Source organism: Cyprinodon tularosa, unplaced genomic scaffold (assembly GCF_016077235.1).
Source record: "Cyprinodon tularosa strain WSP-4 unplaced genomic scaffold, ASM1607723v1 ctg964, whole genome shotgun sequence".
In the NCBI taxonomy this organism is placed as follows: domain Eukaryota; kingdom Metazoa; phylum Chordata; class Actinopteri; order Cyprinodontiformes; family Cyprinodontidae; genus Cyprinodon; species Cyprinodon tularosa.
In genome coordinates this window covers 2856-126277 of record NW_024039745.1, presented here as the reverse complement: position 1 = coordinate 126277, position 123422 = coordinate 2856, and the positions used below count along the sequence as shown (strand labels likewise).

At 37.2% G+C, this 123422-nt stretch overlaps 5 protein-coding genes and 1 long non-coding RNA gene across 8 annotated transcripts; 1 reads left to right on the top strand and 5 right to left on the bottom strand.

Annotated features, from left to right (window-relative positions):
* Positions 1-11576: 11576 nt before the first annotated feature.
* nyap2b (neuronal tyrosine-phosphorylated phosphoinositide-3-kinase adaptor 2b) lies at positions 11577-31198 on the top strand. 2 transcript variants are annotated; one of them, XM_038275516.1, is made up of 7 exons: positions 11577-11654; positions 14080-14278; positions 17622-17947; positions 23026-24099; positions 25779-27035; positions 27229-27322; positions 28720-31198. In XM_038275516.1, the coding sequence occupies exons 2-7, from the start codon at positions 14103-14105 to the stop codon at positions 29009-29011; spliced, it is 3219 nt and encodes a 1072-aa protein (XP_038131444.1). In that variant the 5' UTR covers positions 11577-11654; positions 14080-14102; the 3' UTR covers positions 29012-31198. The 2 variants fall into 2 exon arrangements, with proteins under 2 accessions (XP_038131444.1, XP_038131443.1); XM_038275515.1 differs by having other exon boundaries at positions 27229-27332; positions 28724-31198.
* Positions 31199-32150: 952 nt separating this feature from the next.
* On the bottom strand, positions 32151-40392 carry LOC119776891 (collagen alpha-4(IV) chain-like). Its single transcript, XM_038275521.1, has 11 exons — positions 40236-40392; positions 39987-40154; positions 38719-38775; positions 38559-38647; positions 35712-35775; positions 33879-33989; positions 33688-33795; positions 33549-33596; positions 33214-33399; positions 32828-33111; positions 32151-32746 (listed from the first exon to the last, which is right to left on the bottom strand). Exons 1-11 carry the CDS (start codon positions 40294-40296, stop codon positions 32495-32497), a joined length of 1428 nt encoding a protein of 475 aa, XP_038131449.1. The 5' UTR covers positions 40297-40392; the 3' UTR covers positions 32151-32494.
* A 3127-nt stretch (positions 40393-43519) lies between these two features.
* Positions 43520-47660, bottom strand: LOC119776887 (macrophage receptor MARCO-like). Its single transcript, XM_038275517.1, has 6 exons — positions 47589-47660; positions 47002-47100; positions 46337-46462; positions 46132-46140; positions 45917-46023; positions 43520-43618 (listed from the first exon to the last, which is right to left on the bottom strand). Exons 1-6 carry the CDS (start codon positions 47593-47595, stop codon positions 43520-43522), a joined length of 447 nt encoding a protein of 148 aa, XP_038131445.1. The 5' UTR covers positions 47596-47660.
* A 1225-nt stretch (positions 47661-48885) lies between these two features.
* LOC119776886 lies at positions 48886-50279 on the bottom strand. Its single transcript, XR_005279844.1, has 3 exons — positions 50214-50279; positions 49249-49311; positions 48886-49045 (listed from the first exon to the last, which is right to left on the bottom strand). It is a non-coding gene; the product is annotated as an uncharacterized LOC119776886 (long non-coding RNA).
* Positions 50280-50381: 102 nt separating this feature from the next.
* On the bottom strand, positions 50382-53831 carry LOC119776884 (collagen alpha-4(IV) chain-like). The gene is made up of 6 exons (XM_038275512.1): positions 53265-53831; positions 51682-51724; positions 50988-51053; positions 50725-50859; positions 50510-50554; positions 50382-50390 (listed from the first exon to the last, which is right to left on the bottom strand). Exons 1-6 carry the CDS (start codon positions 53303-53305, stop codon positions 50382-50384), a joined length of 339 nt encoding a protein of 112 aa, XP_038131440.1. The 5' UTR covers positions 53306-53831.
* Positions 53832-82365: 28534 nt separating this feature from the next.
* fgf12a (fibroblast growth factor 12a) lies at positions 82366-122180 on the bottom strand. Of its 2 annotated transcripts, XM_038275519.1 has the most exons (6): positions 121105-122180; positions 119704-119751; positions 114682-114792; positions 104841-104944; positions 86785-86983; positions 82366-84987 (listed from the first exon to the last, which is right to left on the bottom strand). In XM_038275519.1, the coding sequence occupies exons 1-6, from the start codon at positions 121298-121300 to the stop codon at positions 84872-84874; spliced, it is 774 nt and encodes a 257-aa protein (XP_038131447.1). In that variant the 5' UTR covers positions 121301-122180; the 3' UTR covers positions 82366-84871. The 2 variants fall into 2 exon arrangements, with proteins under 2 accessions (XP_038131447.1, XP_038131448.1); XM_038275520.1 differs by lacking the exon at positions 119704-119751.
* Between the last annotated feature and the right edge of the window lie 1242 nt (positions 122181-123422).

Genomic DNA, 123422 nt, shown 5'->3' with positions numbered 1-123422 from the left:
GAATAAAATCTTAAAAAACATTTGTATGATGCGTGGCCTTCCTAAATATCAGACCTGAGTAGTTAAACCCATGTTCAATCATTTAATGATTCATTTATTGGTTATCTGACTGGAGCTTTTAAGAACAAAACCTATATAATGGATATTATGAAAATTCGGCACATGTGTGCATCTGATAATGCTCAATTAGCTTTTTAAAATTCACAGGATTCATTTTTTTTTTTTTTTAGAAATTTTTTTCTTTTCATGTGTATAGCTTTTTCGTAAAAATTCAACAAAATATCCACTGGACTTGGTTTCCAAGAATTTTTTTGAATTTTTACGGAATGACTATGACCTGGATGACTGAGAACCTTCATCAGCGTATAGCTTTTTGATTGTTGGAATACATTTTTGTCCCACCAGATGGCGCCAAATACCCTTCGTTTCTGTCTTAGATTGCCCTTATAGTTATTTTGCTGTTTGAATTGTGAAGAAAAACATTTCTTTATATATATATATATATATATATATATATATATATATATATATATATATATATATATATATATATATATATATATATATATATATATATATATATATATATATTTTTATATATATATATATATATATATATATTTTTATATATATATATATATATATATATATATATATATATATATATATATATATATATATATATATATATATATATATATATTTTTTTTTTTTTTTTTTTTTTATATATATATATATATTTTATTTTTCTTTTTTTCAGATGCACTTGTGTTATCTATTCTTGGGGTTACACTTATTCTAAATTGAACCAATTGAGATAAATACAGTAAGATCTTCATTTAACAAACAGGCAAGGGCTGTTTTACACAGAAAAACTACATTCTTAGATCCACAGTGCCCCATCAATTTGACATTTTGAAATACTCATTTGAGCTCACTGATTTTAGAAACTGAAATGTGTTTTATAAACGATTTATGTCTATCTCATGAATAGGGGCTTTTGAGGGATGAAGAGCCTCGCTGGAAGCTTCTACTCTGGTATGACTGGGTCATATACTTTGTCCCCAAACTGCAGGTGCTTTAGCCCATCAGTTTGGGCTCTATAAACTGGAGATTTATAGATTTAGAAGGGAGTTAAGCCCATTGGCTTCCTGTTAGGGAGATTACTGACTCATGTTTCTAATTTTTACCTCTATCTTGTTGGGAGCAGCAGAAAGTGTGAAGGTTGGATGTTAAGGACATGCCTCGGCTTAAAATCTCTGGAGACAGGAAGCCATTTGCCAATTAAAGCTTGCACCATTCTAGGGAAATCGTGTGCAAGGCTTTATTTAAAAAAACCCACAGTAATAAAAAAAAAAAGGAAGAAATCTAATAAATACACTTTAAAATATGTTTTTTTTTTCTTTTATGGCTAGGAAAGGGAATAATTGCATTTTTTAGCTTGAGCTGTCATGCATGTTTGATAAGGTGGTCAGATTTCTGCAAATGGCCAGACCAGAAACCTTATGCTCCACTTCTCTCTCTCCAAGATCTGGCAAAGATCTTGGATATCTGGCAAATGGAAGATCTGGCAAAAGGAAGCAGGCCATGTTGCATCTTTAATGAGAGTTGGATATTTTGTCTCGCTGTTAGTTTCACAATCTCATTATTACTGCCTTATTCATCTTCACATGGATTGAACTTCCTCAGTAAAAAGAAAGCGAGCATACAGACTGCTGTTGAGAATCCTCATTTTTTAAAGAGCCCTTTAAAAAAGAATGCATTAGAAAAAAATCCCTTGCACATGTCAGTTCCTGATATTCAGGAAACATCCATAAGCTCAGATGTTCCTGTATTTAAAACAAATTCCTTTTCCTCTGTGTCATTGAGTTGATAGGTAAAAAGGTTTAGTAGACTCTTCACTAACCCGTTACAGTACTGAATCAATACAACATTGGATTATGCATGACTGAATTGAGTGCCATGTACCATGCTCCAGGGTATATTAGTTTGTGACTGTACACAGCCATGGCATGCGTTTATACTATATACAGTATGGACCATTAATCTTATGTTAGACTGCCAGTAGCATTTCACTGGTTTTAAATAATTTTAAACCAGAATTGATTTCCTCTATCAGTTATCAATGTTTTTTTTCCCCTTAATTTAGTCATGTGAGGTAATTCTGATATTTTATAAAATTAATTTATGTTTCTATAACATAATTTGATATGGTAAATTAAAGGCACACCACAGACTTTGTGACCTATCGAGTTGACGCTTATGAGCTATTTTATTTATTTTAGGATTCCTAAGGTCAATATACAGCGCTTGACACTATCAATGCTACTAGCAGGGCTCCCCTCTTGAAATACCACTCATGTAAGATGGGAGAAAATGCACCGTTGTTGACCAGGTCATATGACCTGTAAGAACGTTCCGTCTGACCCAGTAGTTCTTCGCTGAAGCTCTGCCGCTGGTCCTCCGCTCCATGCTGCACAGTCCGGACTGTCCCAGCAGTGCTCTCCAGAGAGCAGAAGCGTTTCTCACTCCCTCCAAATTGAAACTAGACACCTAGCGTGGTCCCCAATCAAGACACTGGTGGCTGGCAGGCTGACTGTTGACTTTTGCAACAGTATTTCAGAGCTTATGGCCATTAAAGGGTGCTAGCCATGAGGTTAAACGTGTAGAACCCCTAGTAGCCAAAAGTTACATGGTGTGTCCTTAATGTTAAACAACTTTCAATTTTCAGTGACATTAACAAATAGAAAATGGAGAACTTCAATTTCACATTTTTCTCAAGTATGAGTTTTACTTCATACCTAGGTATTGAGTGAATTAGAGTCCACTCACACATATTGCCACACTGGTAGATAATTAGAATATCACTGGCCAGGATTCTGATGGAGTTTTATTCAGTTTGACATTTGTTTTGTGTGCTCCTGGCTTTAAATGGGTCTCAAAGGAAACTGAAATTAGCATTTTTTTCCTGTTGCAAATTAAAACCACTGCCAACATGCCTAGGTCTGGCCATTCATACAAGTTTATCCTGCATCCTCAAATAACTCTCAAAACTAAGTGCCTCTTTAATTAAAAAAAGGACTGTACAAATATAAGTTCTATCAGTATTGTGCAAGGGGGGAAACATTACTTACGAAAAACTGAGGTGTAAGGGGATCATACAACATGACTATGACCAAAAGCATACCCTCTCGTCTAGATGTGCTGCCAGATAAGTGAACTCTATTAACAGTTTCATCATTTTTTTTGAAGATGTGCCTGAAACAAACCAATATGTAGCATTGAATGCTGAAAGGATTGTAGCCTATAAAGCATTTCTTCATTTTAGGGTATTTGTTTTTATTAATAACCATAGTAAGAAAAAGCAATTTCATTTTTTTTTTTACAATAGGAAGGAACTCAGTCGTACCGCAAAAGCTAAAATTATTCTTCAACTACTTATGAATAATTGAATTAACAGATGAATGAACAACTGTATCTCAAAAGATTCAATCAAAAACTACAAAGGTTACTCATGCATACATATGCTATTAATGGCTCTAGATGCTTACTAAAAACAGTTTTTTAAAGCTACTATTCATCTCATTCTCACCACCCCCCTTCTGTCTAGCCAATGGTGAGAGTATTTTCTAAAAATGTCCTCTGTCCCTTTGTTGCTAAATAATTGATTAGATTTGACTCCTCCAGATGACAAGCTTCATCAGAGAGGAGTTGAAAGTGAACAAGCAGATCATTTTCTCTGAAGGAGGAGTATTTTTCCAAAGGTGACGCCCTTCTTGGAGTCTACTCATATGTGAGCAACTTGTAGACCCCAGCAGACATTTTAAAATTGTTTGGTATTGATCAATTTGAACAAATATTTTTCTTTTCACAGTTTGATGGCTGTATGTTTAGTCACATTCTGACCCTGGACCTGCGTCCCTACCTGCTGGTTGAAGAGCCAAGGAAGGGACAAGGAGCCCAGATCAGATCAGATCAGATCAGAGCTGGATTCTTCTAGCTTGAAATAGACACCTCCAAGTTCCTCATTTGTTTGTAGTTTCACTGTAGGGAGAAACTCTTGAATTGTATTTAAAAACACCTGAGATAAAAACATTTTATTTGGTTTTATTTATTTTGTTTTGTTTTTTTATTGTTTTTAAAAGTTTTCAGGTTTGTGATGTTTTGTTCTTTAAAATACACTGAACAAAATTCAGTATGCTATTTTTTTCAGCATATCAATGTTTTAGATTTTCCTTTTCTGGTTTAATGATTAAATCATGTAGGAATATGGGCAGAAAAGCAGTATGTATTAATGTTCTATTTATATTATCTGACAGTACTAAATGTAAAAATAGCAGATTATTTGTGAACCCTGTTTTTTTGGTTTTCATTATATGAAAATAAACATCCGCAGCAGGAGGCAGTAATGGGTCAAAAAGGTTAATCCAGGGTATTTACACAAGTAACATCAGTTCAAGTCTTCTGTGTTCTCTTTTAGCATTCAGTCTTTAAAATGAAATTGATGTTAAGGAATTAAACCTGGTCTTCTGAAAGGTGACGTATCTCACCAGAAGAACCGAAGCAGGTGGCCTTTTTCCGAATTGTTTGGAAATGCAATGTAAAAACGGGTCAGAAAAACCCGACAATAATCAGAATAACCCTAAAACAGTTCAGGGGAGAAGGACACGGTTTATGACAACAGATGAAACAGAAGCAGCCTGAGTCCGTAGGCAATCAAGAATCTCCCACATGCAGGACTTGAGGCAAAAAAACACAATTCAACCTCAGAACGCTACTGTCTCTCTGCCGATTGGTCTAAGTTTAGCCAGATTATTCTACAATGACTCAAAACAGAGGACTCAGTAATCAAGGCAAGACAGACAGTGGGATTATTCAAAAAGCATTTATTATAAAATGGGTGCAGATCTGCAGTGGCTAGGGCATCTAAGGCAGGAAACTTTGGTTCAAAGGGGTCATAGAATGTAAAACCGAGTTTACATTGTCATAGATGAATAAGGATTCAAACCCCATCGACACCTCCTTTTTCTGAAAATCTCACAATTCGAAACTTCCACTATAAAACCCCATTTAGCCTGCAGTTGAGTTTACTTCTACAAGAATAACAAAGCAGGCAGTTTCTATGTTGAAAATAAGCCAGAACGATGGACGTAAATGCAGTGTTCCAGGCTGCACTGAGAAAGGGGAACATTTTACAGTTTTCTTCTTCTACCCTATATAATCATTCCATGACCCCTTTAACAGTTCACTCAGTGCCAACAGAAAAGGGTAGGATCCAGCTGGTGCTTTGCCAACAAGATGTGGGGGGTGGGCGCCACCCAGAGTGTCCCAGCCGCTGCAGCCCCGCAGAACAAGCTGGAGTAAAGAGATCAGAACATGAACAGCAGTCTTAGAGGTCCAGGAGTCCGAAGCCAGGTCAGGCAAACGGATCAGAAAGCGAACAGGCAGGCTCACAGATCCAGGAGTCTGAAGCCATGTCAGGTAAAAAGATCAGAACAAGAACTGGAGGACTCAGTGATCCAAGAGTCCAAAGCCCAAAGAGTCATAAGTTCAGGAAAACTGTTCAGATGGAAACAGGCAAGCACAGTGGTTGAGAAACAAGTCAGGATCAGGTAATCACTACGGAAATGCTAAACACACTCTCGCAACTGAGATAAGAGAAGAACAGGCAGACTAGTGGTTGAGAGGCAAAACAGGTCAGGATCAGAAAAACAGAAACAACAAAGTACTCTAAAAACACTATCACCACTACTAGAGAGAACAGGGGCTGATAGGTGGACGCAAGCTCCTTAAATAGAGGCAGGAGCAGGTGGATAAGATGAGAGTTAAAGAGCAACCAGGCAGAGTTAGACAGGTGAATAAAATTAGTAATTAAGCCAACCATTTGTTCCGAGATCATGACAGTCTCCTTACAATGAAACCATTGTAAGGAGATATAACTTAAATGGTTTTCTATGAAGTAATTTGTTTCAGTATCATGAGAAGCAAAAATGATGATGTTTTTGCACAAATAACCAACCCTGAAATGAATGTAAAAAATTAGAGAAGATCTCCATCCTTGGCATAATTTAAGCTCTCATAAATAAGTTTAAGCATTAATAGCTAAAATAGTTGTAATCCTTTTTCACTGGCTCTCTGCTTTAAGTATCAGCTGAGCTCTTCTTTGATACTATTGATGGAAAAAAATGTATGTCCTTTTAACAAGAAATTGAGATTTTGTGTTTCTTCATTCAAGCCAGTATTTATTAATCCTTGCAAGGGATAACAGATACAATCATTGCCAATGTTGCTGCATGTTCTGGTCACACAGGATTTCAATAACTACTTAGAGGAAACAAAAAAAACTGCAAAGGTTTTTGACATACTGTTAATATAAAAAAAAGTTAAAGACAGTGGAAGAAAGCAGTTAAATCTTTAATAACCTTGAGAGGAAGTAGTCTGTACTGGATGGGGAAAAATGTATCTTCTGTTCCAGTATGACATTTACTGAACTAGAACCAGTGGACTTATTCATTATCCACCATGACAAGACTGAAAAGGGTGGAATCAAAGAACAACTATTTTAAAGATTTAGGCACAATTAAGCAAAAACCTTCCAGAAAGTATGTTTCTTAGTGAATCAGTCTTATTGGCTGTTCCATTAGCTCGGAGTCGCCTCAGCGAGTCATTCAAACAAGCCAGAGTTTTTATATATATATATATAAGTTCCAGAACAATAAAACTTGGGGACCCTTCATCAGAGAGTAAACTGTAACCTTAAAAAAAGAGAAAAGCTGCTCTCGTTTTTAAAAAGCAGATGGCTCAGCAGAAGGCAATATTTAGCTCATATATTAAACTTTTGTATTAAATTTCTCTGAATGCAAGAACTGTAGAAATGAAACACTTCAGTGTCACTAACTAAATTTGACTGTTTCTCCACTAGGTGGCAGCAAATATTAATCTGTTTTCTTCATGGCCCATAATACAATCATAATCAATGCATTAAAACGTAACTGACACACTAATTTCAGTATATAAGAAAAGGATATCATATAGATCAGTTCCAACTGCTCCTATTACCTGTTCTCAAGCTAATCTAAAGACTACATAAAGTAATGAAGCCTGAAACCATTTGATGCTGCAGAAAGCTGGTGATTCTGTGACTTCACATGGTCTGACATTCAGTAGCCCTGGATTCCACTGAGCCTAGGGGGGTGACCCATTTGTTCACAGATTGTAGGAGTCTGGATGCTCTCTCTATAGCTGAGGCCATGGAAGCAACTAGAAAATCTGAACTCACCTGAGTCATAACAATTGCATACAACATTAAGTCTGTTTATAAGTATATATATAATTGTTTAATTATCTTTAAAAGTCAAATAATTAGTGAATTGAATTAAAAATGAATGGAATGAAAATGTCACAGATTTTTACATTCTAGACACATTTTTACTGAAAGACCTCAAAATGAATGAATCAATGAAACTAAAGCAGAACTTTTCAACCATAAGTAAAACGCTATATCAAATCCCCCCAAGAGCATAAGCCACTGGAACATGGCTGTGGGAGTATCAAGCAGTTGGAGAGCTTTTTCAGCAGACATTAAATATTTGCTGTCCTGATAAAGCTTCAAGACCATCCAGACCTTGTGGTTCAAGTCTATTTATGAAGCAAAGAATCCAAACCAAACATAAAGAAGCAGCGCTCAAATTCTAAGATAATCTGCAACAGACTTCCAACGAACTGCAAAACCTCTGTGAGTCAGATATATTATCCTCATTAAAGTTCAAATATACCTGGATACATGCTACCTGGTCATGGCAAACAGCAAACAGGTTTAAATTGGAAGGCAACAGGACTCTTAATTCAGTTGGATGATTTGCTGATGTATTTAAGGAGCATAGAAGGTTCATCCTCCTAATTACATTCCAATGAGATGAAAATGAAACAGCCACCCCCAAACTTAGAATACAATTTCTATAGTTAACTTTGATTGGTTTGAATAAACTACAAGTTAAAACATATATTTCAGTATCTGTGAATTGTAATGTTTCCATTTGTATTTACTGCAGTTTTCAATATGTAAAGCATGTTTGGTTTTGATTCTGAAATGTTTTGCACAAATAAACTTACCTTGCCTGTTACATCGAATTCTTAATAAACAAGAGCTCCCAAGTTAGCGCCCACTTGATTTTTTTATTTTTATTTATGGTTGCCACCATTGCCTATGTATTTACTTTCAACATTTCATCTCTCTGTATATCCAAACAGAGGACCTGTCCCAATTAAATTATTGTGGAAAACATCAGTTCTGACACGCAACAGACAGCCAATACCAAGTTAATATCAAGGTGTAATAAACCCACATCTTCGATGATAATTATCCTAACAAAATATTATTTTATTCTAGGATAATATGCAAGAACATTTTTGTTTACCGTATATCTCCACAGACTATGTTACCATTTTCTTTTAGATTTATTTTGAAACCAAGTAATATTATCCATTCACATTTTGCAAGGTTAGAACATAAAAAGAATAGTTCTTTAAAATGTCAAATTAATAAAATGTATCTATTGTCTTCAATTCTTTTGTTATGCACTCTTTTCTGCAGTCACTCACACTAGTTTTCATGTGATCCAACCCTAGGAGCTACTAAGAAGGGATCCAAAGACAACCAATTTTTAATTTAACTGTATATTACTAAAAAGCAATTCCTATCTAAAATCTCTTGGTAAGTATTCATGAACCATGTATTAAAAGAAGATTTCTATGGCATTTTGGAAATTAAGACCTACAAGATAATTTCCCTCCTTAAGAGAACATGTAGGGATGGGTTTTTTTTCTCTACGCTTTGCTGTGGTACAGTGCGCTCTGGAGATTTTTTTTACTTCGGTTACTCTCCTCCTTATTGCGTCTGGTGGCAGGTAAACATGGGACCACAGTTAAACCTAGTGATAATGGTTAATATAAAGGGGCCTCTGTATTAACTCCAGAACTACTAAGAATTCCAACCAACCTAAAAAGTAAAGTTGTATTTCAAACATTTTAATAACATGTATTTGTAAACATTCATTTGGAATACCAACTGTAGTAGTGTTAAACACATTTTTTTTTAATTGATAAGTTTATTAGCTCAATTAACGTTCTTAAATTAGATGAAGGATCTTTTGGAAGGAGACAATTCTTCTAGATTAAAATGCATTTACATTTTACAGATCTAGCTTTAGAAGGGGACATTGAGTAATATGATATGCAGTCGTTAATAGTGGTAGATTAAGACAAAGGGAAACTTTAATCTAAAGCGCTCTGATTTGAATCTGTCTGCAAGTGCATTTGAATGCAGGCAAATTTGTGTTTTGATGTCTCTATCATAATATGCAAATGTATTCCTCCAAGCCTACAGTATGTGAACTGCAAAGTCCCTGCAATTGCATTCTGTTTCTGCCCTTGTTTCTGTCCCAGAGGGAGTGTACTCCACTGTTCACAAAACAAACTACTTTTGATGCATGGAGGTGAAAATATTTGTTTAACCTTTTTCACCCTTGTGGTTTTCTTTTGTTGTCTGGGATTGTGTTGAACCCCTATGGGATCTAAATATTCCCTTTGAGCATGGGCACAAGGAGGTTGCACCAGCTTTTTGCATAAATCCACATGTTTATGTGTGTGCGTGTGTGTGTGTGTGTGTGTGTGTGTGATAAGCCAAATTATTGGACTGATTTCCTTTTTGCAAAAGTAGTCAGTCATTTCCATTACAATAGGCAATACAAGGTTAAAAATAGCATTTTTCTATTTTAATAACTTAGGTTGCCTGTTTTTCACATCTGTCTTGCTATTATGTGATTGTAATTGGATGCAGGGATATAAGATGGAAATCCAACCTGTTTTACCCCTCAAGGTACTGATTCCCAAACAAAGACTAGTTGTTGATCATACTGCCTTGTGCTACAGTTAATGCTCTTTTAAATCCCCTTACAAACGTCAACCCATTTGCAAGATCAACTGTTGTCATTGCCAGAACTGACCCCAGTAAGTGTAGGTTAAGAGGAATGGAAGGAAGGTTGATAAAAACAACAGATCTCTGCTTCTTAATCCTTTTGTGTCGATGGTGTTAATCTGTTCAGGCAAACCCAGTCCCGTCTAATCACCCATTCTTCCTGATTATCCCTCCCCCACCCCCCCACCCCAAACACCACAGGTCCTGCTCTTGCACCATTTACCTTAACCCCAGCATATAAACAACCAAAAGCTGTCCTGAACCTGTTCCTCCTCAACCTCCAGACAGCGGTACAGCAGCACTCTACTGACAAAAAAAACAAAGTCTCAGCTTTGCCTCGGTCCTTGATTTTATTCAGTACTAACATGGCCTCTGAGTACACATTTGAACTGGATTAGTTTTTGTATATTGGTGCACTCACTTTTAATCTTTTATCATTTAGTTAATTCAGGCATATAGCATGTATCTCCCCTATTTTGCTGTTTTTGACACAACAAATGTAAAGAAGACACTTTGGAGCAACACGATGCATTACTGCTGGTGTTTTCATGTCACAGTCTTGTTTACGCACTGCAAGAGGGAAGTGGGAGGAGGAGGTATATGGGAAGGGAATCGCAGTGGTTGCTAGGGAAGAGGAGGTTGTGTCTGATGAGGTCACACCCTGGTAACCCTTTGACTCCTCCCACTACCCCTCCTCTTCTTCCATCTTTGCAATTGTCCCTCTGTGCCCACCCAGTCAACTCTCCGCCTTTTTTTCACCCCCGGAGAACTCTCCGTGGTGCTGACAGCAGAATAACATATTCAAGCTCAATCTTCCTCTAAGCTGCAGAGAGAAAGACGAGCGAGACACATGAAACAAAAACAAAACATGAATGGCTGCAGAGAGAGGTTCTTATTCTAGTGTTTTTGGAATACTAGTTCAAAGGAGCTTTGCAAGAGAAAAGGCAATGAATGAAGGGGTTGGACAGAGAGCAAGAGAGAGAGTCTGACGTATCCGAGTGAGGTGGCTACAGTAGGGAGTGGGTGTGTTCTACTTGTTTTGATGTATAGTTGGGAAGCCCAGTGTCATCCGCTTAAGCACCAAGCAAATGTGCTGAACAGGACAGAGAAAACCGACAGGGAATGCCGAACTCTTGGTCTATCTTAACCAAGAAGACAGTGCGGATGTGAAACCCTTTTTTTATTATTCTTGTGGCACTTTGATCCAATAAAACAAACAAAGGAAAAATCAAGGAAAGAAGATTTTGAAACATTTTAAAAGCCGTCTTTCCTCTGTGGCTGAGAGAAGACTTTGATGTGAAAGGATGTGATATGCATTTTTGTCAAGTGTGCAGTGGCACCTGTGTCATTTTTCTTCAGGATGTGCAAATGTGCACAGAATTGAAGATTACAGTTGGCTCGGAGTTTGGCAGCAATCAAATTGGAGGAGTCCAATTTTTCACCTAGTAGAAGGGAGCATTGGGGAAAGCATCCAATGCTCCCTTCTAGTCCCATTTTCATCTTGGGTCACTGGGACTTTTTCTAGTGGAGCACAATCTATTGGAAAATAAAATGGATGGAGGCCTATGTGGATTTAAGTGCAAGAATGCATGGTTTCTCCAGTTTCTTATTGCACTCTGGACACAGGAAAAGACAGAAGAGACTTTAATCTACACAACAGTAAGGACAAAGAACTTTTGTAAGTATACATCATCATGTTTGTTTTAAGACAAAAAGTCTTGTAAGGGAATAGTTAGAATCATGTCCAACTTACCTATATGATACGTCTACTCATAAATTGCTTTTTGTGAAGTTTCCTCTGTATTGGACTTTTTTGAAAGTCGAACAACTACAGGTTAGCTGAGGTTAACTGTGATGTATTGATGTTGTCTTCATATGTGTAGATGTGTGCAAGCATCCATGCATGTGGCCACCAGACGATTGGCCTTGAAATTCTTTTTGACATTTTGTCTTTAAAATCTTCATGCTGGCCCTCTCCAGTGACATGGTTGCCAGGAAACAGAAATGATGTGCCACCATCAGTTAGTTTTAAAGCAAAGTGCACATCTGTTTCAACTGTTGCAGCCTTTGTCATTTTTGAGCAAACAGCTGGAGGAGGGGTGGGGGTGAAAGCAAAAAAAAAAAGCAAAACGAGGAGAGAGCAACTGAGAATTAAAAAGAATTACCGGTTACTTACTAGTTTAAATAAGAGATTAATACTGTATTTTTACACAAGCAAGTTATTGGAGAACAAAACCTTGAAAAGGCCAGTAAAACACTGTGACAAGCTGATTCCAATATTCCTGATGCAGGGCTACAGGATCGGGCCGGGAGGCTTAATTTAGCTCAAACACTATTTGAACAGTGCTTTCTCATCTGAACACCTATGCTTGTGTACCTAATTTAATTCCTAAAACCTTGTGCTATTTCCCTGTGTTTGAGCTGCAGCTTTGTCTGCATTTGCTTTAGTAACTGAATTTCTTTTATCAAGATACTTTAAAAAGAACAGGATAATTTTACTCCATTTTTTGTTACCCTAAAGTGAACTCTCATATTTTCTACACTAAATCCACATACCTTTAAAAAATTGTCAAGTCTACCTTAAGGGGTATAGTGCTTACAGATAAATCATTTGACCTCCCCTGCATGTTGATGCATTGGTAGAGATGAGATGCAGGGATGCTGAGGATGACCAAACAATGGTTGCCCTCCCTGTTAGGCTAGCAGTCTCCATCTGGCTGCCCTCCAACACCAAGACCCCCCTCACTGCCCTAGCATCCCCACACACACACACACACACACACACACACACACACACACACACAACATACATGCAGTTACCACAAGCCTGTACACACCCATACCCCCTTCCAACACTGCTGTCACACGTAAACAAGCAGGAGTCTTACGCTGATCTGAAAACACTGACCTACATAAAAGCATGCACTCTTCTACTCATCCTCTCCTACCCTCTCTAAATTCAAGTTAAGGCTGCTGCTCGTTTTGCATGTGGTTTTAAGGGCTTTTCAGGCAAATGCATCCAGCAAATATATGGTCTCTAAATATTGCTCCCTCGTGCGCTGAAGTAGATGCAAATCATTTTATTCTAAACTACTTAAAGTTTATGAGTGAAACCTAGAATTTCTTACCACAGTATTACTGTTTTTTTATGGACAATGCAGCAAGGAAGGCAGCAGAGATATATATTTTTTCATCAAAACAGCAGCAACACAAAAACAACATTATTTGTCTGTGCAAAGCTATGCTTCTGTTAATTGAGTTGGCTTCGATTTGTCCGTGCTGATCTTATAAGTCCCAGGAGGGCTATTTGCACATCTGTACCCATCACATGTTACAACCATGGGGAAATGAAAGCTGTCTTTTTAGATTTACATACTCACTATTTGAAAGCCAGTGATTTCATGCAGAAAATGTGCTAATATAACTGAGAAAACAAGCTATTGCTGTGATAGGCTCTCAAATAGGAAGCTAAAAAATAGTCATACATTTCCCAGTATGGTTGTGCACTACCAGCACCACAAAACTTCCACTGGCAATAGAACACACATTGTAAGTCAGAAAGGTTTATAAATATTTGAATGGATTTGTGGACAACCAAGTTTGTTAAATTGTTGTTGTGCTTTAAATGTTTTTGATACTCTTGGCTTTCTTAGCATAAGGAAATACAGTGCCGTGAACAAGTATCAGTACCAAAAGCAGTATTTATGAAAGTCCACTGTAGCTATCGCTGAATACTAGCACACTTTTGCAGTTTATAATAGGTTTTCTTCCAGGAATGTCCTGTTGTAGCTGCACTCATGAGCTCTGTCCAACTTTCCTTCCTCTGCTTACAAGGTGGAAAAGCATCATAGCAACAGAGTGCTGCCACCCTTCTGTCCTCCGCAGGGACACTGTTTTCAGAGTGTAATATTAACAATGGTTTGCGGAGGCAATAGGTTCCAATGGTTCAGGTGTCATTGATACTTTTGTAAGACACTGCAATTAATTCACCAATAAAATGTCTGCTTTACATTTGAAAAGTACTCTGTTTTTTATTCTTGATCCTTTTTTAAGGAAAATTAGGAAAATAATTATGACTAAAAGTTGTTATACTTTCCTATCAGAATGCAGTGCAAAGACTTGAAGAATGAATTCCAAAGAGGAGGAAACACTCAGCTTTTTCCAGTATGTTGAAGAGAATGGCCTGAGAGCCTACAACAGGCTGCTTTCTCAGAACTTGGACCACGCCAGGAATGAGAGAAACAGGACATTCCTGCAAGAAAAAAAAGACAAGAAAAGAAAACAGGAGGAAGCCATAAGGAGGTAGGAAGACGGTGATGAATCCTAGCAGCGAAAAAAGGAGAAAAAAAAATCTATTAGCATAAAGCCACCAACTTATTACTTAGAATATGCAACCATTCCTTTTTATCCATCGTTCTTACCACTAACCTTGTATTACTGGTTTGATAGATTTTACCTAAGCTTAGTGAGAATAAGGATGGCCAAACGGTGCCTGTCATAGTGGTGCTTAGTTTGAGGCTGCAAAGTGAGAACAGATGCACCCTGGGATCTACGGACGACAGTTAATTGCTCAGTTACACCTATTTAGGACTCGTCCTTGATTAGAGGTCACTGCTGCTCAAGAATGAGGAGGGTGAACTTCCACAGAATAAGTTTCCGATTGTGAGGATAAAAATGAGAAAGAAATAGGAGAACTTTTTCTTCTGTTTTATATAGGAATACTCGTTTCATGGGTTATAAAATAGTTTAAACTGGAATACCAATTGAATCCTTAAATTAAGCCAATATGAAATGTCCACTTAAAGAAATAGTTTATTGCTTTTGATGTTTGGTTCTTTGAAAAGTTAACAAACTTTTGTTGGTTTCTGCAAAATGAGCCTTTACCAAAACCATCAGAATTAGCAGGTACAGTCCATCACCTAGCTACCCCAATTGAGCCTTGCCCCTCACCTTACAATACATGTGGAGCCCTGTCTACTTCATCAATAGTATAGGAAGACATTTGCTCAGGTGGTTTTACCAAAGTACGTGATGCACAATGACTGCTGAAAAAAAAAACATATTTCTTGTTTGTCTGCCAAAATATGTAGATTTAAATTTGAAAAGAGCACTCTACTCTTCATCTACCAGTTGTGTTATTTTTGCCCTATATAAATATATGTTTGGTTAAAATTGATTTTAAAGAACAGATAAAGAAGGTGAGAGTATAAAGTAGATTATATACCTCCTGTTAATCAGATCATTCCGAAAGATAAACCACCTTCAGTATGACAAAACGCAACCCAATATGACAAAAGCAAGTGCTTAAACTTTGTTCAGAGTTTAAATTGTGATCCAGTCATTGCATTCATACAATTCTAGGACATTTTTCTCATTAGCAAAGTAAGAGGTCCTACAAATTCAAAAGATGTTTTCATTCTCTATAGTGTTTCTGTTGTCCTCTGTATGACTCTTTATAGACAATTCATTACAGAGTGTTAACACTTTTATTTCTTTATGTGATCAAAGCTGATTTAGAGCCATAATTGTCAATGCTTCAGGCTTTTTGGGAGACAGTTAAAGTTTGAAATCCCATAAGAAATATATCTCTGTCCTCATTAATTTCAGCAAAACATTTCCCCCATCTATATCAGCAGTCTGATGTAATCTTGTGTAGCAACTTGATGAATTAGGCACACGGGATGTTTGAGAAAAGGGACATCTGCTTTCTTTTAGATTTTCCCACAGCAACAACATTAATACCTATCCACTTGAGTAGCAGAGTTAGAGATTTTTTAAGTCCTACAAGTAGGTCAATGAGATGGCCTATTTTTACAGTTACTGAATACGAGTGTGAGAATACATATCGTTTTGGCAAGTGGATGAGCACAAGCATGGATGTGCATGCAGGCAGAGAGGGGTACTTAGTGGGAGAAAAAAAATCAAGTAGCCAGCAGGATTAAATTAGGGGTACAGATCTTGTTAAAGCAAGTGCATTATGGTGCAAAGTGGTGAAGACAAAAAAGGAGAAAGTTATTAGAGAGAGATTAAGTGTGAGCTCAGTTACAGGAGATGTGTTCTGCCTGGTGACAGCTCGAAAAATGAAGCCCAATTGAATCAGCCTGTTGGGTTTGAGCACGGCAGAACTTCCCACTGACAGTTTCTTCCCTCATTGTCTCTTTTGTTGTTTTTTACCTGAAAACAGGAGTCACTCATATAACCACACAGATATTTAGATAAAGGGCATTTATCACCATTAGTCCCTCCCACACAGCAGCTGACAAAAAACAAAGATATATCAATTTCCCTACATTTGCACATGCATGCAAATTTTCAACGTTTCTTTCCCCTCCTTAACTTTTTATGAATGTGTGCATCCAGCTGCAGGAATCTGTTTCTTTTTTCTCAATGTACTCCTTGATTTTAAGACTGTTATTTATATACTTTTACATTGTCACAGAGAAAGCAGAGTTGCCTGACAACAAGTCAACTTCATTTTGGTCCAACCGCACCTGTGGTCGGTCCTCTAGCCAATCACTGGGCAAATATCCTAAAAATAACCCAGCCACCAGCTCTCCAGTCACACCAAGCCACTTATACACATTCAACACATGCAAACTGGAAATGCAATGAGATGCACACCCAAAACATTTGGGAAACAGAAAAAGTGTATTCCAATGATACATGGGAGTTATATCGCGCAGGTGGATGTTTTCTGTTTCTTTAAAAAAATAATAAAATTGATGAGAAATACCTTATAATAATAATAATAATTGTATATTAAGCAGAAAAAAAATCAGATGCTTCTCCTGCCTTGTAATGCTGATGTTTCACATATTGCTGCTTGCAGCATTATTTGAACCACCTGTGTAGGTTCTCAACAAAACTGGCCTCATTATGCGCACCCACGTGCAAATGTTAGGAAGTGCACATGCACTTTGTTATTGTTGTGAGTGAACAGCTTGTTTTGTGTACCCTGTTGCTAGGCAAAGGTAAGCTCCTGACTTGTAAACCCAACCTATAACACACTTCTGTTTAGCAGCTGGCCATGAAGGAAACATTGTCAGCAAAATAGCATCCATGTGTATAGCTTAAATACACATGTTCCACTTCCTACCTCTTGTGTAAAAAGAAGGTAATCATCCATATCAGCTTTCATTGTGTCTCTTAAATAAGGATGCAAGTAAATAGCAGAGTTGACGATTAAACATGAGAAACACACCCACCTACGCACACATTCATTTCAATTAGGGCTCCACGTTTGGCCATTATTAACTCACATTCAGGCTAATCATCCGTTTATGGGCATTGACTTTTTACAGGGACTGTGGCTTCCATTATGTTTGTTTGACCTCTGTTAGATATAGCAAGGGTTAAACTCAAATCAATATGTTTCCCTTTGCTCTGGTGACTTCCCTGCTGTTGGTAGACTTGACATTTGTTGATGGTACTTTGGCATCATTTAAGCCACTCACACGGGATAATTTAAGCAAACACTCATGAACTGGCACCTCTTTGTTTACCCATGTAAAGTAAATAAAAATGCTTTTGTAGGTGTTTTATTCTTCTCATTTTGCATCATGACTTATATGTTTAATCATCTATTTTTAAAGCTAGTTTTATTTTCTTCCTTCTACCCTCCCTTCCCTTGTCTTGTTGCTTTCAGAACTGGTGAGGATATAGCAACAGAAGGCAAATACTTCCGTATGGGCTCAATAACCATGCCTGACCCACAGGAGTGCATGCCCTTGCCCCACCTGCACACCATCGCCTGTGGGCAGGGCTTCTCCGTCCGCTCCCAGTCCCTCCACTCTGTTGGGGGTGGGGGAAACAGTGGAGGGGGAGCAGGAGGAGAGGAGGAAGTGGGGAGTCCCACCTCTAGGAAGCAGCCACCGCCTAAGCCTAGGAGGGACCCAGCCACCAAGCTGAGCATGTCATCTGAGGCAGTGGACCACAGTGCCATCTCCACCTGCCAGGGAGAAAGATGTGACGGTGAGTGTTGGTGGCACTTTACACCACACTACTGCAGATATATTTAGCTGTTCCCTGCTTTCCCCTCCTCAGCAGTGTTTCTCCCACAATGACATGACATTTAGTTCTTGACAGACTGCTTCACACTAAGACCACAAATTATACACAGCTTAAGTCGGGTGGCTTGAATATACATATCCAGTATGTGTACTTCCTTAGATTTTTACTGTAATATAGTAACATCTCTGGCATTTAAAATTAAATGGTTTCCTCTGTTTATGTCTCCCACCTTTGCGCTATATGTCTGAACCAAAAAGAAGCTGAGAAATAATGTTGCCATTAACATGTCCCATAAAATCAGTTTGATCAGAGAATCCATTTTCACTGTTTTAAACAACCTTTTGGTTTTTAGTTCATCTCCTAATTGACCCGCATGCCCTCATTCTCAACCAACTGGCAGCTTATCTCCTCTATTCCAATTACATACCTGTAAATCAACATCCTTTTTTCTATCTTATGTATCTGTTTGTCTTTGTAGTTAAGTATTATTTTGATCAATAATAAAAATCCTTCAAATTTCATAATATTGTAAATTATTAATTGGAAACATTACAATGAATCCTAATTCCATTAGTTCTGTATTCTATTAAAATAAACCCAGTTAGCTTTCATAAAATAGACAACAGCTCAATAACCATTTATCAAACTGAAATACCCAAAAGCTAAACCTTGAATTGTGTGTGCTTATCTGAAGTGTAAAATATTAAGAATCATATCTACAAATGCCAAAAGTATTGAAAATCTGCACCTTTTACATCTATGTCAATCCATAATCCAATACACCAATTGCCTACAAATAGGGTGGCCAGATGTCTGGCTTTAGGGCGGACAGTCCGGATTTTCATTGCACTGTCCGGCGTCCGGCGCTGCACCCAGCCGGACGTGTATTTGTCCTCCTTTACCCCCAGATTCCACATACTCCGTCAGCGCTCCGCCCCGCTCACGTACGGAGTACTTGTCTGTCATGTAAATCAATGAGAGCTGTTCCACATCCTCCGCTCGTCACCGCCCACGTACATCTTCTCCGTCCTTCACCGTCAAAATACGGAGCTGAGCTATTTTTTGCTCCCCTCCGGTCCGTCCAGATCAGACCCGCTATTGCAATCGCACCAAACAGAAAAAAGAATGTAGAGAAGACCCGGTTTGTCAAATTAAATTATAGTAAAAACAGATCGGTATCTAGAAATTAGAGCATAGTTTGTATATATTCCCAAAAACTAAGAGCAATTAATTAAATAATTGGATGCAGACTATTGGTGCTTCAACAGACCAGGAAGAAGTTGTGAGATTCTAGAGTGAATCTCACAACTTTAAAAGAAAATTCTTATTGCAGGAATGGATGAAGAGATGATGAGTTTGGAAGCAGAGAATAAACAGAGTTCATACAAACTATGTATGATCCTAGTTATCCCTGTTACAAAAATCCACAACAGAAAGAAAATATTTGGGCAGAAACTGAACATCTGCTGGATGATGATGGGGATTTTTTTAATATGTCAGATTCAATTAAGCGTTCACAGGTTTTATACAGGAATGAGGAGCTCTAATTTAATGCTCTTTTAATGCTATTAGAAATAATTTTAATGCCATCAACAAGTATCATGTACACAAGTTATTAGTTTACATGAAATAAGGAGCTGTAAGCACAATTCCATGACTCAAGTTTATATATATATATATATATATATATATATAGATAGATAGATAGATAGATAGATAGATAGATAGATAGATAGATAGATAGATAGATAGATAGATAGATAGATAGATAGATAGATAGATAGATAGATAGATAGATAGATAGATATATAGATAGATATGGATAGATAGAGAACATGGTGAAATCATCTTTACTCTCGACAGGCTGCAGCCATGTCATGAATTCCTCTTTTCCAGCCACTTTTTGCAGTTTGCATCGTCCTATTCTCTAGCTCTTTCTCGAGCTTCTTTTCCAAACAACTGCTTTATGATCAATTGCAGCAGTTCTGCGCAAATTAATTGTGTTAAAAAAATGGTCACTTTTTAAACACCACAATGTATTAAATAAATACAAATGCTGGGAACCAATTCTTTTTTACATTTCTTTAATATTTTGTTCTATTCAGCTACACAAGCATCCTCTTTAAACTACTAAGAATTGTGCTATAAATGTGACTTTACCCGATTCTTATGTACACCTTAGTAATTTATTGATATGCCGCACAATGTCCTCCTTTTTGGTGCTATAGAAATGGCCACCCTACCTACAAACCATTACAATGTCCTACTTTTTTTTATTGACATTTGTTTGATTTTGTTTCTTATAGCTTTTCATTAACTTTGCCACCCTAAGAAGGCATTTCTTTAAACTTTCTGGATGTGCCTCTGCATACTTTATTTTGTCAAATGACTGATGTGTGATAATTCTAAGAGGTTCAAGCAAACAATTTAAAAACTGCATCTGCAGTGACCATTTAATTCCATGAAGAGCAGTTTGAAATTACAACATATCATTGATATAGTGACAGCGATAATCCTCCGGTCTGTTGAACTTTTAACTAAACCAAGTGGTGATCATACCCCCCAAAGTGCTTTTTAAAAATATACTTAAAAGTCTTTATCTAATTATTGCAATTCTTGGCAAACAAAGCAAAACCTAATGCGTAAATGTGTGAAAAAAGTAAGATTTCTAATGTTTTTTGCATGCCCCATTTGCTAAAGAACTATTGCTTCAACAATCCCAAATACAAATATTTGAAAAAAACAGCAAAAAAAAGAACAAAAATTACAAAGAAAGGCTCAAAATGCTTTGAGAACTATATCTTGTTATGGCATCTGAAGCAAGTAAAGCTTTGACTTATTGACAATGTGGTGTTTAGGGAGTTACCCAGCCAGGCTGAGATTGGTGGGGATCTCCATGTGCATACACAGATCTTCCTGGGCACCACGGCAACCAGCCCACAGAAACAAGACCCCCTGCAGCCCAGCCAATCACAGTAGTGTTACACAGCTAGGGCCAATAGGGTCCAAAGATGCTTAGGTTTGAGCTCAGTCAGCCAATCCGTGATAGAGTGTGAGGGTGTCCCTAACTAAGGCGAGGTTTGCGTGCTCCATAGCTGGTGTTTTTTTGTGGAAAAGGGAGGAGCTTGTCAGAGTAAAATTCATTCAGGAGGAGCGATTGACCTAGATTCGTTTTACCCTGGAGAAGAGGGAGGGGGAGGGTGCTGCGGGTAAACTCATCCGATACAGGGGGAGGGGGAGAAAAGGAAGCAAGAGATAGAGAAGGAAAAAATATGCAGTAAAGGATGTTTGATCGGGTGATATTAGCATGAGTGCTGATACAGATCTCTGCACCTGACAAGAACAAAATCATTGCATAGTAATGTATTCATGGAGGAGAAAAATATTCAGTTTGAGAATTATTGCATGCTCATATACAAATTCTAGCAAATATTCACATAAAGAAAAAGGGAGATATCCTAAAAATATGGCAACTTTAAATGTTGCAAATTATTTATAAATTGATTCTTATTCTCATTGTACTGCACATTGTTTTAAAAAAAATTAAAACAAAGTAAGATAAATGTACATCCAAATGGGAAATTATTTACTTTAATAATACAGAGGCTGCAGATGTAACAGTAGCAAAGAAAGTAAACAAGTACATTGTTAAACTTCATTGAAAAACATATTAAAAAAAATTAGCACACATGGATTCAACTGTTTTCATGTTTTACATCAATTAATGTGCAGACATGTGCCTTCTGCATGCAATGGATTGCATATACTGTAGTAATGAGTGGTTAGTCATACAGTTACAGGAAATATGCATGCCTTGGGCCATCTGGTATCTAAATTATTAAAGCCCTAAAATCTGTAGTTTGAAAATTTCAGCTCTGTTTTTCTGTTCTCTTTCCTACACTGACCCTTCACTCCCTATCCCGGGGAAGGGCATTTCTATCCAAACATTTTATCGACTGACCCAGAAATACATTGTGACACATACAACTGAATGAGCCTTTTGCCCCATGCAGTTATCATACAGTTATATCTAGGAAATATGAGCACTGTACCAAAGCCACTCTGCACCACATCTAAAGAGATTCACTGCAAAACCACGTCACCACTATCAAAAAGAAGCTCCACAGTGTGTGTGACCCAGATACAATCCTCTCATTCTGCCTCTCTGCTATATATCTGACCCAGAAAATGCATATGCCTCAACTGTTTCCACAATTCATATGCAAGGTATGGCTCTCAGCATTATGCCATGACCTACAGTTGACCCTGGCAATGCAGAAAGGTCAAATTTCAATGGAAGTGTTTTACTTAGATGTTAATATGATACATTTTGCCTATTCTGTATACTTCTTACTATATTTTGATTTTCTTCCCTCCTTTTCCTTAGTTTTCCTGGGTTGATATAAAAAAGCTTGTATGAGAAACAATAGATTGATTTGAAGGATCAGATAACACAGAAAAAATGTTCTTGAAAAATGCTTCGCACCTTTGAAGCTTTTAAAAATTGAGAATTAATTAATAGGCAATAAATATTTTTCTGAATGGCTTAAAGCAGGGTAACGTTCACAAAAAAACATGTCAAAAATTACCGTTCAAAAGATTATGAAAAATTGCAAATTCTAAAAAACATTTCAAGGACAGCATTAGTTAGAAAAGGAAGGATGGCAACCTGAGTTGCTATGTAGAGGACTTGGAAATGGTGCTGTAGTTTCATCTTTTATTCAACAAGGTGTGTGCATCACCCTCCAATGAAACCTTTTCACACTGAAACAGCATTAAGCTGTGGAGAGGATTCCGTTTCACAGGTAAATGAGAAGCTAGTTGAAGAGTTGATAGACAGATGGATGGAGATGAATTCAGGTTGGCTAAGGCGAAAAACCTTATATAGGCTACAGTTTAAAATGTGTCGCCGCAGGAATGCATTCAGAAGGCATCTTAATGGCATGTTAAAACAGATATATAATAAAGAAAAAAGCATACTTCAGAGCTTTGTTTGTCACAATAGATTTGCTAATTGGGTCTTTTCTGTATTTTGCCAGCACAAGAATGCAATGAGGACTGTAGGAGAGTGCCACCCCCCAAACCCAAGAGGAACCCCAATACACAACTTAGTGTTTCCTTCGATGAGTCCTACATTAGGAGTCACGGAAGCAGTGGCGTGTGCCCGTCCAAGCCCCTCCAGCTCACCACATCCCCGTGTGAACGTAAACCCTCACCTCCCCAGAGTGATGAAAGTCCTACAGATGACTGTGAGGATGAACCTATTTATATAGAAATGGGTGGGATTGACATAGGGCTGCGAGAACCAGTGAAGAGTGAGGATGAGGAACCAGGAGAGTCTGTGTATGAGGAAATGAAGTATCCAGCCCTGGATGATATGGAATACCGAAGTGATCCCATTGGATGTCGTTCTGCCTGTCCCACCCCGGCACCCTATGACCCTGAGCCTCTCAGCCGTTGCTCTACGCCTCGAAACATTCCTCTCTGTGACATTCCTGCACCCTTTCCTAATTTACTCACTCACCGGCCTCCGCTGCTGGTGTTCCCTCCAGCACCAGCCCAATGCTCACCAAACTCAGATGAGTCTCCTCTCACACCTTTAGATGTAACCAAACTACCAATGCTGGAGAACCAACCCTATAGCAAATCTCCCACCTCTTCAAGTGAGCCTCCCACCTCTGCTCATATCCGCAGGGAGCTCACTGCTACCCCAACTCTCACTGTCTCAGGCCGCTCCTCTGCACCTCCTCTCCCCTGTACTCTCTATAAATCTTCCTCATCATCGTCCTATCAGCGAAGCCACTCTGCCTGCCCTTCACCAGTCAGTATGGGGCGCTGTCTTACCCCTCTGAGCTTGATGCGTACACCTCCATTTGATGCTCCAATTCCATTTCCCGGGGGTCTCCCACGGAGTGCCTCTGCTACCCCTCATGGCAAAGGTTCCCCGCCTCAAGAAGGTGTTGGACGACTCCATGGCTCTATGCAGAATGTGTCAACAAGTCGTTCGCGCACACCCACCAGTCCACTGGATGAACTAACAAACCTGTTTACCACAGGCCGGAATATGTTAAAGAAAAACACCAGTGGAAGAAAGTCAAAAGAACCTGGAGAGAGTAAGTTAAATCTCAGATTTGCTTTTATATTAAGGGTTATTATTATAACCCTTAATATATTATTATGAGTTTTTCATAATATATAACTACAATACTCTCTATCTGGTTACCTAAACTGTGAATAAATAAATAGAAAATGGTTTGCAATTGGATGTCCACTTACATGTTTAACAATTGCCTATCTGATCATTAAGCTTTAAAGACACAGCCATGCAAGAAATCTTTTGCAAAATCTGAGGGTATCACAAATTATAAAAACTCTTAATTTGTCTTATTTTTGCTAACGATTATTGACCTTCTTGATTTCAAAAGCTTTGTATAGTTTTCCAAAATTTTTACAAAATGGTTTCTGCAAATTCTGCCTTTGAATAATGTAGGCCCACAAAGCCAAGTCAGATACAGATCGTACGGTTTAATCTGAGGAGATTATAGACTAAAGCGGACAGCGGGTCTCTCAAACCAACTCATAGCATTATGCCATCAGGCAGGATTACTTTTAAATATGTAAACATCAGATTTAAATACCGATATTCATGCCACACTCATTCAAGATGCTGCCAAAACCTGTTTTTCAATTCATTTGCAGAGAAAAGCAGAATCTGCTGAAAGACAAGAAGATACTATAACTCTGAAAAGATATTAAAACTGTGACCTAGATCAGAATTGTGTTATTAGTATCTCTTGTCAACTGCAATTGGGAAAACACATATTCATTTGTTGTTCTGGGCCATAAAACATGTTGACAATTATTTTGAGCATGGATGAAGCAACCTTTTCAAATTTGCTTTTATGAATACCCCCTTATCAGGCAATAGGATGTTTCATAAATATAGAAATTATGGTAAGATAACAATAAAACATAGAGATAGAAAACCTGAAATGTGTAATGAAACTATAGAGCTTCATTCTTCTTTTGAGCTGTCTTTACAGTATGAGATATTCGCAGAAATAAAGCTAAAATGTATGTGTTTTAAATCTATATCTGTACTTTATGGTTTGATTGAAGGACTTTTCCCATAAATCATAAATTATGACACATAGACTCTACACCTCCATCCTCAGTCAATACTCTTAGCAACTACAACATAGCAACAGGGGAAGGAAGCAAAATCCCTGTTTCTTATTTGCTAGATTTTCTTCCCGTGGGTAATCCAGCCAATCACAGCTCAGGGCATGGTGGTCCACAAACGACTGTTGAGCAGCTGACAGCGACGTTGAAACCTTTTAACTCCCATTTTGTCCAATCAGCACAAACCTTTCCCATGGTTAAGCCAATCAGGCTGGCACAGATGTGCGCCTTGAGAAAGCAGAAACAGAGTAGGATACTAGGTTACCGATTGATTTGAGAGTAAAATCATTTTACTTTAAAATTACCTCAATTAAGGTTTTTTTCATTCACTTCTAATCAATAGTTGTGATTTTCAATGAAAATTAAAGTATTATAAAATGGGTGAAAAAAAACAGTTTCATTTTTTTTAATGATGTGCTCTCAAGGCTCTTTCCTAACATTAACTAGGATTTAGCGCCATCTAGTGGATATTAGCTAATATAGCAAGAAAAAAATATTCACTCAAACAACTTATTGATAATATGGTATTGGAGACTAAGAGTTATCAACCACAAAGTGAAAACATCCAAATTTATATGGAGCTAGAATAACTGTTTTTTCCCCTCTGCAGCTGAATCTAAGGTCAAGTCACACAGTGATTCCAGGCGAGAAGGTAAGGAACGCCACAGCCACAGCAAGGAATCCAAACGTGAGTCCAAAGAGCGTCATAGCAAGGAATCATCTCATCGAAGAGAAAAAGATAAAGAAAAAGACAAAGATAGAGGTGGCAGCAATACAGAACCTCCACTTCACAGACGCAACAGTAGAGACCGCACTTTCAGCAGTACAGACATGCCCATTGTCTGCAGGGACAGCAAGGATCAGTCCTCCAGTTGTCTAGAGCCAATCCCTGGAAGAAGGGACTCCAAAGACAGAAGTTGCAGCTCCTTAGATCCCATACCTTTGATAAGAAAAGACTCCAAGGACAGAGGTCTTAGTAATGGTGAACTGATGCCAAGGAAAGACAGCAAAGATCGAAGTGTGGGACACAAAATAGAATCTTCACAAAGACAAGACAGCAAAGATAAGGAAAAATTGATAGATCAACCTCACGACCCATTATTAAGACAAGAAAGCAAGGAAAGGATGAGGAATGGTATCGATTACAAGCATGAAAGCAGGGAGCGACTGCTGGATCGGCCACTTGAGCTTTTACCTAGACAGGACAGCAAAGAGAGAACCAGAAATGGTTTTGAATCAAAGCAAGACAGCAAAGACCGGGTCAGTGAGCTCCTGTCTCATCAGGAAAGCAAAGACAGATCTAGAAATGGACTAGAGTATAGGCATGAATGCAAAGACAATCGTTCTGATTTGTTACTCCATCAAGAGAGTGTAGAGAGAGAAAGAAGTAGCACTGAACATAAACATGAAGGAAGAATAGACCAGCCTCCTGAGATGCTGCATCAACAAGAAACCTACAGGAGCAACAGGGTTGATTTTAAGTATGAGGGCAGAGATTGGAGCTGTCACAACGGAGGGGACCTTCCTCCCGCCCTTTTTGCAAGGCAGGAGAGCAAAGACCTGAGTAGGACAGGCCTTGAAGTGAGACGGGACAGCAAAGACAGAAGTCTCAATGGCTCAGAGCAGCTTTATTATGACATCAAGTGCACCAAGAGTCCTCCTACAGTGGAGTATAGATGCGATAGAGAACGTGGGCACAGATCAGATAGTACACCACGGCATGATAAAGGAGCGAAAAAAAACATGGACATGTCAAAAGCACAAGAAAGAAATGGCAGCAGTGTTTCAGGGCACAATTCATCAGCTACACCTACTCACAATGGGAGACCATCCCGTAGCCCACCTTTGACAGCAGGAACTGGAAATGGTGAGTCCTTATATGTCGTCTCTAAACTATGGATATACAGTACATTGTGATCTTGTCAAATAGAAAAATTACAAAAAAAATGTATTTAAACTTTCTAATGACAAACAGGTAGCTGAAAGTTTATTAGAAAGTTTAAATGAATTAATTAGTATAAATACTCTGTTTTGAAAAAAACAAAAACTTTTTTTTGTAGATTTGAAAACAGCACCTAAGTATAGCCACTCCCCTTTAACGCCAAATAATCCTTCGCCAATGGGAACGCCACAAAGGAGAGCAGCAGAGACACATCAAAGTCAGGTATGCAGACATGTTACATTTTCTTCATATATATTCATATATATATATATATATATATATATATATATATATAGTATATTGTATTATTGCTTATGTTTATTTTTTAAGGGATCATTGTATATTTTCATACAGTGTCAAGTCATACGAAGTTGTATTTAATGAAACATCTCATATGCTTGTTTGCTTCTATAATATAGGAAGTAAATAGCAGCTGTCCTGTTAAAAAGTAACAATAATTAAAAGAATAAACAGTGCAAAGTGTTTTTTTTATAAGTTGAATGTTTATATAAACATACAGTCATGAAAATATTATTAGGCTAACCTTAGTTTCTTGAGTTTCTGTTTCTAAGGATGAATTACCTGAAGAACGCAGTAGACATGAATGAATGAAGTTGTGTTCTTTAATTTTTTTTATGACTATAATATATTAAAAGTTAATGATGTTTACAGAAATAACATTAGACAAACTTTTACGGTAAGTTAAACTCTAAAAAGCCTAAAAAAATCTGTACAACGACTAATTATTGAGTTCATGTGTTCATAGTGCAACTAAACATAAATGTAATTATCCATCACTTCCCTTCAAATCCTGGTCAAACAACGTTTACATTTTTCAGTTTTTAGACACAAACTACTAGACAGCATAATGTGCATCATACACCTGGAAAACCAGGGTAATTCCTAACAGCTAGAGATATTTTTTTAGAACAGATCAATCAAATAGTGGAAGTATTTATTATCTAAAGCAACTCAAAATTTAAAACCTGCATTGTTTTCTAAGCATTACCAGATAAAAGGCACAGAAAAGGTTTTAAAGTTGTAGTTTATGGAAGACATAATTTTTTTATTTTTTTAACTCAGTCATTTTTGTCATTTTTTAGGTCAGTGATGTTATTCATGGCAAGAAATACACTAAATGGATGTAAAAACTTTGTTTCAGGACTTTTTTTTGCAATCAATCAAATCCAAATTAAGTGCATCTGCTGAGTCATAAATCTATTTTAATGTGCAGATCTCAATCTATGCTGGTGACTTTTTGATTCCTATTACCAGGTAAATGTTCATTCAACCACACGTCTACTCAGTATGGGTGACTGAAAAGACAATCAGAAGGACCTTTTATTATTAGCCATTATATGATGAGCTAGTTTTAAAACTTTTGTACTGGGGTGTCTCGCTACATATAATTGGATCTTAAAGTAAAAAGATGATTTTCTGTGTTGTAAATAATTGATTTGTATGAATACTATCCAAAAACTCTATCACATGCAATTCTATATATTTGATCATGAGTTATAAATGTTTAAATGTTATGGGATGACATTTGCTGCACTTGGACACTACAAATATAGCTAAATTAATATGAATAACACTTTTGTTCTGTCTCTCAGATGCTCCAGATGCCATGGATATGCGGAGACACCACTATGCTTGAGCAAATAGAGAGAAAACGTAACCTTTGTTCAGAAATCCTTTCTAGACAGCACCCACACTTGCAGAGATATCTGGAAAGGCCTTCACCTACAGACAAGAATGACGACAAACACCTCGAGCGAAGTCAGTGCAAGCAGGAGAATGCATCTATCCTCGCTGGCTGCGGAAAAAGCAGTGGAACCAAAAAGATTCGCCCTCCACCATACCCAACACAAACAACTGTATTTTGGGACACAGCCATCTGAAATTTCAAAAAAAAGAAAGACAAAGGAAACCTTCAACCTCTTTACCACACAACTCTCACACACTCCTTCTCCCTTGTTTGTGGTACTGGGTCTCCACTGTAACAATGCTTCAGGGTGACCGCAAAGTGCACCAGAGGGTGTGATACTCGCTGATGTCAGGACTATAGTTGTTACCATTGCAATATTTCTGCTTGTTCAGGTTGTCACATTTTCTTATCATCACTGGTGATATTTGATATTTTTCTATTTCCTGTGACTGAACTCTTGTACATTGATTAGTAGAGTAGATATTCAATGATGAACAGATATTTTCTAAATAAAACAATGGGAAACAAAAAGCATAATAAATTATGTATAATAGATTTGAATGCAATCTAGTATTTGTTTCAATGTTATTTTTTGTCTAGTTTATTTTACATTTAAATGACATAATCTATCAATACTTGTACTGTAGTAACAATTTTTTTAATTCCCAATTCTTTGTGTGTGCGCAAAAACACTGAAATTCTGCTCCAATGCTTGATACTATATTCTTCACATTTTCACTGTTGTATGATAAGTTGAGGAGAGAACATTAAGGTGTTTTAGATGCCAGGGAGGCTCTCAGAGACTTGACAGCTATATTCTAGAATGTACAGCAGTTTGTACTGAAACAGTTCGTTTCATTTTAGTAAGTTGTGGTCAATAGCTTGCAAACTCAAAGCCCTTCTGAAGTGGTTGAGTTATTCCTCCTGTTAGCTCCAAAAAAAGCTATGAGGTTAATATTTTATTATATAGCGCATTAGGACACATTTTTAATTGTCTATGACCAACCAAAGCCTGTTCATGTGTCAAATCTGCTGTGCCAGTTTTTTTTATTTATTTTTTTTATCAGGGCCATATGGGGAATTTGTTAAGTGTGGGGCTGGAAAATGAGGCGCATGAACAGCAGATAAACAAGAACAGCATATGTGACAGTTTTACAACAATGTTCTGGCTTTTTTGATTCCTTTGCTCGCTGTTGCAAATGGGTTGACTTTCTTTGTAACAGAATAGCTGCATTTTAATTGGTTGAGGTGCAACAATAATGACAGCTCATAGGATGGTTACACTCAGACAGTTGGATACTTGTAAAATTATTATTGGGAGGAGTTGGTGAGTAATATCACCCTTTTAATGCCACACACACACAATGTGGCCACCATGACCATGTAAATAATTGATAGCAACAGTTAGCCAGTACAATCAAGACCTAAGCTTTTAGTGGATTTCTTAATTTTACTACAGATTATGATAGCCATATGCACTTGAAGAAATAATGTTCAATGTTAAGCTTATATATATTTTCGGGAGATGTTAAGAGTGATGAGTTGTGCCATGTTGTTATGTTTTAATTTGTCGGCTGGAAAGCGAAGCCTCAGGACTCTGGCTGTGTTCTACATGCAGTCATCTATATTTGGTTGTCTTCGACGATGTTCCCAATGCAGAATTGGTCGGCAACCACTTTAGAAATATCAGATTGTTTTAAGGACCTATCACATTGCAGTCAAAAAGACAAGGGTTGCACAATAGCCTTTAAAACATGGGCTTTAAAAATAGCGCTACCAATCATTTTCTAATACACGGAATCATGTCCTTCTCTTCCTGTTTTCACCCTCTACCTCAATCCCTTTCCGACATCTAAATTGGTCTTTCTTTTTTACATTAAAATGCTATGTTGACATAACAAATATCATCATTAATTTGGCCAATGAGCCAGTCCTGAGTGTACAACTGCAGCTCACTTTGGTGAGGGTTAAAGTAAAAACTTTACTTTGTGTTGTTACTGTATGTGTGTGAAAAAGAAAAGAAAAAGCCTGTTTGTGGGAGTGTGTGAGTGTGTGACTGAGTTTGTGCCAAGCCACAAAGGCTTGCATTTCGCAATTTCAGAAATGATTGTTTTAAAGATATTCACATTCCTCTATCATAACATTGATGGATGAAGGGTGGAAATGTAATATTTACGATGTACAATCTTTTTGTGTGTACAAACATGCACTGTGAAAAGGTAGAGAGAGCACCGCACTGTCAGTCCTCTTTGTGTGTTCTCGTTTTGCGTTACATTGAAAAAAAAAAGAAAAAGGGGAAAAAAAAGTCCTGTATTCTGATTGTCACTTGGGCTCTTTTGAAATAAATAAATAAATATGAATATAAAATCTACATTGAAAACGCTTTTCTTTGGCATTTTTTGCTGCATTTGCATTCTGCTTAGTAATGGTCAGAGAAATACCCCTGTGGACACTTTTCTTTTTATTTAAGGCTCTAGTTGCCTCCAACCCAAAGCTAGGCTATGGGAAATAGGAGGAGGTAAGATTCCCCCCCACCCTACATTCCACCCCATTATTATTTTGTGAACCTTGCGGGACACACAGTTTAGGTTCTCCTTTTTTTTTTGGCTTACTTCCATAGATTGGTAAAGGAATAGACACTGATGCTCTCTGATCTTTTTATTATCAACCAGACTTCTCTTCTTTTGACCTAAGCCCTTGTTTCAGTTTAAATTTTGATTTATCTTCCTAAAATGGGCTTTTTTTTTTTTTTTTTAGTTCTTGTAAACTACTGTATATATTATTATTAGTGTCATTAACATAGTCTAAAACCTTGTCAACAGCTTACAAATGTGTGAGTAGTAAGTGAAAAATATTGTATATTATATTTCTTTTATTAACGGTACAGTGGAGGATTTTCACATATTTATGAAAAGACCCGCCCTTTCCATAAAAAAAAACAAAAAACAATTCACATGCTTAACCCTGTACCTGCTCCTGAGAGGGACTGCCTATTAAATGTGTGCAAGAGCATGCACGAGCACATTTCTGCTCCTGCGCGCTCTTTTTAAAAAGTTGCTGTTTGCATCACTCATACAAGCTTACTTTCCAAAAGAAGATTTGCAATTTTTCCACTATCTCAGACTTACCACTGGTAAGTGAAAATGGGGATGAGAACATGGGATGGCTTTACGTAAAAATAATATCAGACTGATTGACAATAAGGAGGACCACTTATTTTGATGATCCACCCGGAAAAAGAACATCCTTCACTATGCATTTAACTTGAGAAAAAAAAGAAAACATGTGGCATCACCCTTTGTTGATCAATTTTAAACTCTAGGTGTCAAATCAACATACCAAAATGTAAAAATCAAAAAAGCAACAAATACATTTATAAAATTAGTCTTTAATTTCCACAATGATTACTGAAAGAATAGGACAAAACTGGTGATTGCAAAGAGTAACACACTCTGCTGAAAAGAAAAATTCTTTCTTTCCTCTTCGAGTTCTTGTAAAACAAGTTGAACTTAATGTAGAACACAAAAAGGACAGAATAATAACAGGTGGTTAGTGCTCTGTCAGCTGTTAGGTAGTGGCCTTAAATTGAGGTTGAACTAATGCTGTGCTGTCCCTGGTTTTAGTAATCTAAAATATCACAAAGGCGTATAAAATATTGCTTATAGTACAGAAAACATTAATCTCTGAGACAAACATTACATCGTCTGGCCTTAAATCGCTGCTGCTCAGAAGGTTTGATCCTCCCATGACTTGGGTTGAACTCCTTCGTCCCTCTTATAGTGATCAGCCAAAAACTGTAGAGGTTGGAAAAGTAGTGACAGGAACCCTGCGCACCTTGACACTCAATGAAGGGATGAGTTCGAAAATCCTTGAGGCAGCTACCAGAAGAAGCCAATGACTGTCCACCCCCGTCACCCACACCTGTGTGCTAAAATGCAGTTGTGTTAGATGGGAAGAGTTTAGTTCTCAAGGCATCTATAAACACATTTGCACTTTGTATGTAGCTCACCAGAAGGAAAGAGTATCCCGTCCATAAACTCCTCCAGCCCAGTGGACAGAGAGGGATAACTTGATGCTGACTGTGAAAAGGCACTGCAGGTGACAATGCTTCGCACACAACACAGCGGCTAATATGGAGGCTAACCTCCTGGCCAAATAATGGTCTCATGGGTATGGAAGCAGAAGTAGAAAGCCAGTAGGATTTGCCATTGCTACTTGAGTGGTAGCAGGCTTCTCTGTTGCAGAAGGAGAAAGGCATTGTGGAGAAAACAGGGAGACAAGAGCCTGGCTTGCCTGTATGAAAAAGATAATAAATGGGAAAATTTAACTTTTTTGAAACTATAACAACTGATTTAAGTAATGTAAAATTAGAAGTGAATCCTATGCACTACTTACCCAGATCTTCCGTCTGAGCCCTATATTGTCCCTCTAGGTGAACGAGACTGTAACCCACCCACAACTGGTTACTACCTGCAGGACACTGTGGTACCTCAACTGATTGGCTGTGGATAACCAAAAGAAAGCTTGATCTTGGCCCTTTATTTCCTGGTTCAGCTAAATGTCCAGGAGGACCAGGTGCACCTAAAGAATGAAAAGTTGAATGATTAAGAAAAATATATGCAGTGGTAAAAGCAGATATAGGTAAGGTGTCATTTCCATACAGTTTAATTTAACCCTGCACTTATGTTTTTTCACAGATACCTTTGGGAGGGGTGCATTATATCATTTACCTTGGGGTCCATTAAATCCAGAGACACCAACAGGTGTCAGTGGTGAACCTGGGGAATTCATCAACATGTATCCTTTTTGGTACTTATATTATTACTGTGTGTTAACATGTTTTTGCTTTTCTGCCACACTGTCACCCACCTGCACCTCTAGTTGGTCCATGGTCACCCTTGCAACCTTGGGGCCCAGATATGCCTTTTTGACTTTTAGGTCCATCAGGTCTCCTACCACCACTGTGATCTCTCTTATCTATAAGATCATATCAAAATATTTTCTCCAAGTCAGTATCAAGCCAAGAATCCTGCTGTTACCATTTATGCATTTGAAATTACCCTTTGGTTCTGGAAGGCCACTAGAGCCATGAGGCCCCTGAAAGCTTTTGCTGCCTGGGGATCCAGGGTGGCCCATTGGTCCTGGGTCTCCTTTGTATATAAGGCTTGTGCCTGGTGCCCCAGGTAGTCCAAGAGGAAAAGAAAGAAGAAAATACATTCAAAACCCTGATACAAACTCACAACTCAAATTATTTTCTTAAGATGGCATTGCTGCAGCACCTGCCAAAATAAATACAATGTCACAGTCAGCAATGGTAGTCAAAAAGCCAAATGCATCAGTACAAAGTAACGATCTAACAGGCCATATGTCACATGAGAAAAAATATTTTATATTACCCAAATGTTCTAGATGACAAATAGTCATGTAGTAGATAGCTATTAAAGAATAAGAAAACAGACCCGGAAAAGCATTTAGAAAACAGTAGAAGGATTCATAGGTCTAAATGCAGAATGGATGATTGAATACAGTATTTTTCGCTGCATAACCTGTAACGTCTTTCCCTTGGTTTTAATCAGGCAGTGAAAGCAGGGTGTTTGTCATTTTAATGTATAAAACTAGATCTTTATTTTTGAGATTTACTCAGTATTAAAAAGAAAAATATCCCTAAATATTTTTTGTGTCACACTCTATATGCCTTGTTCTACTTGCTACTTTCCCTCTTTGTATCTTTAGAACCTGTCAGCTTATTCAGTCCATCCAATTCCTTTTTCCCAGGACACCCTAATATAAAATCACAACAGAAAATAAAAAAAACATGCTAACTGTGCCTGATTGGTACTAAGAATAATTTCCTGTCTCCATAAGCACACAAGAACAAATTATTCCTTCCCAGGATATTATCGAATCTTATTGGGGAAAAATAAAAACGTCCTCACTATTGAAATGCAACTATTTAAAAAGTATACTTTCCTATATGTAATCACTTTTTTTTTTTTTTTAATCAGATGATGGTCACAACTAAGAATCCCAAAACCTACAAAGCGTTTGTATGTGTGTTTTTGCATTTGGGTATTAATTTAGGAATGCAGTATAGTTTCACATGTGGAGCCATGCGGGACGGACAGGCCTGGTAGTTGTCCTTTGTTGTCTGAAGGACCTCTAAACTCTGGACGCCCTGTTAGACTTTTGGATCCAGGACAGTCTAAAGATGCACATATATTAAAGAGGTCATAGAAATTTGCTTTTTAACACCCTTGGCCGTTTTTTTAAAGTTAAATGTGTTACTAATTGAAATGTTTGTTGTTATATCTCATAGATGTAATATTCCACAAGACAAAACAAACTGTAAAATGGACTGTGACTTGAACTTTACTGAAAAAATGCATTTCTTTATAAACAAGCTGTCTACTTGTTCAGTGCAGCCATTACATCGTAAGCACCCTCTGGTGGCGATAACAAACATAACCACATCTAGGTTTACATCATACAGTACTGTATTGAGTTAGATGTAAAGACATCTCAACATTAAAGACCTGAAAAAATATTTTCATATAAAGAATGAGGCTTTAAATCAGCTATACAAGTGAATGCATCTGACGTTTTATATATATAACAATGCATAATACATTCTTGGAATAAAACCTTTTTTTTCACATAAAAGGATTGTAGCTCTAACATACTGTAACATTACAAGTTTTCAATTTTTTATTTAATTTTTATTTTTGTTTCTACTGTAAAACCATTATCTAGTTTAAGAGTTTAATCTAAATAAAAAAAATAGATTTAGCAATAATATGCTCCCACAGATATTGCCTTTATTTCAGTAAAAAGGGATTTGGGGCTACTGATACCAAGACTAACAAAGGTAGAGTATCCACCTTTTTATGTCTTACCTTTTGCACCAGGAGATCTAGGAAGGCAAGATATACTAAGAGGCCCTGGTTGCCCCAAATCTACCTAGAAAAAAACAGTAATACACACTGTCAACTATTCTAATCAAAAACATGGCTAAAAAAACACATGCCAAATAAATTTACCCCAGTTATTTTTTTTATTTATTTATTTTTTGTATCAATCAGGACAATTGGGCAGATGTCTCAGTCACTGAGCTTTGGCTCCTACAGCTGTGCTGATACTGATGGCACAAGATAAAATTTTCATGTAACCCAACTTCTACAGAGAAGAGTAATTAAGACTGGGTGTTGTTTTAGGGACATCCAAACTAGTGACATATTTAGACCAACATCATAAGGAAGATAAATGCTGAAACAGCAAATGGGATATAGAATGTTGCCTTGAGTGGCCTGAAACTGTCGTTTAAATCGAGCACTATCAGATTAAAACACTTACTTCCAAAACCAAACCGGTACATGTATGCTCCACTCTGTCATCCTCCAAAACTGGTGTTTTGTTCAGGGGGCAATTTGAGTTAAAATTCAGAGTGGTTGATATACAGGTGCTGGTCATAAAATTAGAATATCATGAAAAAATAGATTGATTTCAGTAATTCCATTTAAAAAGTGAAACTTGTATATTATATTCATACATTACATACAAACTCATATATTTCAGATGTTTATTTTGTTTAATTTTGATGATTACAAATGACAACAAATGAAAATCTCAAATTCATCATATCAGAAAATTAGAATATTACTGAAGACCAATAAAAACAAAGGATTTATAGAAATGTTGGCCAACTGAAAAGTATGAACATGAAAAGTATGAGCATATACAGCACTCAGTATTTAGTTGGGCCTCCTTTGGCCTGTATTACTGCAGCAATGCGGCGTGGCATGGAGTCGATCAGTCTGTGGCACTGCTCAGGTGTTATGATAGCCCAGGTTGCTCTAATAGTGGCTTTTAGCTCTTCTGAATTGTTGGGTCTGGTGTATTGCATCTTCTTCTTCACAATACCCCATAGATTTTCTATGGGGTTAAGGTCAGGAGAGTTTGCTGGCCAATTAAGAACAGGGATACCATGGTCCTTCAACCAGGTACTGGTAGCTTTGGCACTGTGTGCAGGTGCCAAGTCCTGTTGGAAAATGAAATCTGCATCTCCAAAAAGTTGGTCAGCTGCAGGAAGCATGAAGTGCTCTAAAACTTCCTGGTATGTGGCTGCGTTGACCCTGGACCTCAGAAAACACAATGGACCAACACCAGCAGATGACATGGCACCCCAAACCATCACTGACTGTGGAAACTTTACACTGGACTTCAAGCAACGTGGATGAAGTGCCTCTCTTCTTTTCCTCCAGACTCTGGGACCTTGATTTCCAAAGGAAATGCAAAATTTACTTTCATCAGAGAACATGACTTTGGTCCTGTTTCTCTTTAGCCCAGGCAAGACGCTTCTGACGCTGTCTGTGGTTCAAGAGTGGCTTGACACAAGGAATGCGACAGCAGAAACCCATGTCTTTCATACGTCTGTGTGTGGTGGTTCTTGAAGCACTCACTCCAGCTGCAGTCCACTCTTTGTGAATCTCCCCCACATTTTTGAATGGGTTTTGTTTCACAATCCTCTCCAGGGTGCAGTTATCTCTCTTGCTTGTACACTTTTTTCGACCACATCTTTTCCTTCCCTTCGCCTCTCTATTAATGTGCTTGGACACTGAGCTCTGTGAACAGCCAGCCTCTTTAGCGATGACCTTTTGTGTCTTGCCCTCCTTGTGCAAGGTGTCGATGGTCGTCTTTTGGACAACTGTCAAGTCAGCAGTCTTCCCCATGATTGTGTAGCCTATAGAACTAGACTGAAAGACCATTTAAAGGCTTTTGCAGGTGGTTTGAGTTAATTAGCTGATTAGAGTGTGGCACCAGGGGCCATCAATTTTGAACCTTTTCACAATATTCTAATTTTCTGATATGATGAATTTGAGATTTTCATTTGTTGTCATTTGTAATCATCAAAATTAAACAAAATAAACATCTGAAATATATGAGTTTGTATGTAATGTATGAATATAATATACAAGTTTCACTTTTTAAATGGAATTACTGAAATCAATCTACTTTTTCATGATATTCTAATTTTATGACCAGCACCTGTAGAATAGATACAACCTAAATGCACCTAATTGCAGGCAGCGTTATCACAGATTTCTCCTCCCAGCGGCCGTAAGACACTATAACCACCACTGTTCCCAACAACCCAAACAAGTCGTCACATTCATGCTGATTTTGCTTTCTACCTTAGTCAGTTACGGTAAATAACATGCTGCTGTCTTTTTGCACACCTCTGATCTTGCTGCTATTTTCAAATATCCATTACTGTAAAAATGTCCATAGCTATATATTGGTTATATTTTTCTCATAGGTGCACGGTTTTATATTGTTAAAACACTTTACAGTACATAATTTTTTTGTTTATCTTTTAACTCTTCACTATTGTTATTCTTATGCATGTTTCTAAGGTCAGCCACTCCACTTACTTTAGGTCTGGAGGTTTTACGTTGAGGATGCACTAGCCTTTGTCTAAGGGTCTTGTATGGTTTGAAATGTACTGGGATTTTACAAGTGTCACTGAACAACCAACAGCACATTATGTTGATTTCTATTAGCAAAGAGTTTATGGATTTGAACGGTTAATCTTTCGGTTTAACCAAATTGAGGTGGTGTGTGAGGATGTTTTCAGCAGATTTGTAGATTTATAAAATATGAATCATGTGCAGCTACAAGTACACTACATATATGAAAAAATACTCCTACTTAACTGTTTAGCTAAAAACACTTTTACTGTTTACCTGATCTCCAGGATTCCCAGAATGTCTCATTTGACCTTGGAACCCTTCGATCTGACTATATCCTGGGGGGCCTGATAATTCTTCTTTACCTGAAACACCATAAAACACTATTAAATAAGCCAACCCAATGGCCCAATTTTTCCATAAGATCCAGACTAACCTTTTCTCCGTTTTAATATTTTACATAATCTTGGCAATCCAATGGGTCCAGCTAAACCTAGAAATAAAACAAAACTTATGTGCTGATAAAAAAAAATCCTATACAGTATATTCAATTCAACGCAATTCAAAAATACTTTATTAATCGCAAAGGGAAATTAAATACGTTGTTAAAAATTTGTTACACTCTTTTTCACAAATAGGGCAACACTTTAAAAAAGTAAAGGTTGATATATAAAAGCATTTATCAAATAAATACATGTTTTTCTTTTATTGGTATTTTGTATTTCAAAACATATTATGAATAAGAAATCATAGTTTGAAATATTTTTTTATAGCCCAAAGTGACTAATCATTAAAACAAGACAGAAAAGGATAAACTAAGGCCACTTAAACATATTCTTATATATATATATATATATATATATATATATATATATATATATATATATATATATATATATATATATATATATATATATATATATATATATATATATATATATATATATATATATATAAAAGCAGAAAGTGTAAAATGATTTTAAGTTGATGGAGTTTCACTTTCAAGTCAAAGATAGTAAAGGGCTTTTAGTTTTGTTTAATGTTTTTATATTTTCTAGAGAAATAAAGACGTACTGTAAAGGAATCCTAAACACAATCCCTTATATCAGACACAGACATCAAATTCAATATTTTATCATTATATGATATGTATTTTTTTTTAGATTTATTATAATTGGAATAAAAATCAGGCAATCAGCAGGGGATCCAAAGGTGTTTGCTTCACTCTGAATCAGATTTTTTATACCACCAAATTTATTTTACTTCAGCTGATCGTTTTAAATACTCTTCTTTCTTTTGTGTCTGTTTAGATAATTATTGGTTAAGTAGATTATTTAAGAAACCGATGCATAACTCCTCAAAAAAAATGTGAGCTACAGGGGGGATGTACTAAATAGTTTTTTGAAGGATCTACCTTTTTTATCAGTCATTTCTGGAATTCCTCCATTGCCTAGTGAATCCTCTTGTCTAGTGATTACTGAATCCTATTTCTCCCTTTTTATTTATTAGGCTTGAATTAGGCTACTTAGAGTGGCCCTTTTTCCCTATGTAAGCAAAACCTTTTTTTCTAAAAAAAACAAACAAACAAAAAAAAACTGAATCCACTGTTTAATTACAACAGAAAAAAATAATTTATACAGAAGATGACGTTGCAAAATTGCTTTTTGAAGAAATACATGCCAAAGCATGTAAAATGTGATTTACCTTTTTGTCTGTGTAAACCATCAATACCAGGGTCTCCTGCAGGACCAACTATTTCTCTTAATCCAGTTTGGCGAAGTGCACCAGGATTACCAGGATTACCTTTTAAACCGTTTTCTCTATGGCCAACTGTACTCATATCTCCTCTTATACCTTTCTCATCAGGGTAGCCTTCATGACAACACAAGATAAGCACAAATTAGGAAATATAGTTTTTACCCCCAGCATCAACTGTAACAGTGATGTGCTAACCTCCTGTTCCTTGTTGACCGGGTTGCTCTGAAGATCCATTAGGCCAAGGTGGGCTTAACATATCACAAACAGTACAGGGTGGACCTTGGAAACCAGTAGCTTGAGAGTCACGATTATCTTCAGAACTTCCTTTATGAGTTCTGGGTTCTAGTAGTCCTGAAATTCCAAGATAAAGTTGATCAAGAGATTCATTGTACATAAAAAGGCTCCTAGCTAGTTAATAATAGTTTTTTTTTCTATCTTCAAGAACAAATCTTATGTTTTACTGTAAATCATTCCTTTTCCCACTGACATCATTCATTTGTATAAAATAAAGCTGCAGTGCTTTTCAGTGTGTGAGTGTGTGCGTGAATGGGTGAATGAATGTAGTGTAAAGCGCTTTGGTCAAGTCTCCTGACTTGAATAGAGGCGCTACTGTATATAAGTACATGCCATTTACCATTTGCTTTGTTCAAAATGCGTTGTCACTGAAGCTTCGAGTGCATTTCACTACATTTCTAAAGGGTGTATTGGAGCAACTCATTTTTGACCGGTCTCCTTAAATACAGATAAGACACTTCACACTCCCACCCCTCTTCAGATTGCGTAGGATTTCATTCCCCCAATTCTCCCTTTTTTTTTTTTTTTTATATCAAAGGTACTGCTTTCCAGAGATGGGAAGTAACGAAGTACAAATACTTCTTTACTGTACTCATGTAGATTTTTCTGATAGTTTTACTTTACTTTACTACTAATTTTTATGGCGACTTTTTACTTCTACTCTCTACATTTTTACACAAATATCTGTACTTTCTACTCCTTACATTTTTAAAAATTGACTCGTTACTTTAGTTTTGAATCATTTCAATGGAGTTACCGTTATTATTTTTCACGTCATCAATACCAAATTCAATCTAATTTGATGGGAATCTACGTTGCATTTGACGCGCCACTACAAGATGAATCGACAGATTCGGCGGTATTCATTGGCGGCAAATCATTGCAGCTTGGTGGCGGTGGTGTTAGCATAGTAGCATGGACGACGAGATTGAAAATGAACACAATGGAGATCTAGTCCTATTGGCAGACATCCATTTAAAATGTAGGCAACGGCATGAAAAAAGTGGTTTCTACTTTCACTTTTATACTTTAAGTAAATTTACAAGCCTGTACTTTGTTACTTTTACTTGAGTAAAGAAGTTTAATCAGTTCTTCCACTTTTACCAGAGTATTTTTTAACACAAGTATCTGTACTTTTACTCAAGTACGGAAAGTGAGTACTTTTGCCATCTCTGCTGCTTTCTAGTGGCATAAATACTATTATATTAAAATTTGAAAAGCTGTAATCAACAGAACAGTTTGCCATTCAGTCCCACATATTTAAGCCAGAGTTTGATCCAAAGGAGAATCAAAGAAAAAGATAATTCCAAACAATGAAAATTGCGTTTAACACTTACGAGCTACATAAACAATGAAATTCTTAATCAGTAGCAGAGAAAACTTCCTAGTTGTTAAATATACTTTGTTTGGGTTATTGTTACTGACATTTAAGACAAACTACATGAAGGATATTTTAAAATATAAATTCTACCACCACACAAATGGAAATTTCTTCTATAGAAACTTAGTAAACAAGTTAGCAAAAACGAGAAACGGGGATTCCGCTGAAAATATTCTGATCATGTGTTCCAATGGACACCAAAATGATAGCAAAGCTGTTTATTGTATATAATAATTTGATTTAAAATACACAAAAAATTTATTTCTCCAAGGAGCAGGAGCACAATGCTGCTATTAAAGCAACAGCCAGTAAAATATATCAACGCATTGATAATAAAGCCTATTGCCATTTTAGTATTACTTACAATTTACCATTTTGCCCTGTTCCTTGGCATTCTGGCCAAGGTTTTCTGAAGCTGTCTATCACCCCTGATATACTTCGAACAGACAAAGAGGAATTTTCCCCTAAGATACAGTAGATCCCTATCACAAATGAAGGAGATTTAAATGCTTGTGGAATGTGTAATAATTTGTCTGTACACCAAACAGAGGGACATTTAGATGTATTTTCTTTTTGCTTTGGCATCCTGCATCTAGGATGACAAAATTACCATGAGAAAAAAGAAATGGTGGGTTAAGACATTAGTTGGAAATCCATTGAAATAGTGTGAAAAAAGCAAAAGCTACCAAAATATAATATAGAATAGAGAAGCGAGGGACTAAAAGAATATGAAACAGCCTAAAAACATCATCTGAAGAGACTAAATTAAACTTTTAAGCACTTTTAAAGACTACAAGCACACAACAAAATGTAGCTCTTGCATGAGCAAGAGTCTTAGTATTCATGCTAATTAAAATAACCTGATAATCCTGGATTTTCCGTTGTCCCAGTGATTTCATATGACCCAACAACTCCTTGTGGTCCAGGGGAACCAGTAGCACCTGGCCAAGCTGAGAAAATGTCTGCTTGGTTGCCCGTTTTTGCACTGGCTCCTAGCAACCCAGGATGTTCATCAGGGTCATTTGGGCTTCCCCCACCAGGACCATGGTCATCTGTATCTCCATTTGCACCATCAGAAAAAAGAAAGTTAATTACATGAGAATTATTGCCTTGGAAACAATGGTCCAATCAGCCCCATCTGACCTCAAATTGCAAACAAGGATTACCTGGTAAACCCTTAGACCCTGGTAAGCCAATGTAGCCTTCATGACAGCATGGGAGTGTTTTACCTGACAGAAAAGTCTCATTTTAATAAGAGATATTGGCTGTTGTAGAAATGGGAAACAGTATTTACACAACTTAAGAACTGACCTGGAAGCTCTGGGAATTCTGGATTTCCTTGTTGTCCAGGTTTGCCCAGTAGACCAGGGAGCCCAAGGCCCAAAGGACCCACAGTCTCTGACAATCCTTTAGGTCCATTAAAACCCTGAATACTTTTGGGGCCATTTAGTCCTGGATAACCAGAACCCTACAAATATTGACATTTGCATAAAAAGGTATAACCAACAGTAGCCTGAAAATTGGTTTTCAGTCTCATTGCAGACTATTTTAGATTGTTTTTTTAATCTAAACACATCAATTAAAATGCTTTCACTTCAGTCAATTTCTTTGTTTCAGATTGTCTGCTGTCCGGCTTCATTAATTTGTTTTTGAATAGATGTTTTTTTTCCTTATTGATATTATTGTACTATTGTTGATCTTGATGCTGCAAATATGTTTACAAGCACATATGCATTTACAAACATGTTTTCACCCGCTTTATCAAGTCAGGAGACTTGACCAAGCTTAGCTATGTGCATACATACTAGTTGACCAGGTTCTCCCAAAAAGCCTTGTTTTCCAGCCCCCTCTGTTCTTCTTGCAGGACCATCATGCTCTGGTTCTCCTTTAACCCAATTATCACCTTCAAAAGACAAAACAAAATATGTATGAAGCACAGGAATCTTTTCATGTATTGGACATTATGTACTGAAAATTACAGTCTAGAATTTATTTAGTACCATAGTGTTTCTTCAATAGAAAAAAAAAAACATAAATAATTTACCTTACTCTATTTACAAAATAAAAGAAATTGGAGAACAGTATGTGCTTTTAAACAGAATTTCCTTCTGTGAGGCCGATTTTGTCATACGTAAATGTCATACTGTAACATGTAACTAATCCTCACCTAAAACTTTTGATGTGTTCTAGGTTCTTTAGGTACATGTGACATGGTTTGGAGTTGTTTTTTTTCCAACAGTTCAGCAGTCTGATGGTGGTGGGGAAGAAGCTGTTGCGGAATCTGCTGGACCTGCATCTAATTCTGTGAAACCTCTTCCAAAAGGGCAGCAGGGAGAAAAATCCATGGTGGGGGTGTGAGGGGTCATGGGATGATGACATCAGAGGTGTTCTGTCCAACCTGGACTGACTAAGGTCTATTTGTGAGGAAGTCTAGCAGCCAATTGCGGAGGGTTGTATTGAAGCCCAGCTGTTCCAGTTTGCCCATTAGATACTGCTGGATGATGGTGTTGAAAGCTGAACTGAAGTCCAGGAACAGCATCTGCACATGGGTGTTCTTCTCCTCCAGGTGTGCCAGGATCAGGTGTAGAGCAGAGGAGATGGCGTCCTCAGTGGAGCGGTTCCGTCGGTAGGCAAACTGGAATGGCTCAGATGTTGGGGGGAGACTGGAGATGATGTTTTCTTTAACCAGCCTTTCAAATTACTTCATCAGGATTGGAGTCAGTGCGACAGGCCGATAGTCATTGAATGAGGAGACGTGTGGCATCATTAGGACCGGAATAATGGTGGCAGACATGAAGCATGCTGGCACTATGGATTGGTCCAGCGAGGTGTTAAAAATGTCTGTGAGGACACCAGCCAACTGATCTGCACACTCCTTATACATCCGCCCAGCTATGTTATCAGGCCCTGGGGCCTTCCTTGGATTGAATCTCCTCAGAGTTTTCCTCACTTCAGCTACGTCCAGGTTGAGTGCCTCATCTCCCTGATGTGGAACAGCTGTCACTGCTGGAGTGCTGTTTAGTGCCTCAAACCTTCCAAAGAAATGTTTTAGTTCACTCAGCATTCAGCTGAGCTAAATGCATTTAGGCTGACACAGTCATGGCACACTCATCCATATTTTTTTGTTGTTGTCATATGTAGCAGAAGCTTTGAACATTTTCCAGTGAGTATTCATAACAGTCCTAGCATCATTTGGACTGGGCATCATAAGCCATCATTCTTTTCTGATTTAAGCTCTGCCTTGCTCGTCAAACATTAAACATTTCTGATGAAGATTTTAAGTCATCCAGGTCATAGTCATTCCGTAAAAGTAAAAAAAAAAAAAAAAAAAAAAACTATCTACTGGACTTGGTTTCCAAGATTTGAAGACGTTTCGCTTCCCCTCCAGGAAGCTTTCTCAATTCAAATGTCTGGATCTGCAGTGAGTTTAAGTCTTTATAGAGACAAGGCCTTGTATTGCTTGGACACATGCAAATGGTAACCGACGACGAGTGGGTCATTTGGTGCGATTTTTAGTCTGTAATACCTGAAACCTGTCTATGATTGTTAAGGGTCGGTCGTTAAGGAGGTATTGTTCACCGGCTGAAGAGGGGAGGTACTTTGTTCGTCTGTGATGGGGTGGGGGGTGTGGTGATATCTGGAAGGGATCATCTCTATGACTGAATTGTAAGTTTTTGGAAGTAGGAATCTGAGTCCACCACCTCTGTTTAAAGTTGTTTTTTTTTTCTCTTAACATAGATGGCTTCCTTCACGCCCCTCTCAAACCACCTATTTTCTTTATCCAGAATGTGAACATTCTGGTCCTCAAAAGAATGTCCTTTGTCCACAAGGTGTAGGTGTACTGCAGAGTCTTGTCCAGAGGAGGCCGCTCTTCTGTGTTGGGCCATGCGTCTGTGGAGAGGTTGTTTGGTTTCTCCAATATAAAGATCAGAGCATTCCTCGCTGCACTGAACAGCATATACCACTCCGATCATATTCGGTCTGGGGGTTTTATCTTTAGGATGCACTAGTCTGAGCTAGACATGTTCTCTTGCTTACAATGCAAACAAAATTAAACCTAGGTAAATGTTAATATTGTAATTTTTAAAAAGTTTTTTTCACATAAAAAGATACAGATTCATTTCCTATTCCTATTACAGATTTCTACTCTTGATGTTTTTAGATCAGCATGTTCGGCAAAAATACATTTGCTTTTGTGTACATAGAGAGACAAATTACCTTTAGCTTCTTTAAAGCTCTTGTTTCCTGACAGCTCTTTGGGTCCATCCTCACCAGGTTCCCCAAGGGAACTAGGCTTGCAATAAGAATCTGTGAGATAAACAAATCAGAGACGTTGACTAACTATAAACTGTGTCTGCAGAGGATTTCTTTTATTTATTTATTTTGATGACATGAATTATTATTTAGAAGAATTACTTGCACATCCTGGTTGGATCCCAGCACAAATATCACACCATTCCAAAAAAAAAAAAAAAAAATACATAAAAAAAACAGAAATTTTGTGCAAAATAGCGACACAAAGAAAGTTAAAAAATAACCATTTATTCAAAAATCTGTATATGTATTAGTAAAATATGTTTGATGTTGTGTATAACTTGAGGACCAGGGTGGCTTTTGGCACCTTTTGTTGCTTGGGTTCCCTTTGTTCCCAGAATAAAAATGACTTTATTTGAATCAAATATCCGTGGTTCTCCCTTTTGGCCCTTTTCTCCAGGGACACCTGGCTGAACAGGTGAATCACGCAACTCTAGAACAGTAATGAAAATAATGTGAGAATTTACATGGGAAAGACAGTTTCTTGCAGCTTTTATAGAACATTTTTGCATTTTCACAAACTTCTTATTTTAAACAGAACTTTCTTGAACAGAAGTGGAATTTGGTCAAACAAAACAAGTGATATTACCAGCACACATCCTTTTGTAGAAATTTAATGCACACATCTTGTTTGTAAGACTGATTTGCTAGTATATATGAAGGTTTTAGTTTGTGACCTTATTTTTGTACAAGATACTGCTTATAAATGCTTGATCTGACGTAAAAATATGTCCTTTGTTATGAAAATCACCAGTGAATTGTGAAGTCATCCAAGATGGCATCTGTAGCGTAGAAGTACACATATTTAGGTGTAACTAAAGGTAATCTAAACTGTAACAATGCAGCTTTTGACTGTATACTATGTTCTACTTTGAATTTCATCAAACCTGCTGACAAAGTTAATCAGGCTTTAGAAGGCGTGACATGAGAAAGGTGGTAGATTGCTCTTGCATCAGTGTTTTAAACGTTTACCTGATAACCCTGGGGGGCCCGGCGGCCCAGGAATGCCCTTAAACCCAGGCTCCTCTGGCAGCTCAGATACACCTGGATGACCACGGTCTCCTTTGGCACCTTAAGCATATAAACATAGAACAACAACAAAAAATTTATTTTGGTTCTCTGATATGAAAGATCTTTGCATTCTAAGAGGAAGGAAAACACTTGGCAGTTTTGTGATAAATTTTAACTGTGTGTGATGGAATGTCATTATTTGATTCTTCAAATGCTATTTGGTAAAACATTAAGAGGGAGCATAGTACATTTCTATCAAGTATCAATCTCTCAGTTTGTCTGTTTAGAAAGAAGACAATTATTTATTTATTTTTATTTTTGATGTAAAACATAATTAAGCTGAATAACAGTTTCAGTGAGTTACACATCTCAAATGGTTATTATAAAAAGAAAATACTTGTAAGATAATATGATTAATATAAGTATGATAAAGCAATATTCAAATTTTCAATTACAGAACGATCAACTCACCGTATTTCAATATTTTTGGTATTTCCTCTTAATGTTCTCATGGGAAAATTGCAAAGCTATTTATAATCTGGGCTTACCTCTCATGGGACTTTCGTAATGATACTGCGAAGGTCCAGGGAGACCCGAATCTCCTGTCCAATCCTGTTGACATGAAACACATTAGGTATAATTTATAATTATAAATAGTGGGTTGTTGAAGTTGTATTACATAATATTGTACTGTTTCACTAAATAGTCACCAGGGGGCAGTACTTAACATCACATTTTTTCCTATTTTGACAGTTTTTTTCAAATACATTAGAATCTAGATTCTGATGAGGATAGTTTGTGAGATTACAGTTACAGTATAAAAATAAACTTCAAGTGGGTAACAAAGAGGCTTTTCAATAAGCTCACATATTTTGTAATAAAGCTTTTCATATAGATGTGATATTCTAATATAATAAATGAAAAGTCTCTTCTATAAGGTTTAAGAAGAAAATCCTAAATGTAATCACTTCATATACGTTTCACCTAGCGATATAACCTACTTAAAGAAATTCACTTTTTAATGATATTACAATTCAAGCATCTGTTAAACATATTTCAGCATCTTTACTTTTTAGTGTGACTCTAGCACCTTTAATAAGAACATTTAACAGGCAAACGTATTAAAACCTTTTATATCATTTGCATACTTTTATGCCATTAAAATTCAATTATAAACCAACAGAATTATTTTCTCCAATTTTTCCAGTGCAGCCTGGAAGTCCTTTGACTGAAGGAATACACTGAAATCCAAAGCTCTGCATAGTAACCTTGCTTACATGCTTAGATTCATAAGAGTGTAATAATGCCTTAGGTATACCTTAGATCCTACCAATCCATCCCAACCAGCCATTTCAAGAATATCCTACAAATGACAAAATGCATTTAAAATGTTTTTTGTTTTTTTTTCTTCTAAGAGCCCTCAAAAGGATTTAAAATTTACTTGAGCTACCCCATCCCCTGGAATTCCAAGTGTTTCCTGCTCTCCTTTAGATCCTCTTGGGCTCAGGCTGTTGTCATCTCCTGTATCATGCTAATAATACAAAAAAAGAAAGAGAAACAAGTTTTCTCTCTTCTAAATTGCTCAGGACTAATTGAAGACTACTACTACTCACACATTGTCCCTTTGGTCCACATGATCCTTTAAGTCCCTGAAAGACAGAGTGGCAAAGTGATATTCAAATGCTAAAGCTGCTGAATTATGGCTATAAAACATATATTTTAGATCTGTAATTAATGTATTGTGCTATATCAAGGTCAACCTGATTTGTCTCAAAATTATTTTAAACTTTACTACCTTCTTGCCCTTGTTAGCATGATATTCTTTAGGGAATCCTTTTCTTTCTTCTGGTCCTAGTGGACCAGTGGTGCCCTTTTCAGCCTAAAGTTTTAAATCAAACACACATATATGCAAACTGAACGGACACCAGGTTAAAATTATCCAAATAATAGAATGGTTTCTCACCATGTAACCTTTAGGACCATCAGGAAATCCTTCCGCGTCACCCTGCAAAATAAGTACAACTTTGATAACTGTGGGTCTAAGTTGGTTGCAAATAATTTTGGTATACAGTACATACAGGTGGTCATTTTACACCTTTAGGACCCTCTAAACCATAAATGGGTGGCTCATACATAATTGTGTGCATGCACAACAACGTTCTGTAGCAAATATTATTACCTAAAAATATACATGAAGATGTTTTTTACCTGAAGCCAAATAAGTCCAGGAGGGCCGTGAAAAACTATAGGGCCAATGCTCCCTGACAACGCCTGATTAATAAATACATAAACAGCAGATTTTATCTGATCCTTATACAGTGTCACGAAAAACAAACACATATTATGCATAATCATTACTCTCATTTAGTTGTGTGTAACTTATTTTTTGACAACAGATAAACACAATGTCATGCAATTGTGAAGTAAAAGGAATATTTTTTCACAGTATTTTTTACAGATATGACTCAAAAGGATGGGGTATAGTATTTTATTAGTATTTAGTATAATTTTCCAAAACACAGAGCTTTTTGTATGTTAGCCAAAATATTACAGTTTTCGTCAAATCTGACAAGAGTGCCCTCTCTCATTGTTGGTTGTTTCCGAAAGTTGCTTTCCAGCAAACTGCAAAAGAAATCTATTATTTCTTTCTTCCAGAAGAAACTAGCCATTTTTGCAGACCAGAGATGTGAAATACATGATTAATAGTTATGGGTCACAAGATTCTCCAGTCTTAGTTGAGGATGTCATCCACTGCTTCAGTTAATGAATTTTATTTTCTGAATTTTAATTTGGGGTATCACAGCAAGAAGGCTGAATACATATGCACACAATTTGGATCTTTCTTTGAAAAGTATAGGAAAATGCATGCTTTCTATTCTTTCTTCTTTAATATTAGTTTCTACTTTTAGTTGCTTCATCACACAAAATTGCTAATAATATGTACAATATATGTGCAAAGCTCTGCATAATGGAAAATTTATATATTTTTTTAACAATTGCAGAAAAGATCATCTGTAATCAACTCTCCCTAAAGAGAAAAAACAGAAATAAAAAAGGAGGTAATTAAAGTTATGATATTATGCACCAAATGCTACTTAAATATGGGTCATGCGGCTCAAAATCCAGGTTATCCAACATAAAATCTAATATTGTGGAATTAGAAGAATACTTACAGATGGACCTGGGAGAGCAGTAGCATTAATAGACTCTCCCTTACTCCCATTAGCACCATTTAATTCCTAATGAGCAGACAGTAAAATACTTAAATAAGAAGCACTGATGCTTTAGAAGATAAAGAAGAAGTATTAGTTATGTCATGTATCAATATGTAATTTTGTTTTTCACCATACCTGTCAGTTAAACTCATCACATTGGATTTGTAAAACATGCACTGGAAAACACTGCAATAATCTTTAAGACAGAGATACTCATCTTTGGTATTTGTAACTTCATATATACAAAAACTCACTGGGAATCCATCACGACCCACAACACCAGGCTCACCAGTAAAACCCTGAGACAAACAAATGAATAATTTCAAATAAGATCATAAAATTACACAACTGACAGATTTGTTTCTTTATTTACATAAAATTACAGTGTTAGGTCTCACAACAATCACTATTTATTTTAAGGCCTCTATCTATAGCAACTAAAGTATAAAGCATTGAAATGAACACTAACACAGCCTCCTTTCTTCCTTTCTTGGACCTTTGACTCTTTTGCTTCGATCCTTTCTATTTCCTCAGGAAGCTCTTTTCGTGCTCTCGGTCCTATTGAATTTTGTAGACCGTGCTTTCCAGGTTTGCCTGGTGGTCCCTACAAAAAATAAATTAATATTTAATACATTGATTTAAGCATTATGTTGATAATATATCAAAACAAAGAAAAAGAGAAAATGTGTTTTTTATTTCTTAGTGGCGAAACACTATAACCATGTTTCTTACCCGTGTATCTTTGACTGGAGGACACACAGAGCAGTGTCTGCCTCGGCACAGTACATTATTTCTCCCCTTAAGAACAAAAACACAGACAGTAACAAGTAAGCTGGAACACACAAGTATGGAAAGTTCCAGTGATTTTTGTTAACCGACCTGTTTACCACCTGGACAGGAAACAATACAGATAACCTTCAAGTATTACAGTGTTCCCAGACTAAACTGGTTACATAAGAGCCCTCTGACCTTGCTGTGGGTTTGCCTTTTATTTCCCCAGATTCAACAATATTCCCATTAAACATCCAGATGTGTGTGTTTTGTGGAAGTTTTTCACAGGCTGAAAGTCTGGTTCCCACAACATTCCCACAACAAGTTTTCTAAATATTTAGGGGAAGTTTATGTTATCTCAAGAACTAACATTGATTTTTCGCCTTACTGGATCAAAAACCACAAGTTTGATAGAAAAACATGTAATCTAAAACAGTTTGTCTTTTGGAAAAATAAATATGCAGTACTTTATCACAAATAAGATCCAAGATAATGTATGTGCATAAAAAGTCAACGTTTTTTTTAGTAGTATTTCTTTTTTTTTGCAATGAAACTGTTTGATTATTTCTTCTCAAAAAGCCTACATGTATAAAGTTCTTTTAGAAATGTTGGACTAAAAAGATTGAAATATAGTGGTTGATCTGTAGATTCTTACGGCTCTGAGCAGTTGTACATTGATGATCAGGAAAAGGATCCACCTGTGAACAAAATCAGAAAAATATTTTTTGAAAATTTTTGTTTAAAACAACCTATTTAAAAGAAATAATGTACTGGAACTACTACTACTACTCAGCTTACCGTCTATTACAACATATGCCTGCCCTATTCTAAATATGGAGACCAATTCAGCTTTGATAAATCTGATGATGAAATAATTGAAAAAAAAAATTCAGATCCAAAGACTCCTTTTGTGTGTCCAAAAAATATATGAGCCCCCTCAGCATACAGACTTTTAAGCTGTCTATAAAGATGTTAACATTGTTTTGTTTGTCCCCAAACCTTCACCGGACCCTCACAGAATAAGCTCACTTTAAATCCCCATGCCTTCCCAATCATTTTGCGTTGTGGTGCAACCTTCTGCTTCTCCGATCAGATACAGCTGCTTCACAGAGAAAACTATGTCCCCTCATTTGAATACAACAAAAAATAAAAGACAAAAATAACAATAATCCAAAAAAAAAACATGTTAAAAAATTGAATTCCTTGTAATAAATAAACCAGCTTTAGGGTGATAAAAAACGAAATATGATTATTATGCATTTTTCTTGTATTTAATTGGTACCCTGGTTTTTGGATGGAACAGTGTTAACAGTACTATAGGTGACAAAAAATGTTTTACATAGAAACAGTGATAGATGATACAATCTTTTGGAAATCGCTTTTTGATTTCTCTTTGGTTGTATCTAAGTGTGTTTATAAAACAAAAACGAATAAAATTGTGTGAAAATAGTTTTTTGCAGCAAATAGTGCACCATATCACATAGGGAGGGCAAGCATATTAAGCCCTATTAATTTGATAACTTTGTACCTCACTGCCTCCAAAAATGATTTATTTATGAAAAAGAGTTCACCTGCATGTATTTTCAATCCCAGAGTTGGCACAGCTCTGATGTTTGTCAGAAAGTATAGATTATGGATTATCATTCAGCATTCTACTCTTAGACCATCTTTCAAGATATTCCACTGTGTAAAACAACTGCAAACCTACTGTACAGCAATATTGCTGTTAGCCTAAACTGATAGGGCAACCAAAGGAATCATTAGAACATTAATAAGTGAAAACATTGATTGGGCACCTATTATGTATAGTTTTCTACAAATCTTAATGAATTTTGAAATAAAAGCCACTACTGAAGAGAGTTTTAAGAAGTTGAGTTTACAGTTTACCATTTAGGGAGACTACCAAACATATTGCAGAACTGCCCTGATGAAATGAGTAAAGTTAAATTAAATGACTTTCATGCAAAAGGTATAAAAAAAAGAAAGAAAAAGAAAGAAGTATCACCCTGCTTAATGTATAATATATAAACCTGGTACCGGTTACCAATTATTGAAGCAAATTCCAATGTGTTAGAGTGGCCCTATAAAAGTCCACATTTAAATCCAAATGAAATGTTTAAAGGGCAAGAATTGAAGTTGTAATGTTAAAAAGGACAATGTAGCTAGTCTGACTGAACTCATTTCTCTTGCATTGAATGGGTAAAAGCAACAATTACAGAAAAACATAAATGGTCTTACCAAATAGTCAAAAAAGTTGAAAAAGTTAATTTGAACATCATCTTGAATCTTCAGTATGTGTTGGCCCCAGTGCTGCTCCTCAGGTAGATAAAAAGGACATTATTCAACAAAGACAATTGTCATTTCATTTTAAACAGAGCAATGATAGCTTTCTAAGTAATAAGAAAGAAAAAAAATATTCTTTTCCACTTGTGACATCTAAAAAAGTCTCAAGTGGAAGATATTATAACTCACCAAAATACTAACTTCTTTCCATGAAGGACTGAGCACATCCCAAATAATCCATCTTACTGTCAACGGAAACCCAAACCACCAGTGTTTGTAGCCGGTGGGAGGTAGATGAGTACAAGGATATTGTTTGGGGTAAAGCTTCTAGGTAAGTTTTATCTCCTCCCTTCTTCAAGGCCAAGTGAAGCACCATCATTTTTGCTTTACTGGTCTGTATCAAGAAACTTGAAGCTGATATAGCAAACTGATTTTACCATCTTGAGGGTAAAAGTAATTAATGTTTACTAAGATTATGATGTGTGGAAACCTAGGAATGGAAGCATGTGAAAGGCAATGTAATCCAAATTTATTTATATAGCATGTTTCAGGAAAAAGACAGTTCAAAGCAGTGAGCATGAAAAACCTATGGAAATAAAACACAGAAAAAGGTGTGGTGACATAATAGAGCCAGAATTGTTGGACTACATGCAAACATTTAACAGTTTAAATAGCATAGTTACATTTTGGTGAAAAAAAAGTATTTTAGTGTTTCATAAATTAATAAAATTATTTATTTTAAGTTATTTTCTCTGGGATGCAGGGAGCTAGTGTAAAGAGTTTAGAACTCAGGTAATGTATTTATTATCTTAGTACAAGTCAGCATGTGGCATTAGCATTATAGATCAACTGATGCTGTCTTATTGACTTGTGAGGCAGTGAAGAGATCATTGCAGTTGGCAAATAAATACTTTTTTACTGTTTTTATGTGCCTCTAAAGGTTCAGGTCTGAGTCCATCACTACTTCCAGATTTTGGGCCAGATCAATGGTTTCTAGCTGAATAACTGAATAACAAACCTTTGATTTTTCCTCCTTGGGTTGAAAATGATTGCTTAACTTTTGTTTTAATTCTGGTGGAGAGAAATTAAGCACTCTCATGCATTGATTTCTTCCATACATCTCCCAAGCTCTTAAATGGGTTCATAGCCACCTGGACACATCATGATATTCAGCTGTGTGTCGTCTGTATACTTCTGATAACTTATGTTGTTGTTAGCGTAATCTGAGCATGTAGTGTCAGGGTCTAGGAGGTTTGTCTCCTGATTTCTTTTTTTTTTTTATGTTTGTGCTTCAGCATATTTTTCTCGGGTGAAAACATTGTGACTGGTTGCAGCAGCAGGTGTTTCACATTTACCTAATCAGGAGTGCTGTTTAAAAGAGGCCTGCTGCCAGTTCTTTGCCTGAGTGTTAAGAAGTGTGGTAAACTCTTATCACTCCAGTGTGAGATTTGTTTGTTGTTATTGATGCTCTCATTCCCAGGTTTAGTGATGGCCAAATGAATCCTCCTGAAGAAATGAAGCCTTCCAACCCAATGCTTTGCTGAAAGGTTCATTACTTGATGCTTCATTCATTGCTGATCAGTGACGTCTGCTGCAGCACAGAAAGCCTTTATATTTAAAAAGAATTGGAAATTGTGAAATATTGTCAAAATAAAGTTTTTTTCTTATACACATGTCATTCGTTTTTAGCTATTAAAATGATTTATACCAAAAAAACGTTCTTTTAAAGTTGGTGGGTATGATCACACCCGACACGATTTTCAGTGGTGTCAAAAGTACACATATTTGTTACTTAAGTATAAGTATAGATACTGCAGTGTAAAAACACTCTGGTAAAAGTTGAATTATCAGCTTGACCTCTTTACTGAAGTAAAAGTGAAAAAGTACCTGCTCCAAAAACTACTTAAAGTAACCTTTAAAAAAAAAACTGCCAGATATACTGTATATATGTATTGAAAGCTCAATTATTCGACTATTTCGAAAAATTCTTTGAGATAGGGTCAAGGATGAGGGAGGTCTTGTTGGTCTCTGTCTCCCTCTCCCGATACGCTCTCGCCTGGTTCCGACCTTTCAGACATTTGACAAGTTTGCAGTTTGAAGAACACCTGCTTGCTTCTGTTGATTTCCTTTGGTGTCAGCACGAATTTGACGAATAGCTAACCAATGAGTGTTTGCGTTATATGATTGATCCAATTACACTAGTTTTCAATAGATGTGGATGGTTCCAATGATCTGCATTGGATGGCATGAAATAAATATTAACATTAAACTGAAGACAAGAGTAACGAGTAATGTTTGCTTTGAAAATGTAAAGAATAGAAAGTACAGATACTTGTGTGAAAATGTAATGAGTAGAAGTTAGAAGAAGAAAGAAAAATAAGTAATGGAGTAAATATAGATACCTAAAAAGTGTACTACTGTAAGTACAGTAACAAAGTATTTGTACTTCGTTACTTGACACCTCTAACGATTTTACGCAAGGGGGCTGCATAGGTCTGACTGAGATAGACCCCAGGTCAATTTCATTCACACTACACAGCAATTTAATGGGTCTGGCACGAAGAGAGACACGGTTACAACATAAAACACATGCACTTTGTGCGAAAAACACAAAATAAAATATGTTAATCGCATGGAAACAGACACTTTTTTGAGTGGCACATTGCGTATATAGTACAGGGACAGACTTGTGCAAAAACAATGAATAACACATTAAAGAAAGAATAATTTATTCATGATAGGGTTTAAGGAGGACAGAAAACTGGTAAAGTAGTGAACCACTCTGAGCCTCCAAAAAAAAAAAAAAAAAAAAAAAACGAGGGACAGAAATCGCAGGTTATTGATCTTCCTGAAAAAAAAAAATAACTTCAGGAGGAGAAAAAATCTGATGGGTTGTTGTAAAATAAGGATCCTCTTTGAGCCTCAAGAAAAAAAAACAAATAATGAGTGGCAGACAGAAAAGGTAAGCTCGTAAGCTTATTTATTGATTTTTTTAAACTTCATGTCATCATGAGTTTGGACTTCCAGCTGTTCAAGGAAATCATGTTGGCTATGGAATGCCAAAATGCTAGTTACTTGTTAATTTTGGCTCAGCATAGCTCTGTAAGCTGCTGTTGCTCTTGAAATGCAAGTTCAACATGATAGCAGCCCTTAGGACTGAAATTTGACACTACTGTTTTACAGATTTGCAAGACATTCCACAAATGTGAGAAACTCAGGGCATATATTATTAGTCATTTATAGATTTTTATTAAGGTGTTCAGTAGGATGAGTTCTCAAATCAAAGTTGTGGTTTCTTTGTGGAAATAAATTCAAACTTGACCCTATATGCCATAGTGAAAGTGTAAGGAGAATCAAGACACCCCTCTTTTCTTTTTTTGATTCCGAGATTCAGTCATTCACTAATTGAAACACACACTCACACATTGATGGTGGCAAGCTACATTGTAGGCACAGCTGCCCTGGGGCTCACTAACAGACGTGTCTTCCCAAAGGACACAATGATACTCCAATATTATAACTTGAGTTAATGTTTGACTGAGTAACTTTTACTGGTACCCTTGTAAGATTTGACTATTACTATTATACTCAAGTACTACTGTTGAGTATTCTGTCCACCACTGCAATAAGGTCAGCCTGGTCATAAGGTCATAAAATGTACTGCATGCTGTTCTAAGCTCTCTGCTTTTTATTTAATAAAGGTTAAACTGCAGTTTTCTACAGAGTAGTTATCTTTTAGGAGGTAAAAGTTTTGGAAGCATCGTTAAAAAAATGTGATGCAGCACAATTATCGTCGCAGCTTCCCCCTGCTCCCTGAGCTAATTTTGTATCAGGTCCATATGAGACCAATAACTTTACCTTAAGACTTATTGCTTTTTCCTTTTATCCAACCAATCTAGGATCTTGTTTTATGCATGAAGACATTGATTACTCCTAAAGATGATTAAAACTTTAATGAAAAAGGCCAGTTACGTTATAAAGGTGATTGAATAGCGATATTTTATCATGTCATTAGATAATGCTTGATATTTTGGATCTAAAGACTGTCTAGGATGTAATCAGCTTCTTTATCTTTGGTCTTTAGCTGTACACACCAAGTATGGTTGCTAAGTTGGTTGTTGTCAGTCAACAGCAGAGAACGAAAATAGCTACATTTCTTAAATGTTTGTTTCCGTGACATGACCTGAAGCAAGCAGGAGATGGTTGACACCAAATTTTATCAATATGTGGTGTATTGAAAACCTGACTGGTTCAAGTAATAAAATAAGTCTGTGTGCTGCGTCCTGCACTAAGACTAGTCAAGTGTTCACCTGGGAATAACCTATCTCTAATTGTAACTGTTTTGGATACAAAATGTTGGAAATGTAACATGTTTGATTTGGACCCACCTGTTTTAGTTCTTTACGTGAGTAAAAGGGGATTTATTTTTGTATTTGAACCATGGATTGAGGTGGTGGTCAGCCTGCCCCATAGAACCTGTTTTTTTTTTCTTTTTTCAACTTAGCATATTGTGGTCCTGTATACCCCTCTGGCCCAGTGTTCCAACCCACATAGCTCCACCTGGGACTCCATTGACCCCACGTCTGAGGCTGCATCTTGGCCTCAGACATGCTCTTCTTTATCAATCCAGCCTGGAATATACAATTAGGCTTACTTATTGTTCTGACAGAACTGTCCTTATTAAGCTTCTGTAATCAAACAGTGTTACACTATGTGAAGGGAGACTACGTAGTCTTTCTACTCTGCTTAACAAATAGGTAATATAACAAGTGCATTACTAATAAAGAATAATCCTAACATTTCCTACAGTTTTTACTTAATGAGCCTTCTGGGAAATAAACCAAATTCAATATATTTAAGATTGGGAGCTTACAAATCTCACCACATAGGGACACTTACATTTCTAATCTGTCATTTTTTGTGTCAGTGGACCAAAAGGGAATAAATATATTTTTTTCTAACTCTTTTTCTTTTAGGAATAAAAAAAGATCAGATATATTTAGGTTTTAACTGGCATCAAGATTAATATCTGTCAGGGGGGCGTGGGCTACAAGGACCACTGGGAAGAGAATAAAGTTAGGTAATATTTAAAAAAGACAATACTGATAAAAATTTGTGTTTAAGTGTAAAAAGTGTTTAGTTGTAAAAAAAAAAAAAAAAAAAAGGAGGGGGATGGTGGATTTTTTTTTTTTTTAACATACATAGCCTAATTAATATAGTCTATTAACCTAAATGGTGCGGTTGTTACATGTCATATACTCTGGTCATTGACCTTGACCAGGGCACCTTACAGTAGAACTGCAGTCAGCTCCTGGACTGGCATGGCTATCACTGCCCCTAAATAGTTAGGGATAAATGCAGAGGACACATTTCCCACTGAGATCAGCTTCATAGTCATGGTAGGCCACTTCTTTGATTTTTATTTTATTTTGCTACGGCTGCTCATAATCCCACAGCCCGCCAAAGGTTGAAAGGGCAAAATTATTGCCTTTACTGTTAATATACAGTAGAACTTTTACACATTCAGTAATAAAATGTCACAGGGGATGTATTAGGGAGATGGTCATTTAACAAGAGGGATGATTTTTAAGATTTTTTAAAGAAGGGGTAGGCCACCTGCCCCAATCCCCCCTCAACTCGAGTACTGATTATAACGTAAATATTGCATGTATCAATGATCGTTATATCAGGAAAGATTTTTCTTTTCATCCAGGGTTCTTCAACTTTCCCAGGAAAGGACGGACTAGCTAGGGAGAATAGACTGAGGGGGGCTCTTGTAAGCATCCATCCATCCATCCATCCATCCATCCATCCATCCATCCATCCATCCATCCATCCATCCATCCATCCATCCATCCATCCATCCATCCATCCATCCATCCATCCATCCATCCATCCATCCATCCATCCATCCATCCATCCAATAGATGCTCAAGGGTGATGTTTCATTTGATATGCATGTACTTTATAAGTACCGGTATAAAGTTTTTCCACTATTTTCTCAAAGCTTAAACTATTTCTGTAATGAAAATAGAATATGATGCCACCATTCGAGGCTTTTCTGTTTCTACACCTCCTTTTTATCTGTTTTTTGTGGTTAATACTAGTATGAATACTCCATTGCTCCCTTATGGTTATTAAAACAGTGTAACCTTCTACAAGCATACCCATCTCAGATCTATCAACACAGAAGTGTTGATAGGATTTTCTTTCTTGGAAAGCTCATAATCTTACAATTGTTTTCTGATTAAATTACACGGTACTAAACTTTGTGAATAGATGGAGTTGACATTGCCTAAATAACATCAGACAGTCTTAAATACATGCATACATCCTGCAGGTCCAGGAGGAAGCATTAGAAAGTCCAACTTTTATGGTGTCAAGTAACCAGTACTGGGTTAATTTAGTATTCTTACTTTTAAATGTTAACACCCTAAGTAAAAGATACTTAGAAAATATATGTGAGAACTAACATTTATAAGAAAAGGCTTTGGAAAAGATACCCACGAGAAGCCAAGAACTTCAGAATAATTGAATTAATTAATCTTAATATTTTGCTTTTGGTCAATACTCACTTATCCTGGTAGCAGCTACCACACAAAAAGGGAGACAGATGAAACTCAGGTTCAAAAATAAGAAGAAAAAAATTGTTGCATAGACTATGTATTTTAAGACTGTGACGCCACCGAAAGAAAAACTATTGATGAACATTACCAACAGGGGGCGGCATTGCAGCATTAGCCTCCATTCTGCTGCTAGAACAGCAATTTAACCCTTTGCCTCCATTAGATTACACAGCCGTATTAGCTATTAATTACTGAAATCAAAGATGTAAATATTGAACACCTCCAGCAATTTAATTTATTATGGTTATAGCCACATTTTTGCTGTATCACCAAATTGAAATGGCAATTTGTGAGACAGTTTTTCTATCATTATAATGGATTATCAATCATTGATCATATTTTTGATTAGCTTATAAAAATGATCTAAATGTCTGAATTAATGCTGACTTCCTTTTTTTTATTTTGTAAAAGAGGACAACATATCTTGGAAACAGTTTCTGACTATTCTTCCACTTGTGTACTGTTATGTAAGAAGTGGTAAAACAAAGCCCCCATGAATGAGTTAAAGTTTAATGTTTGACTTTTTCTGTGCTTTTAAGGGTCCACCTGGTATATATGGAATCCCAGGATGGAGAGGAGATCCTGATCCTTCTGGATTGCTTGGCCCCCATGGTAATCTATCATCTATCAGCTAAAGACAAAAGTGTGATATATCACTGCAAAGGAATAGAGCTGCAAAGCTGATTTATGTTCCCACAACAGCCACGAGAAACATTCTGGAGACAAAGGAAAAGAAGATTTATGAGACTTCATTTCGCTTCCATCCACAATATCTACTTAAGTGGTATTTATGCAGCAGGGTGTAAGCACAAACTGATTCTTTCAAAATCTCACCATGTTTGATGAGGTAGGCAGCAAAGGAGTTCCTTGCAGGTCTATCTGGTCCATGTGGAAGCAAAGGTTTTCCTGGACCCCTAGCTCTGTCAATAGTCTTAATTACTACAAGAACATTTACTAAATCTAATCACTCCAGAGACGGTGTTATGGACCGTCCCTGGATAATACAAAATGTATAATGGTATTATATACACTCTCATTAAAAACACAACTGTCATTTATTTTCTTCAAATAAATTATGTATACTCTTCTACTGTGTTTTGAAAGGCTGCCATAGTGAGCCAGCCTTGGACGACGGTATATACTAAGCAGGTCTGCCTGGTCCTACCTGTGCAATTGAGGACTCCCAGGAAAATTGGTTGACCGGGACCTCCAGGTGAACAGTTTTATGATCGTGAAATTAATGCAAAGGTATGCTTCAAGGTGTTTGCACATATACATTTTTGGCATTCATATTCTCAAAATCATCTAAAGGCATAATTCTGCAAACAATCTCTCTATTACAGGGCTGCATGGTATCAAAGGACCACTAGAATTAGTCCGGATGGTCCTCCTGGATTTACTGGCCACACAAGGGAACACAGGGGAAGAGCAGTACTACAAGGTTTGTTCCTGTATTTGTTTGCTCATGTTCACTGCTCATCTAAAACTAACCCACAATGTTTTTATAAAATGATGATATGTCCTTATTGTAGTTCTTTTTATAGATAGCTCACAGCACACAGACTTTCATCTTTTTTTTTTTTATGGTTGAATTCAGATCGATGAGTACACAGAGTACATGTCAGACTTAATAATATTACTTTAGCGATAGTTTCAAGGTGTTGCTTTATTGTATATCTCGTACCATGTCTTTTGGTTGTGCTTTTCTTTTTTTTCATCTCATTGCAGGTGATGAAGCAGACTGCAAATGTTTTGTCATTGTCTCCTTCCTATCACCTCTTTCTTTCATCTTTTGTCCTTTTTTTTCTTTTTCTTTTTCCTTCTTCTTCTTCTGTTTTTCTGCTCTACTTACATTGCAGTGTCCATATGAACTGTAAAACTCCCTGCATAATTATAATAAAGCAATTTATATACATGAAACAAGTGGAGCAGTATGGCAATTGCCATACCGCTACACTTGTGAAAGTAAAATCTGTTGGGCTCATTTTGGCATCAAGACAATTATTCTTATTGCCACCTTGCCAGACAGGACACTGTAAAAAAAAAAAAAAAAAATTCAGATCGATGAAGAAGGTAATTGTCTTGCAAACAAGAAGTTGAGGATAAAATTCCCATTTTTCTCTGCTGCCATAGGCCAAAAAGTCTTTTAGAAAGGTTGTTGATCAACCTGTATGCTGTTGTACGTGCAGCTGGGGTAATTTGGTAAGCTGGTGTAAAGGTACTTTCAGTTTAATTCAACCAGTGAATTACCGGTAGTAAAAAGTCCATTCAATTCAATACAGCACTGTGTGTTAGGGCAAATAGCAAACCATTTCTACAGCAGCACGTTAAAATATGTAGTCATCTCAACATTATGAATAGGATTAGAGGAGCTGCAAGGAGAAAGGAGGTGATTAAATAATTTTAAACACACTAAGGAAGTTGGTGCTAGATGACCTGTTTCAGTGTGTATTTATACCTGCCTGATTTGATTTGCTTCAAGCTTTTTACCTACTGCAGAAGTGAGAATTTTTATACTTGCTATCACAGCCGGAAGAACAAATTGATGTAATTTTGTTCTTGCAGTCCAACCTTGGCGGTTCTTGCTGCTTGTTGCTTGTCTTGACACACCTAGGCAGAACGTTTTACCCTCAGCATGTCTGAGAATAGTACTGCAATTGGTCAGGATGTGGGCTATTGTTGTTAAATAGGAAAAGCTGAAATGATTTCCCCCTGTTGTTTTTGGGTTGGAATTCTCCACTGTTATTAGAGGTGTGGACATCTGTAAAGTGATATGCTTTACCCCTCCTGTAGTATTTACAAGAGGGGGAGTGAAAAGTGTGGAAATCTGTACAGGGATCTGTTATGCAATGCAAAGTTTGAGGTTCGGATGGCATCGGTATTATGAAAATATGAACATTTGTATGATACGTAAGTAATATAAAGCACTTTTCTCTCCCTCTTCTTCACATCAATCCAAAAATGCTGCCTTTTTCTTAACGTTTTGTTTTATTTTGAGGTTATGATGTAAGCTATAGAGGATTGGACTTTGACAGCTAAGCTTCTCACAACAAGTATAACTTTTTTCTTGTTGTTTCTTACTCAAGAATATGAACAGATTCCTTGGTTCTTGTAGAGTATTCAACAAGCTTTAGGCTGATCAGAGTTCATTTGCCTCTTGGTCTATGTGCAACAAACTCAAGTTAACCTTGGTCTGAACTTAACAACTAGAGAAAGACACACTCATTGAAGGGATGTCTGCCCACTCTGGTGTAGTTCACTTCTTGTTTGAATACAGCTCGTCTGTATTTGACCCACCTACAGGGTATAAGTCTTTGGGCTTAACAACTCACTTTAGCAGTAAATAAAATACTGAAATTGTATCCTAACCACCTTCTGCTGCTAAGCATCTCCTTTGGATTGGAGGAAACATTCTCTGATATCCCTTCCAAAATTAGAATTGAATAATAACAGTAAAAATATGTAGAAAGGATGAACTGCATGCAGGAGTTTTCCTGCTGGTTGATGCTCTTTCTTAGCTTAGTCATTTCTGTCCAGCAGAAGCAATGACTAATCACATGCAATGCTTTATTGCATGTATAGTTTACTTACAAAAAGTACTGTGCAATTTGAAAGTAAAATCTACCAAACTATATAGTCAGTTTTAGGTCTGGACCCAATAAATGGATCAAAGGACTTTCCTGGTGCAAATAAATTTATAACCATACCCATCTATTGGGGTCATGAAGGGAAGATTAGAAAATAGATATTTCTGAGTCAGTTCTGTTGTTTAAAAAGTAAATAGATAATGTTAGATGTCAAAGCAATTTTAAATACTTTTAGTGAAAAATAAATTTTAGTCAGCATTTCTCTATCTTTTTACTCTCAAGAGCAACCAGAAGCTGTCTCCTTCTCTTCTCTACCATGCCATCGTAATCTGTGTGGAGAAAGTCCGAGCCGCTATGTTTCTCGTAACGACTTCTCATACTGGCTGTCCACTGATAAGCCCATGCCTGCCAACAGAGCTGCCATCACAGCTGATAAGCTTCCGCCCTACATCCGTGTGTCAGACAAAAAAAAAAAAACATTGTTATATTGCTTATTTAAAACATCAACAGTAAAAAATGAGAGATTTATAAACAATATTAAATGAGGTAATCTTTTGGTTCTTATTTCATTCTATTGGACAACTCTTTCCCTGTTTAGGTCATTTTTTACCCAATTTATTGCTGTTTTCTAGAAGACTTCAGAACAAGGGAAGTCTTAGAATTTTTTTTTACTCACCTTTCTATGGTTTTAAATTTGGTTTTAATTCATTAGTATTTGTATTTGGTAGAATCACCATTAAATGCTAATTATTGCCCAAAAATCTTCAGAGGGACCTAGATCAGGCCTTTGTGTCTTCAAAACAGATTTTGTTTTATTAATCCACTCTGAACTCTTTTTGATCAAATGCATTATATTTGCCATTGTGGTGATAATAGTATACTGCTTGAAATTTAGATACATCAGACCACAGGATTTACATTCAAAACGGTTGATGTTCCTGATTATACTTGCAAACTGTAGACTGTTTCAGGCCCATAGAATGACTTCAGATTGTGCCAGTAGGCTCATTAGGTTGTTATCATCGAGTGAATCCTAATCCTAACCTTAAAGTAATTCCTTTTCCCCCAAGGAATTAATTAATCTATTTACATGTATTGTGAAAATAATTTCACTTGTTCTTCATGTACTGTAAATATAACTAAATAAACATGAAATGAATCGCATCTCGCTCATATTAAACAAACAAAAAAAAGTTATCTCATGCCCTGTGATTGAGCTGTAGAATCATATCCCTATAAATATTTATCTTTCAGTAATAACATTCTCATGATAAAGACATGCAATGCTTGTTTTTTAAAACCTAAGCTGTTAAACGGACCTAGTTAGATATATATATATATATATATTTTTTTTTTTTTTTTTTTCTGCACAAAACTGACAAAAATCTGACTATATCTGGAAATAAAACAGCGTGATTGGCTGTAAGACGAGCAGAGAGACTTCGAGTTTACTGAAGAAAACCTGCTGCCAACCAGGCTAGCTCTGGGGAGAATGTTACTATGGTAACTGAAACAGAGGTTGAGGAAACTCTCTTTGTGAACCGGAAAAGGTTCACAAAGGTCACAAGGTTTCAGGTTTATAGAACTTCGAGTTTTAGGTAAACCTGCTGATAATTTACTGTGATTAATATTCATGTGTGAAAGATGTTAATTCCTGTTTGAGCCGTGAATGTGGTCCTAGTATTCTACTGTGACTATTTAACTATTGACTGCTGTGATGTGTGAATGGGGCTTTAGACTTAATTGGCCTTGTTCAACATGTGCATGGAAAAATACACTCTTGCTTCAGACCTTGTGCAGACATATGCATTGATTGTGAAGAAATAACAGTATTTCCCCACAACCCTGTACTTTATAACCATGTTTGATATCCTTGACATTAGTGTTTACTGAGTTTTTCTCACCAGAAAGGTTTAATCTTTTAGTTTGGTGTACATTAGCAAACAATGCAGTAAGAAATGTGAGACCTTTTTAAAAGCACTGCAGATGGTATAACACATACTTCTTTGACTTCACACATTTTAGATGTTGTTATTGGGTCAACTAAAAATTAGGGAATATGTTTCTAAATAAATAGCACCCTTGCTTAATTCAGAGCTGTGAACTTTTAAAGCATAATTCTAGGAAACTGGAGGCATATTATCATGGGTATCGTACTGAAAAAAGAACATTGTACTATTGCATAAAAGGACTCTTGGTAGCAAAGGTAGCCATTTTTCTTCGGTGATAGAGGAGAATAAAAAGAATCTCCGATTTATATTTAATATTAATAACTCAGAGAATCATAGCTCTGTTGAGTTATCCATTCCCTTAGCTCTCAGCAGTTATGACTATATGGGGTTCTTTATGTTCAAGAAGCATTTTATCAAATATAAAATAAATGGCATCCTTGTAAACATAGCTAAATGTCCTTACAAAGTGTGGCAGCATTGGAGGTAACTGTAGAACCTGAACTGTGCTTGGACAGGTAGTGATTCAGTTGAATTTTCCAAGTTATTAGATTATTAGCTTCCTTTAAAGGGATAGTTCGGGATTTTTGACATGAATCTGTATGGCATCCCCATCACCAGTGTCATGCAATCACACTGACTTACCCCTGGCAGCATCCTGTGAGCAGAGTTCTCGTCCAGCTTTGGTCAAGCCGAAAGTAGTCCGGCAGGTTTGCTAGACCCAGCGAAATAAAACGTTTCTCTTCCCAAAATATTATGTGTTCAAAAGAGTGATATGGGCCTGGGAGGAGTTTGGAGAGGCCATGGAAAAAGACTATCGGTTGGCCTCAAAGCGATTCTGGCAAACCGTCCGGCGCCTCCGGAGGGGAAAGCAGTGCTTCACTAACACTGTTTTTAGTGGGTGTGGGGAGCTGCTGACCTTGAAGGAGGATATTGTCGGGCGGTGGAAGGAATACTTTGAGGATCTCCTCAACCCGACAGACATGCCTTCCGTGGGGGAAGAAGAGACGAGGTGCTTGGGGCTGGGTTCGTCCATCACCCAGGCTGAAGTCACCGAGGTAGTCAAAAAACTCCACGGTGGCAAGGCTTCGGGGGTGGACGAGATCCGACCTGAGTATCTCAGAGCTCTGGATGTTGTCGGGCTGTCATGGTTGACACGTCTCTTCAACATCGCGTGGAGGTCGGGGACAGTTCCCCTGGATTGGCAGACTGGGGTGGTGGTTCCCCTCCACAAGAAGGGGGACCGGAGGGTGTGTTCCAACTATCGGGGAATCACACTTCTCAGCCTCCCCGGAAAGGCCTATGCCAGGGTGCTGGAGAGGAGAGTCGGGCTGATTGTCGAACCTCGGCTGCAGGAGGAGCAGTGTGGTTTTCGTCCTGGCCGTGGAACGGTGGACCAGCTCTACACCCTCTGTAGGGTGCTTGAGGGTTCATGGGAGTTTGCCCAACCAGTCCACATGTGTTTTGTGGACTTGGAGAAGGCATTCGACCGTGTCCCTCGTGCTGCCCTGTGGGGGGTGCTCCAGGAGTATGGAGTCAGGGGCCCTTTATTAGGGGCCATCCGTTCTCTGTACAAGCGGAGCAGGAGTCTGGTTCGCATTGCCGGCATTAAGTCGGACCTGTTCCCGGTGCATGTTGGACTCCGACAGGGCTGCCCTCTGTCACCGGTCCTGTTCATAACTTTTATGGACAGGATTTCTAGGTGCAGCCAAGGACCGGAGGGGGTCTGGTTTGGGGAACAGCGGATCTCGTCCCTGCTTTTTGCGGATGACGTAGTTCTGCTGGCTCCCTCCTGCCAAGACCTACAGCGTGCGCTGGGGCGGTTCGCAGCCGAGTGTGAAGCGGCCGGGATGAGAATCAGCTCCTCCAAATCCGAGGCCATGGTTCTCGACCGGAAAAAGGTGGCTTGTCCCCTTCGGGTTGGAGGGGAGTCCTTGCCTCAAGTGGAGGAGTTCAAGTATCTTGGAGTCCTGTTCACGAGTGAGGGAAGAATGGAGCGGGAGATCGATAGACGGATCGGTGCGGCTGCTGCAATAATGCGGACGCTGCACCGGTCTGTCCTGGTGAAGAGAGAGCTGAGCGAAAAGGCAAAGCTCTCAATTTACCGGTCGGTCTACGTTCCTACCCTCACCTATGGTCATGAAATTTGGATCATGACCGAAAGAACGAGATCCCGGATACAAGCGGCTGAAATGAGCTTTCTCCGCAGGGTGGCTGGGCTCTCCCTTAGAGATAGGGTGAGGAGCTCGGTCATTCGGGAGAGGCTCAGTGTAGAGCCGGTTCTCCTCCACATCGAGAGGAGTCAGTTGAGGTGGCTCGGACATCTTCTTCGGATGCCCCCTGGACGCCTCCCTCGGGAGGTGTTCCAGGCATGTCCCACCGGGAGGAGGCCCAGGGGACGACCCAGGACACGCTGGAGAGACTATGTCTCTCGGCTGGCCTGGGAGCGCCTAGGGCTTCCCCCAACAGAGCTGGAGGAGGTGTCTGCGGAGAGGGAAGTCTGGGAGTCTCTGCTTAGCCTGCTGCCCCCGCGACCCGGTTCCGGATAAAGCGGGAGACGACGAGTACGAGTACGAGAAGAGTGATATTTTTGCATCCCAAAAACATTGTAGTGGAAAAAGTCACACGTCGTTATCACTTGGACCTATTTTCTCTCTGTTCGTATCAGTGCGCGCGACACCATGACAGATGCATGTCTCGCTCCGCCTAGCTCCTAGCTGGGCGGAGCGAGGCATGCATCTGGCTGTTGTCAGGTTAAGGGCCTACCTGTTTGATTCGCGATTGTTTACTACTGGGGAAGATTTCTGACTACGAGAGCGACGAGGAAAACATCGACTTCCACTTAGAGCCAAAGGGATATCTTTATGAACCCGAGTACACTGACGATGAACTTCGACAAATGGAGTTAGATCGGGCAGAAAGAGAGAGGGTGGACAGAGAAGTGATGGAAGCTGAAGCCGAAGCCGCAGGAGCCTCAGCTGGAGCTGCGATATCCAGGGTGGCTGACAAATCATGGTGCACTTGTTTCAAGTGCGAATTAATGCAGACAGAGGTGGATGCTACTGTTGCCACGAGTGGGATTTAGTAATGCCCGAGATACAGAACCTTTCCATTGATGAGGATGTCGGAGTTGCAGCAGCTGCTGTCTGCATCACAAACAACAGCGACTTCCCTGCCCTCCTCAAAGTTGAGCTCCCTGTCAGAATGACGGCGCGCACTGATACGAACAGAGAGAAAATAGGACCAAGTGATAACGATGTGTGACTTTTTCCACTACAATGTTTTTGGGATGCAAAAATATCACTCTTTTGAACACATAATGTTTTGGGAAGAGAAACGTTTTATTTCGCTGGGTCTAGCAAACCTGCCGGACTACTTTCGGCTTGACCAAAGCTGGACGAGAACTCTGCTCACAGGATGCTGCCAGGGGTAAGTCAGTGTGATTGCATGACACTGGTGATGGGGATGCCATACAGATTCATGTCAAAAATCCCGAACTATCCCTTTAAACTCTTTAATTACACATTACATCCTAACCTAACCAAATTATAGAAGTATACACTCTGATTGGAGTGGCACTATATACAAGTGAATGTCTGACCAATTGTTGCCACATTCTCATTCAGAAAGACTGAATTTTATAAATCCTGCTGGCTTTTCTTAAAAAGAAAACCTTTACCTAATCTTTCTGTGATGGTTTAAATGAATCAACTCTCTAATGTGCCTTGAGGTGATGTGAATTGGTATTAAATAAACAATTTAACAATTAATTTTTATTTTGTTTTATTTATTGGCACATTATTTCAATTATCAAATGATGTGTGCCCCAGTAATTCATTAACTAAGCTATTTATGGCAGGCCTGGTTCTCTAACACTGATCAGTTAACAATCTATTATATTATCATTAGAGGGTGTGAGGATTGGTGACAGTGTAGATTCAGTGTAGAGCTGACTAAATTGCAGTTTAAATATAAAACAGAAAAATAACTAAAAGGACCATGTTTATTTTTAACAAAATATTGGAAAAAATAAGTTTGCTACATATTTCTTAAAACATTAGCTAGAGGGAGTGGCAATGGTATAGGGGTGAAGTGCACAACCCAAGGCCTTCAATAAATCTTTAAGTCACAGCTTTGAGTCCCAGCTAGTGGACATTTTGTTGCATGTCTTCCCCCCTCTTTCATCTCTAAATAGATCCCTAAAAGTAAAGCTACTAGTGGTAGAATTTGTTGTTTTGTCTTGGGGGTTATTTCTAAGTTAGATGATTGACAAGTAATTATATTTTTGACACACTTTTTTTTTCTGATCCCAACCTTGTAGGAATGGAAAATTCTTGTAAGGGCTTAATGTTATTTCTAGATAGTTCCCCATAAATGACGCAAACTTTCCTCTAATATTTGGATGTCATTAGAGTGACATACTTGCTTTGGAAATGCTCTGTTGTTGCATTTTGGTGTACAAACATGAAGTAATTGGTCACGTGACTCTAAAAGCTTCTCTTTGATTTTCAGCTTGTTAAATGGAGCATGTAAAAGACCTAACTTTATGACTCATGCTGCTTTAAACTCCCTCCAAACCCTCTTGAAATATAGTAATGGTAAAAACGGGTTCAGTCAAAATATCAAAATGTTTCTATGTTTTAAGGACAAATGTAATTTTAATAGGAAGAAGATTTGAATCTTCTTCTAGAGAGTCCATTTTATATTAGGCTTAATATTTATTCACTAATTAAAAATTTCACCTGTGTAACATAACCTGTTTAAAAGTTAATACTTTCCTTGCTATGTATCTACACTCCACACTCTCAAAGCTATGACTAAAGTAATCTTCTAAAGGAACATTATAAATGCATCTTTCATCTATTATCTGTTATTTTGATCGACACATGTAAAGTGTCAAAAGGCAAAATGGCACTGTACATCAACAGAGACCTCTTCTTTCAGATAGCACTACTATTTGCACCAAACCTTTTCTTAGCATTGGTCACACTGTCAGAAATAGCAAACTATCATAGGTTTGAGAGACAATTTAGTGATCACAAGAACATAGAAACAAGATATACTTTCCCAAATAAATCTGTGATAATCAGACGTACATCCAGAAATTTCCGGGATGCCATGATTGGTGCAGATGCTTGATTTTGTGGCTCCGTGCTGATCGGCTAAAAACTAATCTTTACACGTTAGAAATTCAAATCTACTAAAACGGATACCGACAGAGATGAGTGGGGTGAAGTCGCAGAGAAGTCAGAGAAAGCACAATACTGCACAGTTATCAGGGGAGGAAAGATCACAGGGAGCTGCCAGCTGAGGAAGCTAACATGCTGGCAAAATACATGAGGGGCCATAACAATAGATGCTGCAGGAACTAACCTTGATTGCACAAGATCGCATTGGGTTGAAAATAAAATGCATAATCCACTTTAGATCTGAAGACAGATTTCAAAAACATATAAACCAAGTGATGTCAACACTGGAACAAGAACTCAAAGAAAAGCTTCCAGAGTTCACGAGTTTCAGCAAGTGCAAAGTAATGCAATCACCGAAGCTGATCAGAATGTATCAGAGATGGAGGAAAGTTGAATAGTGACAAAAGAATACATTGCTGAAATTACTGACAGAACAAAAACATTTGAGGGAAAATATTACTTGAAAGCAGATCCGGGCAAAATAATATTCATATTATTGTGGATTCGAAGGGCAACTTGATGACGGACTTCGTAGAAAAGCTGCTTACAGCAGAGTTAACAGAATATCTCTTCAAATCCACTCAGTGACAAAAACCAAGCAGGTTTGGTTTTTACTGGGCAGTGCAAATAAGACCCCTAGGTGGATGGGGCAATTTTTAAAACAAGTCAAAATGGAAACAAATTCAAACTACAATGGCAATAAAGATGCCAATCAGGGCCCTATTACATATGATGCATGATTTAAGTCCTGGAAGTCCAAAAAGGAGAAATGATCTTGGGCTCCCTAAGAAAAAAATCCATTTGCTAAAGTAGGACCTCTTTATGTATTTACAAATTTGGGATTCATAGAAAAACCTTTACTCAGAGATGAGAACGTAGTAGGGGAAGAAAGCTTAGATAACTTTCATAAAGATGAGGGATATTTTTAAGAAAATGGCCTCCAAAGACTATAATACTTTCCAGTTAATGAAGGAAAATCAAGTTTAAAAGGAAAAACAACATGGGAAGCAGAATCCAGGACTAAAATAATACTGGAAGTGGAGATCATGTGAAGGGACAGAATCGCATCATCAACATATTTTTTTGAACTGCACGGCAATATCCACTTTTTAGATGAAGGTTTGAAATACACTTTTGGTATTTTAAAATTATTTTGTATATTATAAAATATTATTAAATATTTACTTAGATGACCTTTGGGATCTCAAATTTACAAAAAAAAGACAATCACTATTAAGAATTCTGCTGGTGACTTGTAAAAAAAAAAAAAACTCCTCTAATCCGAGGAGTTAGTTTTTTTATAGAAAGTTGTTCCAAATGGCCTAAATATGTGATTAATAAATGATTTCCTCTGAAAAAAAAAAAGAGTTACATGTAAGTTTCCGATTAGTTGATAGGGATAAAATGTAATCGGGAAAATCTGTGATATGTAAAATGCTTTTTTTTGTCACCCTTTTCTCTCTTATCTGCCTTTTTGTTGTTCATGTTTTCCACTGTAAAAATAAATATACAAAAAAGAAAGTATTTGAGTGAATGCCCTCAAAAATTTTAATCCTACTCATTTAAGCTAATAACAAGCCAACAACTTTCTACCTTTGATTACTGCTGCTGATCTAGTGAACACAGTTGTTTGGGTGAAAGGGAAAATCTCTTTCTAAAGAGGACTTTCAGCAGCCTTCCTAACAAGATTATTTTGCTCTCAACAGCCCAATTATTAATTTCTTGGATGTCATGTATCAGAGTTTTAGACATCAAATACAATCAAATTAGAATGGCAATTTGTTGAAAGGTTGCTGCATCTCAAGGTTGACTTTTATTTGGCTGGCACATCCTTCTTACGTTTCCCTATAAGCTGAAAATACTACACATTTACAGAGCTTGTAAATAAAAAAAATATATATATTTGAAAATAGAATCAGAAATATTTATTTATTTATTTACAACAACAGTATTGTGTCTTTATAGTTTATAGTACCTTGGAAAATAATTCAAAGCCTTTAAACTTTTTCTATCTTTGTAATTTAACAACCATTCCACCAAGGACAGGAAAAATAGTTGCATTTAACAATAAAGCTGGTAGAATTAAATACAGGGCTGTCCTCGAAGAAAAGTCAAATAAGGCCATAAAGGCATTAAAACAGCAATAAAGGTTCACTTTAAAGAACAATATCTCTAATTCCAGATTTTCACTGCCTGCATCTTGGCTTAATTTATAATGGAAGTGCAAAGGCCAGAGGTGCTCTGAGAAGAATGTGAGGCTAGTTAAGGCTAGTGATAAATGTCGAAGTCAGACTAAAACGATTATTACATGGATTTAAAATAATTATAAAAATTGCCACAGCTTTTGTTTTGTTTTGTTTTATATGTTTTGTTTTACGATGGATTACAGAGAAGCATTTTGCCTATCTTTATTCATTTAAAATGTATATCTTGCATAACGATAAATTATTAAACAGCATTGATATAGAAATTAAATCAATTGCATAATATGGATGTTTAGCTTGTTTGATGTCCTCTTTTTGAAGAGACATTCATATAGATTGTGTCATGATCTCGGCACTGATGACTGACTTAATGGTTGATTTCATTCACCTGCCTAGCTCCACCCAGTTTTTCATTCCTGTACATCTCATCCACCTACTACTGCCTCTATTTAAGCTGCTTGCTGCCAGTCATCAGTGCCAGATTATTCGACTATTCTTGTAATCATCCTACGTCAGATTTAAGTGGTCACTAACCTGAGATTCTGGTCTTTTCCACTCTAACTGCTGAGTGGCAGGTTCAATGTTTAATTAAAAAACTTTATGAATCACATCTGACTGCATGAAATTCTGGGTCCGCAGTTCTGAGTCCTGATAGACTTGACTCCAAACTGTCTAGGAAAGTTGAGGAAAAAAACTGGTGTAATTTTAGCGAATAGTGGTTTGTATATCATCCACCTGTGTCTACATAAGCAGGAATTGTAAACTGCCTTATTGTCCTTTTATGGTGGACCTCAAACCAGACATGGCAATGATAAATTGGCGGTAAAGTTTGATCTAAGCAATAGAATTGCTTAGATCAAAGGGTATCACTTAATGCTCTCAAATAGGCTTTCAAAGCAAATGCATAATGTAATTTGAACTGATCATCTTTGGTAAACAGTTGAGGTAAACTCCAGGTCAAATTAATTTATACAGCACATAAAATATAATGTGCCCCAACCAAAGTGTCATACAATGCAATGTTGAAATATATGAATTATATCAATATTTACAGGTGCCCTCCATCTAATCTGACTGAGCTGAAACCACTTTGCTGAGAAGAATATGCAAAAATAGTAAGTTGGTAGTAAAATATCACAAAATATTTGCAGCTGTAACTGCGTTGAAAAGTGTTGGTGAAGATTCTCAGTCATCCAGGTCATAGTCATTCCAAAAAAAGTTCAAAACAATCCACTGGACTGAAGAGGTTTTGTTTCCCATCCATGAAGCTTTTTCAATTCAAAACTCAACACTATTCCTGACATTTTGAATTAAAAAAGCTTCCTCGATCGGGCACGAAACATCTTCAAGCTTGGAAACAGAGTCCAGTGGATTGTTTTAAACTTTTTTGGAATGCGTTGAAAAGTGTATTTCATGAATTTTGACCTACATAGCAATCCCTTAGCAGTTATGAAATGTTTTTTGTAATAGTCTACACAGAAGGCCATTAAAATAAAAGCTTTGTGACTGTAATATGACAATGTTTAAAATATTTAAAGACTTTTGCAAGACATTTTATGCAATCTGTAGAATAAGTGTTTTGTGGTAACAATATCAATTAAAAAAACTAAACACTATATGGCAGTCCTTGAAACATCGCTACAATTAAAGCATGTACCGCATCAAAATCATTGTGGCCTTTGACAAACACATCTTCTTTCAGACGCATCACAACTGTAAAGTTAAACAGAGCAGAAATTCCATTAAAGACAATGCTAGAATAAGCGCACCAGGGTGCAACTAATGATAAACTGACCTTTACGGCCTTTAGATGTCCAACTGTTTCTGCTCTGTTGTTCATTTGACTTTACGGTAGAGCAAGGATAATGAAATCATTGTTTCCTCCATGTTAGTGTCATTAAAATTTTATCTTACATGAGTGCACTTCACACATGGTTAAGGGATTCACTGTAAAAATAATTCATACAAATCACAAGTTATACTAATGAAAAGATTGGGATGACCTTTGCTTATACACCAGATTGCCAGGGTGATTATGTACAGCATGGCACTGACAAAGACCATTATGATGAAAATGTCCTTATTTAGAATTTTTGTCACCCTGATAATGGCTGTCATAAATTACGAAGTACACGGTTCGGTGCATTGATGGGATGGAACACAAAGTTGAAGAAGCTTCTGATGCATCACCTGCATGACACGCTTCTCCCCCCTTTATTGGGCTTGAATGCTATAAAACAGAGGGTTTGCTCAGTTGATCATCAGTCGTAGATTTTGTGTTGTGGAGCTGAGAGAAGTAATTTCACAAAGAACAAAAGAGAAATTTTCTTTTCTAAGATGGCCTTCCTTCTGTGTACTGTGGGTATCCTGTGCTTTGCCTTATGCATCGTAGAAAACAAAGAGATCATGGAAAAATATGAAAACCTACAACTTCTCCAAGACTCGCCATTTGACAAGCTACATGCTCTGGTAAGATCTTTGTTGGTTTTTTCCTTCTTTTTATATCAGATTTTCCATTTGGGATTCTAAATAAGTGCATTTCTTAATGACAGAAAGCAGATGTAAGTTGAAATACATTTCTGAATGTTTCAGATGTTTATTGTTCATACTAGAGGTTATAAATTAGGCTTTAACAACTTTTTATCTCTCATTCTATTAGCAAATTTACTTTATGCAGCAGATTTATATAGTACTACATATTCCCATCTCACTAGAGTACACGAGAAGGGATGTGGCATTACAAATAGTTTCTTTCAATTCTTTTCTCTAAGGTTGCGTTTTATTCTTTTTTAGGAATCGGTGGAAAGACTGAACCTAATGAACTGGATTCACAAACTCTCCAAATATGAATATGGAATTCTACCACAAGAGTTCAGCGAAAGAGAGAAACAGGAGAAGAATCAGAAGCGAGATGCAAAACCTGGCTCAACAACTCGCAAACCCTGCAGAGTGTTCTTCTGGAAATCCTGGGCATCCTGTTAACAGTCCTTGTTTACTGCTCCGCCTCATAAATTTAATGCTTAATGTTTTGAGGTTTTTTTCTTTCTGAATCGCTTAAGGTCTATTCCTATCAATGTCTAAATTCAGTGCTGCTGAAATGAAAACACAGACAATTGAGCAACATTTAAAAACATCTGCAAGCCAAAAATGTAAAGAGCACAGCATTACCAAAGCCTATCTTTAAATGTTTATTATAACTGCAAAATTCGGGGGGTTTCCATTTGCCATAAATGTTGGAATTTACACTAGGTTCTGAAATCCCAATTTATCAGCTAAGAAAAACAATGATTTTTAGAACTTACTTACCGCTTATTGTAATGTATGCGAATAGTTTATAAGGCACAAATGGACGCATTTGTTGACACAAATCAACCCATTAAAAGTGGTAGTTACAACAAAATTTGACATATATTTTTTTTATTTAGAATGTAAATATGCTGGATTTAAGGGGCTTGGCTGAAAAAAAAATGTGACAAGTCAAAAATATGACATCCAAGAATACCAAAAAAAAAAAAAAAACAGTCTCTGGGTATCTCATTATACATTAACGTGTCATGGTTTGTTAACATTGTGCAATCAATTATTAAATGGAAGAGGATTTTTAATGAAATATTTGAAAAAAATCCTTTCACTGAAATATAAAATTCCATAATAAAGCATATTTATTAAAGTATGTTTTTTTGTAAATGAAAAATGGTCCTTAGCATAAACCTGTTAAAACACTACGGTGAAAAGGTGCATCTTTTTGCTGAAACCTGGCACCAGGTATATTTCAATGAACCGTTATGTTCTGTCACTGTATAAATGGAACCAAATAGAATAGTCAACCCTTTTTTTTTACTAAAATCAAATGGTCAAGGTTAATGATAACGGATATTCTTTATTAGGCAAGAGCTTCATTTGCTACTGCAGAAAAAATAATACAAAAATCAAGTTGTTTTTACTGTGAAAATCCAGCACTACAGAGCTGAGGCACAAACAGTTCACCTGGCGTGGAAACACAACTTGAAATTATTTTCTATAGTACCAATTTGTGGGGAATCCCCTCAGGAAAGGCATCTGGCATAAAGTCTGTGTTTTACTCATATAACTGGCTTTGCCTCCCCTAAACATGGCAACATCCTCAAGGACACAAACATTATATGTTGACAACTTACAGCACATCTTAAGGCACTTTACCAAAGAAAACCTCCAATCTATTAAACAAAACTTTAGAATCTGTTTAATTGAAATATTTTCAATAAAAACCAAATTTCACTCTGCTTCCTGTTTGCTTCATCTAAATAAAAATAATAAATAATAAAAATAATAGATGGAATATCAAATAAAATGTTTGATATTAACATATCTTCAATTCATGTCAAATTAGTGCTGGTTCATCAGAGTTATAACCTGAAGAAAACAATCTCATGCAGCTCTTTAAAAGTGTTTTATAGCACAAGCTGAAGTCTAAACAGCCTGTCTCCAGGAAGTTGGAGATCTGCTGAGATGTTAGCTGTCCTTTTCGTGACAGTCATTTTAATTCAGTTTTATAAACAGATTAAAATTCAGTTACACACATTTTATTTTAATCCCAGGTAGAAAAAATGCACAGTCAAGTTCAGTTACTGCAATTTTTAACAGTGGCACATAGTGTTCTGAACTTTAATGTACTATTTGAATATCTTACATTTTTAAAAGGCTGTATTCATTCAGCATATATGTCAAAGATGTTTTGATGAGAATATGTAAACCATTACACCACTAACATAAAAACTTCTGGGTGAAAGATTGTTTTGCTTCAGCCTGTTGTGCTGCTTATTATTTGCTATTTATTGTACCAGTGAGTGGAATTTGGTTTTCAGTGGAATATATTAAACTTTGGAATGCAGGGACACCATAAAATGTTGAGTCACTTGCCTTGGCTTCACCACAATCTCATCTTTTCAGAAACTTTTTATGGCTGCAGTTGTTTGATCTGCCGTTGGCCTTTATTGTGTGTGCCCATGATGTTTAAAGCAGATAGTCTGGAACTTAAGTGGTAATTATCAGGAAATCAGCAAATGATAATCTTGCTGCAAAGTCCTGTTTGTCCTGCCTTTTTGAGAGATGCTTTTAAATGAGCCCCCCGCCGAGAGATGGAAACTCAGCAGGATTTGTTGATGACGCTGCGACCTGCCGACCTACAGGCATAAGTACTTTGTTTAATCGTGCATCTATTTATCAAAAATCACCCTAAATTTTGAGCTTTCATGTAATCAATACATTACCACTGCTTATCCTGCCCTTTTTTCTTTACTCTAATGCAATTGTTTGACCACAATTGACGAGTTTTCTAGCTCATAAAGTCACAAATGTAAATGTCAACTTTGTGCCTTTTTTTTTTTTCCTCATGGCTGATTAACAAGGCAAGAAAATAGTTGCTTTATAAATGGTTTCTGTTTCATTAATGGAGCAACATTGTGCATCTGTTATAAAAATGACCAATGTTATAAAAATGACCAATCACATGTAGATGTATATTAAAACATCTTTTTTAATATTGCTCTAGCGTTACCATATTTGTGCCCAATTTTGAGTTTGTGTCTGTATGAAACTCATAACATCAATTATTCTTGCTCTAACAATAAATGCGGTACATTTATGAAGCTCAGCAGAAAATAATACCCATTAGGAATTTCTTTTGAAAAATGCCTTGATGTATGGCATGTCTGTACCGTGCATGCATGTGAAATGGAAATTCATCAACTTTAAGCAGATTTACTGCTGGGAAAACACTGGAGGTAAAAGTCGAAGTAGAATGCATGCAACCACTGAAAAAGAAGACAAGATTGATGAGGTTGTGAGGGTGGACAGGGAATAGAGATTAGGAGAGTGAGAAAGCAGAGGAAGAGATGGGATGAGACATAAAGAGGATAAGCGAGGAGATGAGAGAGGAAATTATTAAAGCGACCATGTTGGAGAATAACCCGAGCCAAAGATTTGCATCCATTCCCTCCCTTGGCCATAGAGAATCAACCAAACAATTTTCCTGTGACAGGAAGCACATCCAACACGTGCTATGAACCACCTTTAATAACTTAATAGCACATAGAACTGAGATATGCAGCTTGTTATAAGACAGAGAGGGTTAAAAATCTCTGTGCATGCAGCAGCCTCTTTATTGTATAAGATGAACCAGTGGAGACAACAGGTTTAGATTCAGCCCTTTTAAATGTGAAAGCTCATTTCATTCAGGCTTTTATTATGACTCTCAGGCATTTGGATTGAAAATAACGACCCAGCTACATCAAAGGAGCATAACTGAGTCTTAATTAAACACAGGCTAATTATTTTTAATGAGTAGTACTGAACACCCTACTTCGAAGTAGGAGTTTCCTCATTCATTGGCATGATGAATGAGAGACAACGTTCCAAGTTGAATCCCAGAGGCAAAGACAGGCACATTTCCAAAACAAAAAAACTCTAAAAAAAAAAAAAAAAGGAAGCAATGGAACTTTTCTATTTTTATTATTTTCATCTGCACACTCACAGGTCTAGAGGACAAAAACCGCATGTATAGGTATATTAACAAAGACATCCTCCAGTTTTAGTCGAGAATTCAATATCCATTCAATTTTTTTTGCAAAATTCTTAATTTGGAAATTAGTTAGGGAAGAATTTCTTACCTGGTAAACTAATACATTTATGTCTCTTAACCTGTAAAAGAGCAAATCTGTCAGCTTTCAGCAAAGACATGTAAAATCCCACTGTTGGCACAGTTGCTTTACAGAAAAATAAGAATATAAAGTTCGGTGGAACCACAAAACTGATGAAGAGTGATTTTTTCCAAGTATTTCTTGCCTTTTGATATCCTGATTGTCTTGTCAAGTTCCAAAGTTGCCATCAGATATAAAGATCTTCTACTAAGACTCAAGAATGACTGAGAGTTTTTACCAGCAATCAGCTAAGAATTTATTCTGCTGACAATAAGGAAGCACATCAAGGGGAAATACGTTTTTGGTTCCTGAGCAGATGTCAGCGAGAAAAAGGAACGTGCTTTGACTTTAAAGTGAATCGGTTTTACCTCCCTCTTTGAGTCAATTCATACTGTAGGGTCTTCTTGCTGAAGCTATGGTGATTCTGGCTGTTTTTATGATACAAAGCAAAATCAAATTGGTTAGATTATCAGTGCTGGCATTGTATGTTAAGAATGTGGTTTAAATTTAACACTTGTCTAGTCTAATTAAACTGAATGAATTCCTCCAAAGAGTTGCTGCCCCTAATTAACCTGACAGTCATGTTTTTTTTTGACTATGGAAGGAAGTCGGAATACCTCGAAAGAAACTACACATGCACAGGGAGAACATGCAAATTCTACACAAAAAGAATTGAACCCCTTACTTGCTCCAAGGTAAGAGTACTACAAATTATGCCACTGTGCAGCATATAAACCAGCCTGTCTGTGTACGGCAGCCTCGCTTCTTTCAGTATGCCCCTGGGAAACTGTGGTTACAATGTAGCTCACCATAATGAATGGGTGAATGGTCAACACTAGACTGTAGAGTTAACATTTGATTAGTGTTGAGTTGCAACTATTTGAAATGTGTAACGCGATCTATTGCTGACCAATACAGACACTTTAAAAGTGTTGAAATAAACTCCCTAGGAATTGAATTAACATGTTTAAATTAGATTTTTAGGTCCCCTATAACCTTCGTCATTTATCTTCATATTTCAAAGGGTCTTATTTCTAGAGCCACCTTATAGTTTAGTTCTTATTTACCTCTATATTTAATTTTAAATCCATCCCACTCCAGTAAGCTTCACTGGGACATTTGTCTCCAGTTAGTGTAAGATTCTTTGGAGGAGGATAAGTGGGTGTCCTCCTCTAGAGGTGAGGGTGGGTCTTTCAGATTTATCTTAAACAGTGAGGACTAACCTTAGGTCAAGTAGGGTCAAATCTACCCAATTAATTTCACAAAAAATACAAGAGCTCAATCGGATTTTCATAAATCTATGGCTATTCCTAAAATTTATAATTTTATAAACAGATTATAGAGTGCAAATGTTTTTGTTGCATTTATTTCTAAATTTGTTGTGGTAATAATATAATATGGATAACGCTAAGCTACTTGTTTAAAACTGTGACATCAACAGAAAATGATAGTCGCAAGTAATGAATATGAAGAATCATGCAATGCAGATTTGAATAATTGTCAAAAACCAGTACACTTGAAGGCAGGAAACCCTTTAAGCCACATGATAAAAATAACTAATTGAAAAAGCTTCAGCAGCTCCTTTTTCTCTTTACCTGTAAACCTTTTTCACTTTGTGTTTTTCTCATTGGGAGCAGACATTTGCTGCAGGTTGCAGGCTTGTTCTATACTATCCTCTTTGCTGTGACCTAGGGAAACTCTGAAATAGAACTCCTTCACATACACACGCGTGCATGCACACACACTCCTGCTGTTCTTCAACATGCAGGGGAGAATACAGGAGACGTCCGAAAAGCCAGGGGAGCATTCATCCTCCTACTCCTCCGTTTTCTCCTTGCAGAAGACACGAAAGGTCTGTTTCCATGACAACAGAGAATTAAGGGGAAAGGAGAGCCATCCCAAAATGACACATTGGATTAAAGGGCTAGTGAGAAGATGAATCCGTCCTTGTAAGTGATGGAGGTAACAAACTGTATGTACCATGATGTCCTTATAAAAAGTGTGCATTCTAAACAACATTTAAAACAAGTTGCTGTGCTTCAGGGTAAATTTTATGTGCAGTTTCCAATAATAGAGGAAACATGACCCTGTATTATTGGTTAGACATCTAAATAAGTTTTTTCTAATTTGTACTTTAATGGCCTGGTTGGACATAAAATGGATGTTCCATACTAGGTGAGAACAGTTCAAGTTTGCTGTTTGTCAATAAAAGCTCTATTTTGTGTGACAGTTTCTCTCTTGAGTGTCTTAAAACAAACAAAAAAAAAATCAAAAGAAATAAATCAAAAGTGAAGCCCAGGGTTTGTGCTGCATTTATGTGATGGAAGAACTATAGCTTGATTTTGACTGTTGCCATTACCTGGCTGGTTGGCTGTTATATTACTCTGACTACGTAGTGATGTTTTCCAGCCTGAGCAAGGTCAGCACATCATTTGTGATCAAATTTTGTCTGAAAGACGGAGCTAGATCATCTGCACTTGGCTGATGTACAGACAAGTGAAATGTGTGTGGAATTAAACTGCCAGTCAAGTGTTTCTCTTACCTTGTTCTGTCTTTTTCTGTATCACTTTTGAAGTGCCAGTTTACGTTCTATATCTTCTTTTCAGTGACAACGACGTCTTGCACTGCTAACTTGTGTCCCAATTCAATCCTAAACAGCGATGCACAGCTGATCTCAGAAGTCAAACTTCCAGTGGAGGAGAGTTTTGAGGTTTAGTGTCTTACTGCATATTTTGGATCAGTCAACATTTTCAGGACTATATTTGGCATAAATGTTACAGTGATACATTACCAGCGACTCACTGATTCAGTCACTCACAGGGCATTTTTTGATAACATAATCTTTATTCTTAAACAACCACTAACTTCATTCTGAATTTTATAATCAATGCATATTTTTTGTAATCTCACAATTCATAATGCATACATGGGTGTTTGATTGCAGTGAAATCATCTGCAAAACATAAAAATATTAAATTTTAATTAATAATTCAAAAAACCAAAGTCTTTGCCCCCTTATCGCACATCAATAAACCCACCAAAAGTGCTTTGCTGTTTTTCACCTCCTAACCCACTTCATTCATTTTCAAACTCTGTCAGCTGACAATGTACAACTCATGCACTGTGTTAACTCCATATATTTCTCATTTATACAATATAAACGTCTATAAAAAGATACTTATATGCTGGTCTTGCCTTTTGACTTTCAGTATCACATTAATATGTAATGTACGTTTCACAGTAATGCAGTATTGCAGGAGGTGAAGTGGAAGTTGAACTAATCTACCATTAGCTCTTGCAGGCGTCAGTTGTGAGCCTGGAGTCCAAGTGGAAGACCCTCCTTAGTCACATTGCTTATACAACCACTGCTGTTAGCTCTGTGCAGCTGAATGTGTGCTATTTACTTTACAAACTACCAACATGGCAATCAATGGTTTCCACCCAAATGTACAGTAGTAGACATATATATATATATATATATATATATATATATATATATATATATATATATATATATATATATATATATATATATATATATATATATATATATATATATATAAACTACACTAAAATACAGAAATCAACATTGCATATAAAATGTTTGGACAAATGCTCCCAGAAGTCAAACTGTTGTTCTGTTTTTAGAATCACATAAAACTTAAAAGAAACTATTACAGTCATGCGATGGTCATGCTTTGTCTGTTTTCTTTGTCTCGCCTTCCTAACACGGTTAGGGCCACCTCCATGCCAAAACGCCAGGCTTTGTGCAATGTGACCTGGAGCATTAAGCAGCCATCTTTTAAGTCAGATTCCATGACTGAAACAGCTGGGAGACTTCCTGAGATAGATAAACTCAAAAGGAGGCAAGGAATGAGTGTAGCAAACTACACAGGATGAGGTGTACCAGTCAAATCGGCAAGTTTAAACAGCCCTGTAAGAGTGTAGATTTATGAAAAATAAACTCTTCTTCATGATACAGTGAATAGCTCCTTTCATGGATCGTTACTCAATCGAACTTTTAGCTTTCAGCGTGATGGAAAAGCAGATATAATGGTGTTGAAATTTTAGCAGTGATTTATCCAACAGTCAGGCATCCTGTCCAACAATAATAAAAGATCACTAATAATTTCATAATAAACATAAAAGAGATTGTGGATCATAACATTCTTGACAGCTTCTCTTTCATCCTAACAAAGCAAGATCACATCTTCCGTCAAAGAATACTTCTTGATTTCTCCATCTCCAAGTAGTTCTTAATATAATTATATTTTGTGGTTTCTTACAGCTAACAGTATCTCTTGAGGTGCAAATATATAGTAACCTTTTAGCAGCAATGGCTCAAAATATCGATGCTGGTCATTACTGGTATTTCAGCTTTTGGAGAGCAATTTATTTTATTCTATTTTGCACAGTTTGCTCGTGTCTGCACAAAAATTGACAATCTTTGCTATCATATAAAACTGTACCAAGATAGATAATATTTACCCACTTATGCAACTTCCTTTGTGGGTCATTTGTAGAGAGCAGCAATGTGATCTTAGCTCATTATTACATTCCTTTTAAAACATCCCAAATTGCCCTTTATGATATTGCTTAATGTATTTCTATCCTGCAGCAGCAGGATAACACAGGGAAGTTCATCCCCTCTGAGTCACATTGGTCTAACTTACAGTACACACCTGAGTAAATAACATCCTACCATTGATAACCTTAACCTTTGATCTTCCATTGAAGATGATATAATGAAAAAAAAAACATAACAGAAAAAACCCCATAAACGAACCACTATTACTGTCACTGATATTGAATTCCACTCAGTAAATCAGTAATGAGAGTTATAATGATAAATGCTGAGGATATCATTTACAAATTTAACCCAATAATCCATTAAAGTGCAGCAATGTGTAGGAAAAGGGTCTCGAATGAAAACTCAACATGTATTAAAGCTTTTTTCACAACTTAAAATAAAAATGACATATTTGTATATATGTGAAGAGAGAACATATTTCCTTTGTTTTCACAGCCTTTTTTTTTATCAGTTTTGCATAAAATGTTGGTCAAGAATATATATATTTATATATATATCTAAAACATTTTCACAGGCAAGAGTTCAGTTTTGTTCTTGTTTTCTTGGTTGTACAGTTATAGCTCCTTGCAGCTGTTCCACACCCTCTTTTGTTTAAAAAGAGTATGGAGGGGCAGAAATCTCAGGGGGAATGGTGAAGTTTTTATTTTTTCTTTATCTTGGCCCCTTCCCCCTAAGTCAGGAAGATGCCAACCCAACATCCCTCACCCGAACCCCCTACTGGAAATCCCTGTAACTGGTGCTATGTGGAATCTTGATTGACAGCTTTCCCTCCGTTCATGGTGGGAGTCCCTGAGCTCTTTCTGGAGCGGTGCTTGTCCTCTATCTCATGCAGCGATGGCTCCCGGTACATACAAACTGTGGCAGAGATGCAAACAAATAGGAGCAAAGAAAAGGACAAAGATAGGAGGTGATCAGAAGGGGACTGGAGTAGATTGAAGAGATGGGTGTGCAGACATGGACAAGGTCAGGTGTGAGGCTGGGATAATTATACTGGGCTGAGAGGGAAAAGAAGAGGGAACAAGGACAATGTCAGCATTTTTCTATAATCACACCGCTTGACAAGTTCTCATGATAAGACCGATCCCCTGACAGAAACACAAACAGCTGATAAGACTTAGTAAAGCTTTGTCGAAACAGCTATTATGACCACTCTGTCCGAAAGCAGATTCTTGAACTTGTTTTTTTTCTTAACATAGTTTTGGAACCTTAAAAAGAGCATTTTAAGGCCTTAAAATTTGTGATATTTTCAAAGTTCAAATTAGCATATGAATAAGGGTTCTCTAAAATACTTCTGCAACCATATATTTTATAACTATTTTTGTTTCACAATTATTGTTTGTGAAACAAAAATAGAATTCTGACATTTGTTCAGAACGGAACGCTGCGAAAGGGACTTCTAACTTCTAGACAAATGATTAAACAGCTTGAGAGTGGTGTTGGCTTTTAATTTGGTAAAGGGTTCATTAAGGGTGATTTAAATTAGACCTGTTTCAGTTAAACATGTCTGATATCTGACTTACCAAATCTGAAATGATTTTACAAAACAAAGTTTGGGAACTTTGATATTTTTATTCTGCTAAAAATAAAAACGTGGCTCAAAGCTTTGTTTTGCTTCTGAACCCACTTTGATAATGCTCAGTTTATGTACCACACATTCGGTTTAAAACTTTATTTTTAAAGGATACATTATATGGAAAAAATTATATAATTAAATCTAAATAAATTTAAAGTGTCTACACGTCATTTTCTGTGAAAAAGTCTTTTTTCATACTTTAGTCTTTGAAAATGTTTTTACACAGACTGGTAATGCCCATGTAGGGACCCTGTAAGTAGATGTATTTATTTTCAATACAGTTTTTGGCAGTACATTGGCAAGTGTCATCCTGCTAGATGAGAAAAAAATGTATCGTAAGTTAGTCAAATAAACATCAGTGAAGAAAAAAAAAAGCCCTGTTTCATTTAGAGCTTTATAGGGAAAAAGGGATGATATATTTTCAACAACTCTCAGGCTCACATGTCATCTGAGCTTAGTGTTTTCTGGGAACTGCAAACAGTATTTATGGATGGGGCTATTTTAATAATCAGAGTGCACTAATTCTCTTATAATCCTCTAAGACAGGGGTAACCAATTAAAAATCAGTGGGGTCAGAATAAAGAAAATCATCAACCAGTAAAGCTCCGGAGACATTTTTAATGATAATCTCTTACTTTAAACAGAATTTAACACAGAAATAAAATGATGTGTTTATGCATCCATGTTATGCATAAATAAAATAGTTATTTCCTTCTTTCCCATCGCCCGGCTTGCCATAGGTTTGCCTGCTATGTCTAAAAGTGGCTCGCAGCCGTGACCCAGACTGACAAAGCTCATTGGCTAATTTGTATCGCATATAGCTGCTCCGGAGGGCTCTACCAAATTAACGGAAGAAGGGGGGCAGTTAGACACTGTCATCGGACATGTGGTAATTTATAAATATTTTAAATCAGCTTGGGTCCGGATTACCAAGCAGGTGGGTCCAGATCCGCTAATCCGTGACCTCTGCTCTAAAAGGACAGTTTAGACCAAAAACTGCTATAGTTTAAATGACTTACTAAAAATGTACATTTAAAACAAGCTAAGAGTTTATAGCTTTGCTTTAAACATTTTCATACCTTCAATAGGCCTGGGCACAAAGTGAGATGAAGGCTTAGTTTTCTTGACCCGATTGCCTTTCATGACTTGTCCCTCCTTTGTGAGACCGAGAAACCATGCTCTGCCCGACTCTTGCTGCCGGTACACAGTCGATGAGTAGATCACGTAGTAGTTTTCAAAAACTGACTCCTTAAATCTACACTCTGGTGTGAACACCTCCTGCAGAGGAAAAATGAATCACACAGATGCAATGATAAGCCATGGTGTAGATAAGAGATACTTCAGCAAACACATAAATGTATTTGTTATTTGCTTAGTATCTAATCAGTGCACAAAGACAAATAGTATTAGAGAGAATAAAATCATTGACTAAACAGTCGCTTATTTTATTTCAATCTCTGTGTTTGAACTTCCCTGATACTCAATTAAAAAAATATTTCCATCCACAAATAACTTTATTTGAAAATTAACAAACACCATAAGATCTTCATCTATTGATTTCAAGTGCAAATCAGGGGAATAGTGAAAAGGACACAATAAGGAGAGGTGAGAGTGAAAATGGAAAGGATTTGATATTGGAAAAAGGATCAGGACAAAATGTGGTGCTAGATCACAATCATGACAGTAAAAGAGTGAAAGGAACAATGCAATTGACACTGAGATCCATCACCTATGCAAGATACTGTAAACTGGGTCATTTATAAAACTTTAATTAGGGTAATGGTACTACTGCATTCAAAGCTTGTATTTTAATCCTAACCAAAATCTATATTTACTGATCTAAGTGTGCAGATTATTGAATGCTGATAAAAGTGGATTTTGAGCTCCTCATGTTTTAGTCCTCTTCCATACTTGTACAACCCTCTCAGTTTCCTCTGGACAAACAAGGATGAATCGTAAACTAACTCCAATTGGTTTTAAAGGAGAGAAAATGTGTCTGTCGATTATAGAAGCGACTGATGCACAACAGCTGGTTTAGAGGATGTTGGGCCGTCTCTGTTTTGGCAGACTTTGTACTGTGTGTGTGTGTGTTTACCCCTGAGCTGTATTTTATTTATTAATATATCCTTCAGGGCTCTGTGCCCTTTCACGGTTGTCTATTTGAGTGACAGCCCAATTCTGCTTCCTGCTGGAGGTGACTGTGCATCTATGATCCAATACAGGCTGGACCACATAAATCTGTTAACTGTCATATCATTAGGACCAAATACATGTCTGCATCTTTTACTCTCAAAGACAGACCAGGATACCATGTTATGTTAATGAGTCAGTGAATTTTTTCTTGACATTATAAATGATTCCATTTTCTATCGCATGTTAATTTGCATGCCTGAACATAGGGAGAGGTTCATTGTTATCAAGAAGCAAATCTTTTTTTAAATCCCATACTGCTATATTAAATATTCTAGCATTAATACTATACAGTGCCTCGGGAAGTTACCATAGTCTTTGAACATTATACATTTTATCACTTGAAAACTCTATATTTCAATGTATTTTATTGGGGTTTCATGTGACAGAAATGAAATAGATCAGAATTATGAAGCATTTTCTGAAATATAAATCTTAAGTCATCAGTTTAAGTAACTTATCTAAAAATCTTAGGTTGAAATTTGCACTATGTGTCTCTTTTTTGTTGCCTCTACCAGCCTGCTTTTAATTTTTCCCTTTTTATTTGCAAAAAATCTCAGTCTTTGGTGGGCTTTAAGACAGGGTTTATAAATATTTGTTCTTAAGTTTTCCAGAGGAATTTCAATTAGATTCTAGCCAGCAGGGAAATCTCCATTAATATGTAAACACCTTCACTGGAAAAACGATCTAGAAATAAGTAAACATTTCTTAAATTAAGTGTATTTACCATTGATTTGAGTAGGTAAATGAGATCGTTTGCCAATGAAATCAGTTTTTTTACTCTTAAAATAAGATAATTAGATGATATTCACTTGAAATAAGACAATGCAATTGTGTTTTCTTATTTCAAATCTAAATTGTCTTGTTCCATTGGCAAGATGTCACTTTTATCTCCACAATTCAAGGACAAATGCACTTATTTTAAGAAAAAATGACTTATCAAGATTTTAATTTTTTGCGGTGTTTAACATGTTCTCCAACTTGACAGTACAACATGTATTGTGACAAACTCTACATGAGTCTTCTTATGTTTTTTTTTTAACTGCAGCTTTATTCTAGTTTGTCTTCCAAAGCAACAGGACTACACAGATTAACCAACCTGAACTGTAAAACTCAACAACCTCTTTCCAAGCTACCACAGGCCTCTTGGTTATCTTTTCCTTCTCTTTACCTGGTCTTTCAATCTGGATGAAAAAAACATCTTGCTAGTTTTGCTGTCGAGTCATATGCTTTTTGTATTAATTAATTTTGTACTAGATAGTTTCTGGAACAAAAACACTATTTTTTGTTTTTTTTGGCTGATGGCTTGTTTTGACGAAAGGTTTAAAGTGCAGCACAAGCATAAAGCTACATTAGAAACTGCCACATAAGTGATAAACGAATGCAGCCAGATACACTGATCTGCAATAACTAATTAGACAGCATCAGTTGTATTTTTTGAGGTGAGAATGAAGCTGAAGATCAACAGATCGATAAGTGAGGCTGCATCTGTTGTGGTGAACAGAGAGCTGAGCAAAAAGGCGGAGATCTAGATTTATAGGTCAGTCTACGTTCCTATCCTCAACTGTGATCCTGAAATCTGGATCATGATCGAAAGAACATCCTTCCAATTGAGAGGAGTCAGCTAAAGTGACTCCTCTCCCTCAATGCCTCCCTCTGGAGGTGTTCCAGGCACATCCCACCAGGAGAAGGCCCAGGGGACAACCCAGGACACGCTGGATGGACTATGTCTGTCAGCTGCCCAGAGAGCACCTTGAGCTTCCCGTAGCAAAGCTGGAGGGGGTGTCTGGTGGTATGGAAGTCTAGAGCCTCTGCTGAGATTACTGCCCCTGATAAGCTGCCTTGATGAGTGCAAGTCAGAGTATAGATTTTAAAAGGGGTTAAAATTAGGAGTAAAATGAAGTCCAATAAATAAAATTAAACATTGTGGAGTGTAATGCAGAATTAGGACTATTAGTGTTGCTAGATAAAACGCTATAATAAAGTCCTTGCAGACATTACAAACAATGAGTATAGATCCGGTGACTGCCTCACCAGTCTCTTGTAGATTGATACCTTTTCATGATGATTGCCCCATACCTCTGTCTTACCCACACTGATCACACACTGCATTGATCTCTAAACCTCAAACTGATGTTATTCAGCATAGAGTTCATTATATTGAATTATCTGATTGTTGAAAAACTTTTAACAGTTTAAATTCCAATCATGCTGCAGTCAAGATGCAACTTGCAGACACCAAAAAAATGAAGATATGAAAAACTTGTATGTATTGTAGGGGGAGTGGCGGCCTAGTGGTTAGGGCATAGAGCTTGGAATCCTGAGGTTCTGAGTTTGAGCCCCACACCCACAGACTGCCACTCTAGGTTTTTGTGGAAGACCCTTAACCCCACACTGCTCCCCGGGTGCCCCATGATGGCAGATAGGCTGTCAGCTGAACTACTAGACTTACTTTTTTTTTTTTTGGAAAAAAAAAACGTTTCCATTACCTTCTCTAACATAGAAAGGGCTTATGGAACAAAGCTTCCATAACCATGTCCCCTTGGACCACAACTGCTTAGAACTGCGCCAACTGACACCACTCTAAAATGCTGGATCAGATCTTTGTCTTAGGCCAATCTGAGAATGACCAGGGTGACAAACGGACAGACTAGTAAGATTAAATGGTGTGCACAATTGAATTTCACTCTTAAATAGTGATGCTGAGATGAAGCCTCATGAGGCATTAAAGCTTGCGGCCAAATTGGTTCAACAAATCACACATTTCATGGAGCTTCATGTGAACACCACCTACAGACGCATCATCTGAGGTTTTCAATTGTTTTTCTTTTTTTATTAAAGTCCCTTTGAATGTGTTCATAATTGATGTGTATAATAAAATATTTTTTATGTTTTTTGTGTCTAAATTGACTTAGAAAATAACAATCTTTTAAGGTACACTGCTTGTTTTTAGTCATTTTAGTGACATAAGTCATATATATATATATAAAAAAAAGAAGACATCTATAAAAGGAGCAATCTCTATAGTTATGCTGCTATAGGCTTAGACTTCTGGAGGACATAGGGGGCCCTTTTTCATCATTCTGCTTCATTCTATCTCTATTCTCCCCCTCTGCAGAATCTGTTAGTTGAATCTCTAACCTTATGCTCTCTCTGCTTTTTCTCATAGTGGCTTCATCTGGTCTGTTTGGCTGTGACTCCATCCTGGAGAGAAATATCAGCTGTGCTACTGCCATCAACACCCTTGTGCATAGTTGTTGGAGATCAGCCTGTTTTCCAGTGTAGTCCTTGTTCTCTGACTGTGACTGGCTGAATGTGCTTTCTTCATCCTCTGACATGTGAGTTGGCTTGGAGCTTGTCTGCCTGGCTGTGTTTCCTGGAAGGGGGCCGCCTTTTACAGCTGCTTTTTGTATCTCTGCTTCTGTCCCTTGAACCCCAGTTGGCCTCGGCAGATGGCTGCTCACACTGAGCCTGGATCTGTTGGAGGTTTCTTCCTGTTAAAAGGGACTTTTTCCTCTCCACTGTCGCTACAAGCATGCTCAGTGTGAGGGATTGCATTCGAGTCAATGAGCTTCAACTGGTTTTCTTTAGATAGAAAACTTTTAATCAAATTGACTGTATGATCTGGTGAACTGTAAAGTCCCTTGAGATGACATGTGTTGTGAACTAGCGCTATATAAATAAACTGAATTGAATTGAATTAAAAGTGCTTGTGGAACTTGGGAAATGATGTGCAAAATGAAATGTATTATTCATCTTTTTGAAAAATAACATTTTTTCCACAGTTAATCTGGTTTGAAGTTAAGTGTACAATCAATCTTTTGGTTGAAACAACCAATCTAATTTGGTAGTGTTTTTATCCAATCTACATTGGTAAAAGGGCAAACCAATACAAATTGGTCACTTTAACAAAAATACTAAGTAGCATAGAAACTTTAAAAATCCAAGACCAGGTCTCGAACCTATGACCCTTAAAAGGCACATTCCTACAGCCCACACCACAGTGACCACTAACATTTTTTCAGAATGTTATACAACTGAATAATAATACTACAACCAAAACCTGTGGCTTGCTCAGTTTCGGATCATTATATTGCTTAATCTAACCAAGTTGTTTTAACAAACTAGATTGGTTGTTTTTCCAAGCAATCTATTGTTGGAATATATCTAAACTCTATCCAACTGACCACAACTCTCCTCGAAACTCCCACATCTAGATTGAATCCTTGGTCTAAATGTTCACAAGCAATCTAAAGCGCTTCCTGAAGTGGTCACATGGTGTGGCGGTAGCGAGGCTTTGGACATAATCAATTTCAGCTCCTCTCCTAAATGAAGAGGCAAGCTTTGATACCATTTCACAGACACGCCCCCTCAACTGCTCAACACATGCCTTGGCTCATCTCATAACATCACTACTCTTAAGGCTGTCACAGATTTCTAATGCCTTTTAGGAAGAAAATGTGCCCTAGGTTTAGTTGCTCACCCTAATGCCTCTTGGAAAGAGCCTATTGCAATCATGTTTCTATTGTACTGGTTTCAATCTCATTCTTATTTGCAAGTTGTATTTTGACTCTCTGTGTCCCTCTATTATAGTGTCACCTGCTCATACTTACTACTGCTGTGATATGGTGATTGTAGGCTATTGATAATGATTTAGTTACCATGGTTGCATGCGTTCAGCTTTGCATTCAGCAGAGTTTAGATGTTTTACTGGACTCTGCGGTAATTTTTGGTGATAAAACATTGCATTTGTTTGTTTGAGCAGGAAACAAATATATCTTGTGGATTATTGAGTTGTCCTATCTTGCTCTGGCTCACCAAGGTGCTCTGCACAAGGGTTTTGTGAAAGGGTTAAGGTGAAGGAGGCCAATGCACTGTTCCTCCTCAGTAAAACCCTGTTACACTTCTATTGTTCCATTTCTGTCTGCCTCTGTCTTCACAAACCCCCTGCGGCAGAAAATATTCACACTGGACCTGGTTCTGCTGGAGACTTCTTCCTATTAAAAGGTAGTTTTCCTCTACATTGTCGCTAGATGTTTGCCTGCTGTGAGGGATGACTATTAATATAATGGCAAAATGCAAAAGACTGTCCACAATGATGCACATGATTATCAAGGCAGAATGAAGTTACTAAACTCAATGACTCAATTGAATCTGCAGGGCTTCCTAAGAATGATTTAAACCATCTGTATGATTTGAGTTAATATACTGTAAAGTGCCTTCAGATGACATGTTTAATTTTTTGTTTAAAGATTTCATCTAAAGTTGCTCTGGGGGAACAAATTTAAGTGTCTTTGCATGTATTAAAACATGAGCAAACTTGATGGCACATACAGTTTTTTAAAGAAGGTGCAAAGGGATTGCCTGTACAATTCAAAAGGCACCACAATAGGTGGCTTTATCAATATGCAAATAATATTCTAATGACCAATTCATATTAATTTGTGGACAGCAAATAAAATGTTGAAAACAATCAAAAAGATATTTTCAAATCAGAAACTCAACTGCAGGCCACAGTGTTAGCATCCTTTAAAAGTCCGGTAAAAACTCAGACACATTCATTTCTGTGGTCCCCGGTGCCACAAAGGAGGCATTAATACAATACCAGATGATGGATGCAGATTCTGGGTGCATGTTAACATATTTGGATGACGGACATAAAAATAGCAGAATAATATTAGAGGAGAAAAAAAGTCTGCGTGGGTGGTGACATGGATTAATGCATGTATTTTTTCATTTTTTTTGCAATAAAACCGAGATACAAAAATAACGACTTAAATATGAAGGGATATTCATTTAAAAAAGAATATTAATCACAGCCTATAAGGGGACGTTGAGGGGCTCACCTCAAGAGTGTTTTAATTTATCTCCCAATGTTCTTTTATAGGTTCCACACAAAGCTGTCATGTTTTATCAAATTATTATGGGCCTACATTGTTGATAGAAGTAAATTCAGCTGTTTGGAGCATTTTCTACTATCAGACATGGACTTTACTGCCATGGACTTTTCTGACATTTAGGGCCGGATTTATCAAGATCCAATTTTGCGTGCAGTAATTTGCGCTCGCAAACTGGAATTTTGCGCGAGGGGCTGAACCATGGTTTGCGGGTGATTTAACAAGAGCGATTGCGTAACTGGTGGTAGGTGCAAAACTGTTGGAGACGCCCTATTTAAATGATGGTTTTGCGCATTTTGTGGTTTGCGGCAAAGTAGTTTGCAGTTTGTGCAAACTAGTGCATTAAGAAATTTTAATCTTACAGTGACACCCCCACCCCCTCCCAAAAAAAAAAAAAAAAAAAAAAAAAAAATATATATATATATATATATATATATATATATATATATATATATATATATAAAAACCTTGGCAACCTTTATTCCCCAAGGTGGTATGTGGCTGAAAAATGCACATACCAAATGGCTCACAAGAAGTGACTGGATAAGATGATGCGCGTACGCTTCCCCGCAGCATTGGCATGTTGCTCCACAGGCGCAAGGGGGAGGTCAGGGTTTTTCGGTAGGGCGTCAGGGAGACATGGCATTTAGAACGTCGGACAGCACTTCTGAAAAACGATTTTGGGAGATCCCAGATCCCAGATGCAAAAAAGTGCAATGTTGCAAGGAGTTTTGTGATATCTGGTATTGCGTGGGTCCTCCTTGTAGCTGGCTCCAAATCCATTCGGAGTTCCCCCAACAGCTCCAAAATGGCAATGCTGGATAAACGATATGTTTTGATGATCGTTTCCTCGTTCATTCCAAAAATATTCACACGGAGTGAAAAAAATGCGTTCTCGGGGTCTCCTTCTTGCGACAATAACCGCTGCCATGTGTGCGCAATTACGCATACAGACCATTTGCACCTTCTTTTGAAACGTGTTAAATATAGAGTCAGATACCGTCAGCAAAATTGCTTTCAGGTTTGATAAATCACTTTGCGAGTGCTAAATTAATATATTTACATTTTCTCCTCCCACAAGACGCACTTTTGCGTGTAAACGGCCCATATTGCATATTCATTGCAGAAAAAGTACTAAATGGATAAGAGACGCTATTTAGCACGTTTCAAAGACCAAATCCTTTTAGCACGCTGTTGATAGATCAGTTTGTACATTTTTTACCGTGCGCAGTGAAATAGCTCACGTTTTTATACACGCAAACCTTTGATAGATCCGGCCCTTTGTCAGTTAAATGTCATGCTTTCATTTTGCAGATCTCTGATGTTGCTGCTATTTTCAAATGTCAATTACTGTAAAAAATGTCCATAGCTGTATATTGGGATTTATTCTCCAGGTGCACAGTTGCAAATTGTTAAAACACTTTACAGTACAAGATTTGATTGTTTATCTTTTAACTCTTCACTATTATGTTATTCTTACACATTTTTCTAAGGTCCACATTTGTGTGACCATTTGTTTCTATAATCTTTTTGCTGCTGTAAACACCAGAATTTCCCCATTGTGGAACGATAAAGGGATTTTCTATTCTAAAATCCCCTCTTTCTTTCATGACCACTCTTAAAATGCCAGGGAAACAAGTGGTCGTCTCATTTTAATAAGGTAGAACCAAACCAGTTTGCACATTTGGGTAACCAATCTTTATAGATCACTTGCAACATGGCCACATATTTTTTCTTATTTATTCTATTAAATTTGCACATATAAATGAACAATATGGAGATTTATTTGCCTGCATGGTCACTCTTATCTCAAAGAAAAAGTTATTTCAAAATTCTATTTAAAGCAACAAGAGCCACATATGCTTGCTGTACTTTTTAACATGGACATGTGTTGTATCAAAAGACATTGAGTATAGCTGGATTGGATTGTACTGTATGTAGGATCTTTTCAAGCACTAAAACTTTATGTACACTGATTAACGTTGAACAACCGTTTTTATAACTGTACAAATCACTAACTGTATTCAATATTTCAATAGAGCCAGTAATGTCCTACTCCTACAGACCTTTTTACTCTGCATTTATCACAGACTGCTGCTATTAATGCTAAATGCCCATAAGATGCCACAAAGTCTTAAATGACACCTCATTATCACTTTATGTTTTATTTCATTTATAAATTCATGTTTAACTGCAGAACTATAAACCACCTACATGTGTTTCTCAAACAAACCATTACCTCATAATTTATGGATTTATTGATCATTAAAGACAGAGAGTGTGATTGCCTGGAGTAGAGTACATGTATAAATATCTTAACAATCTAACAGATAAAAGTAAATTAAAACTTTTCAAAGATTAATCTATTCACTGCTGTTCCTTAACTTAAATGAATACTGTTAATCTTGTTAGATCATCTTGTAAAAAGGGTGGATATTTTATATACATATATATTTATATATATATATATATATATATATATATATATATATATATATATATATATATATATATATATATATATATATATATATATATACTGTATATTGTATATATCCACAACTTGAGAACTCCCCTGTAAACATTTTCTTCCTGAAACATAAAGTAGAAAAAAAATATACTTTTCATATGCCGGAAAAATTATTGGGAATTAGTTTAAACACTTTAAATTGTTTATTAGGTTTTAGGTGACTTAAAAGATAACGTTCAGGATGATTAAACTAGGATTTGCAAGTCTTACAAAAGTAAAAAACATGTTAGATATGCTGATAATGAAAGAACATTCTGCAAAAGGTTCACAAGCAGCTTAGGTTAGTTAAAATACTCTTACATTCCTAGAAACATTGTTAGGCTTTTTATGACCTTTTAAAGTCACACAAAGTCTCTTATCCATGAGACAAAAGGTTCCAGCTTGCTTGTAAGAAAACAAAGGGTCATTGTTTGCCCTCTTCTCTGTACATATAGATTACATTTAATAGATTAAAGTGTTTAAAAAACTGGTGATCACCTTTGATAATTGTGCTTGTATTTAAAAGTCTAATTACTTGGCACAGATGCTGTGATGATAAAGATGTAATATTTAGCTGTCTTTCTTTCCGGTACTTTGGTTTACTCTAAAGGAACTATGGTATGCTTGGACTTTAATAGGCTACGTATGCCTTTTAATGTATTGATTTTAATGACTGTCTTTTTACTCTGTTTTTAATGTTATGGTCTTTTAAACTTGTTTTGTAGCACTTTGAGATTTGAAATCAAATGTAAAGTGCATGATAAATAAAATTCATTATTATTATTATTACTTGTGGCTTACCGTACTTTAAGTTCAAATGTAAAAGCTTCAGAGTTTCAGTCATCCACAATATTTAAGAATTCTTGTTGAGTTTAATGTATTTTACAGCTTTTTAGTTAATCTTGATGTTTCAAACTGGAGTAATACAGTGAACCAAGGACTAAAAGAAAAACAAAAAAGAACTGATCTGATATTGTGTCACCAGAAATGTTCGGCTGATGTCAAAAGGTGCTTTAAGATAAAGATTTGAAAAGGTATTATTTATTTCTAAAAATGGCACGAATCCCTTGACAGCTGAGAAGGACTTACCCCCATCTGACAATCCAAGACCTAACATTACATTCTTGGGGATTTTATTAATTTCAGGTTCAGGGTTCCCTAGACAGTATTAAAAAACTGTATTTTTCACAAATATCCTCCTTCAGCCACCATCATTTGCATAGTTCTCTTGCCAATCAGTGTTTGAAATAGACTAAAGCTAAAATTTTGTCACAAAAAAAGCTTGATTTGACAAATTGTTTTGTTTTATAAAATATGCATGTTAAAATTTTTGTATGTATATGGATGTGCTAACATAAGGTAAGATGTTGCAAGAACATTAAAGTAGCTCTGCTAAACTAATAAACCCTACATTAGGGACACATACACATGTCACTGATTGTTATACCTTTAGGGCCTTATCTTCAAAGAATCCAAAGGATTCAAAAAAGAAAAACAATTACAGGTTTGGATCTGCCCTATAAAAGAGGAACTTGCATCTGCTGCGGGTATTTTGAGAGTGGCTCGGACAAAAGAAAGGTCTAAGGCATGCGGTCGGAGGCACTTATATTGTAAGGTATTAAATATATAATAACAACAAAAATAGTAATAATAGCAAATAATAGTATTAATAGAGCATTTAATATACAAATTTCAAGGTATCTTAGATAAAACCTTCATTAAAAGCAAATCAAAACTAAAGAGATTTTTAAAAAAGTACTAATGTTGCGAGACCCTAACAGAGAATGAGCCTTGGTCAGATGTTCAATAGATTAGCTCTAAACAGCTTATTCACCACCGCCAACTCGTCATAATACCTGCTTGACCATTAATATTGCAAACCAGATTTCTAACATCCAAATATGTGTACAAACTCGATCTTCATAGTCTGACCGTATACAAATGCATCCTTTGTGGCCACAATGGCCGCAGAATTGTTTGTACATGAATTTGCATCTGATCTTTAGCCCCTTGATAACCAAATTTTGAATTTTGTTTGTATGTATGTATGTATGTATGTATGTATGTATGTATGTATGTATGTATGTATGTATGTATGTATGTATGTATGTATGTATGTATGTATGTATGTATGTATGTATGTATGTATGTATGTATGTATGTATGTATGTATTGAGAATGTTGTTCTCTACCAATATTGCGATGTTATTGTGACTTTCCTTTGCACTAGGCAAATGCATGTATGACAAATGTATAATGTATGACTCCCGGTTTCATTTTTTTTCATGACTTTGAAAGGTTGCTTGCCCAGAGACCATTCGTGCAGGACTTTTCTGTAACCTTTGCATGAAAAAGTTGTTACTTCTCCTATTATGCATACGTAGGTCTGATGCAAGCTGCAACTTCCTTCCCTTCTGCGTGGTGCCAAACCAGCTTTAAGTGTCTTACCGCCACCTGAAGGGCCTTTACATACATCATATATCAATTATAGATCTAAAAACTGGTGGTAAGTATTGGCTTCTGGATATCCCCCAGCCAAAAATCTGGTTTGGTTATTAAGGTATGATCTCCATGTTCATGCAGGCACACAAAGACTTATCATCCACTGCTCTGCTGATTTTGCACACACCTATCAGTGTGTACCTAAGAATCACCTCTGTGCATGCTAACAAGTTTGCACATGTTTTCTACACTTAAACCATTTGAGGATCTGGCTATTAGTGTACCGCAGGGTTGAGACTCATTTTTTGATAAATTTAAACAGTTTTGAGCAAATGCCTGGTTTCAATCGATTTGACTCCAATCGATATCTGAGACGAAGGAATCTTGATTGCATCATCCGTAGCCTTTTCATTTTTCTTTTATTATGAAGACCAAAACTATTAAGCAGTACAGAACATAAATCCTATCAGCAGTCTAAACAACACACACAAACATCCGCCAATCTATTTTCTTTGAAAGGCAGACGTTAGAAAAAAGTGACAAGCCATTAAAAAATATAAATCATTTGTCACTCATAGCACGGTTTCCCAAAATCCTTTCTTAGTCCTGATACTGCCAGAATTCAAATTTTTTTTCCAGACTTAAAGGACAGACAGACAGACAGACAGACAGACAGACAGACAGACAGACAGACAGACAGACAGACAGACAGACAGACAGAAGGATAGATAGATAGATAGATAGATAGATAGATAGATAGATAGATAGATAGATAGATAGATAGATAGATAGATAGATAGATAGATAGATAGATAGATAGATAGATAGATAGATAGATAGATAGATAGATAGATAGATAGATAGATAGATAGATAGATAGATAGATAGATAGATAGATAGATTTGGATAACAGACTGAAACTGTGAAGGAAAAGTGGTTACTGCTGTGCAGTAAAGTAGGTCATATTGTGTGTTATAAATAATGGAAGAAAACTCTTTATTGTAGATGCTCAGCCCCCACGCACTCCATTGCTAAACACTCTGCATAAGCATTATCACCCAGCTCACCCTCGGCTTTCAATGAGGCACAACTGCAACAGCAAGCTCTGCACTACAAATAAAGAGAAGTGATCCACCCACCAATTTTTACGGCATGCAGCCCATTTAGCTGATTAACAACAATTGGAAACAGAAGCTTAGGAATTAGCCACATACAAAACGCAAATAAAAGGACTGCAACGCTACTTGAATTTGCAATTTAACAACTTTGGAAGCAGTGGAGCCTTTTACATTCTTTCAATATGAACAAAGTGTAAAGAAGCAAAGAATGAAAAATGAAAGCAAGGGATCGTAGGGAAGAGAAGGTTTCTCTTTATAATTATTTCCCTTGGGGCAGGAGAGAATGAGGAGAGCTGCACATCAATGTTTTACCTTAGGATAATGAGAAAACAGGACAGCATAAAAAAAGCATAAAAAAAACTTCTTCAGTTTGGGAGAGAAAAACTACATGTCTGGCAACGTTATACAATAGGAAGTAAATGAGCAATTACAAATAAGAGGAATTTAAATGGAAAAAAGACAATAAAAACAGGCCCAATTAATAGGCCTAATTGTGAGAAAGTATAAATAACTAAAGTTAATAGTGTAGCTGCCATTTCGGCATTGCACAGAGTGCGAGAACACAGAGCAGACTGTATTTTAAAAGCCTCCAAATGTTTCACCCATATAATATATCTTAAAAATAAATTTCCCATGCTTCACATTTTGTGACACTGCTCTGTAGGTTTATGGCCAGACTGTGGATGAAGTTGGAATGTTACTGCAGAAAAGTCCTTTCTTCCCGAAAGTCAAATGTGTGCTCCTATGCATAAAACATGAACAGCCAAAATGTTCACCTGAAAGCTACTGTTTGATATTATGGCTCGTAACTGCATATAATTAATGACAGTCTTTTGACTTTGATTCCAACAATGATTTCTTAAAGCAATGAGCATAACTGTGGGTCAGATAGCATCTATTAACTAAGAATCATTTAAGAAAGGAGAAATATGCCCATGTAGTTGTGATTCAACTTTAATGAGCCAAAGATGGGTTGATTTGGGGGTTTTATTGTGAGCATTATGGCGAAGCTGTGATTTGTGAGTTTGTTTATGAGCCTGTAGTCATAAATGACTCCATCCACCTGGATAAGTCATTACAGCATTTGCTGAATGACCTTCCACAAGCTGGCAACTGGCTAATACATTTTTTTTAGTTTTTGAAGTTTTTGCTCAAGTTGAACAAAGTTAAGAAATCCTGTCTGGAAAAAATTACTGTAAATGTGTAAGATTTATCAACTTAGCAAAAATATATTGCTTAGTTTAACTTCTTTTGCATTCTGTGCCTCAGTGAAGCCTTTGCCTGATCAATAAATCCAGGGAGGCACCAACATAGGGAAGAGCTTTACTGTAAAGCATTAAAAGGAAGCATTGACAGCATGTGAAGTCTAACTCTAACATTTAATTAATCATGGGTGAGAGGTATTCAGACTACCGTGACCGAGCCTTTTAGCAGAGTTTTTAAGTTCAATAGTACTCCTGGCCTCTTTACTCAGTAATAGTACCCGTCTTTTGATCTTAAAAAGCACATTAAACTTTTACTGATGTCAGATGAGATGTGTCTATTCTTATTACTGCTTGTTTGGCCTAATTTAATTCCGCCCCTTTAACATTAATCAGCAGGTCCGTCCACAGTGGTGCCAGTGCTATCCACACTGTTCAATTCTTCCTTTGATATTATTAGACATCAGACATTAGTGAGTGTAAACAGAACATTCTATATATATATATATATATATATATATATATATATATATATATGTATAATGTTGTTTAAACCCCCCCCCCCATTTATTCAGGGTAATTGGTTCGCCGAGCTGGTGATGTTATTTGTGGTGCTGGCATCCTCAATGCATTTGTTGATGTAGGCTGACACAGCCATGGCATACTCTTCAGTACTGATCTTGTTGTCATATGTGACCATGTTCCAGTCAGAGCATTCAAAACAGTCCTGGAGTTTCTCAATGGCCCCCTCAGTCCACACTCTGACCTCCTTCACTGTTGGTTTTGCCCTGATTAGCTGCGGCCTGTATGCAGGAATTAGTATGACAGATAGGTGATCTGTTGACCCAAGGTGGGGTTGGGAGCTGCCCAGAATGCATCTTTAATGTTAGAGTAGGCTAAATCCAGAATGTTTTTTCCCCGAGAAGCAAATTCCACATGTTGGTAGAAAAGAGGGACCACAGTCTTTAAGTTAGCGTAGTTAACATCACCAGCAATGATAAAAAATGTCCTCTATGTTAGCAGGTTGAAGCTCATAGATAGTCTGGTATAGAATTTTCATAGCCTCTTTTGTATTAGCGCTCGGGGGGACATATACAGCAGAGATGCTAACCACAGTGAACTCTCTAGGCAGATACAGTAGAACGGTCTGCAGTTAACAGCAAGAAACTCGATGTCTGGAGAGTAGAAGCTGGTGGACGATTTTTACACCAGTTGTTGATGTAAACACAAAGTCCCCCTCCTCTAATTTTACCGCTGAGTTTGCTGTTTCTCTCGGCACTGTATAATGTCCGGTATCGATGAGTGAAGCCAAGACTCTGTCAGGGTGATGGCTCAGGACTTACTAATCTCCTTTTTTGAAGAAAGTTCGAATCAAAGATTATCCATTTTGTTTTCCAGTGAGCGGACATTGGAGAGCAGGAATGATGGGACCAGTGGTCTGTAGGAATTCCCTCTTAGCTTCGCTGTTAGCCGGTATCAGCAGCCCCTCTTTCATCGCCTAGCACACCACATCCTCTGTTCTTCCTGTGGCCTGCTCCATGAGCCCGCTGTTCTGTTCTCATCCGTCCGAAGCACTGCGTTGCTTTTTAAATGGTCAAGAGATGCTGTATTTAAGAGTCCAGAGAAAACATTTTGTGACTGTAGCTCCAGCAGCATATTTTGTGGAATTGTCAAGAGATATATCGGGCTGCTGCCTACAGGTGCCGCCCCGATGTCCAGAATGTAGCTGAGTGATGTGTAATAGCTCACTAGGCATGATCAATAACAAGTATCAAGGTATCCATAGGCAGAGATGACAAAAGTACTTACTTTCCGTACTTGAGTAAAAGTACAGATACTTTTGTTAAAAAATACTCTGGTAAAAGTGGAGTGTAATTAAACTTCTTTACTCAAGTAAAAGTAACAAAGTACAGGCTTGTAAATTTACTTAAAGTATAAAAGTAAAAGTAGAAACCACCTTTTTCATGCCGTTGCCTACATTTTAAATGGATGTCTGCCAATAGGACTAGATCTCCGTTGTGTTCATTTTCAAACATCTCGTCGTCCATACTACTATGCTAACGCCACCGCCACCAAGCTGCAATGATTTGCCGCGAATGAATACCGCCGAATCTGTCGATTCATCTTGTAGTGGTGCGTCAAATGCAACGTAGATTCCCATCCAATTAGATTGAATTTGGTATTGATGACGTGAAAAATAATAATGGTAAATCCATTGAAATGATTCAAAACTAAAGTAACAAGCCAATTTTTTAAAATGTAAGGAGTAGAAAGTACAGATATTTGTGTAAAAATGTAAGGAGTAGAAGTAAAAAGTCGCCATAAAAATAAGTAGTAAAGTAAAGTAAAAATATCCGAAAAATCTACTTGAGTACAGTAGTATTTGTACTTTGTTACTTCCCATCTCTGTCCAGAGGGTTTTACAACAAAATGTGATTCAAGTCTTATAGTAAAGGGGAGCCTAGAGAAAATATCACCCTATTCTCTGGCTGTAACATGTTGCCTCCCACTGACAGAAGAGAAGACTAATGCATTTGTTAATTATTTACAATATAGAAAAAAGTGGCTAGGCTGTTACTCCAAAATTATATAAAAAAACACAAGGCCACATCAAAATTGACCACTACTTTTCTAGAAAGAGAGTTAAGGTGCTGGAAATTAGTGCAGATCTGCTAAGTATTGCACTCTGGTTCTCTAAAATGAAAAGCTAAACTTATTATTAAATGATCTAATAGAGGGGAATTACATGTACAGCAGAATGGCACTAGTGATTTTAGATCTCGGTAAAGGAACAATCGATCCCCATTTTTTTCTGTTCCTATCAGATTCTTGAATTAGGATATCTGCACTGTTTGCTTTAAAGTTATAATCGCTACTGTTGAATTTTTTAAAAAGCAGGCATAAACTCCTCTTTACACGTAACTATATGTATGAATGTACATATGTGTATCTCAAAAGGCAATTTAGGCTAGTATAAGGCCAGAACAGGAAGTCATACTGTAAATATAGTGTGTTAACAGGACAAATTCCACCCTGAAACTAAATGTGCAATTTTAAGGGTTCAAACTGACTATTCATTAAATCAGACAGATTTGCATAAAAGGAAAAACCTTTCTGCTGTTTCAGAGTTTTACATGAAGTGAATACATCTGCCCCGATGGAAGAGCCCTATTTCCTCAGTATCCGGACCAGTATCAGGACTAATATCAAATGGGTACATCTCTAATTTGAGTTCTTTGTCACAATCGAATAAATGTATTTAAACAAAATGTTGAATTTTTCTCTTTTCAATGAAATGATATAATACTGCAAAAAAATATTTATTTATATAAGTGACACCAATAATTATATAAGTATAAATGTTGCAGTGCCTGATGAATCTTGAATGGAAATGTTAAACAAAGCTGTTAAGTTCCTGTTAACAGCTACTACCTTAAGCTGTTATTAGGAGCTGCCTGAAGAAAAGACAATTATTTTTTTATAAAGAGAGTGCAAAACTTAAAATGAAATGAAATGCAAATCTTTAGCTGTGCTTCTTCAAAGACAGTGGGGTGGTGGGCGTGGGGGCAGGGTTATGCTGCAGAGCAATACAAAACCACATCTAGGAGGACCCACGGAACTGAGCAGAGATAAAAAGGCTTTGAATAAGCTAAGTATTTACAGCGGCGGAATAATAATAGACAACAACCAGAACAAAATAAAACACGTGTTAGTGAATAATTAAGCGTTACAGTGACAAAGAGATTTGCAAAATCCAGCAGCCCGACTGGAGCTTACCGAACTGTAGAGCATGCCCTCGCCGTTCATGGCGATGTAGAAGCCGCTCTTTACCCCTTGGATGGCCACCACTCTTAGACCCACAGGAATAAGATTAAACAGGGCTGTTGAGCGGAGCAGATTGCAGTCAAGGCAGGAAGGCAAAAGGAGGCAAAGACAAAGGAGAAACATCAGATACAAAAGGACAGAACAGGACAATTGAGTTTGGTCTTAACTCTTGTAGACTATACAAGCTTTTATTTGTGTTTTTCAAGCGAACAGGACAAGGATAATGGGAATGCCACAGAAATTGCTAAAACACTTTGGAGATTGTTTTAAAATTGGTTTTGTGTTATCCATCTCTTTATAAAAACTCTTGAGATTTATATACAGGAGTTACACCAAAGGAACATTCCAATCAATAGTGGCACAATATATGGGTGGCTCAGGTTAATTACACAATAAAATTATTGTTTTAAGAAAATCACCATTGAAGTTCAAGGTTTACCAATGTGTTTTAATTTGTTTACAACAAAAATCACAGACATTTCAATACATTTGTGAAGCGAGAGACATTTCAAAAGCATTTCAGTATTTCCATTGCTCCCCATTCTCTCTCTTATCATTAGCTCAGACAAAGAAATAACATTTAAAAGTGTGTAACAGGAATAAAATAGATGATTCCTCTACTACAGTAGAATAGTTTAACAATACAAGCCTTAGAAAACTCCCCCTTTAATTTGAGTACATTTATTTTGTAAGTGGAAAAAAATCCCATGTTGAGAAATAATTGGTTTTAATTGAATTACACGTGGTAAGTGTATTTCTTAATTTTTTTACATTCAGAATTACAACACACACAACCTAATCGCTACTACTGGGATTTTTAAAGTTCTTTTAGTCAGTCAGCCTTATTCTGAAGCTGTGAAATGACATCACCCTCATTCTTTCAATATATTGATCAACTCTGTGACGCTGTCAAGCATCAAATTCAGGAAAAGGTTTCTAATATTTGCATATGAATTGCACATGATGGTTGACAAATTCTTGAACATGCATATTCTAAGAAAAACACATAAGAGGAAGCCCCACAATAGACTTTGTATATTGTGGGGCTTCTTCTACCCCAAGTTCTTTGCAGCCCTAAAATACAGTGTGGCATTCTGATTGAGGAAATTGTTCAAACCTGGGTAATACTGCACTCTTATTATTAAAAATACAGAGATAAAATGATCGAATAGCCGAAAGGCACATGTAGCCGAAAGGCACAAGTAGCTTGGGGAACTTTAGTTGGGATGCACCAATAAAACCAGTATGCAACTGTTTCGAACTTGCTGTAACTTTTAAAATTAGATAGATGCCTTAGAATGAATCTTCTGATGTTCAAGAGATCGACATGAAGGAAATACATCTGCCTCTATGATGCCCATTTTCAAAGATTGGTAACGATTGAGGAATACATAAAGCAGTCTCCTCACTGTCTTAACCATTTTTGTCATATTCTTCCCTACCTTGCCAACAAAAATGTTGGTGGTTATTTCTTCATTTGTTGGGTAAGGGTGCATATCCACAAGTCCCTTAATGAGGGACTCAGCATAAAGGTAAAGCCGAGGACAGATAGAAGATTCTGTCCACATGTCTGTACAATTATGGTGATTATAAACTTGACTGGAGCTTTAATATTTTGTCAATTATTGAGTAGATATTAAGATTTAATTGTAACAAGCACTCCAAGTGAGATGAAACAATCTGACAGATTAGGTGACCTGTGTCAGAAAATATAAATGGTCTGTCATTGAATCATTGAGAGGGGGAGGACTCTAAAGGATCAAGAGAAGAATTGTCAAAGATCCTTTTCTGTCTATGCACTGCAAAAACAATCCAGAAATAAGTAAAAAATGGCTTAAATTAAGTATATTTAGCCTTAATTTGAGCAGGTAAATAAGATGATTTGCCAATGGAATGAGTATTTTCACTCTTAAAATAAGATAGTTAGATAATATTTACTTGAAATAAGACGATAAAATAGTTTTTTCTTATTTTAAAAGGAAATTGTCTTGTTCCATTGGCAAAGTGTCTTACTTACCTCCTCAAATCAAGGAAAAACACACTTATTTTAAGAAAAAATAACTTATTGAGATTTATATTTTTTGCAGTGTGTTTTAACCTTGCGAAATACAAAATTTGACCAATTGTGCTGTTGCTTTCAACAATGCATACATGCATACAAATTAAAGGGTGCATTTTTCAAAATGTTTCAGCATTAAATGATGCTTCTGCTTAAAGGAATAGTACACCCAAAACATGATTAGCCTTCATTTTCTACTCACCCCCATGCTGAACAAAACTCTGGAGTACTTTTTTGATATCTCAAATGCATCTGGAGATCTGGGAGGCTTCTTGCTGTCTGCTGACATTCAAATAATGGAGGTCTATGGTGCCCGAGACAGAAAGGTCCACAAAAGTCCACAAAAACGTGTCAATATTCCTCCATACTGCTCGTCCAATGTAATCCAAGTGTCCTGAGTGGGTAGCATCCAGAATTTACTCGAAACGAAGTCATTTAGAACGTTTTAGAGCCTAAACAGTAGTGTATAGGATTTCCTAATAGCGCCCCCATGCGCGCTCACGATTCTACGGAAGCCGGCAGACCAAACCGGAAGGAAGTGCGCATTCAGCGTCTGCTCTGCCGATAATGCAAGCGTAGAAGAAGAAATGTGCTGTTTACCTGTGCAAAGAAAGAAACAACGAAAGAAAAATGTCTGAGGACTTCAGTGTTGAGGAAGAGCATGAGTTCTTTGCCGAGCTGAATGCGCTGGTTTGGTCTGCCGGCTTCCGTAGAATCGTGAGCGCGCATGGGGGCGCTATTAGGAAATCCTATACACTACTGTTTAGGCTCTAAAACGTTCTAAATGACTTCGTTTCGAGTAAATTATGGACGCTACCCACTCAGGACACTTGGATTACATTGGACGAGCAGTATGGAGGAATATTGACACGTTTTTGTGGACTTTTGTGGACCTTTCTGTCTCGGGCGCCATAGACCTCCATTATTTGAATGTCAGCAGACAGCAAGAAGCCTCCCAGATCTCCAGATGCATTTGAGATATCAAAAAAGTACTCCAGAGTGTTGTTCAGCGTGGGGGTGAGTAGAAAATGAAGGCTAATCATGTTTTGGGTGTACTATTCCTTTAATGGAAGAAAGAAACCATATCCATGGTTTGATGTAGAAGCTGGACAATGATTGTCATTATTTGACGATGTAATCCCTTGTCTGCGCTATGACTTTAAGAGACATTAGCCTGGTGAGGATACACTTTATCCACAGAGAATTCTATGCATTGCTGGAGTGATTGCTTTGCAAGTGCTGATGGGGACTATCAGATAAAACTGGCAAGGAAAAGCAGAGAGGTGCCAACATGGGGTAGTCCTCTGAGCTGATTCAATCTCACTCAATAAGTATTGACATGCTGCTTTTGCCTGCCAATGGTTTAAACTTGCCCTCAGGCTGCTGGAGTACGGGGCGCACTGGCCATTCATAAAGGCCTTTAAATAAGCAGAGTACATCTTTAAATTTACAGTACTTTCTTTGCTTTTATTTTTTTTCCTATTTCCTCGCCTTATACTCCCCATAACCATTAGTTATTTGAATGACTGGCAGAGCCTGTCAAAGGCACCATTCTCAGCATATCTTAGCCAGAAAATACATCAAATATAGTATGCCGAAGGACTATTCTTTAATTTCAGTCCTTGGTTCTCGCAATAATTTATCATCGAAAAACATTTACTGGATTGACTAGAATTTTCGTTCAGCTAGAGTTTAAATGGTCCGGCTTTTCTATTTTCAGACATTAATGGATTTCATTATTACAGCAACATTGACAGCGGTAAAGAGTATCTGATGACTATACTGAAGGTGATTCTTCTTTTTTAATGCCCTGAATGGCATGGGGAGAGGTCTAAATGGCCCTGGGATAGTTAAAAGACTGCAGGGATCCTTCTGTTATAAAACAAATAAAAGGAGATAACGCAGGTTGAAAGGCATGCAAAGTAAAACTTCCTAGATTACGGCACATCTTCCATTGGAATGGTTATGTTCATTAGGCTGAGAACAACTTCCAGGACAGCAGGAATCTCATGAAATGTTAACAGGGATATCCAGTCAAATGTAAAAAAAGAAAGGTGTATTGTTAAAATCTAATTCACACTGTGTCTGCAAAAAATATACATATATATATGTGTGTGTGTAGGTGTATCTGTTTGTGTGTGTGTTAATGGCGTTAAACTGTGGACTTCTGTGTATGTGGAATATATATGTTTTATAAATGTTTATAAACCTTTAAAAAGACAAAAAATTGAGAGATTATGAACAAATTTTAAAGTTCTGAATATAATCGCTGAATAATACGAGAAAATATGCTGATTTTGTTTTGTGACCTGCTGAAGAGTTGGGGCGGAATGATGTGAAATCTCATTGATTTATTAGATTCTTTATTTTTGAGATGTGTGTTTTTAGGAACAGATAATACAAAATGTATCTTCCCTCTGTTCCTTTTTGTCCATTTATGGAGAAAAAAAAAGAAGATTGTGCAATGACATGACGTGAACAAATAAATAAATGAAATAATAAAATAAATATCTGGATCTGTTTGTTTACAGCAGGAAAAGGGTGCCAACTGCTGTCTGGTTTAATTATAATAATAATAATTCAAATTATCTTATTGCTAAAAGTATACCGTATTTTCACGACCATAAGGCGCACCGTACTAAAAGGCACAGTCTCAGTTATGTGTGCCATTTCTGTATTTAACACACACATAAGGCGCACCGGACTATAGGGCGCGTTTTTTATATACTGGTACATGTCCTCTACTACCTTTAAATACCTCTACTGCGTATTTAAAAATAGAGCGGGGGCAAAACTGAGTATGACTGTGCTTTATTCATGTATTTATTACAAAGTATTAATCAAACCTGGCAGCTGGCCGTGAGATAGACACATCGCAGATGACACAGCGCTGTGATTACTCCTAAATTAACTTAAAATCCTGAAACCTGCCGACGGAATATGTTCGCTTTTATTGCCGGTATCCTGGTGCCTGCAGTTTAAATTGTTTAGATGAAAAACACCTGCCAGCCGCCGCGGTGAGGCTGCTGTTGAAGGGATTTACTGTCGGTGCACCGCTGGTATGTGGGGGTCTGAGCGCCTCCGACAGAAATAGTATAGGCACGATAATAATCTGGATGAACTGACTGCAATTATTAAGTTTTCAGGTGGCCTCTCTCACTTAAAAACATATTAAAACTACTTTATTCCCACTGATCACAGCAAATATAGCTGCAAGATTTAGATTATTTAGATGAAAAAACACCTGCCAGCCGCCGCGGTGAAGAGGAGGAGACCCGGCCCAGAGGCTGCTGTTGAATTAAGTTTTCAGGTAGAAAAATAGAGCGGGAGCAAAACTGAGTATGATTGTGCTTTATTCATGTATTTATTACAAAGTATTAATCATACCCATCAAAGTCATCATCCTCTGTTTCTAAATGAAACAGCTGCACTAAATCAGACATGCCAATTTCCCCTTCTTCGCTGTCAGTCACTTTCCGTGCAGCGCGGCTCCTCAGAAATAATGCCGGCTTTTGCGAAAGCTTGAACAACAGAGCCAGCAGACACGTTATTCCATCTACAATCCATCCGCAAACTGTGGCGTAACTTGCCCGGCGCTGCCTTCCACTTATCCTTACTTTGAACGGCCGCTTCACACCGATGTCGAGCGGTTGAAGTTCCTTTGTCAGACCCCCCGGGATAACAGCGAGCACAGCGTTCATTTGATTCACCTTTTTTTCACATCGGCTGTAAGATGGGCACGCAGCGATTGTGATGCGTGGAAAAAAGCACCTGGTCTCCTCACATACACCTGCCTCAGTCACGCTTTCATCATCTCCTCATCCATCCAGCCCTTTTCATTTGCGTTAATATCATATGTCATCAGAGCGCTGTGTCTGTCTCGCTGTCAGCTCCCAGATCAGCTTCTCTGATTGGTTGATCCGGCGCGTCCAGCAGCAAAACTTCAATTTTTCCATCTCAAGCTGCAGCAGCGCGACGCGCTGCGCCTGCTGCTTAAAACGCGCTGCGGGACCTTTTGCTGCACATATACGCGCGTCAACCATTGACTTTGCATGTAAACTCGCTGCTTCTGCTGCACCTGGTGGGTCCGGTTCACACCGATGTCGAGCGGTTGAACAGCGAGCACAGGGTTAATTTGTTTCCCCATGTTTTTCACATCAGCTGTGAGATGGGCACGCATGGAGTTACATATTAACAGCAATGGTGATGAGTGGAAAAAAAAACACCTGGTCTCCTTACTTTCAGCCACTCTTTCATCATCTCCTCAATGAGGTGGTCTCAAAAGTCGCAGTTACAACACACATAAGGCGCACCGCACCAAAGGGCGCACCGCACATTTTGAGGGGAAAAAAAGACGTTTAAGTGCGCCTTATAGTCGTGAAAATACGGTATTAAAATAAAAGGGGTGTGTTTGTCGCTAACAGACAGAAGGACTATAAAAGCTAGAAATGTATTTAGATGTAGCAAAAAGTCAGATAATTTTAGGCTGAAAGAAAACAGAGGTGATCAAGGCAAAACATGCTTGTCAAGGAGTGATGGGAAATTTATGTTACGTAATCCTTTCTTTAGGGTCTTCTTTATTAACACACATTTCTGTTCATATAAAAGGTTCACATAAACCCAACAAAACCAAGCTTCCTGATACATTTCTTAATTGACTTTCTAAAACATTTTTGGTCATCAGTGTGAAGCGGAGAGTTACAGATTAAGACTGCAGGAGTCTTATTACAAAAGGTATCTTTCAGAACTCTCTGAGTGTCAGTTAATTACTGCGCATGTTCAACTAATTAACTAGTTCTCAAATTTTAACATGTCTGTTTAATTAAATCAATTTTAAAGGTTATGTACAGCTTAGCAGGTAATTCTTTCACTACAGCATGCCATCCTAATTTTATATTCCAGAGTTCAAAGCAATGCAAAACACAATACAAATAACTAATTTTGATTATGCTGAACTAATATTTAATAATATATAATATTTACAACAAAAATGTAGGACTTTTTTATCATAAGGACAATAGTTTGCTTTTGTCTCTGTTATTTATTATTTGCATTAATCCAGTGAAATTCAAAAACATCTTTACAGAAAACAGTAATTTTAAGTAATTTCCCTCTGGGACTATTAAATTATTTCTGATTCTAATTCTGAACAGTTTCAGGAGTTAAGTATTTAAGGTGCCGGACAAAATGATGCATACCCATTGAACATATTGAAATTTTGTCAGTCACATAATTCCATGTATGTCTATGTTGAAATTAATTAGCTTTTCTAGAGGCTAAAAATATCCCTTTTCTTTTGGGAAAACAGCTTTGACTGAGTCAGATTGTATAGAACTTGTCAATGAACATCAACATTCCCATGTTGCCACAATTTTTAGTGGATTAAGGGATGTACTTTAACTAGACCATTGTTATACTTACTTCCAAGAAGACTGCCACATCAGCTTCAAATCTATTTCAACCTCTAACATTATTATGTCAAGTTTCTCTAGCTTTTCAATGAGGGGGGGCGTATTAGGGACAATGTGTGTTTAAGTATTTATCCATACATACCGAAAATGTTCCATTTCGTCTCATATGACGAGATCACCCTCTTCCACATCTCTTGTGGAACCTTTTTTACCTTTTTTTATTGTCTGGCACTGGATTTAATTTAGGAGGGTCAGATTAAACCAAAATGTTGTTTGTGTTACTTTCCACTTCATATCTTTTTGTTACTTCAGCTGGTTCATCATTTACAATCTTGATGAAAATGCACAGAGTTTGTGGTTTGAATGGTTTGAGGATTATCAGTACATCTAGAAGATGTTCCCATCACTTTATTGTCAATTTTTTTTTTTTTTTAGCCATTATAGTTCAAAGAGTTAACATTTTCATTTCATTTTCGTGGCTGAAAAAAAAAATAAAACTCCATAATTGGATAATTAAATATTTTCCACTTGAACCAACACTGCAAATAGCATCAGCATCAATGAACATAGCCATATGACATGTCTATTTGAGAAAGTTATTATCCCTCTACCACACTTGTCTTAGTGAGGGGGTCGGTGGAGCGTTTCTTTGTAAAAATAAAATGGTTTTGTGCTTTTCTCAGCACAACCATCCATTGCAGGAATACAGCAAATAATCAAAAAGTAAATTGGGTTCAATCTGAGCTTATGTTGCTCAAAGCATGCAGGCAGCAGGTGCTTCTCCATTTCACCACTTTCCCCAAGCCTATGCCTGGTAATAAATAACTGTATTCCATCTGACAGTGCTGAGGATGCAGCAGGTCAGAGGGTGACGTAGTTCAAGGATGGGGGTAATCTATTATTCTAATAATCCGCCGCGGCAATCAATGGCCCACTGCAAAAAGCTGCATACTGAATCTCCCTGCTCCATTTCTGCATGTCTTTCTTTGCTTTTGTTTATTAGTAGTATTATTCATAGTGCGTTTTTCTGTATATTTTGATAAAAACATTTCATATTTCTATTGCGGCACCTCAGAATTACTGCAGCTCCTTGCATGTCTTCCTTCGGACTGTCTAAGCTCCAAAGCATCTCATATAGAGAATTATTCATTGGACACAAATGGAGAAGGTGGTATTTTTAGTTTGCAACAGCTGAATTATTCATTGCATTCCTCCAGCTACGGGCCAGTGGGACTGCTTAACTAAAGGATTACCTTGAGGTGGGGAAACCCTCCATAATACAATAAAATCCTGCACTAGCCGTGATCTTTAGAACCTAAAATATCAGCATACCTGCACAGACAAAAAAGGATTATGTCGATTTTGCTCACATTTTATTCTGTAATCGTCTTTGTCCTGAAGACCTTTCTTTGGTGATCTAAGTAGTTTTAACTCAGCAAGCATCCTCATCGTAAAATATAAAGTGACATTTGACAGCAGAGGTCATTTTATTTCACTGCATGACGGCCGCTATCCTGCAGCTTTGCCTCCAGGTTCCTCCAAGATTGGCAGGATGTTTTAGAGAAGAAAGGTCATGATTAGTTTCCTGACTGGCTTCAGTCCAGACTGGCCGTGTCATCATTATGGCTTTGATGAGCATCCTGTGCTGACATCATAGTATTTCTTACACGGTGCTACATAGGAAGGCTTTTTCAAAGAAAAGGCAAGGACCCCAAGGAGAAAATAACATGCTTAAGTGATTTTTTTTGCTTTTGTAAAAGCTTAAGGGTGACTATACCCCAAGAAACCTTTTCTTGAACGGCTCATTAGGGAGACATTTGGTCTTAAAACACTGGGAATAGGTGGTTCATGGAAAGATGTTTGCGGCTAGAAATAAAAGGCTAAAGCAGAGTGCATCAAATTAATACAGAATCATTAGTAACATCTGTATTAATTAAAATTAGACATAATAACAAAAAAAAGCTCAATAATGTTAGACTTCGAAAAGTTGATCCTTGTGAAAATAAAGGGAAACTTCTGAAACCATTGACGAACCATTTGACACATTTTCCTTTCCTGTGATTGCATAACCAGATGCAGAAATGAGGCCATGCTGTGCTGCGAAAATGACTGAACAATTCCCTTCAAAACGCAGCATTTTAGAGGAGAGAATTCATTTGAAAATAGTCCTAAACTCATTTTGGAGCATGTTCTTCTGCCCCACAGGTATCACTTACATAAGAATGATGGGTAAGTGTACAAAATGTGTCAAAATGTTATATAACCAGTTGACTCACAACCGCTGAAACATTTGGAAGCTGCAGCCTCTGAATGCACCACTCACTGTTGTCGCTGTTCTCGTCCTTGCTGCCGTCGATTGTCCCATCCGGCTGCATCTGCAGGTAGAAGCCCTGCTGGCTGAACAGTCTTGTCACAATGCCTTTCAGCTGTGGCTCTGAAACATACAAACACACACACACCCACACGGGCAACACACACCGCACACATACACAACCACCAGTGGCAAAGCCACGGCAGCAAGCCCAACAAGAATATGTCAGATCAAAAGTCACACCATAATAGAAAACATTTGAATTATAGGACTGTCAGACACAAATATCATTCTGTTATTCAAAATGCTGAAATCATCAAAAAAATGAATCACAAATGGATTTTGAGTATTATTATCTACCACGCATTGCACTGTTTGTGAAAGCCAGCGTTCAGGTAAGAGTGATTTGATCACCTTTACTATATTTTAGAACCGTTTTAGAGCAATTCCATTATCATTAAGACCCCTGGTGAAGGTGCAGAGCCTTAAAATATGCTGTCCATCGCCAGCAATGTTCATGGCATCAGTTGAAGTTTCTGCCAGCCTCGTTTAGTATACATCACATGTTTTAATCTTTAATTGTTACTCTGATTGTTGATGTGGGCAATTTTGATTGTAGATATGAAAGATATTTTTTTTCTTCTTAAAACACAAAGAATTAATGTACCACTTTTTTTTATTTGGTTAAATTCATTTAATTTCATTTTTTTTTCCAAAGTACAAAAAAATTCTAATTTAACGGTTCGATTAAAATTTTTTCATTGTGGACTTGCATCAAAGACATATTTTTCAAGGCTTTTCTACACCAGGAGTCCAACGATGTCATTGTTTAATTACAAGAAAAAAAAAAGAAGTAAAAATTTCTAGGTGTAAATATTTTTCATAAAAAAAAACATTACATTTTCATACCAGAAGAATAGACGAGCAATCGCTCCAGGGCTTTTTTCACCTTGACTGAATGAATTACCTAACCTTCAGCTTTCACAATGTAAAAGTAATTAAAAGCGCTAAACATTTTAAGACATACATTTCCGTCTTACCAGCTGTTGAACAGTTTATATCATCTGCCGCATCACTTATCGTAAAAACATGAATGATTGCACACTTTAATAATAATACAACATTCGTGTAAATGCATATATTCTTCAGAGGTTTACTGCAGCTGATAAAGTGAGTGAAAAATTTATGTTTTATATCATTTTGAGTTGCTTTTAAAATGAAATCTTAAGCATCTGTAGTTACAGAATTAATTTGGCTAATCTGTTTTATTTTTTTACATGTTTGGTTTTCTTTTTAAACAGTGCAATAACCCTAAACCGACCTCCACTTTGAAGGGTTGGGCTTCTGACAGGTCGTCAGAGTGCTGCTCAGAGCTCTTCACCCCCTCGAAGTGAGCAGGTGGAAAGAAAATTAGCTTAGGGCAACAAAAGCCTTAAGGCCCCTCTGATACCAGGAGAAAAAGAACAGTACAAGTGTATAAAACCATCTTTATCTAAGAGAAAGTGTACAGCCGTAGTCTGTTCCCTTCTCAAAAGCTTTTTGATTCTTGTGTAAAACACAGACCAGTACAACTGTGTAAAAAGAAGAGATTTTGGCTCCTCACAGGGCAGTGAGTGGGAAAAGTATTTTGTTACATTTTTATATAGTGAATTGATTTTTAGTTTTTGATAACCTTATAAAAATATTAGAGCAGCATAAAAATGTCTTTTTTTTCTTCCAGTAGTTCTTATGCAGTGACTGGGAATTAATAATTTATAGAAAAAAATAAAATTTAATGAGAGTAGGTGTGTGGTAGAGGAGTCTTTATCGCTATGCAATGTTGTAGTAAATAGCTATGATAACCGCCAAAAGTTGTTTTCCACTGGCATAGCAAATTGGGGCAGCCTTTCACTCAACCTAGACGCTCAACTCTGTTACTTGACCCCCAAATGAGTTTTCTGTATGTATTGTTTTCAATTCTAATTATTTATGACAAAGAACCACAGTTAAGATAATGAAAAATAAAAAAACAGCCAAACATAGTAAGTCCCTTGCTCTTGTGTGAAGCAAATATTGTTTATTGTTCTTTTTGAGAACATATCTTTGTTTCTTTGTCTTTGTACAAAACTTTGTATCCATCAAACAGAAAATACTGTGCACTGGGTGGAAAAATATGTGTCTGTATAGATTAACTACACCAAGTGAAATGATTCAAACCTTTGTACACTCATTATAATGGTTTATTGGTAATTAAAACTGAGATGTATGTGTTTCATAAAATTATATTACTGCAAAAGAAATGTTATACAGATGTTTTAGGTTTGTAAAAAAAATGTGTTTAATTCTATGCTCTTAATAGTTGTTTGGGTCTCTGTTTGTATGAATTACTGTATCAATGCGGTGTGACATGGGGACTACTTTGATAGTGGCACTCAGGTCATGTGCCTTGGGTCTGATGTGTCTCATCTTTGTCTTGACTTTAACTCCTAGATTATGTAAAGGTTTTAAGTATGGTACATTTGCTGGTCAGTCGAGCACACAATGGTCATTGTGCCAGAGTGGGCAGAGGCTAATTCCTGTTGGAAAAGGAATTTAGTATCTTCATAGTATGCCAGCTGGAGTCAGCAGAGGGAAGCATGATTTGCTCCAACATTTCTATATAGTCATCTTAGTGTAATGTGGACCCACACCAGCAGAATAAATGGCCACTGATTGGGATTGTTTGATAGTCCAATTCTTTTTCTCCTTAGCTAATATAAGATGTTTCATATGTTGACTCTGGTTATGGGGTGGCTTTATAGAGGAATAAGACATTTGTAGCAGATGATTGGGATTATCTCTATACCTTGCAGCTCCTGATGCACTGACTCTAGGCTCAGTCCACTCATAGTAAAGCTCTTGAACTGATCTGTCATAAAAATCCTACCAAGGTATTGGTTAGTCCTTCTTATTGGACGTTTTTCTATAACACTTTCTTCTTCCACTTAACTTAACTTATAATAACTGGTTGATAGCAGACAAATATCTTCAGCAATTAACTTTTGAGGAAAGTCCTTTTTAGAGGATGTCAATGGCTATCTTCTAAACATCTTTTAGATCAGCAGGTTTTCTTAGAAGTATGTCGCCTACTGACACAAAATGAGAGCTAATTTAGAGGCTTAAGAAACCTTTTCAGGTGTTTTGACTTAAATAGCTACATTGGGTATGACACAAGGAGTTTTCAAACCTAAGTTTTTCATTTCATACATTTTAGGTGGACCTGAAATGTTTATTTTTAAGTGTGCAACTATAAATTAACTCTCTCATTTAAGTGTTATATTTCTTTTTACTTTTTCACAATATTTAAATTTCAGTGTACCTGCAGAATGTGTGTTGCAGCTAAGAAAGGTGTTGAGAGAGATGCATTGAACTGAGAACTTGCATATTTATTGCCTACTGATCGAAAAAGTTAAAATTCTTAAGTTTCCAGCTGGCCTATCACTATGATCAAGCTAAAATCACCTGACTCAAATCTTCGGTCTATCATATAAATGTTTAATTTATATCAGAAATGTTACAGTCATTTGATAGACAGTTCATATTGTTTCATATAGCTGACAAAATGTCACAAAGCCCCTCAGTGGTTGCTTTGTAAGTGCATTTGCTCTGAAAAATTAAGTATTTAGTAGGATTTAACAGATATGTTGTAGCTAGATTATCTTCCAAGGTCACATCAAAAGTGGTAGGACACGCAATGAATTAAAGTATCCAAAATTATTTAGAAAAAAATAATATTTTAAGGCTTGATTTCTTGAGAAGGAAAGGCAGGTTAAGTCTGATCCCCATGCAAGAGCAATAACAGATGAGATCTGCATCAAAGCGGATTGCTTCAATAATTACAAGTGTGGGAGATTTATTCATACTCTGAGAAAAAGGGACAAGTGAATGGAGAGGGGAACAAGCTGAAAGAGTTAGCTAAGTGGTGACCCAGAGCAAGAGTAGGTTTCCGTCTGCTCAAATGTACATCATGCCTGACCATCAATTCCCAACTCACCTACCCCTGGGTTAGGACCATCAATTCATAGGACAGGCCCTTCATCATCCATCATGGGCAGGTTGAGGAGAATGAGAGTGTGTGCGCATGTATGTGTGGGAAAGCACATGGGAGTGTACACATCAGTAAATCACATGTGATAACTATACTTCTATAAATTACAGCAACAGTGCAGCCCAGAGCATTTGCTGACAGCTCATCAGTTCCAGTCATTTAGCAGAGAGCATGCCTACTGTACATATGAATGTGTAGGTGGGTGGGTGGGTGGTTGTGTGTGTGTGAGTGTTTGCAGGTGCAAACGGATTCCTGTAGCTGATGTTTTTGAGTGAGAAATGACTTTAAATGACAACAAACTTAAGGTCATTGTATGAGTGTACGGACCATCAGAACAACAATAAGTTGACTTCATACCAATACAGAAAGACAAAGACATTCAGGTACACCGACGAATGGCATCATGACCATGGAATGGTGAATGATCACCTGCTCTGATATCGTATTTAACAATAAAAGACACATTATAGTCATTTCCACCGATGTACACACAGTATAAGTTCGTACTCCACTTACACAGTTGTAACAAACACGTATTTACAGACACATAACGAGGGACAAGGATAAAGACTGAGCCGACACTGACTGGCGGAGAGAATGAGACTGACGGGAAATGAGGAGAGGCAGAAAGAGTGAGAGCAACAGACGACCTGCTGGGGGAGAGCTTGAGCTGGTACGGGTTTGGGGAAAAGGTAAGAAATTAATCTTAAAAACTGGAAGGAAAAGGCCACACAGAGGGAGGAATGAAGAAGAAGAAGAAAATCAGCGAGGGAGAGGGTCGTCGGCTGTCAGACAGGTGTTGAGCCCCCCCCCCATCCCTTCCATTCCCCTTTTTTTTTTCTCTCACAAACACCCAACCCCTAACCACCCACCCCCCCTCCCTGGCCGAGGAGATCGTCGACATGGGCGCGAGATGGAGTGGAGACGAAGAGAACACAGCAAACACGGATGGAGGCTGAGCTACTGACCTAGCCTGCAGCCCTTATGGGACACCTGTGGAGGTTTCAAGGGTGCATCTTACGAAGGGGGGAGGGGAGGGGGAATAAAAGGAAAAACAAAAGTCTTTTAAACAGGCAGAATTTATCAGTTCTCCAGTATATCTGCTATCATATATGGCAATGCATCAGTGTAAATGTAATGACCATCAAACAGAAAAGACACAGAATATTTGCCTTTCCTGCCTCCCTAATTTAAGCCTCAAATTTGGATCAAAATGAATTACCAACCAGTTTTAATGATACCTAGAAGTTGGATGAATTTGTCCTCTTTATAGTTACTGATAATTCGGGAAATTTGAGGCACTACGGGCATAAATATTGTTTGCTGGGGCTGTTAGACATCATGGTTTAATAATTATGGCTATAAAAGGAGAAAAAGGGGTTGTCTGCCTCTCTTGTCCTCTTACTCTGCCTTAAAAATTGATGTCTGTCTGCCTTATCTCTCGGCAGTCTGTCAACGGGACTGTGAGTGGACCGAACTGTAGCTCATCGCACAACAGAACTATCTGGATGAAGGGGTGGGGGGCTAGAGTGCTGGAGGAAAAGGGAGAGGAGGCGATGGTGACAGGCACGACTCAGCTGTTATCTGTGCACCATGCAGGGCATAAACAATAGGAATCAAAAAGGATGAAGGCTGGACCTCTAAGTTTGTTTTGGGAACAGAGGCGACGGGTACGTCAGTACAGCTCTCAGTGGCAGAGGGCTATTCCTCCCTTCGCTGCAGTAAAACTCCCTCTGCAATAAACATTTACCATTAAAAACATTTAATCTCAAAAGAGCCTTGGTGCACTGCGGTGCAGCTTATCTCCCTACTATACCCCAATCTGCATTAATATTGAATTAGGTCATTTAAAGCAGCTTTTATTCTGTGTCTTGAATTTGCCATTGTACTATTTGGGCTCAGTATTGGTGGCGAGGGTGGGGTGCATGAGAGTGGGTGGGGGTTTATCTGTCTACATGTCTGAGGGTATAAAACCTTAGGTTTTTCAAAGGAATCTGTTGTCTTTAACAGCAATATCATTTCAACATAAGGGATTATTCACAATGGAGTTCTGTCATAATGAAGAACGTCACAGGAGACAGCAAATGCTTTGTATTCAGACAGCTCCTGTGCTGGAAGGACTGACAGATTACAAGAGGGACCTACAGTAATGAAACAGGTGGATTTTTTTTTTTTTTTTTTTTTTTGTGCTAAAAATCAACATTCTCAGCTTAAAGCCCCTAACTGCAGTATAATGTTTCTGCTACTCAAAGAGCCAAAGAGGGGCGGGTTGTGCAGGGGATCTGAATTAAATGGGGGTATTGGGGTTCCCTACATATACACAACACACATCTGCATCTGTAGGAAAGCAATATATTGTCCCCACTGACCTGGTCGCCGCCGAACGGGTCTTTTCTTGCCGCTGCAGAAACGGACTTTGCTGAAGACCCCCAAGAAATGTCTCTCGCAGAGAGAGCGGGGGTCTTTGCTGGGGCTGGGGCGACGCTTTGAGGTGGAGACACGATCGCTGTTGGATTCCCTGGCTTGGCGTTTCTGCCGGATCAGGGAGCTGGCGATAGCAGCCATCTGCCCGAACCCAGTCCGCAAACAGAGAGTCTATAGTCGCCGCCGGTAGCAGGTCGGATCTGGAAGCGTTGTATTCTGGCACAGCGGGGGGAGAAGACGTCGCTCGTTGGTCTCGGTCCGCCGAGAGTTGCTTTTTTTTTTTTTTTTTTTTTTAACTAAATGTCATCCTGATTAGAAATGCCTGTGAGTCCCGCGCATCGCTGCATGTCACGCACCGTCTTTCAGGAGACAGCTGCATGGAACTGATCTGAGTTCCGATCGGAGCCAAAAATCAGCAATCTCCGACCATGCAACAAACCGCTGGGGGCCGATATATGAGTGTGGAGAACATGCAACAGTGCTGGGAGGTCGGTGCAGCTGCGTTTTCATCAGAGAGCTTCAGTTTTGCCCGATTCCTGCTCTGCACAGCTGTCCGTCATATGGATCCTAGACGCCTCTTTAATCCTGGCTGTCCATCTAAACCCAAGTAATGCCTCTTCTTGCAAAAAATAAAAAAAAAATATGAAAAGAAACACAAGGATGTCCAAACTTTTTTTTTTTTCCTCCTTGTGTCACATCGTTGCCTCCATGCACAGTGAACAATGAAACCGCCCGCCGCTGGTTCAGACAGAAACACACATATGTGAACCAACCGGGTTCCGTCGTTGGCACCTCTAAACGCAGTCTTGGGGAAAAATGGAATCGGCAGCAGACTGCAAGGATGCTGCAGCGCAGGGGGGAGAAAAATGAAGCGGGGAGCGATTTGTGTCTGAAGAGCAACAATTAGTTTGAAGCAAAGTCTTCTCTGTGTGTTGCAAAAATAATGAAGGTTTTCTTCCCCATTGCGTCCAGAATGAACGCAGTAGGTGTATTACATAGCCGATGACGGGACTCTCTCCCCCTCTCCCACTCTCTCTCCCTCTCTCCCCCTCTCTCTCTAACTCTCTTAACGCAATCATACGTGATTAAGGTTCGTATAAGGAATTCAGGGTTTTTTTTTCACATAGAAAGATTAATTATTTCTCGGTGAAGATGTAGGACTAAATAGCAGGTCAAAATCAAAAAGGTAAAATGTTAAATAAAAATAAAAGAGTCCCTTAAGAGAACCTGCATCATTTTCAGTCCGTTAATAGGCTAAAGAATCTGATGCCAGCTACTGATTACCACTTCTCCTAATTTGCCAATCATCATAACTTCACTAACTCATTCATCTTAGATTTTGCAGAGAGAAAACTGCAAGACTCCTTACAATAGATTTGGGTCATTATAAAGCACATTTAGCCAATTGAAGATTAATTCAATGATAAAACACACAAATAGATACTGCAAATAATAAATGCATCAAATGCCTTACTAAATGAAATGTCATGTCATTTAAAAATCAAAATGTTACAAACCTGCTCCTTAGGTTTAACCATCTCTTTGGTACCTGTCACCCCTCATTTGTGTTTTTTGTTTTTTTTTTCCATTTGGCTTTAAAGTTTCTTTTAAAAGTATTCATACCCAGAAGAGTTGTTCAAACCTGAAGCTGAAATCATCAGCATATTTAATTTTTCTTTTAATCTTATATGATTGAACAGATCATAGTAATCGTGATACTTTAAAATTATAATTTTTTACTATTGGAAAGCTTGCGCCTAACTCTAATTGAAATTAATTTGGTATCAAATGCCTTGAGCAGTCATCAGTTATGTAATCTGAGTCCAGAGAATTAACTTGATTATTGGTTCCTAGCAGGGTTAAGTTATCAAACTATATTTCAAGCAAAGATCTCACAGAACACTTCTCAATCAAACATTCAAAAGGTGAAATAATGTACTAAATTCCATCCAAGATGTCCATCCAATTAACAGTGTGGGCAAGGTGAGAATTAACTATAGGCTCACAGTAAATTAAGAGGGGCTGCAGAGATCTACGTTCATCTGGTGGATTCCGTTGATGAGGCAACTGTTGGTTGTGCTCTTCAGAAATGTAGCTGTTATAACAGAATGGTAAGAAGAAAGCAAATGTTGCAACAAAACTATAAGGAGTCATTTTTATAGTTTGAGTGGTGAATGACAAAAGTGCTCTGGTAAAAAAAAAAAAGACCAAAATTTAACTTTTTGATCCACATTTAAAATGCATGGTGTGCCAGAGAAATATC

Bases quoted from the DNA above. Each gene is read 5' to 3' on its own strand.
- fgf12a (XM_038275519.1), bottom strand. From the start codon at position 121,300: ATGGCTGCTATCGCCAGCTCCCTGATCCGGCAGAAACGCCAAGCCAGG. The intron at 104,945-114,681 runs GTGAGTGGTGCA...TCCGCTCAACAG, and splicing joins GGACGAGAACAGCGACAACA to CCCTGTTTAATCTTATTCCT. The intron at 86,984-104,840 runs GTAAGCTCCAGT...TTTCCTCTGCAG, and splicing joins AGGGCATGCTCTACAGTTCG to GAGGTGTTCACACCAGAGTG.
- LOC119776891 (XM_038275521.1), bottom strand. From the start codon at position 40,296: ATGTTAAGCCCACCTTGGCCTAATGGATCTTCAGAGCAACCCGGTCAA. The intron at 33,796-33,878 runs GTAATTTCAAAT...ATGATCTTATAG, and splicing joins TGGCCTTCCAGAACCAAAGG to ATAAGAGAGATCACAGTGGT. The intron at 33,400-33,548 runs GTAAATGATATA...TTCATTCTTTAG, and splicing joins TGGATTTAATGGACCCCAAG to GTGCACCTGGTCCTCCTGGA.
- LOC119776884 (XM_038275512.1), bottom strand. From the start codon at position 53,305: ATGATGTTCAAATTAACTTTTTCAACTTTTTTGACTATTTG. The intron at 51,725-53,264 runs GTAAGACCATTT...TTTTGTTCACAG, and splicing joins TCAACTTTTTTGACTATTTG to GTGGATCCTTTTCCTGATCA. The intron at 50,860-50,987 runs GTAAGAAACATG...TATTTTTTGTAG, and splicing joins CTCCAGTCAAAGATACACGG to GGACCACCAGGCAAACCTGG.
- LOC119776887 (XM_038275517.1), bottom strand. The intron at 46,463-47,001 runs GTAAACGTTTAA...TTACTGTTCTAG, and splicing joins GGGCCCCCCAGGGTTATCAG to AGTTGCGTGATTCACCTGTT. The intron at 43,619-45,916 runs GTACACAAAAGC...TGTCTTTTGAAG, and splicing joins AAGGTAATTTGTCTCTCTAT to GTGATAATTGGGTTAAAGGA.
- nyap2b (XM_038275515.1), top strand. From the start codon at position 14,103: ATGAATTCCAAAGAGGAGGAAACACTCAGCTTTTTCCAGTATGTTGAA. The intron at 24,100-25,778 runs GTAAGTTAAATC...TCCCCTCTGCAG, and splicing joins GTCAAAAGAACCTGGAGAGA to CTGAATCTAAGGTCAAGTCA. The intron at 27,036-27,228 runs GTGAGTCCTTAT...TTTTTTTTGTAG, and splicing joins GACAGCAGGAACTGGAAATG to ATTTGAAAACAGCACCTAAG.